At 38.5% G+C, this 111,706-nt stretch overlaps 1 protein-coding gene across 8 annotated transcripts; it reads left to right on the forward strand.

Moving 5' to 3' along the window:
• Window positions 1–2,913: 2,913 nt before the first annotated feature.
• On the forward strand, window positions 2,914–102,150 carry KIF27 (kinesin family member 27). 8 transcript variants are annotated; one of them, XR_007146282.1, is made up of 20 exons: window positions 2,914–3,041; window positions 8,910–9,278; window positions 19,186–19,386; window positions 22,796–23,754; window positions 30,709–30,852; window positions 40,333–40,539; window positions 46,035–46,204; window positions 46,679–46,782; window positions 48,491–48,646; window positions 52,627–52,832; window positions 57,236–57,433; window positions 67,868–67,981; window positions 71,642–71,818; window positions 79,114–79,329; window positions 83,926–84,132; window positions 85,491–85,689; window positions 88,865–89,029; window positions 93,613–93,704; window positions 97,071–97,216; window positions 101,763–102,150. XR_007146282.1 is itself a non-coding variant. In XM_047829829.1 (20 exons), exons 2-19 carry the CDS (start codon window positions 8,981–8,983, stop codon window positions 97,125–97,127), a joined length of 3,870 nt encoding a protein of 1,289 aa, XP_047685785.1. In that variant the 5' UTR covers window positions 2,914–3,041; window positions 8,910–8,980; the 3' UTR covers window positions 97,128–97,155; window positions 101,763–102,149. The 8 variants fall into 8 exon arrangements, 6 of the variants coding, with proteins under 6 accessions (XP_047685785.1, XP_047685784.1, XP_047685781.1 ...); XR_007146283.1 differs by lacking the exon at window positions 101,763–102,150 and adding an exon at window positions 97,774–97,986; XM_047829829.1 differs by having other exon boundaries at window positions 97,071–97,155; window positions 101,763–102,149.
• Window positions 102,151–111,706: the final 9,556 nt, after the last annotated feature.

A 111,706-nucleotide genomic window follows, 5' to 3' on the forward strand; every position in this document is an offset into this window, starting at 1 on the left:
CTCTTAGAGCCTCCTTTGACTTAGTAGGAAAGCCTTTCATGTGTGAACCCTCTATTCCCCACGCCACAAGGCCGAGACCCCATGACTCTCTCCTTGGCACTCCCAAGTCCCACTTATAAAGACTTTGAAAGGAGATAGGGTTGGAGTTGGAATGGAGTTAGCTTTGTTCTGCTGTCATCCTGGATGGTGTGGGAGGAGATGACAATGACTGGTATCCACTTTACAGTTTGGGGAACTTTACAATTTGGGGAACTACCAGACAATGACTGGTACCCACTTTACAGTTTGGGGAACTCCTTAAAAAAAGGAGTTCTAAAGATTCAAAATAATTAGTGAATTCACATCTTTGGGTTTTAAAAATTCAAAATACAGGTTTCCCTGCTACCCGGAAGTAGCATGGTCCTGCAAAAACTTTTGTAAGCCAAAATGGTGTAAAGCAAACAAGCAATTACCCTTAATTTTTATGGAAAAAATTTTGAGCATTCCAAGACCCCCAAATACCTTCTCTTTCATTTTTATTTATTCTTATTTTTATTATTTTATTTTATTTTTTTAACGTTTATTTATTTTTGAGACAGAGAGAGACAGAGCATGAATGAGGGAGGGTCAGAGAGAGAGGGAGACACAGAATAAGAAACAGGCTCCAGGCTCTGAGCTGTCAGCACAGAGCCTGATGCGGGGCTCGAACTCACAGACTGTGAGATCATGATCTGAGCCAAAGTTGGACGCTTAACTGACTGAGCCACCCAGGCACCCCAAAATACCTTCTCTTAATTCTTTTCTGATACCTTAGGGCACATCTTGCTAACAGATGCACAAAATAAATCGAGATAAAGCATAGATGCTCACAGACAAGTTCAAAGCTAAGGGGGCTTGATGCTGAGGTGCTCAGTATAGTTCCCTTGAAGGCAGTTGGTGGGGCCACTCTTGTTTCCCGGGTGCCTGCTGCCTCTATACTATAAACACTGGCTGCAAAACAAACCTATTGTGGCTTTTGCCTTTTATCATAAAAGCAAAAATCCTCTTCAGATTTCTTCGGTTAATGAAAAGAGGTAACTAATGTAGATCTTTCAGCCAAGAGGTATAATGTGAACTTTTGAAAAGCAGGGGATACTTGTAATTCAATTTAATAACTAAGCACTTTTTTTTCCACCTTCACTTCTAAGTTCCATGAGAGAAGGGATGCTTTTTGAAAATGCTTAGATTGTGGGGCGCCTGGGTGGCTCAGTCAGTTGAGCGTCCGACTTCAGCTCAGGTCATGATCTCATGGTTTGTGGGTTTGAGCCCTGCGTTGGGCTCTGTGCTGACAGCTCAGAATCTGGAGCCTCCTTCGGATTCTGTGTCTCCTTCTCTCTCTGCCCCCTCCCCTACTTGTGCTCTGTCTCTCTCTGTCTCTCAAAAATAAATAAATGTAAAACAAGAATTTTTTTTTAAATTTTTTTTTAACGTTTTATTTATTTTTGAGACAGAGAGAGACAGAGCATGAACGGGGGAGGGGCAGAGAGAGGGGGAGACACAGAATGGAAGCAGGCTCCAGGCTCTGAGCCATCAGCCCAGAGCCCGACGCGGGGCTGGAACTCACGGACCGCGAGATCGTGACCTGAGCTGAAGTCGGACGCTCAACCGACTGAGCCACCCAGGCGCCCCAAGAATTTTTTTTTTAATTAAAGAAAAAATGCTTAGATTGTGAGGGGTGCCTGCCTGGCTTAGTCAGTAGATCATGCGATTCTTGATGTCAAGGTCGTGAGTTCAAGCCTCATGTTAGGTGTAGAGATTACTTTAAAAAAGAAAAGAAAAATCTCTTGGGAGAAAACACTTAGATTGTGCTATTAAAAATGGGAGGCATTGAGGCATTTAAAAGTAAATAGGAGGGGTTCCTGGGTGGCTCAGTCAGTTAAGTGAGCGACTTCATCTCAGGTCATGATCTCATAGTTCTTGAGTTCAAGCCCAGCATGGGGCTCTGTGCTGATAGATCAGAGCCTGAAGCCTGCTTCTGGTTCTGTGTCTCCCAATCTCTCTGTCCCTCCCCTGTTCATGCTCTTTCTCTCAAAAATAACTAAACATTAAAAAAAAATTTTTTAAGTAAATTAGAAAAGTTAAACATAGAATAACCATATGACCCAGATCCCAGGTCTATACCAAAAGAACTGAAAACAGATGTTAAACAAATACATGCACAAATACTTGTACATGAATGTTTCTAACAGCATTATTCATATTAGCCAAAAAGTGGAAACAACCAGCGTGTCCATCAAGAGATGAGTGGATAAATAAAAGGTGGTAAGTCCACACAATTTAATATTATTCAGCATCAAAAGGAATAAAATTACTGATACATGCTACAACATGGGTGGACCCGGAAGACATTGTTTAGCAAAAGAAGCCAGACACAAAAGGCCACAAATTGTATGATACCCTGAATACAAAGTGCCCGCAATCTGTAGATTCATACAGACAGAGAAAGTAGATTAGTGGTTGCCAGGGACTGCATCAGAGGGGAACTGAAGAGGCTGCAAACTGACACGGGGATCTCCTTTTGTGGTGATGAAAATGTTTTGGAACCAGAGGTGATGGTTGCACAGCATTGAGAATGCCTTCATGTACACCTTAAAGCGGCTCGATGTATGTTATACGAACTTTACTTCAATAAAAATAAACTGAATTAGCAGCTAAAATACGGAAACGCAACGTGAATCTTTCTTACGTTCAGTTTACAAACTGGTGGGGAGTGACTTCGGTCCGGCACGCTGAAAGCAGTCCCCTGCGAGTTGGCTTTGTAGCCACACCTGGAGGTGGTCTCTAGGCGGCCAGCGCAGCGCTCCTCTCGGTGGGGCGGGGCTCCTCGGGGGCGGGGCTCGTCGGGGGCGCGGCGCAACGGCCGGCCGGGAGGGGGCGCGTTGGCTGCTGGTTTCGCCGTTGCCGGGAGAACCCGCGACAACAAAAGGCGCGGGCGGCGGCGGCGGCGGCGGCCCGGCGGAGCGAAGCTGGGGAGGCCTGTACTGTGCTCGCCGCCGGAGATCAGGGCTTTCTCGAGCCGGTCTGTAAGTGGCGTGCTGGCCTGGCGGGGCTGATGCGGCCGGGTGCGGTGCGGCGCCCTCCCGCCCTAGTGCCGCAGCGCCCGCGCTCTAGCCGTTTCGGGGAGGGGGCGCCGCCTAGGGGTCGGGCGTCAGGGGCCGCCGCGGGACGGCTCGGGGTCGGGGGCGGTTGCGGGGCGGGCAAAGCCGAGGGAGGGCGTTGGAGGGGGCTGAGGTCGTTGCTGGGACCCCTGGAGAACGGCTTGGGGAAGTTGGGTGCCCCTAGGTAGACAGGCCCGGGGATTAGGGACGTGAGCGAACGCCGGACGGGAGCCCCACCGAGGCTGATCCTGTGTGTTTTTTGTGCCGGTGCTTCCAACTTCGGGAGCTAAACGGGATGGGAAAGCCCATCCCCCCTGGGGGTTTCGTTTTGTCGCTGGTCTCCTTTTTCCGTTGCGGATGTTGAAACTTTGGTGCAACGCTGTAGAAGTCTGAAAGTCCTCTCCCTCAGAGGCAGGTTTGATTAAGAAAGAGAGGGTACCCAAATTCTTTGTTCGAAACACTTTTTTTTTGTTTGTTTTAGTCTCTACACCCAAGATAAGGCTCGAACTCACTATCCGGAGATCAAGAGTAGCAGATTCCGAGGCTAAGCCAGGCAGGCACACCAAAACACTTTTTAAATAACACTTCGCCCCCTCCAAGTTGTCAAATTTTTGTTTTTCCACTTCACTTTCTATATTCTTTATCTAGTCATTTATGCATTTGGGACCTTTTCTGAGATCCTTTTGTGATTCATTGTTAATTTGCTGGGAAATTTCTTACAAAAATATAATTAACAGACCACAATTTTTAGACAACCCACTACTTCTGAAAAGCCGTGGGCACAGGATAGAAACAGTATTAGAAGACACTTCTTTTTGATCAGTGACATGGCATCATTGATCAAAGATTCTCTTGCCTTTACTCAATTTCAAAACTCCATTGAGTATGCCTAAATATTACCAATCAGATTTCCCCTTTCTTTACATTTCTTGGCGGGACAATACACATGCTTCTGGTTACTGCAGTTGACCAGAATCTAAAGCATAAATGCTATGGATTTTTTAAATGCTTAAATTCTTGAATATTACTCTTTTGCAAGCCATATGTTTAAGGGCCTTTATTTATTGGAATAGAGTAGAATTTCATTTCCCCTTGTAGCAAAATTGTTTCCTATTGCAAAAACCAAGAAAGTGAAAATATCCCAGTTACACTCTGTACCTTTTTTTTAAGCAGTTTTGTTGGAAGTAGTTAGGTTTGACTTAACATAGACTATGACTTTTGTTTTAATGTGATGCCATAAACAGACTTTAAAAAGCTAATCTGTATGATAAAAAACTTCGAATATAGATGTTCAGAGACATTTGAGAGAACCAACTCATTCAGCATCTTTGTAGTTTCTTTGGAAAAGTTTCCAGTACCAAGTGACTGTGGAGTCCTATAGGATACAAGAAAGGATTTATCATACATATGAGTATTTTTTCACAGCTGGTTTTAACTAGAATGATTAAAAGTGACAAGGTGGGGTGCATCTCTTTGTTTTGGCCATTACACATAGCATGTTGACTCTGTTTGGGGATTTTACAGCCCAAGGGAGCTGGTATTTTTTTACTCTCTGAGCTTTTAGTAGACTAATGTATTTGTTACTGTGATCCTTTTCAGACTTTCCCGCTCACGAAATTATAATCTGCAGTACTGCTGCAGAGTTTTTTAAAGGCTAGTGAATATTAAATATGTCTTCATTATCATCTCCATAGCAAGTAGTGCCGAAAATGTTATTTTAGTCTGTTAATAGTCTACTAGGTTACTTAATGATAGTGTTCAAGACTCTCCTTCTCTAAAGAGCCCAGCCACACCCCAAACTGATTATTTTTCATTATCTGCACTTGAAAATTATCATAGACTGTTTGTTACATTTTCTTTTTAGCTTTTATATGGTATAAGCTTTATCCTACCAAGACTGAACATTCATGTACAAGTTTTCATAAAAACATATATTTTTATTTCTCTTGGGTATATACCAAAGAGTGGAGTTGCTGGGTCAAATAATAACTCTGTGTTTTTGAGGAACTGCCAGACTCTTCCGAAGTGGCTGCATCATTTTACAATTCCGTTGGGAGTATGTGAAGGTTCCATATTCTATACATCCTAATACTTATTTTGAACTGTCTTAAAAAATTTAAATATATTAATATCCTTTTTTTTTGAGAGAGAGAGAGAGAAAATGCGAGCAAGTGGGGGAGAGGCAGAGTGAGAGAACCTCAAGCAGGCTCCACACCTAGTGTGGAGCCCAACAGGGCACTTGATCTCACGACCATGAGATCATGACCTGAGCCGTAATCAGGAGTTGCTTTTTTTTTTTTTAATTGAAGCCTTTTTTTAAATTGAAGTGTAGTTGACACATAATGTGACTTCAGTTTCAGGTGAACAGAAAGTCTATATGTTATGCTATGCTTGCCACAAATATAACTATCATCTGTCACCATGGAGTGCTATTACAAGATCGTTGACCCTATGCTGTACTTTTTATCCCCAAGACTCATTCATTTCATAATTGGAAGCCTGTTATCTCCTACTCCCCTTCACCCATTTTGTCCATCCCCCATCCTGCTACCCTCTACTACTGTCAGTTTGTCCTCTATATTTATGGATCTGATTTTGCTTTTTGTTTGTTTGTTTTGTTTTTTAGATTCCACATATAAGTGAAATCATATGGGGGCCACCTGGCTGGCTCAGTCAGTGGAGCATGGGACTCTTGGTCTCAGGGTTGTGAGTTCAAGCCTGACATTGGATGTAGAGATTACTTAAAAGAAATAAATAAACTTAAAAAAAAAGAAATAAAAAGAAATCATATGGTATTTGTCTTTCTCTATCTGACTTGTTTCATTTAGCATAATACCCTCTCTGTCCATCCATGTTGTTGCAGATGTCAAGATTTCATTCATTTTTACGGCTGAGTAATATTCCATTACCTACACACACACACACACACACACACACACACACACACACACACACACCTTGGATTGTGAGTAACTTAGTCTGTGAGTGTTGTGCAGGAGGAGCAAACATTTCTCGTAAACTTTAACTTGATAAATGAGTGATGTCTTGCAATACAAGTAGTACATGATGCCGAACATCACATGATCACAGCTGAGCCAGTGGTTCTGATATACAGGTACTTTGGATTACAAGCCTGTTTCTGAAACAAATTGTGCTTACAAACCAAAGTTTTACTATGTATATTTATATCCCCCACATCTTTTTTTTTTAAGTTATTGAGTTTTAGAGAAAGCGTGTGTGTGTGACCTGGGGAGAAGGAGAGAGAAAATCCTAAGTAGGTTCTGCACTGTTAGTTCAGAGCCCAACTTGGGACTTGATCTGACGAATCATGAGATCATGACCTGAGCTGAAATCAAGAGTTAGATGCTTAACCGACTAAGCCACGCAGGTACCCCATATATACCATGTCTTTTTTATCCATTCATTTATTGATTAACACTTGGGTGGCTTCCATAGTTCCATATCTTGGTTATTGTAAAAAATGCTGCAAGAAACAGGTACATATGTCTTTTTGAATTAGTACTTCCATATTCTTTGGGTAAATACCCAGTAGTGGAGTTACTGGACCATATAGTAATTCCATTTTTAATTTTTCGAGGAACCTCCATACTGTTTTCCAGAGTGGCTGCACAAGTTTGCATTCCCACCAGCAGTGCTTGAGGGTTCCTTTTCCTCCACATCCTTGCTAACACTTGTTATTTCTTGTCTTTTTGATTCTAGCCATCTGACAGGTGTGAAGTGATACCTCATTGTGGTTTTGATTTGCATTTGTGTCATGATGAGTGATGTTGGGCATCTTTTCATGTGTCTGTTTGCTGTATGATGTCTTTTTGATTATAGTTGTGTTAGTGGGGTTAGAGTAGTAATCTTATTGTAGTTTTGATTGCATTTCCCTACTGGCTAATGATGCTGAGCATCTTTGCCTGTGCTTATTAACCACTTTTATATATTTGAGGAACAAAGCTTTTAAATTTGATTAAATCCATTTTATCTGTTTTTCCTTATAAAGCTTATTGCTTTTGCTTTGGTGTTACACCTGAGAAACCGTTGCCAAATCCAACGTTACTAAGAGTCACTCTTGTGTTTTCTTCTATGAGTTTTATAAGTTTCAGCTCTTACATTTAGGTCTATGAATGATTTTGAATTGAATTTTGTATATGATGTGAGTAGGAATCCAACTGCATTCTTATGCATGTGGACATCCAATTGTCCTATGACCATTTATTGAAAAGTCTGTTCTTCCCCCCCATTGAATTGTCTCGGCACTCTTGTCAAAAATCATTTGCCCAAAATATGAGGGTTTATTTCTGGATTCTCAATTCTTCTCCATTGATCTTTTAGTTTGTTTTCTACCAATACCACACTGTCTTAATTACTGTTGCTTGGTTTTAGAATTGGGAAAATGTGTCCTCCAAATTTGTTCTTTTTCAATATTGTTTTAGCTATTCTTTGTCCCTTAAATTTCCATATGGATTCTAGGATAAGCTTGTCAATTTCTGCAGTTCAGCTAAGATTTTGATAGGTGTTGCATAGAATCTGTAGATCAGTTTGGAGAATATTGCCATCTTAACAATACTGTCTTTCAGTCCATGAACATGAGATGTTTTTCCATTTATTTAGATCTTCTTTACTTTCAACAATCTTTTATAATCTTCAGAGTATAAGTTTTACATGTCTTTTATTAAACTTATTCCTATGTATTTTTTTAAGTTTATTTTTTTAATGCTTATTTATTTTTGACAAGAGAGAGAGACAGAGCATGATGGGGGAGGGGCAGAGAGAGAGGGAGACACAGAATCCAAAGCAGGCTCGAGGCTCTGAGCTGTCAGCACAGAGCTCGATGCAGGGCTTGAACTCACAGACCACGAGATCACGACCTGAGCCGAAGTCGGATGCTCAACTGACTGAGCCACCCAAGCGCCCCTTAAGTTTATTTTGAGAGAGAGTGTGAGTGGAGGAGGGGCAGAGAGAGGGAGAGAGAGAATCCCAAGCAGGCTCTGTGTTGTCAGCGCAGAGCCTGACGTGGGGCTCAGTCTCATGAATCATGAGATCGTGACCTGAGCTGAAGTCAAGAGTCTGTTGCTTAACTGACTGAGCCACGCAGGCACCCCAGTATTATATTCTTTTTGATGCTACTGTAAGTGGAATTTTTAAAAAATTTTCAGGTTCCTTATAAGTACAGTGGGCAATTTATTTTTTAATGTATTAATTCTACCAGAAGTCTTCAGAAATAAGTATACCATATTTTAGAAGTAGAAAAGCAGTGTTTCAGTTAGTTTTGATTATTTTTGAATAATCAATAACTTGGTTTCAAGTTATATCATAGAAATCCTTGAGACTATTTTCATAGATTTATTTCTGATATTTGTGGCAAAAAGATGTTACTTTCCAGCACATAGCTATAAAATCTAGTAAAGGGTTTTCTTTCAACACGGGTATACAATTATTCGGTTATTTCCTTGTCTTAATTTTCTAACTCTCCAGTTATTCAGTATTTAGATTAATGGACTGGGAAACCTATTTTTACTACAGAAAGAATGGCACAATAGAATCCCATGCACTTATCACTTTGCTGCATCATTTACCAACTCATGGCCTCTACTCCTTAGATTGTTTTGCAATAAATCCAGACATTTCATCTGTAAATTATAGGTGTATTTTTATAAGACAGATTTACTCTTTGTAACCGACTTATATTGGAGGAAAACCTGCTTTAATGGACTTTGCTTGAGAAGATGGTTAATTAGGATAGAGAAGTCAGTAACTAAATTTTGTTTTTATTTTGTTACACAGGAGTCCAGAAATTACATAAAATGGATATTTCTCACACTAGATACTGAATATTAAGTAAAATCTAAGTTGCTATGGAAGAAATACCAGTCAAAGTTGCTGTAAGAATCCGACCTCTGCTATGCAAAGAAGTTCTTCATAATCATCAAGCTTGTGTGAGAGTTATTCCAAACACCCAGCAAATTATCATTGGGAGAGATAGAGTCTTTACTTTTGATTTTGTTTTTGGCAAGAATTCCACTCAAGATGAAGTTTATAATGCATGTATAAAGCCACTAGTGTTGTCGCTCATTGAGGGCTATAATGCAACCGTTTTTGCCTATGGACAAACTGGATCCGGGAAGACCTACACCATTGGAGGAGGCCATGTTGGTAAGATTCTCGTCCTACCTTTGACTTTTATTTGAGACACTAGAATCAAGCTAAAATATGACAGTGCCTGACACATAGTAGGTTCTCAGCATATTAATTGAATGAAATAAAGGATAGTCAGATGAGTTCATAAGATCATCATCTTTGAAAGATTTATTTTTAAATATTGGTGTTTTAGTCAACAGTTTTTTATTGTATTTGCTTGAGGAAACAAGTTTAAGACAATGTTCAATGTTCAGCCCTTTGCATTTTTTTCCAGTCTTATTGAGATATAATTGGCATATACCATTATATTAGTCCAAGGTGTACAATATAATGATTTCTATACATGTATATATTGCAAAATGATTACCACAGTAAGTTTAGTTCACATCGATCACATCATATAGTTCTAAATTTCTTTTTCTTGGATAAGAACTTTTAAGAGCTAATATTTTAGCAGCTTTCAAATACACAATACAGTGTTATTAACTGCAGTCACCAATATTGTATATCATTACATCCTCAGAACTTAGTTATAACTCAGAGTTTTTACATCTTGACCACCTTCACCCATTTCCCCCACTCCTTGCCTCTGACAAACCTTTGTCATTTTGAACAGAACTTCAAGTAGAAAGAATTGAGTTAACATGACCAGATTTTGGTCTTTTAACATAGTCCACTTGTAAATATCAGAGTCTTACAACCAAGACTTAGAGGCAGTAGGTAGAATTTGTTATGTGGTTTAAAGTGTCTTTTTTCCCCCTATTTTTTAGCCAATTTTTATTTTATTTTTTCAGCTTTATAGAGGTACAATTGACAAATAAAATTGTACGATATTTACAGTGTGCATCATGATGATTTGATGAATGTAAACGTTGTCAAAGGATTCCTCCAATGTAGTTAACACATCCATCACCTCACATATAAATACAGATTTCTGTTTTAAATACTGAATATTTTAGAATATAGTTTCTCCTGCTTGTAATTATAGTTTGGGAAAGGTGAAATTGTTAGGATTTCTGGTAGAGCTGGAAGGAACCTTGAAAATCATCTCTCTCTATTTATAAGTGAGAAGCTCCAGCCATGGAGCAATCACTGAAGGGCTTGCTCAGCTAGAGGGCTAGTGACAGCTGGGATTGAATGCCAAGTCCTCTTTTTTTTTTTTTAATTTTTTTAATGTTTATTTATTTTTGAGAGAGAGACAGAGTACACTAGGGGGATGAGGCAGAGAGAGAGGGAGACACAGAATCTGAAGCAGGCTCCAGGCTCTGAGCTGTCAGCACAGAGCCTGACGTGGGGCTTGAACTCACGAACTGTGAGATCATGACCTGAGCCGAAGTCAGATGCTCAACCGACTGAGCCACCCGGGCGCCCCGCCAAGTCCTCTTTTGAGGACTTGTTTACTGTATTGATTTTTTTTTTTACTAAATGCAAACTTTTGAATGTTGTATATATATATGTATTATTGTCTAAAATTATTGCTACGTTCTGTATACGTGTAATGACTCTTAATGTATTTTCTACTTTCCTGCTTCTCAAATATAGAATATGTGACTTTCAGAAACATCTCTTATTACATGTAGGGACTGGTGAGGGGTAGATTTGGAGTCTGGCTGAGTTGAGGAAGCCCTGATTACAAAGATTAAATGGAGAGGCCATTAGTGCCCGGTACCCCCCCACACCACCATTTTTAGAATCAGTATGACATAGGATTAAGAGGTTAAAGATACTAGGTTATTTTAGGGTCTCAAAAAATTCAAATTTTCTGTTATAAGTTGTGGGTTTTTTTTTTGTTTTTTTTTTGTTTTTTTTTTAGGGCTGTAGCCCCTTTTTTAATTGGCAAATGTTTTGTGATCTTTAAGACTCAGTATGTTCTTTTTACTAATAGGAGTTATGTTTAGAGCTTGGTGACTTAAGTATAGCTATATTGTTTTTTATTAAGAAGCCATACATACAATTTTAATTCTTTAAGGGAAAAAGTTATTAAGTTTATCTATTCTTGGGGCATCTGGGTGGTTCATTCAGTTAAGTGACAGAGTCTTAATTTCGGTTCAGGTCACGATCTCACTGTTTATGAGTTCGAACCCTGCATCAGGCTCTGCACTGACAGTGCGGAGCCTGCTCGGGATTCTCCCTCTCTCCCTCTCTCTCTGCCCCTCCCCCTCTCTCTTTCTCTCTCTCTCTCTCTCTCTCTCTCTCTCAAAATAAATAAATAAACTTAAAAAAAATATTATAGCTGCTCTAAAGTACTTTATACTTGATAACACCCTTAGAAACAGTTTTTTATTTTATCCCCTCAGTTTTCTTATTCTTTTTTTTTTTTTAATATATATTTTTAAAAATGTTTAACGTTTATTTATTATTGAGAGACAGAGAGACAGAGCATGAGCAGGGGAGGGGCAGAGAGAGGAGGAGACACAGAATTGGAAGCAGGCTCCAGGCTCCAAACTGTCAGCACAGAGCCTGACGTGGGCTTGAACTCACGAACTGTGAGATCATGACCTGAGACGAAGTTGGACGCTCAACCGACTGAGCCACCCAGGCGCCCATCTTTTTATTTAAAAAAAAAATCACTTTTTTTCCCACCATGTTAAGTGTACTCTTTAATCCCCATCCCCTCTTTCCCCCATCACCCTACACACCTCCCGTCTGGTAACCATCAGTTTATTCTGTATAGTTAACAGTCTCTTTCTTGGTTTGTCTCTCTTTTTTCCTTTGCTCATTTGTTTTGTTACTTAAATTCCACAAATGAGTGAAATTGTATGGTATTTGTCTTTCTCCGACTGACTTATTTTGCTCAGCAGTACACACACTAGTTCTATCCATGTCCTTGCAAATGGCAAATTTTTATTATTTTTTTATGGCTGAATAATATTCCATTATATATATCTGTGGTATCGTCTTCATCCATTCATCTATTGATGGATACTTGGGCTGCTTCCATAGTTTGGCTATTGTAAATAACACTGCTATAAACATAGGGGTTTAAACAAAGGGGTATCCCTTTGAATTACTGTTTTTGTATTTTGGGGGTAAATACCCAGTAGTGCAATTACTGGATCATTAGGAAGTTCTATTTTTAAGGTTTTGAGGAAACTCCATACTCTTTTTCCACTGTGGCTGCACCAGTTTGTATTCCCATCAACGGTGCAAGAAGGTTCCTTTTTCTCTACATCCTTACCAACACTTGTTTCTTGTGTTGTCGATTTTAGCCATTCTGACAGGTATGAGGCAATATCTCATTGTAGTTTTGATTTGCACTTCCCTGATGATGAGAGATGTTGAACATCTTTTTTTTTTTCTTTTTAGTGTTTATTTATTTATTTTTGAGAGAGATAGAGTGCGAACAGGGGAGGGGAAGAGAGAGGGAAGCAGAGAATCCCAAGCAGGCTTCACGCTGTCAGCACAGAGCCCAACATGGGGCTCGGACTCATGAACTGTGAGATCATGACCTGAGCTGAAATCAAGAGTCAGTTGCTGGGGTGCCTGGGTGGCTCAGTTGGTTGAGCATCAGACTTCGGCTCAGGTCATGATCTCACGGCTTGTGGGTTTGAGCCCCGTGGCAGGCTCTGTGCTGATAGCTCAGAGCCTGGACCCTGCTTTGGATTCTGTGTCTCCCTCTTGCTCTGCTCCTCCCCCACTCACGCTCTGTCTCTCTCTCTCTCAAAAATAAATAAACATTAAAAAAAATTTTTTTTTAAAGAGTCAGTTGCTCAACTGACTGAACCACCCAGGTTCCCCTCGAGGATCTTTTCAGGTATCTATTGATCATCTGGATGTCTTCTTTGGAGAAATGTCTGTTCATGTCTTCTGCCCATTTTTAAATTGGATTATTTGTTTTTTGGGTGTTGTATCAGTTCTTTCCATATTTTGAATACTAACCCTTTATTGGATGTCATTTGTGAATATCTTCTCTCGTTCAGTAGGGTTGCCTTTTAATTTTGTTGATTATTTCCTTTGCTGTGCAGAAGCTTTTTATTTTGATGTAGTCCCAATAGTTTGCTTCTGCTTTTGTTTCCCTTGCCTCAGGAGATGTATCTAGTAAGAAGTTGCTATGGCCAATGTCAGAGAGATTAATGGCAGTACTCTCTTCAAGGATTTTTGTGATTTCAGGCCTCACATTTAGGTTTTTAATCCACTTTCAGTTTGCTTTTGTATATAGTGAAAGAAAGTGGTCCAGGTTCATTCTTTTGCATGTAGCTGTCCAGTTTTCCCAACATCATTTGTTGAAGAGACTGTCTTTTCCCATTGCATATTCTTTTCCTCCTTTGTTGAAGATAAATTGACCATATAATTGTGGGTTTATTTCTGGGTTTTCTATTCTGTTCTATTGATCTATGTGTCTGTTTTTGTACCAATACCATACTGTCTTGATTGCTATAGCTTTATAATGTAACGAAGTCTGGAATTGTGATTCCTCCAGTTTTGTTTTTCTTTCTTTTTTTTAACATTTTTTTATTAAATTTTTAAAATGTTTTTTATTTATTTTTTGAGAGCGAGAGACAGAGTGTGAGTGGGGGAAGGGCAGAGAGAGAGGGAGACACAGAATTCGAAGCAGGCTCCAGGCTCTGAGCTGTCGGTACAGAGCCCGATGCAGGGCTTGAACCCACGAACTGTGAGATCATGACCTGAGCCGACGTCTGATGCTTAACCAACAAGCCAACCCAGGCAACCCCCCCTTTTAAAAAATGTTTAAAATGTTTATTTATTTATTATTATTTAAAAAAAAAATTTTTTTTTTCAACGTTTATTTATTTTTGGGACAGAGAGAGACAGAGCATGAACGGGGGAGGGGCAGAGAGAGAGGGAGACACAGAATCGGAAACAGGCTCCAGGCTCTGAGCCATCAGCCCAGAGCCTGACACGGGGCTCAAACTCACGGACCGCGAGATCGTGACCTGGCTGAAGTCGGACGCTTAACCAACTGCGCCACCCAGGTGCCCCAAAAATGTTTATTTATTTTTGAGAGAGAAAGAGAGAGAGAGGCAGAATGCAAGCAGGGGAGGGGAAGAGAGGAAGGGAGACACAGAATCTGAAGCAGGCTCCAGGCTCTGAGTTGTCAGCACAGAGCCTGACGTGGGGCTTGAACTCATGAACCGTGATACCATGACCTGAACTGAAGTTGGATGCTCAACCGACTGAGCTACCCAAGTGCCCCCAGTTTTGTTTTTATTTTTCAAGATATCTTTGGCTATTTAGAGTCTTTTGTAGTTCCATACAAATTTTAAGATTATTGTAGTTCTGTGAAAAATGCTGTTGGTATTTTGATAAGGATTGCATTTAATGTATAGATTTCTTTGGGTAGTATAGACATTTTCACAGTATTTGTTCTTCTAATCCATAAGCATGGAGCGTCTTTCCATTTCTTTGTGTGTCTTCAGTTGCTTTCATCAATATTTTATAGTGTTCAGAGTACAAATCTTTCACCTCTTTGGTTTAGTTTGTTCCTAGATATTTTATTTTTGGTGCAATTGTAAATGAGATTATTTAATTTTCTTTCTGCTGCTTCATAATTAGTGTATGGGAATGCAAAAGATGCCTGAACATTGATTTTGTATCCTGTGACTTTACTCAATTCATTTATCAGTTCTAGGAGTTTTTTTGTGGAGTCTTTAGCGTTTTCTATATATAGTATTGTGTCATCTGCCAGTAGAGTTTTACCTATTCCTTACCAATTTGGATTTCTTTTATTTCTTTTTGTTGTCAAATTGCTATGGCTGGGACTTCTAGTACTATGTTGAATACAAGTGGTGAGTGTGGTCATCCTTGTCTTATTCCTGACCTTAAGGGGAAAAGCTCTCTGTTTTTTACCATTGAATATCTTGTTGGCTATGGGCTTTTCATATATGGCCTTTATTTTGTTGAGATATATTCCCTCTGGACCTACTTTGCAGAGGGTTTTTATCATGAATGGATGATGTTCTTTGTCAAATGCTTTTCTGCATCTGTTGAAATGATCATATGGTTTTTATATTTTCTCTTACTGATGTGACATACCACATTGATTATTTTGCAGCTTATAAACTAGTCTTGCATCCCAGGAGTAAATCCCACTTGATCGTGGTGTATGATTTTTTAAAATATATTTTTGAATTAGGTTTATTAATATTTTGTTGAGGCTTGCATCCATATTCATGAGAGATCTTGGCCTGTAGTTGTCTTTTTTGTGGTGTCTTTATCTGGTTTTGGTATCAGGGTGATACTGGCTTTATAGAATGAATTTGGAAGTTTTCCTTCCTTTTGTATTTTTTGGAATAGTTTGAGAAAAATGGATATTAGCTCTTTTTTAAATGTTTGGTACAATTCACAGTGAAGCTGTCTGGTTGTGGACTTTTGTTTGTCGGGAGTATTTTGATTCCTGAATCAATTTCATTGTTTGTGATTGGTTTGTTCAAATTTGTATTTCTTCCTGCTTCAGTTTTGATAGATTATGTTTCTAGGAATTCATCCATTTCTTCTAAGTTGTCCAGTTTGTTGGCATATAGGTTTTCATAATATTCTATTACATTTGCTTTTATTTCTATGGTGTTGGTTTTTATTTCTTCCCTTTTGTTAGTAATTTTGTTTATTTGGGTCCTCTCTCATTTTTTAAAGGAATCTTTCTAGAAACTTATTCCCTGGCTCTTTAAAAATTATAATAATGTGCATTGTAAAAAGAATTGCAAGTGATGCTTAAGAAATTAAATTAGGGGTGCCTGGGTGGCTCAGTTGGTTAAGTGTCAGACTTTGGCTCAGGTCATGATCTTGCAGTTTGTGAGTTTGAGTCTGGCATTGGGCTCTCTGCTGTCAGTGCAGGGCCCACTTAGGATCTTCTGTCCTCCTCTCCTGCCTCCCCCATAAAAAAATGAATAAACGTTAAAAAAAAAGAAACTAAAATAAATGAAAACTAGTCTCATCCCAAGGAAATAACCATCTGATGTATAGTATTCTAGAGTGCTTTAGACATTTTTCTAGGCATTTTACAAATATGCATGTAGTTTTATTCTTGTTGTTTTGTTTAATGAATTATTATACCATTATTTCTATAACTTTCTTTTTGCATTTAACAATATAAAGTATTTCATTTCTTCACTTTTGTGTCATAGAAATTTACTCATTTTTTCAGACTATATAATATTCTACAATTGGAATGGACCATAGTTCCTCCATTCCAGTTTTTATTTATTTCTGAGAGAGAGATAGAGTGTGAGCAGAGGAGGGGCAGAGAGAGAGGGAGACACAGAATCTGGAGCAGGCTCCACGCTTCGAGCTGTCAACACAGAACCCAGCGTGGGGCTCCAACTCACGAACCATGAGATCATGACCTGAGCCGAAATCAGACACTTAACCAACTTCTTCCTTACCAATTTGGATGGCTTTTATTTCTTTACGTTGTCGAATTGCTATGGCTAGGACTTCCAGTACTATGTTGAATAAAAGTGGAACTCTTTTGCACTGCTGATAGGAATGCAAACTGGTGCAACCACTCTGGAAAACAGTATGGAGGTTCCTCAAAAAATTAAAAATAGAACTACTCTATGACCCAGCAATTGCACTACTAGGTATTTATCCAAGGGATACAAGAGTGCTGTTTCGAAGGGGCATGTGCACCCCAATGTTTATAGCAGTGCTATTGACAATAGCCAAAGTATGGAAAGAGCCCAAATGTTCATTGACTGATGAAGGGATAAAGAAGATGTGGTGTATATATATACAATGGAATATTACTTGGAGATCAAAAAGAATGAAGTCTTGTCATTTGCAACAACGTGGATGGAACTAGAGGGTATTATGCTAAGCGAAATTAGAGAAAAACAAATACATGACTTCACTCATATGTGGAATTTAAGATACAAAACTGTTGAACATAAGGGAAAGGAAGGAAAAATAATGTAAACAGGGAGGGGGACAAACCATAAGAGACTCTAAAATACAGAGAACAAACTGAGGGTTGCCAGCAGGGTGTTGGGTGGGGGGAAGGGCTAAAGGGGTGAGGGGCAATAAGGAGGACACTTGTTGGGATGAGCACTGGGTGTTATATATAAGTGACAACATCTGTTGTTGCCTGAGTTAATTTTAGCTATTCTGACAGGTATGAGGTCGTATCTCATGTGGCTTTGATTTGTATTTCCCTAATGATAAGTGATGTTGAGCATTTTTTCATGTGTCTGTTAGCCATCTGGATGTCTTCTTTGGAAAAGTGTCTATTCATGTCTTGCCCATTTCTTCACTGGATTATTTGTTTTTTAGGTGTTGAGTTTGATAAATTCTTTATAGATTTTGGATACTAACTGTTTATCTGATATGTCATTTGCAGATATCCTCTCCCATTCCGTCCATTGCCTTTTAGTTTTGCTAATTGTTTCCTTCACTGTGCAGAAGCTTTTTATCTTGATGAGGTCCCAATAGTTCATTGTTGCTACTTGTTATTTTTATTTTACTTTATTTTTTTAATGTTTACTTTTGAGAGAGAGAGAGAGAGCAGGGGAGGGGCAGAGAGAGAGAGAGAGAGAGAGAGAGAGAGAGAGAGAGAGACAGAATCTGAAGCAGGCTCCGGGCTCTGAGCTTTCAGTGCAGAGCCCAATGTGGGATTCAAACCTACAAACTGTGAAATCATGACCTGAGCCGAAATCGGATGCTTAACTGACTGAGCCACCCAGGCACCCCTGCTGTCTGATTTTTAAATAATGCTGTTTTTTCCTCTTATAAATAATTTATTGAGCATTTGTAGTGCCTAGGGCACCATGCTAGGCCCTGAGGCAGAATAATCTTTTTTTTTCAATAGGATGCCTATTTAAACTAATAGTCATTTTCCTGCTTCTCAGAACCTTGGATTTACTGACTTGTACCAGAAACTAGAACATTCTCTAGAAACTTTTGTGTGTTCTTTAAATAACATACAATAGCTAAATGATAGCTCTTGATGTATAAAACTTTACAAGTTCTCTCTCTGAAGCTGTGTCCGGAATATAAGTGTAATGTTGAAAATATGGCATTTAGGTTACCAAAATACCTATTGAAGCTTTATGATAAATATTTGAAATTCAGTGTTTTGGTAAGTTTTGAATTATTGTGTTTTGTTATCTTTTGAAGTGGGAAATGAATGAGCTGTTTCTAATCGACTTTATATTCTGGGTAATCTACAATGTGTATATTGCACTGTAGTTCATAGGTAATGCTATTGGCTAGTTCCTGGAAACTCTCAAAAAAGAATCTTCACTCTCTCTTGTATTAGAAAAAGGTACAGCTTCCTTTATTTGCCACACGATGGCAGTCTTGCATCTTAAATTAGGTGAAAGGTAGTCCAAGTTAATAGAGGTTCACATTTTCAGGATGTTTGTTGCCAAAAATCTAAACATTGGTAATTTTCAACCTGGAAGCTAGTTATTTTTGAGGTTCATTTGCAAGCCAACCCTTTGCGCTTGAAACATATTTTCTATGGAACAATGCTACAAATGCTGGGTAGGTTTCTAAATTAACCTAACTTATTTAACCTAAGTCCCAATTTGTTCTTTGACTTGTTTCACACTTTACCTTGCAATTTTTAAAACTATTTAAAAAATTGTTGGGGTGCCTGGGTGGCTCAGTCGGTTAAGCGGCCGACTTCGGCTCAGGTCATGATCTGGCGGTCCATGAGTTTGAGCCCCGCGTCAGGTTCTGTGCTGACAGCTCAGAGCCTGGAGCCTGTTTCAGATTCTGTGTCTCCCTCTCTCTGACCCTCCCCTGTTCATGCTCTGTCTCTCCCTCTCTCAAAAATAAATAAAACGTTAAAAAAATTTTTTTTTAAATTGTGGAAACTTTTACACATCAATATTATAGTTTACAGTTTTAAAAAATTTGTAATATAGAGATATGTAAGAAAATAGATGTATACATTATAAATTTGGGCTTTTGGCTTTTCTTATATTTTAATTTTCAGATGTCCTTTCTTTCTCTAAATTTTTAGCTTCAGTTGTGGAGGGTCAAAAGGGTATCATTCCTCGAGCTATCCAAGAAATATTTCAAAACATCTCTGAAAATTCTAGCACTGACTTTAATATCAAAGTGTCTTATATAGAAGTATATAAGGAAGACCTAAGAGATCTTCTAGAATTGGAAACATCTATGAAGGATCTTCACATCCGAGAAGATGAAAAAGGAAACACAGGTAAATAGCATTGACTGCCTTCATTACCAAAAAGATGTGATTTAATTCAGTTTCTGGATATATTGCAAAGAATCTTTAAAACAGACATAGAAGCAAAAGGAATTTGTTTTTTCTTTAAAATTGAATACCTTTACGGGGCGCCTGGGTGGCGCAGTCGGTTAAGCATCCGACTTCAGCCAGGTCACGATCTCGCGGTCCGTGAGTTCGAGCCCCGCGTCGGGCTCTGGGCTGATGGCTCAGAGCCTGGAGCCTGTTTCAGATTCTGTGTCTCCCTCTCTCTGTGCCCCTCCCCCGTTCATGCTCTGTCTCTCTCTGTCCCAAAAATAAATAAACGTTGAAAAAAAAAATAAAATTGAATACCCTTTTGATTCCCAATATCCATTAAATCACCCAGGTGAAAAGTAGTTCAGACTGGTTGGTCAGATGAAGTTAGTAAGTTGTAATTCAAGATACTTATATTCTATAATTGTTCCCGCTCTGGGCTGAAGATCAGTGAGACTTTGAAATAGGCTAAATTAGTATTTGTACTTTTTTTTTCTCCCAGAGTTTCTCCCAGATTGGAGATGGCTTCTCCCTTTGGTGTTTGTCCAAGTCGATCTAGAATTCTCCTTTTGTCCTCTTTGATTTTGTCCTGTACTTTGTTGTATTTTTCAAGATCTGACTTTCTATGCTAGCAACTTGTTAATCTCATTAAATATCAATTTGTTTGGAAATGGGAGAAGGTTCGAATGGGTCAAAATGCAAGTATTTTAAAGAATAGCACCTCCTGCTTTTCTGATTTAAAGGGTTATATGTTCAACATAGAACATTTTGAAAACATAGAAAAGTTTAAGAAAGAAAGTTATTAAACATCAGCTTTAATCCCAGAACCCAGAAAAAGTAACTTCTGTTTTTGGTGTGCTTCCTTCCAGATTTCTTTTCCCATGCATGTATAATAATTTTTTTTAATATACTTGCAACCCTACATATAGCATCACATCTTATTTTTTCATGTAATATTTATATGGTGAGCATTTTCACACAACATTAAATATTTCTCAAAGTTATGAGTCTTCATGGTCATGTGGTAATTTGTCTTCTAAATGTATTATACTTTAATATTCCATTGTTGGACATTTAAGCAGTTTCCAGAGTTTCATTATTATTAACAACAATGACTTAGATGTGTTTCTAAGAAAGGATACTTAGGTAGAACCTTCTTGGAGAAAAAGGATCCTGCTTGAGGAGTGTCCCCTTGAGGGAATCTCCTCGCAGTAGGTCGTTCAAACTGCCTGCAGGGGGCAGTGAAGTTTGTTGCCTTTTTAGCCCTGGCTTGGCAGCCCTGGAATTCCTCAATGTTTGAAAAAATTGGTTTTTGTTTTGTTTTTAATTTTTTTTTACATTTATTTATTTTTTGAGAGAGAGAGACAGAGTACAAGCGGGGGAGGGGCAGAGAGAGGGGGAGACACAGAATCCGAAGCAGGCTCCTGGCTCTGAGCTGTCAGCACAGAGCCCGACGCAGGGCTCGAACCCACGAACTGCAAGATCATGACCTGAGCTGAAGCCGGTCGCCTAACCGACTGAGCCACCCAGGCACCCCTGTTTTGTTTTTCAGAAAGAAAGCATACATGGTAGTCTGTGGTCTTATTAGATAATTCAGTGTAGTTTATCTTTTCTGGACAGAATCCAGGCCAGTTTTTGAGCTTCTGTATCATATAAAAGGTAATTCTTGAATGTTTTTATTTTTTGTTAAAGATACAAAAATAATACATATTTATTGTAAAATAGCCCATATGCTGTCACCCCTGATAAACTTAATAGCTGTTATCAGTCCTGCAAAAGTTTTGGAAAGATGTGACAAATGCTCTTAAGACAAATTGCCATATGTTTTATACGGTATTCCACTCACAACCAAAATGTATTTCTTTGACATCCTTATTTAGTTCCTTCGTGTAAAGCACTGGTTGGCATCCAACCTGGATGCTGCACAATTAGCATCACCGTGGAAGCTTTTTAAAAAATACTGATTTCCAGGGGCGCCTGGGTGGCTCAGTTGGTTAAGTGACCAACTTCAGCTTGGGTCATGATCTCGCAGTTTGTGAGTTTGAGCCCCGCGTCGGGCTCTGTGCTGACAGCTCAGAGCCTGGAGCCTACTTCAGATTCTGTGTTTCCCCCTCTCTCTACCCCTCCCCTGCTCACGCTCTCTGTCTCTCTCTCTCTCAATAATAAATAAACATTTAAAAAGTTCAAAAAAAACCTGATTTCTGGGCCCTGCTTTTCAGAAATCCTGATGAATTTGTCTGATCGGGCCTGGGCATCAGTACTTTCTCTTTTATAAAGCTTCCAGATGATTTGCAGCTAGGTTTGAGGACCATGGATAGTGCTAAGCTGTAGCCTAACATTAAAAAACTTTATGAAAGTTATCCTTTGATTTACAGTTACATTGTCATACTTTATAATTGGTGATATGTTAGCATTCCCTGTTTGTAGTATAAGTACTTTAGAACTTTCAGTGAACTAGGTTGTTAAGAAAGTGTCATGATGGAAATAATGAAAGCAAAATGATTATTTTTCAAGAAAACAGTGACATAACCGGATCTGAATAAAGAGGAACCATGGCTCTGTAATTCAAGCACAGAATCAGGAGCTTTATGACTCTGATTCAAAGCCCAAATCCACCTTCTTCTTTTTGAAATATGTTTGGATATAAACAAATAATGTGGGTGGTAAGCTTTGGTTTATTTTTGGCTCTTATTCTGCTGTTGTTGAAATAGAAACTTTTTTGCTTTTTGTGAATTGCCAACATGTTTGTTTATCTTATACTCTGATATTACGTAGGTTAAGCCTGTTTTTAAAATGAATAACCAATTTATTTATACTGAAATCTTCATGTATCGTTGGTTATGACCACACAGTACCAAAACCCTTAAACCTAAGGATGGTTTGAAGACTCAAAAGAAACTGATTTCTTTTAATTAATCTACTACTAGTTAATTCTTTTGAGTTAATATTTAATTAATCTATTTAAATAAGTCTGTTAGACTCTATAAATCAAAATACTGGATTAAAGGGTTTTTCTTTTCTCAGTCATCTTAAAGAATTGAGTGTGATATGTGACTCCAAAGAAACAAGATTGTTTAATACACACACACACACACACACACACACACACACACACATATATATATGTATAAAATATCTTTTAGAATTTAAACATCAAAATGAGTGCTGTCTATTAAAATAGTTCCTTTGGGAGATTATCCAAAATTACTTAATGATGTTGCTGTCACTATTGTTTGAAATGCTCTTGATTTTTTAAGACACTTTCTTAGCCTGGGAAGTTTAGCAAATAATAACTGTTGTGGTTAAGTTTAATTCTACTGGGTTTTGATTAAAATTTGGTTTAAAAACTTGCTGTTGCTATTTTAAGTGATTGTTGGGGCCAAGGAATGTCACGTGGAGAATGCAGATGAGGTGATGAGTCTCCTGGAGATGGGGAATGCAGCCAGGCATACAGGTACCACCCAAATGAACGAGCACTCCAGTAGATCACATGCAATTTTTACAATCAGCATTTGTCAAGTAGAGAAAAATACAGAGGCAGCTGAAGATGGATCGTGGTATTCCCATCGGCATATTGTCTCAAAGTTCCACTTTGTGGATTTGGCGGGCTCGGAAAGAGTAACTAAAACCGGGAATACTGGCGAACGGTTCAAAGAATCCATTCAGATCAACAGTGGGCTGTTGGCTTTAGGAAATGTAATCAGTGCTCTTGGGGACCCACGCAGGAAGAGCTCCCATATTCCATATAGGGACGCTAAAATCACCCGGCTTCTGAAAGATTCCTTGGGAGGCAGTGCCAAGACTGTCATGATCACTTGCGTCAGCCCATCCTCCTCAGATTTTGACGAGTCCTTAAATTCCCTCAAATATGCCAACAGAGCACGCAATATTAGAAACAAACCCACCTTAAACTTCAGCCCCGAATCTGACCGTATGGACGAAATGGAATTTGAAATCAAGTTGCTTCGAGAAGCTCTGCAAAGCCAGCAGGATAGCATCAGCCAAACCAGCCAGATCCATCAAGAGGGGACTCCTGATAAAAACAGGATCCGGTCTCTTGAGGAACAAGTAGCTCAGCTACAAGGAGAGTGTCAGAGTTACCAAACCTGTGTAGAGGAAGCCTTTACCTTCCTGGTAGACTTAAAGGGTGCTGTCAGACTGAACCAAAAGCAGCAACACAAACTGCAGGAGTGGTTTAACATGACCCAGGATGTCAGGAAGGCGGTGTTCACCTCGTTCAGAGGGAGCCACGGCGTCGGCAACCTGGAAGAAGGACCACAGCATGTGACAGTTCTCCAGCTGAAGCGAGAGCTTAGGAAATGCCAGGTATGTAGACACCACTTCCGTTAGTGACTTGTTTAAGGACTCCGTTTATTTGGGCAAGGGTCATTTTGGGATTCCAGAAGTTTTTAAAAAGGATTATATGCAAATTCTCATTTGCCTTTTGCTCAGTCTCTTTTTCCCTTTTCCTACTGCTTTGTCCTCATTTTCCTTTCTCTTTTAATATTTTTTAAATTTTTTTAAGTTTATTCATTTCGAGAGACAGAGAGAGCAAGTGGGGGAGGGGTAGAGAGAGAGGGAGAGAGAGAATCCCAAGGAGGCTCCACAATGTCAGCACAGAGCCTGACACAGGATTCAAAGTCCGGAAACTCAAGACCATGACCTGAGCCGAAACCAAGAGTCAGATGCTTAACCGACTGAGCCACCCAGTTGCCCCTCTCTTTCAGTATTTTAACTTGTTACATTTATGAAGTAGAATCTTGGGGACCTGGTCATTAATTTAGAGGGTGAAGAGAAACATAATTTCAGAAACAAAATGAAGTACTTTATTGAGGTTTTATCCCTCTTTGGGTCAGTGGTTCTTGAAGAAAAAAAAAAAACTTCACCCCTTGAGTGTGGAATGTTGAGTTTTTTTTAAAAGTTTATTTATTTATTTATTTTGAGAGAGTACAGCGGGGGAGGGACAGAGAGAGAGGGAGAGAGAGAATCGCAAGCAGGCTCTGTGTTGTCAGTGCAGAGCCTGATGTGGGTTCGAACCCATGAACTGTGAGATCGTAACCCGAGCTGAAATCAAGAGTCAGAGGCTTAAGTGACTACTGAGCCACCCAGGCACCCCGGAATGTTGATTTTTTTTTAAACAAACAAAATCATTGTATGTGACAATATTTAAGGGATGTAGGTGTGTACATGTGTACATATTACATATATATACATTGAGTTCTGAAATACATTTGTCACTTTCCATTCAAAAACCTGAAGATTTCGTGTCCCTAGGGAAATCACGGAAAACAAGATGTACCTATTCTGCTTACATGGAGTTTGCATTCTGTTGGGCAAATAGGTATTCTGCAAGATTTTGAAAATAGGAAAACAGCTTTCTTTCTTTTTTTTTTTTAATGTTTGTTTATTTTTGAGAGAGACAGAGACAGAATGCAAGTGGGTTAGGGGCAGAGAGAGAGGGAGACACAGAATCCAAAGCAGGCTCCAGGCTCTGAGCTGTCAGCATAGAGCCCGATGCAGGGCTTGAACTCACAAACCACGAGATCATGACCTGAGCCAAAGTCAGATACTTAACTGACTGAGCCACCCAGGTGCCCTGAAAACAGCTTTCTAGTTAGAAATCTTTCCTCTGTACCTCTTTATATGTATTAGAAAGAAACCTCTATTGCAGCAGTTCTTGGACTTTTTATTCACAAGGTTGTTTTTTTTTTTTTTTTAATATTATTTATTTTTGAGAGAGAGAGAGCACAAACAGGGGAGGGGCAGAGAGAGAGGCAGAGGATCCGGAGTGGGCCTGATAGCACTGCACTGGTAGCAGAGAGCCCAATAGGAAGCTCGAACCCACAAACCGTGAGATGAGTTGAAGTCAGACACTTAACTGACTGAGCCACCCAGGTGCCCATACAAGGTTTGTTTTTTTTTTTTATGTTTTTAAAATTGAGGTCCCCTAAAGAGCTTTTGTTTATGTGGGTTGTATCTATTGATATTTACCATATTAGAATTAAAACACAAAAATTTAAGCTATTAATTCACTCAAAATAATAACCCAATGACAAGTAAAAACATTTTTTCATGAAAAATAACTATTTTCCAAATAAAAAAAAACTTAATAAAAGTGGAATTGTTGTACATTTTTGCAAATCTCTTAATGTCTGGCTTAATAGAGGATGTGTGGATTTTCATATCTGCTTCGGCATACAGTTTGTTGCAATATGTTGTTTTAGTTGAAGTACATGAAGAACATCCAGCCTCATTTAGATTTGTAATTGGAAAGAGGAACGTTTTAATTTATTGTCAGATAATTATGGATATTTTTCTTTGTTATTGCACCAAAACTCAACAAGTAGCGGCATCCTAAAGTTTACTTGCAATGTGGGATTTGAAACTACTTTTGTTACATTAAGATCTGTACATTAAAATTTTTATTTTTATCTTGCTTTTTTTTTTTTTAAGAGAGAAAGAGCACGTGCTTGCGCACGCAAGCAGGAGAGGGGTGGCAGGAGAGGGAGAGAGACTCTCCAGCAGGCTCCACGCCCAGCACAGAGCCTGTCACAGGGCTCCATCTCACAACTGTGAGATCGTGATCTGAGTGGAAATCAAGAGTCAGTTGTTTGACCGACTGAGCCACCCAGGCTCCCCTTTATCTTGTACTTTGAATGGATCTTTCATCCATGTGATTTTCAATCATCACCCATCGATCATTTGGAAAATATTTGTTTACTAAGTTATGTGCATCTTCCAATCAAGGGGCAGAAAGAGAGGGAGAGAGAGAATCAAGACTTGGACGCTCGACTCACTGAGCCACCCAGGCACCCTATCTCACAATGTCTGATACTTAAATATAAGCATTTAAAGTCATAACTTTAAAATAATGGAGTTTTTAATTTTTGTTTTGAAGTAATCTGCCCCCAATATGAGGCTTGAACTCATGACCTGGAGAGCAAAAGTTGCATGCTGTATTGACTGAGCCATCCAGGTTCCCCAAAAATCATGGATTTTTTTTTTTAAAGCAGTAACTCTGCTCTACCTTCTTCATAATAGAGCAGGCCTGACCCTTCCTGTTTGGCATAAGAAAGTGGCAGAACAGGAAATACGGTTGATGGGAAGCTTGAACTTTGGAGCACTATAGGAGTTGACAATAAGGAGTACTTCATCCTTCTAAGGTGGCTGAAATGGAAGCCCATAAAACCCCCTGATTGAGGATGGCGGGGTAGTAAGTTTTTCTCTCCATCTGTTGGAAATTCTGAATTAACTTCCTCTAGATTATGTACTCTAGATTAAGATTTCCCAAGGATATTAACAGTCTTTTTTTTGTTGTTGTTGTTAACGTTTATTCACTTTTTGAGAGAGAGAGACAGAGGCGTGAGCAGGGCAGGGGGCAGAGAGAGAGGGAGACACAGAATCGGAAGTAGGTTCCAGGCTCTGAGCTGTCAGCACAGAGCCCAACGTGGGGCTTGAACTCACAAACTGTGAGATCATGACCTGAGCTGAAGTCAGATGCTTAACTGACTGAGCCACCCAGGAGCCCCAGGATATTAACAGTCTTAATGAAAAAGGGCACCATTATCAGATGGCTTTAGGGAATGCTAGATTACAAAAATCCCAAGACTTCTCAGAACTTTCAAAGTGCTAGTGTAATTAATCTCAGTGTGAAAGATACAATATTCAGTATTTCCCAATTAAAAAAATAGATTTTTTTTTTTTTTTGGTCTGAAGTCTTGCAGGAGTAGTAATCTTGGATACCACTAAATAGCAAATAGAGAAATGATTGCTGTCATTCCTCACCCCATATGTCTCCTTAAAAAGTTGTTTTCGGGGCGCCTGGGTGGCGCAGTCGGTTAAGCGTCCGACTTCAGCCAGGTCACGATCTCGCGGTCCGTGAGTTCGAGCCCCGCGTCGGGCTCTGGGCTGATGGCTCAGAGCCTGGAGCCTGTTTCCGATTCTGTGTCTCCCTCTCTCTCTGCCCCTCGCCCGTTCATGCTCTGTCTCTCTCTGTCCCCAAAATAAATAAACGCTGAAAAAAAAAAAAAAAATTAAAAAAAAAAAAAAAAAAAGTTGTTTTCTAGGGGTGCCTGGGTGGCTCCGTTGGTTAAGCATCTGGCTTTGGCTCAGGTCATGATCTGGCAGTTTGTGAGTTTGAGCCACGCATCGGGCTCTGTGCAGACAGCTCAGAGCCTGGAGCCTGCTTCAGATTCTGTGTCTCCTATCTCTCTGCCCCTCTCCTGCTTGCTCTCTCTCTCTCTCTCTCTCTCAAAAATAAATAAACAAAAAAAAGTAAAAAGTTTTCTAGACTTTCTGTTTGAGACAGAATAACATAGTGGTTAAGAACATTGGTACCAAACTCCTAAGATTTGAATTCCAACTCCTTTGCTTACTTGCTCTGTGACTTTGGGAAAATACTTAACCTCTCTGTGCTAATTAAACAATAATAACAAGCACCTTGTAGGGTTCCTGTGAAGATTATTAAAACACTAGTTCCCATAAAACGATGAGAAGGCTGCCTGGCCTGGAGTAAGGCTCAATAAAGGCAGCTCATTATTATCTCTCATTTATTTTTCACCTACCTAGCTCATTATTATCTCTCACCTATTTTTCACCTGCTGAGGTTATGTATCAGTGGCAGCTAAGTGATTGGACTTAGTAGCTGTACGTGGGGCCACATGCCAGGGGTTACTGTGAAGTCAGCTTGATAAACTACTTAGCAAGACAGCAGGTCTGTGCAGGGAGAGGCATGGACATTCTCTTTGCTCAGCCCTGCTTCCTTGAGCCTGTTACACAAGCAGGTAAGTACTTAAAAATAAAATTCCTAGCCAACAGGAGATCGTGGGCCATATCGCAGGTAGAATTACCACCAGATTTTTGCTAAGGAAGTGTCACTTTGAACTTCACCATCTTCTCCTTGTTAGATGCTGTCAGGTAGTGTTTCTGTTTTTTTGTTTTTAATTTTTTTTTAATGTTTACTTTTGGGAGAGAGAGAGAGAGTGTGTGTGCAAGTGGGGGAGGGGCAGAGAGAGAGGGAGACAGGATCTGAAGCAGGCTTTGTGCCGGCAGCAGACAGCCTGATGTGGGACTTGAACTCATGAACCATGAGATCATGACCTGAGCCAAAGTTGGACACTTAACCCACTGAGCCAGCCAGGTGCTCCTGTGTCAGGTAGTGTTGTAATCCTTGGTTTTTGCCATTGGTCAGTTATTGGAATACTCCATATCCTAATAAACACCTCTTGAAGGACTTTGTTGCCTTTTTATTCCAAATTTTGAATACGAGAGCAGTATGTGAACATGAATTTACTCAACAGTTAAACACTTGAAATAAATAATAAATAATATAGCTGTAGTCTGTAAAGCATATGTAAAAATAGTTGAATATGCAGTACTACGTGACAAATTACATTTTAAGCTCAAATGTACAGTTTACCATGGGAGAGGATATTAACCAACGAGAATTATAGTTTAATCTCATTTTATGAAAGAAGTCACATAGGTCATATGTAAACATATGAAAATAAGGACCATCAGGGTCATGTGTCCTCTCCTCATTTGGTCACTTGAGGATCCCAAGCAGAGAAAAGAAGGGACTTGCCCTAAGTGGTGCTACGAGGCTGTGGCAAATCAAGGCTGGCCTTGGTCTATGGGTTCTCTGTACAGGGACCCATCTACCCCTCTATGCCATTGCCTGAGTAGTCACGTACATACTCTGTTTTTGTGAATTAAATCTTACTTGTAAAGGGAACACTATTTTTGTAAATCAGCTCTTGTTCTTGTGTTTTCCTATAGCTTAGGAGAAAGAGCATGGGGTTTGATCCAGAAAAACCCTGGGATTGAAGGTCAGGAGTGTGGTTTATCTACTGGGTCATCTTGGGAAAAGGTTTTAATCTCTTGGTTTCTTCATGAAAAAAGAATCATGTCTATTCAGTGAGATTTTTTTAAAATGTATTTTTAATGTTTATTTACTTATTTATTTATTTATAAATGTTTATTTATTTTTGAGACAGAGAGAGACAGAGCATGAACGGGGGAGGAGCAGAGAGAGAGAGAGGGAGACACAGAATCCGAAGCAGGCTCCAGGCTCTGGGCTGTCAGCACAGAGCCCGACGTGGGGCTTGAACTCATGAACTGTGAGATCATGACCTGACCCAAAGTCGGACACTGAACCGACTGAGTCACCTAGGCGCCCCACAGTGAGATATTTTTAAAATGTCAAGTCACTATCTAGCATAAAATACACTTTAAAAAAATTATTTATTTATTTTGAGAGAGAGAGAGGGAGAGAAACCCAGGCAAAACTCTGCACTCTCAGTTTAGAGGCCAACGCGGGGCTCAATCCCATGAACTGTGAGACCGTGACCTGAACTGAAATCAAGTCCGACACTTAACCAACTGAGCCACCCAGGCGCCCCTAGCATAAAATTCACTCAACAAATACTAAATTTCTTTCAGTTTATTTAATTTAAAAATTGTTTTAAAAGTATTACTTGCATATCTCAAGTTTATTTGAAAACAGGCATAATTCATTGGAAATTAAGAAAACTATTTGTTTAACCATATTTTTAGATATCTTCAAAATATCTCTTCATAGTGAAAGTGCATAAAATTACCAAATATTTGGGGCGACTGAGTGACTCAGTCAGTTAAGTGTCTGACTTTGGCTCAGGTCATGATGTCATGGCTTGTGGGTTCGAGCCCCGCATCAGGCACCGTGCTGACAGCTCAGAGCCTGGAGCCTGCTTTGGATCTTGTGCGTGTCTCTCTCTGCCCCTTCCCTGCTTGTGCTCTCTCTCTCTCAAAAATAAACATTAAAAAAAATTTTTTTTTGAATTACCAAATATTCTTTATTTAAAAGATCCAAATGTGTTCTTAACTCTATAGGTCAGTTTGGAAAACGTGACCTCTTTGATTTTTAAAAACCCACATTTAAAAGTCTCATGGCAAAAAAAAAAAAAAATCTCATGGCAATTCTAGCAAACTTGTAAAAATAACTCCTCCTGAGTGTAGTCTAGAAATCAAGTGACTGTTTTTGTTTTAAAATTCAGGAAATAAAAACCAGGAAAGTCTTTGTATCTTTATGGTAATTAATTCTTAGTTATAACAATGACAGGTCCTCGAACTGTTTCTGCCTTTCTTCTACAGAAAGCAAAAAAAATTGAAAATGAATAGGATGAGAAAAATTTCGAGAGACATTGTCAAACCATCATGAAATCCCAGTTTTTGTGGTATTTTCTGGGCTGTCTGGAGTACTTTCTGTGGTGAATCTCTTGTGCTTTCTTTCCCTCCTCCCAGTGTGCACTGGCTGCTGATGAAGTTGTATTTAATCAGAAGGAATTGCAGGTGAAGGAACTGAAGAATCAAGTGCAAATGATGGTCCAGGAAAACAAAGGACACATGGTATCTTTGAAAGAAGCACAAAACGTCAATAGATTGCAGGTAGAGTTTCTTGACCTATCTAGTGCTGTAGATTTAGTTGAATAGTACTTGGCTAAAAGAATAGCATTTTAAGTTTATTTATTTGAGAGAGAGAGAGAGACAGTGAAAGAGAGCAGGGGAGGGCCAGAGAGAGAGGGAGAGAGAGAATCCCAAGCAGGCTCCACACTTTTAGTGCAGAGCCTGATGTGGGGCTTGATGTCACGAACCATGGGCCAAAATCAAGAGTCAGATGCTTAATTGACTGAGCCACCAGCCGCCCCAGAATAGCATTTTATTGTATTGTATTGTATTGTATTGTATTGTATTGTATTGTATTGTATTGTATTGTATTGTATTGTGTTGTATTGTGTTGTATTGTATTGTATTTTGTTTTATTATTTTATTTTATTAATTTTATTTTTTAAAGGAGATATTTCATCCCAGTTATTTAAAAAAAAATTTTTTTTTTTAACGTTTATTTATTTTTGAGACAGAGAGAGACGGAGCATGAACGGGGGAGGGTCAGAGAGAGAGGGAGACACAGAATCCGAAACAGGCTCCAGGCTCTGAGTGGTCAGCACAGAGCCTGATGCGGGGCTCGAACTCACGGACCGTGTGATCTTGACCTGAGCCGAAGTTGGACGCTCAACCGACTGAGCCACCCAGGCGCCCCTCATCCCAGTTATTTAAAAAAAATTTTTTTTAATGTTTATTTATCTTTGAGAGAGAGAGAGAGAGAGAGAGAGAGAGAGAGAGAGAGAGATCATGAGTGGGGGTGGGGCAGAGAGCGAGGGAGACACAGAATCCAAAGCAGGTTCCAGGCTCTGAGCTGTCAGCACAGAGCCCTATGTGGGGCTTGACCCCACGGACTGCAAGATCATGACCTGAGCTGATGTCAGACGCTTAGCTGACTGTGCCACCCAGGCCCCCCGAGGAGAAAACATTTTTATTGTTAGCCTGACTTTCACAAATATGAAGGTGATACACAACTTAATTTGCATATCATATTACAGTTACCTTTTCTCCATGTTTTTCCATTCTGCTGTTTGCCAAGGTAATAGGCAACATGATGTTGTTAAGAGTTGGAAAGTAAACACATACTTTAAAATTTATTAGATAATCCTTTTATACTCTTATCAGTGATTTGCTCTTTAACCTTGGTTAAACTTTCTACTTTTCTATCTTAGCTTCCCTAATGTCCCTAAATATTATACTTCTCGGCTGTGAACACACCCCCATCCGTGGTGGGGCACTTCCCACAGCCCCAAACAGTTAATTTCATTTAAAGCCTTTAGGTTCCTATCAGGGAGGAATAACCTGATCCAGCACAAGTTAGATTTTGATTTTGACATTTCATTTTTGTTTCCTTTTTTAACTCTTCTCATTCTATAATAGTTTAAAAACATAAAACATAAACAAAACACAATGTACCATGCAGTGTTGTATCACAAAGAGAGCAGCAGCTGGGTAACCAGCTGGTAAATAGTAAACTGTCAAAAAATAGTCAGCTTTCTGCCCCTTAGAAGTCCTTAGTTGGTCCTGATCAGAGAGAGCCGCTTTCCTCACTTGGATAGTATTGCTTTCCTTGGTTTGCTTTGTGGTTTTACTCTATATCCTTGAACACTACAGTTTACTTGTTGGAATTTTAAGAAATTTAATCATTCAGTACATATATTCTTTAGTATCTAGTTGCCTTTATTGAAAGTTTTTTTTTTTTTTGTTCTGATTCACCTATCATGTGTGTAACTGTAGCCTGTTTAGGTTTATAGACATATAGGATTTCATTGTATGAATATATGGAAATTTATGTTTCTCTTCTACTCTTAATGAATGTTTTTTGGCGATGGACATTGTTATTTATTTTATTTTCTTTGTTTTTTTTTTTAAGATTTTATTTTATTTTATTTTTTTAAATTTTTTTTTCAACGTTTATTTATTTTTGGGACAGAGAGAGACAGAGCATGAACGGGGGAGGGGCAGAGAGAGAGGGAGACACAGAATCGGAAACAGGCTCCAGGCTCTGAGCCATCAGCCCAGAGCCTGACGCGGGGCTCGAACTCCCGGACCGCGAGATCGTGACCTGGCTGCAGTCGGACGCTTAACCGACTGCGCCACCCAGGCGCCCCAAGATTTTATTTTTTAAGTAATCTCTGCACCCAAAGTAGGGCTTGAACTTATTGATCAAGAGCCGTGTGCTCTACTACTGAACCAGCTAGGTACTCTCTTTTTTTTTTTCTTAATTCCTGTATAATTAACAATGTTGTATTAGTTTGAGGTGTCTAATATAGTGATTCAACAATTCTGTACATTACTCAGTCCTTACTGGGATGGACATTTTCTCATAGGTGTCTGTTGGTGCACACGCACATACATTTGTTTTGGATTTGTTCCTTCAAGTTGGAGTGGTAGGTCATAGGGAAGGCGAATTTTCAACTTTAACAAATAATATCACACTCTTTTCCCAATTTACACTCACACCGGTACTGTATGAGTATGCCTCTTGTTCCACATGCTTATCAATGTTTGTTGTTAATTTTTGTATTTCTCTGAAAGTTTCGGGTTTTTTTTAATTTTGTTTTTTAAATTTATATCCAAATTAGTTAGCATACAGTGCAGCAATGATTTCAGGAATAGACTCCTTAGTGCCCCTTCCCCATTTAGCCCATCCCCTCTCCCACACCCCCTCCAGTAACCCTCTGTTTGTTCTCCATATTTAAGAGTCTCTTATGTTTTGTCCCCCTCCCTGTTTTTATATTATTTTTGTTTCCCTTCCCTTATGTTCATGTTTTGTCTCTTAAAGTCCTCATATGAATGAAGTCATATGATATTTGTCTTTCTCTGACTGACTACTTTCACTTACCATAATACCCTCCAGTTCCATCCACGTAGTTGCAAATGGCAAGATTTCATTCTTTTTGATTGCCGAGTAATACTCCATTGTATATATATACCACACCTTCTTTATCCATTCATCGATCGATGGACATTTGGGCTCTTTCCATACTTTGGCTATTTTGATAGTGCTGCTATGAACATGGGGGTGCATGTGTCCCTTCGAAACAGCCCACCTGTATCCCTGTGGATAAATGCCTAGTAGTGCAATTGCTGGGTCGTAGGGTAGTTCTATTTTTAGTTTTTTGAGGAACCTCCATACTGTTTTCCAGAGTGGCTGCACCAGCTTGCATTCCCACCAACAATGCAAAAGAGATCCTCTTTCTCCGCATCCTTGCCAACATCTGTCTTTGCCTGAGTTGTTAATGTTAGCCATTCTGATAGGTGTGAGGTGGTATCTCATTGTAGTTTTGATTTGTATTTCCTTGATGATGAGTGATGTTGAGTATTTTTTCATGTGTCTGTTGGCTATCTGGATGTCTTCCTTGGAGAAGTGTCTATTCATGTCTTTTGCCCATTTCTTCACTGGATTATTTGTTTTTTGGGTGTTGAGTTTGATAAGTTCTTTATAGATTTTGGATAGTAACGCTTTATCTGATATGTCGTTTGCAAATATCTTCTCCCATTCTGTCAGTTACCTTTTAGTTTTGCTGATAAAAGTTTCATTTTTTTTTTAAGTTTTAAATTCTAATCCCAGTATAATTTACATACAGTGTTATATGGTGTACAATATAGTGGTTCAACAATTCTATACATTACTCAGTGCTCATTATGGTAAGTGTACTCTTAATTCCCTTCACCTATCTCCCCACCCACCACCCCTCTGGTAACCATCAGTTTGTCCTTTATAGCAAAGAGTGTTTCTTGGTTTGTCTTTCTCTTTTTAAAATTTCCTTTGCTTGTTTATTTCTTAAATTTCACATATGAGTGAAATAATATAATATTTGTATTTCTCTGACTTATGTCATTTGGCATTTATAGTCTCTGGATCCATTTTTGTCCTTGCAAAAGACAGGATTTCATTCTTTTTTATGGCTGAATAATATTCATATATATATATATATATGATGTGTATATATATGCTATATGTGTAAATGCCACATCTTCTTTATCCATTCATCTATTGGTGGATACTTAGGCTGCTTCCATTTCTTGGCTATTGTAAATAATGCTGCTATCACTATCACCAATAGCCAAATTATACAAATACACACACACACACACACACACACGCACACACACCATGGAATATTACTCAGCAGTCAGCATGAAATTTTGCCATTTGCAACAATGTGGATGGAACTAGAATGTATTATGCAAAGCAAAATAGTCAGAGAAAGGCAAATATCATATGATTTCACTAATACGTGGAATTTAAGAAACGAAACAAACAGGGGAAGGGAAGGAAAAATAAGATAAAACCAGAAAGGGAGTCAAACCGTAAGAGACTCTTAAATACAGAGAGCAAACTGAAGGTTGCTGATGGGGTGTTGGGTTGGGGGAATGGGCTAAATGGTTGATGGGCATTAAGGAGGGCACTTGTTGGCATAAGCACTGGGTGTTATATGTAAGTGATGAATCACTAAGTTCTACACCTGAAGAAACTAACTTGCGTTTGAACAAAACAAACAAATAAATAACACATTAAAAAAATAATACTGCTATAAACATAAGGGTGTATGTATCCCTTTGAATTAATGTTTTTGTATTTTGGAGATAAATACTCAGTAGTGTGATTACTGGATCCTAGGGTAGTTTTATTTTTAATGTTTTGAGGAACCTCCATACTGTTTTCCACAGTGGCTGCACCAGTTTACATTCCCACCATTAGTGTAAGAAGGTTCCTTTTTCTCCACATCTCCCTAACACCTGCTGTTTCTTGTGTTGTTGATTTTAGCCATTCTGACAGGTGTGAGGTGGTATCTCATTGTAGTTTTGATTTACATTTCCCTGATGATGAGAGATGTTGAGCAAATTTTCCTGTGTCTGTTGGCCATCTGGATGTCTTCTTTGAAGAAATGTCTGTTTGTGACTTCTGCACATTTTTAAATTGGATTATTTGTTTTTTGGGTTGTTGAGTTGTATCAGTTCTTTACATATTTTGGATACTAATCCTTTATTGAGTATATCATTTGCAAATATCTTCTCCCATCCAGTAGGTTTACCTTTTAGTTTCATTGATTATATCCTTCACTGTACAGAACCTTTTTATTTTGATGTAGTCCCAATAGTTTATTTTTGCTTTTGTTTCCTTGCCCCAGGAGACATACCTAGTAAGAAGTTGCTAATGGCCAGTGTCAGAGAGATTACTGCTTATGCTCTCTTCAAAGATTTTTATGGCTTCCAGTCTCACATTTAAGCTTTCAGTCCATTTTTAATTTATTTTTGTGTATGAAAGAAAGAGGCCCAGGTTCATTCTTTTGCACGTAGCTCTCCAGTGTTCCTAACGCTGTTTGTCAAAGAGACTGTCTTTTTCGTGCATACTTTATCTTCCTTTGTTGAAGATTAATTGACCATATAATTGTGGCTTTTTTTCTGGGGTTTCTGTTCTGTTCTGTGGATCTATGTGTCCATTTTTGTGCCAGTACCATACTGTTTTAATTGCTACAGCTTTGTGATATAACTTGGGAATTGAGATGCCTCCAGTTTTATTTTTCTTTTTGAAGATTGCTCGGGCTATTCAAGGTCTTTTGTGGTCCCATAGAAATTGTAAGATTGTTTGTTCTAGTTCTTTGAAAAATCCTGTTGCTATCTTGATAGGGATTGCCTTCTATGTGTAGATTGCTTTGAGTAGTATAGACATTTTCACAGTATTCTTCCAATCCATAAGCATGGAGTGTCTTTCCATTTCTTTGTGTGTCTTCAATTACTTTCATCAATATTTTATAGTTTTCACCTATACAAGTCTTCCACCTCTTTGGTTAAGTTTCTTCCTAAATATTTTATTATTTTTGGTGCAGTCGTAAATGGGGTTATTTAATTTTCTTTCTGCTGCTTCATAATTAGTGTAGAGGAATGAGACAGATTTATGAACTTTGATTTTGTATCTTGTGACTACTGAATTCATTGATCAGTTCTAGCAGTTTTTTGGTGGAGTCTTTAGGATTTTCTATATATAGTGTCATGTCCTCTGCAAATAGAGTTTTACTTCTTCCTTACCAATTTGGATACCTTTTATTTCTTTTTGTTGTCTGATTGCTGTGGCTAGGACTTCCAGTACATAAAAGTGGTAAGAGTGAGGGGCACCTGGGTGGCTCAGTCAGTTAAGCATCCAACTCTTGGTTTCATCTCAGGTCACGATCTCACAGTTTATGAGATCAAGCCCCACATCTGGCTCTGTGCTGATGGGAGCCTGCTTGAGATTCTCTCTGTCCCCCCTCTCTCTACTTCTCTCTTTCTCAAAATAAATAAATATATATTTTTTAAAGTGGTGGGTGCCTGGGTGGCTCAGTTGATTGAGTGTCCAACTCTTGATTTCAGCTCAGGTTATGATCTCACAGTTTGTTAGTTCAAGCCTCACATCGGGCTCCATGCTGACAGTGCAGAGCCTGCTTGGGATTCTCTTTCTCCCTCTCTGTCTGCCCCTCTCTCCCTTGCTGTCTTCCTCTCATTCTCTCTCAAAATAAATAAATAAACTTAAAAAAATAGTGGTAAGAGTGGATATTCTTGTTTTGTTCCTAACCTTTGAGGAAAAGCTCTCAGTTTTTCCCATTGATGTTCTCTGTGGATTTTTCATATAAGTTCTTGATTATGTTTTGGTATGTTCCCTCTAAACCTACTTTGTTGAAGGTTTCTCTCATGAATGGATATTGTACTTTGTCAAATGCTTTTTCTGCATCTGTTCAAATGACCATTTGGTTTTTATCCTTTCTCTTATTGATGTGATATATCACATTGACTGTGAATATTGAATCACCCTTGCATCCCAGGAATAAATCACATTTGATTGTGCTGAAGGATTTTTTAAATGTATTGTTGGATTTGGTTTGCTCGTATTTTGTTGAGGATTTTTGCATCTATATTCATGAAGGATATTGGACTGTAGTTTTCTCTTTTTGTGGTGTCTTTATCTGATTTAGGATCCGCGTAATGCTGGGCCTCATAGAGTGAATTTGGAAGTTTTCCTTCCTCTTGTATTTTTTGGAATAGTTTGAGAAGAATTATTCTTTAAATGTTTGGTAGAATTCACCTGTGAAGCTGTCTGGTCCTGGGCTTTTTGTTTCTTGGGAGTTTTTTGATTACTGATTCACTTTCATTGCTGGTAATCTTCCTAAATTCTTTAGAAGGATTCTTAGTTCATTGATTTTTAGCTTTTCTTCTTTTATAATATGTGCATTTAAGTTATAGATTTCCTCCTAAGTTTACCTGCTCAAAATATTTCCTTATATTTACTATGACTTTTATCTGACTCATGGGTAATAAGTTACTTTATATCCAACACATGGAAGATTTCTTTTTATGAGTTTTTGGCTTAATTGCATTGTGGTCCATATGATTTCAGTCCTTTGAATGTATTGAAACTTGCAGGGGCGCCTGGGTGGCTCAGTCGGTTGAACGTCTGACTTCAGCTCAGGTCACGATCTCGCACTCTGTGAGTTCGAGCCCTGCGTCGGGCTCTGGGCTGATGGCTCGGAGCCTGGAGCCTGCTTCCCGTTCTGTGTCTCCCTCTCTCTTTGCCCTGCCCCCGTTCATGCTCTGTCTCTCTCTGTCTCAAAAATAAATAAACGTTAAAAAAAAAAAAAAGAAACTTGCGTCATGGCTTAGCATAAGGCCAATTTTTGTAGGTATTACAGATGTACTGGAAAGGAATATGTATTCTGTAATTATTGGGTGGTGGTAATCTTGTTAATCATATCTATATTTTTATTCATTTTTGGGTCTTTTTGTTATATCAGTAATTTAGAGTGATGTTACAATCTTTTGCTACAATTTTGGATTTGTCTTCTTTTCCATGAAGTACTAACAACTTTTTTTATTGTTTATTTATTTATCTTAGCACAAGCAAGGGAGGGTAGAGAGAGAGAGAGAGGGAGACAGAGAATCTGAAGCAGGCTCTGAGCTTTCAGCACAGAGCTGGCCGGGGGGGCTTGAACTCACAAACTGTGAGATCAGACGCTTAACCAACTGAGCCATCCCGGCTCCCCAGTACTAACAATTTTTGCATTATACATATTGAAGCTGTGTTATTAAGTACATAGAAATGATGACTGTTACATCATTCTGGTGAATTGACTTTTTTAATATTTTTTACCTCTTCCAGTGGCTTTTGCCTTAAAGTCTACTTAGGTATTGACATAGCTCTACCAGCTTTCTTTTGATTAACATTACCTGGTGTCTCTTTTCCACCTTATTTTTAATCTTCGTGGGTCTATTTTAGTTGTGTTTCTTGGAAGCAGCAAGTTAGATAATTTTACAATCCCCTGACATATTGTAATCTTTTAATTGGATTACTTAGTTCATTTCTGAATTTAACATAATTCCTTTCATATTGTGGGTTCTAATCCCACCATTGTGGTTTTTACTTATCCTAACTGCTCTGTGTTCCTTTTTCTTTCCTTATCTTCTTTTGGATTAATTTGTTTTTTAAATTTTTCTATTTTTACTTCATTAGCTTAGGTGTTGTACTTTTACTCTTTTAGTTATTGGTGGTTACCCTAGAGAGTGTACCATGCACTCTTGATTTAATAAAGTCTAATATTATTGGTATTTTCACCCTTTCCCAGACAGTGTAAAGACTCCATATCACACCTCCTGCCTCAACTTCTATGCCATTGGCATATATTTTAATTATCTGAATATATGAATTTTTAATAAGGTTTCTTTCTTATAGCTTAGCATGAGCACTGTAAAACTTTAGGGTTTTTTTCCCTATTTAACAGTGTAGTACGTGTGAAGTATTAAGATGAATGACAGTTTCTTGTTTACATAATTTTGTGCTGATAAAACAGAGATTGATGTTAGAGCTTTCTGGATTGGGTATAGTTGACAAAGTTTCTCTAGAGGATACATAGAAAGCTAACACAGACACACACACACACACACACACACACACACACACACACACTCACACTCCTGACACAATTTGTTCAGCCTTTGCTTTCCAGTTCTTTTTCCTCCCAGGACTACCAGCTACCTATCTTTTAGCTCTTTGTGCTTTAGGCTTTCTTTTGCCCTGAGTAAAGGCTTTCACTTCACTGCACCTATTACCAGTTAGTCTCCTTTGCAGCCACCTCTGCCATTTGTAGTTCTTTCTCCCCTTTTCAACTTTCTTCTTTCCTGTTACTGCTTGGATTTCACTCAGGAAGGCCAAACATTTATAGAGATCAGCTAATCAGAATGCTTCAGGTTGGCAAACCAACCAATCAAAATGTATGGGGCATTTACTTTGAGTATTTAATTCTTCAGTCTCTCTTTGTCACTGCTTACTATTCAAAAGTTTTTATCACTCAGAACCGTCTGGTGAACACCAGAAGGCTAGTCTGTGGAGCAGTGAGGTTTTATGGTTCTCTTAAGGTAGTCATGAGTTCGGGCAATGTACAATTTATTTTTAATCATTACACACTTACTGGGGTTCTCTATTTTAAAAATGTTCATCTATATTTTACAAAGAATGAAAAAATAATAGAACAACAACTTCTTGTGGATCAACTGAGTGAAGAACTAGCAAGACTTAATCCGTCAATGACATCTTCAGCTACAGAAACTTGTGGAGACGGGCCAGACACCAGGACACCTGGAAAGAGGCCATGTACCGTACCGTTTGATACTCGTTTGGGGCATTATATTTATATCCCAGCCAGATCAGATTCCAGGAAGGTAATGTCTAAACATTGATTTCTTTCTGGTTTTGGTTTTGATACGTAAAAAATATGTATAATATCACAGGATATTTGTACAGTCTCAGCACCTTTTCTTTTTCTGTTTGGTTTCATGGACTTTTATGTATATTCTTGCCTTCAGTCATGCTTATTTTTAACAAAAAAATGAATGAATAGGAGAATATATAGTTATTTGGAAGGAATAGTTGAAGGTGATGTCTGTATTCACCAAGGAGAAAAAGCTATCCTTTGCCATCATATTTTCATATTTTCATGTTTTAGTCTGATATCTTCATTAATTTTTTTCTGTATTTAACCACACCAAGTTGAGATGAGATTGGAGGGTGCTTAGTTTGCTTTATTTGGTCTGTTTTATTATTTTCAAAATGATATTTGTCTATTATCCGGTCTTGCCAAGCTGACATAATCAAGACTGTGTGGAGATCAGTATGAAGTTTCATTTTAATTTTTATTTATAAATATGTGTGTGGGTGGTAAATCTATGTACACAGATTTCTCATGAAAAATCAAGGAATCTCTACTGGAATGGAAATCTCTAGTGGAGAAGACTGAGTAGCAGATTCATGAATTTTGGTGTCTATTTATTAATTTTATGACTGGAAAGGATCCGAAGGCCATGTGATGGTTACCATTAAAGGGGTAAGAAATATGGGAAGCGTCATAGGCTTTGTAGCCAGGTAGGCTTGGCTGTGAACACAAGCTCTTTGTATAGACCTGTACGTGTGCCTAAACCCATGTGGGCCCCCAGTTCCTTGTCTGTCAGACTGGGGGAAACGGTGTGTGTGGAGGATTTACATAAGATAGTGATGCTAAAACTGCCTGGTACACTGTGTCTTCAACACACGCCTATGGGGTGCGTTACTGTGTCCCAGGCTCTGTGCCTCAGAGTAAGACAGGTGCTATCCTTACCTGTGTGGTTTTTAGCTCTGAGTGGTTGAGTTTTAAAATTTAAATCACTGTTCTTATTAATTTCAGTTTTCCTTTGTAGAGTTATTGACATTTTCTTTTTAAAAATTTTTTGTTAACATTTATTCAGTTTTGAGAGACAGCACGAGCAGGGGAGGGGCAGAGAGAGAGAGAGGAGACAGAATCTGAAGCAGGCTCCAGGCTCTGAGCCGTCAGCACAGAGCCTGACGCGGGGCTTGAAGTTATGAACTGTGAGATCATGACCTGAGTTGAAGTCAGCCGCTTAACCAACTGAGCCACCGGGTGCCCCTGAGTTATTGATATTTTCTTTATGGGTGAATACACAGTAAATTTTCATAGAACATATGGGATGAAAGGTAAATTTTTGCAGGATTCAAATTTGATAACTATGATTTCAACTTAATAATTATATATCGTCTTCTGTATTTAAGCGATTTATTTATTAACTCTTGGCTAGTAATGTGAATAAATTTTCTGTTTATTCTTTTATTTTTTATTTAAAAAAAATATTTTAATGTTTATTTACTTTTGAGAGACAGAGACAGAGCATGAGTGGGGAAGGGCAGAGAGAGAGGGAGACACAGAATCCGAAGCAGGCTCCATCCAGGCTCTTAGCTGTCTGTCAGCACAGAGCCTGATGCGGGACTTGAACTCACAAACCGTGAGGTCATGACCTGAGCTGAAGTCAGACGCTTAACCAACTGAGTCACCCAGGCGCCCCTCTTTTATTTTTTTAAAAGAACACTTGTTTTCCCCTGATTACAAAAGTTGTACATATTTATTCCCTCTCAGTCTCTCTTTCTTCTTTTTACTAGACATTCACACACACATACACTCTGTGAGGAGATAGAGCTCTGTGGGCTCTTGAGAAAAGTTAGACCCTTGTTCTTATTTCTAGTTGTTTGCATAGGCCTGAAACAGGCATGAGTGGAATAATGACTTCCGTGGTTATTGTTTCAAATTATCAAGTTATGAGTTTTGTTTTGTTTTTACAATTTTCCTTCTACCCCAAAAGATCTCTGCTAGCCATTAAAAGGAGGGGAAAGGAAAGAAGATGCAAAAGTCACATGATCGGCAGTTTTAAGAACTCTTGTTCCTACCATGTGTCCAAGAATCTAGGCCCCTTTTCTTGTTTGGGCTGGTTACTGCAGCAGACATGAGAAGGCAGGCTTGCGTGGGAAGACACATGGCATGCCAAGCCTTGTTGGTGTCCTGCTTGTTCTAAAAGTGAGGGGAAGTTTTCATATTGAATACCGAAATGAACTAAATTACTCCCAAGAGGACATCTGAAATACCATTTCATTTTCTCCTGGATTTCTATCTCCTTGGCAGAAATCTAGCTAATATTTTCTTTTTCTTTTTTTTTTTTTTTTTGAGTTTATTTATTTATTTTGAGAGAGAGAGAGAGAGAGAATATGAGTGGGGGGGGGGGGCAAAGAGAGAGGGGTAGGGAGAGAATCCCAAGCAGGCTGTCAGCACAGAGCCTGATGTGGGGCTCAAAGCGATGAACCATGAGATCTTGACCTAAGCCTAAATCGAGAGTCTAGCTCAACTGACTAAGACACCCAGGCACCTTAAAAACATTTCTTAAATGCTTGTGTATACATATTGGAGGGAAAAGAGCAAAAAGATCTTATTTATTTTAAATGCATTATTTGTTATATTATGCGTATACTCATATACTTTCATTACTGGCTTTTCTCAATATATCATGAAAATTGAGAGTTATTAAATATTCTTTTATAACATATCATGATTTTTAATGGCTGAATAATATTTACCTTAACATATTATATTAATATATTGAGATATATTATCTTAAGTGTTTATTTAATATATTTTATTATATTAAATATTTAATATAATATTTTAAATAATATTTATCTTGTGTACTTTTTCCTATTATTGCACATTTGTTTTCAACTGGTTCTTAATCTGAAAAGTTAAACACCAAAATGGAATTATAGAACATATCTACTTATGCAGAATTCCTAAAGAAATTGCCCCTCACAACTAAGTAGTATATAGGTAAATGAAAGAAAAAGTTTTAGTATTATTTATCAAACTGATTGGAAAAAAGAGAAAAAACTCCTTTGTCTCAATAGATACCAAAGCTCATCAAATGAAAAGTTGAATCTTGATTTAAATCTAAAGAAAAAATATAACAGAGGTGTCTACTTTCTTAACATGGTAAATACGATATACTTGAGGCCAAGAGCCAGTATTATACCCACTCAGAGAGGGCACTTTGGAAAGAAAAAAATTAGAGGGGTCAGTCAATGCTTAGGTATAATACAATATCACAAATACTGATGAAAATCTGCCATGTTTCATTGATAGTAAGACTCACGTTTTTTCACATTTTATCATCTTTGATGCCAGGGTATGTTTTATAATTGATGGCACGTCATAGTTTGACAGCTTTTTTTCTTTCTTGATGGGATAAAAATAATGGTGTCTCTTATAGTTGATGGCATTGTAGATTCGATGAAATCTGATATGGAGTGGAAATAAAAGCAATAGGTAACTAATACCACTTTTAGTACTTTATACAACTGTATGCTAAGAAAACCGACTGAGTATTCTTAAGGGATATATTTAAAAAATCTGGACTCTCCAGGACCAGGGAGAAGAAGTGCTAAGGGAATACTTCACTTAAAACTGCCAAAGATGTGGGGCACCAGGCTCAGTTGGTTAAGGGTCCTATTTCAGCTCAGGTCATGACCTCAGTTCGTGGGTTCAAGCCCCACGTCGAGCTCTGTGCTGATAGCTGAGAGCCTGGAGCCTGCTTCGGATTTTGTGCCCCTCCCTCACTCATGCTCTGTCTCTCTGTCTCTCAAAAATAAATAAATCTTAAAAAACAAACAAACAAACAAACAAAAACTGCCAAAGATGATTCCAGAGGCCCCAGGGCCCCGGCAGGCAATGCTTCAGCAGAGGTCATGTTATAAATAGAGCCAAATATGGGTAGAATAGTTGAACTCAGTAAGCTTTAAAATTCTCTCTAGCTTTATGGCTATATAATTCTAGGGAAGAAAATGGTTAGAATAAAATGTTGGCTTCTAGTGTATACACCTCAGTTAATCTGAATTATTAATCAGCTTATTTGAGTACTTACATTAGTGATTAGTACTGTTTGGGGTGTGGTTGAAAATGCTAAAGGGGGGAGCTATGGAATGCAGAAGCAACTAAAGGGAAGCAGGACTCAGTACTTAGGTGAGAATGTGCCAGGTTTTATTGTATTGGGTGGAATGACTGTTAAGGAATTAATTTATTAAATATTACTGATTGTTGTAGAATATATTTGGTATTCATTATTAGGCTGGCTCCTTTGGGGTTTTTTGTAGAAAAAAATTTTAAAAGCAGATTACAATTCTAGAGAACAATATTTGACTTTGAACAGAAAGTATTATTTGCTCCTGAAATAATTCGCATTCCTCTGATGAAGAGAAACCTTGATGCCTGTTTGTTTTGGGGCAAAATGGACATGCGGGGTAATTGTGCTTGTTAGAGAAAAACTTACTGAGTTGGTTCTTCTGTAAATAATTCCCCTCCCCCCTCCCTCAAACCCCAGGATTGGGAGTCCACCTAGAAAACTTTACTCTGTGTCCATCATGGTACCAATGTGACCTTATTAGGTGGCCAACAACAGAGGCACAGAAATCAGGTATCAAGGAATCTTCCATATCAGGCGGGCTTTTCTGGGAGGGATTATGTGAGGGACCTTCATCACTTGAATCTTGATACTCTGTGATATACACATTCCACTATATGTCATAATTTTAATAGCTTCTAATGAAATCTGTTCATAAATGGAATGTTTCCTCTAATATTTTATTATCTGCCTTTTTTGAGAAATTACTCTGAGGTTTGGTTACAGAGAGGTGATAAAAAAGGAAATACTTGTAACAAAAGCTAGAAGAGTATAAAGGCAATTTCTATTTTCTGTTGTTGTTTTCCAAGGTCATTTTTTGAGAGCTGAAGGCGCATTGCCAGTAGAAGCATGTTATCATATGGAAAGCTCCCAGGCTAGCCCAGGAAAATCTATTTATCCATGATACATATTAACTATGTCACTTTAGAGCATTAAGTCAGCTATCCCTAACTGCCACCTGTAAAGTGTGAATACATGCATTTGGATTTCCTCCAGTGTAGTACAAATAGGTCATTGCCTCCTATCACACTGTGTCTGGGTTTCACTTTTGTTGGGAAGTACCCGTGCAATGCTTAAGAGCAGTGATGTTTTCACTCGTGCCTCTCTTTGGTTTCATTTTTGAATACTGTTTTCCATGAAGGTATAATTGAAGATAGCTTTCTAGAAGGAGGAAGAGCTGTGTAGGTTCTGAAGGAAGTATGTGTCTATGGGGTAAAACAGCATGGTGAAATTTACTTTGACTTTTTTTGGGAGAATGGATATTTTCGGTGATTGGCTATTTCCATGTAACTATCTAATAACCTCTTTAAAAATATTTTGAGTAATAGAATAAAAATAAACATAAAAAAAATCACTTTTTTCTGTTGTTGGGTGGGGTAATCACTTGTAAGGTCTACACAAGTCCTTCTGTGTACTCTCTGGATCGAGTAGTTGCCGGATTTCGAACACGAAGTCAGATGCTGCTGGGTCATATAGAAGAACAAGATGAAGTCCTCCACTGCCAATTTTCTGATGACAGTGATGATGAAGAATCAGAAGGCCAAGAGAAATCTGAAATTAGGTATGTTAAATATAGACTGATTTCATAAGCATAATGTATGGTGCAATAAATATAGATAGATATAGGGGTTTTATTCATTAACATGTATCTTTACCATTTAATATAAGTTTTGCCTAAAGCACTGTCTACTGTGTCTATCTAATGTGTTATGAAACCAGCATTTGAACACAAGTCATCAATCTTAAAATTGAAAATATTTTTGCATTTAGGGCTTTTATAGCTGTTGGATTTTAATTTTCAGAGAGAATGTGTTTGGGTTTCCTGATTTTACTGCCACAGTGGCAACAAACATGAATTTCCCCCTGAGTTCAGCCTGAGGGAGATATCCTTTTATTTTGAGGAATAATAGAAAAAACTGTTTATGTAATTAATACTTTTTTAACATTGTGGTCAGTTCTGGGGAAACTAATTTGAGGGCATATTAGAAAACACTAACAGACAAGTTACCTTTGATCCTGATTTTTTTGTTTTTAGACATAGAAGTCGCTCGTGGATTCAGAAGCGAAGTTCTGTTTGTTCTCTTGTTGAATTGAATGATATTCAGGATCAAACACAAAAGTCAAGTTTGGGGAATGAAGGTACACAGACTTTCTCAAGTAATTTAGATCTAATGTTTATGACACTTCTCTTTTTCTTTAGTCAATAATTTAATTCTCAAAGATGGGAACTTGGTAGGAGAACTTCCTTTTTGTTCTCTGTTCTCCCTCCAAGTTTTCACTTGCTACGCCTTAATTAAAAAAAAAAAAAAAAGTCCCCAGTTAATTCTGGCTAGAGTTATAGGATAAATGTCTCAGAATGGGGATTTTTGTATCCAAACTTGAGTTGATATTCACATTGTTCATTGATGACAGTAAAATACATTTAAAAAATTTTTAAATAATTTATTTAGGGTTATTTATTTATTTTGAGAAAGAGTGTGTGTGAGCAGGGGAGGGGCAGAGAGAGGGAGAGAGAGAATCTCAAGGAGGTTCTGCATTGTCAGCACAGTGCCCGATTCAGGGCTTGAACTCAGGGACCACAAGATCATGACCTGAGCCGAAGCCGGACACTTATCTGACTGAGCCACCCAGGTGCCCCTAAAATACATTTTAAATAATGTACCAGGTATCTGCTGCTTCCCTGGCACACCTGCCTTCCAGTAGTGATGTATGTGACCTTAGAGCTGACTTAGTCTGCTGAGTGCTCATAATGTTGTACTACACAGCTGATGAGAATTTGTATGCATCAAATAAGCATAAAAAATGTTTGTGTTGCCAAAACTATGTTGTAGTAGGAGATTTTTAACTCATTTCTCTTGGCCTATGAGTGGTCAGACACACACACAGAAAAGAGCATAGCAAATACAAATAACACAATAGATGAGTCCTCCACTATGAAAATAGTATTTTATCTTTTAAAGAGCCTATGCCTGTTCTATTAACAAAGCATTGACTTTATGTCACAAATAAAACTGAAATAAATTTAAAAATGTATAAATAGGGGCGCCTGGGTGGCTCAGTCGGTTGAGCGTCCGACTTCGGCTCAGGTCATGATCTCACGGTCCGTGAGTTTGAGCCCCGCATCGGGCTCTGTGCTGACCGCTCAGAGCCTGGAGCCTGTTTCGGATTCTGTGTCTCCCTCTCTCTCTCACCCTCCCCTGTTCATGCTCTGTCTCTCTCTGTCTCAAAAATAAATAAACGTTAAAAAAAATGTATAAATAGTATAGAGAAGTGCTACTCAAGTAGCCATCCTTGAGCTGTTTGTTATTGGTCTACAGCCAGGTAAGAAACTCACACCAGAATGTAAATCAGTGCACTAGCTTCTTCACTGAGGGAGTCTTGCTGTGGGGGAAAAAAGTCCGCTGAATTAAAACAGTGACATAGTTGACTTACGTTCCAGTAACCAACAGTGCTGGACTACACCTTGGGTAGCGTGGTGCAGACAGACCACATTCTCTGATGACCGTTAAAGTAGAAGTTAGTGGGAAAAAATTTCAACTCTCTGCCCACCTGGATATTTTATACCTTTCTTAAATAACTCAGGTTAAAGGAAAACTCAAATCACATACCTAAGGACAATGATGACCTATGTATCAGAACCTACAGGATGTGACTAAAACTTGCTGTCAGCTAGAAAATGAAAGTCCCAATTGCCATGTATTTTGTCCTTTCTTTCTTTCCCTTTATGTTTGTCTCTTCCTCTGCTACCTCTAGACTGCTTCTTTCTGCTTTTATTTAACTCCACTTCTGGGGAAAATTCTATGGGCAGGAAGTTTTATTTCTCAGTTTTGCTTCTTTTTCTTTAAAGATTTAAAGATTGAATGTCTCCAGGAGAGTCAAGAGTTGAATTTGCAAAAATTAAGGAATTCAGAACTCATACTTACCGAAGCCAAACAGAAAATGAGAGAACTTACAATTAACATCAAGATGAAGGAAGATCTAATTAAAGAATTAATAAAAACAGGTAATAATGTCCTGTGAACCAGCTTATGTAAGAAAGGTGTCTAAAATTGCTTTTTTTTTTAAAATTTTTAACGTTTATTTATTTTTGAGACAGAGACAGAGCATGAATGGGGGAGGGTCAGAGAGAGAGGAAGACACAGAATCTGAAGCAGGCTCCAGGCTCTGAGCTGTCAGCACACAGCCCAACGTGGGGCTTGAACTCACGGACCGCGAGATCATGACCTGAGCCGAAGTCGGATGCTTAGCTGACTGAGCCACCCAGGCGCCCCTAAAGTTGCTTCTGATGTTGCAACATTTACTTTAGTTTTTGACACTGAGGACTATCCACTGTAGCTTAGAATTTGGTATAACAAGGTGTGTTTCATAGCCAGTAGGTGGAGGTTAGTTACCAGAAGAACGTGGTTACATTGGGATTTCATCTGCGAATTGAGAGAATTCTGTGGACTTTGTATCGTGTTGCAAGTCTATGGGCATTTAATGTTTTTTGCCACTTTTTAAGAAACATTATACTAGGTACCTGGGAATATGTCTAAGATGTTTTCTAACCCACTTTAATACTTATTTTAAATTATTAGTCCTCATTCTCTTGGATAGTTCATTTTTAACGTTATTTATAAACTTTGTATTAAAAAAATTTTTTTTAACTTTTATTTCTGAGAGACAGAGGCAAAACACGAGCAGGGGAGGGGCGGAGAGAGGGAGGTACAGAATCTGAAGCAGGCTCCAAGCTCTGAGCTTTCAGCACAGAGCCCGACATGGGGCCCACAAACCGTGAGATAGATCATGACCTGAGCCGAAGTCGGACGCTTAACCAACTGAGCCACCCAGGCGCCCCTAAACTTTATATTTTAAATGTAGATAATTTTTATTTCTCTCAAGATGTAAGGATGTATTCTTGAGAGCTATTCTCTCAGTGAGCCAAGCTTTTAGCTCTTCCCCTTAGTCTCAGATTCTGCCTGGTTGGGCATATGTCCCACATCCTCCCCTCACCCTTAGCTACGTTATCAGGCTTGCCTCGGAAAGCACATTTCAGGCTTCCCCCCCCCCCCCCCAAAAGACTCAAAGTGTGAGCTTTGACTGCTTTGAAATTCAGTAAGGAATTGAAGGGATAAGAGTTTTTTCTCAGTTCCAATGAACATTGGTCCCATTTAAAGGAACTGAAGGAAATATCATCTTCCTTTTCCTTAAGCCAAGGCGGTAATTACCCTCAGATTACATGAATTATGGTGGCTCCTAGGGCAACTTGCCCTCCCACTTCCCTCCTCTTTCTGATGAGCTTGTTTTCTGTCTGGCTGGCGTCTCTCATCCTCCACTCCATAACTGCTGTGCCAAAGTGTTTTCCTTCCTCAGTCCTAGTGACGAATGTGCTATATACCGCTCCAGGCCTAGGTGTCCCAGATGGGTTTTTTGTTTTTTTATTTTTTATTTTGTTTAATGTTTATTTATTTTCAAGAGAGAGAGAGCGAGTGAGCAGGGGAGGGGCAGAGAGAGAGGGAGACACAGAATCCAAAATAGGATCCAGGCTCTGAGCTGTCGGCACAGAGCCCGACACGGGGCTTGAACTCAGGAACAGCAAGATGATGACCTGAGCCGAAATCTGATGCTTAATCGACTGAGCCACCCAGACGGGGTCCCACATGTTTAATTGAGCTTGACTATGTTCCTTCCTTATAGGCAGGATCAATGCCAGTGCATCTCTCGTAGGAATGTCTAGGAACTGATTTAGGATTTAAAATTTTTTTTTCATGTTTGTTTATTTTTGAGAGAGAGAGAAAGAGAGAGCATGAGCAGGAGAGAGAGGGAGACACAGAATCTGAGGCAGGCTGCAGACTCTGAGCTATCAGCACAGAGCCCCACGCGGGGCTCAAACTCACAAACCGTGAGATCCTGACCTGAGCCGAAGTCAGACACTCAACCCACTGAGCCTCCCAGGCGCCCCTGATTTGGGGGTTTAAATAGCTTCTCCATCAGGGTACTGCCTGTGAAAGTTAAGGATATGTACCTTCTGGAATAAATGATTTTTAGATAGGTCACACCATCATGAGATCTCTCACTAAACGAGCACGCTCTTGTAGCCCAGTATGTTCATCCCGGTTGCCTCAAAATAGAGGCTACATGAATGTACACAGAGAAGGTCCTCTTCTTACTTATGAGAACCAAGGGCAATTTGGAGCTGTCCTTAGGGATGGTGACGGGAAAAAGGGTCAACGTGTGCTTGCTTTTCAAATCCTCCTCACCGAAGACTTCCCCCCAGTAGCAACTATTTCAGCCAACAATAAGTGACAACTATACTGTATTTCATCAATTCTAATCACATTCTTTCACATTTGAATGTCTCTGAAATCAGGATGCACCGTTACCATCAGTGGCATCCTGGCATTTTACCATGTAACTGGTATAATCACCTTTTTTCTCGGTGACTCAAAATATTGGTGTGTTGAGCAATATATGGGGTCTTTAATTAAAATATAGTAGTCATGTGCATTTTAATGTTAGTCAAATAATCAGAGAGTTATAGAGACAGAAGAAAACTCATAGTGCATTTAGTTCAGTAACTCCTTTTTACTAATAAAAATTAGAGATTTTCAGTGTAGCAGAACAAACTGGCCCTGATAATTATTCATCCCCTGAGCTTTGGACTCAGTTTTCCATTGCCATGGGTTTGCTAGTCTAGTTCAAGGATAAGTTGACTACTCAGAACAGATTAAAACCAAATTTTTAGGGCCTAGTAGCTTAGAATGAAGAGAGATACAGAAATATCTATATTCTTTTTCCTCTCTGTTCCAAGTATAAGAAAAGCATTGAAAAAGAATTAATCTTTGACAAGTTTAGTTGAGTGGAAAAGGAGGGGGCCAGCTCTAGAATGAAAGTTTCATAACAGACATAACAATCAAATGTATTGTGGGCCTTTTTGGATGGCAATTAAAATAAACCACTTGTAAAAGACATTTTGAGACAATTGTGGAAGTCTGAATAGATTCAGGTAGGGATTAATATTGTTAGGTGTGAAAGAAGTTTGGCTATGTCCGTGTTTGATATAGATGCATTGAAGTATGTATAGGTAAGATGACATTTTTTTTTTTAATGTTTATTTTTGAGAGAGGCAGAGCATCTGTGGGGGAGGGGCAGAGAGAGAGGGAGACACAGAATCTGAAGCAGACTCCAGGCCCTGAGCTGTCAGCACAGAACCCAATGTGTGGGGCTCAAACCCATGAACCATGAGATCATGACCTGAGCCACCGAGGCGCCCCTGGCTTTTTTTTAGAGAGAGAGCATGTGTATGAGTGGGAGAGGGGCAGTGAGAGAGGACAGAGGATCCAAAGTGGGCACAGTGCTGATAGCAGCGAGCCCGATGTGGAGCTTGAACTCATGAACCATGAGATCATGACTTGAGCCGAGGTTGGACGTTTAACTGACTGAGCCACCTAGGCGCCCCTGCTTTATAATTCTTAAGCAAATAAAAACAGAAGAAAGACATAGATAAAGCAACTATGGCAAAATCTTAATAACTCTTGAATCTCAATGATGGGGGTTCATCATTCATCGTATTAGTTTTCTACTTTTGATATGTTGGGAATTTCTCATACTAGGAAAAAAAAGATTTAAAGGTAGCAAGAAACCAAAGTGTAGTTAGCAAAAAGCCAGAGTCACCCCAAATATGTTCTTACCTGGAGTTTGATGCCCGCAAAGCTACACTGCAAATTCAGAAAATCAGAAATGTCACACACACACAAAGATGAACCTGGAACAGAATGGCACCAGACAGGAACAGCCATTGAGCAACTAATTATTAAGAGGCCAGGTGGCAAGTTGTGTTTGATGGAGATGGGTGGGGACAGCTGGATATGTAATGCTCTGCCTTAAATAGATATACTGCCCAGCAGGATTTTGAAGAATAGAGCATTTTAAAGATTTTGCTATTTTACTTGGCTGTTTTTTTTTTTTTTAACATGCTTTCTAATTGTTATCACTGTGGTGAAGGTAACCATGCCAAGTCTGTAAGCAAACAGTATTCTCTGAAAGTAACAAAACTTGAGCACGAAGCAGAACAGGCGAAAGTGGAATTAACTGAAACAGAGAAGCAGCTGCAGGAACTAGAAAACAAAGATCTTTCTGATATCGCCCTGAAGGTAAAATTACAGAAGGAGTTCCGCAAAAAGATGGACGCCGCAAAGCTAAGAGTCCAGGTAATTTAAGAAACGTGATTGAGCAAACTTCCTTAGGGGTTTACTGCTTGTGTACCTGGTTGGGAAAGAAGTAGGATTCAATTTTTCCCAGCAGGAGGAACTGGATGGCAGCTTTTCTTTTCCGGTGTGCTGGCAGATTTGCCTGCTTTCTATCTGGGTACTACACCCTTTGTTTGAAAAGTGTATTATTTTAAACTTTTTGTCAAAACCCATGGTAAGTTGTGTTCTTTTCTGAAGGACAAAAGATTGATGATTAAGGAATATATATAAAACATCTGGGATGTATGTGGCATTTTGTAGACATGCCGCAAATGCTAATTATTTCAGATAGTTTTCTGAAACCATAACTGATTGCTTTACGAAAGGTTAGTAATTGACTCCTACATCTCATCCTTGATTTCCTAATGCCGGATTTAGCTATTGCCTCAGAAGTGGCTACCGTTAAAAGTTGTATTCTATGAGAAATATTCCATTACAGAAAGATTTTGTGTATAATGAAGCCATCTTCAGATGCTTTTGGGATGACCAGAGTGCTTTGTTAGTCTGATTATAATGAATCTGCTAGAATGTTGTCTCCATTTTTTTTCATTCATAATCTATTTACTTTAATGTTGTTTCCACTGTAGGTAGCGTGGAATTGTCATTCACCTATTCAGAGCATTATTTATTTATTTTTGAAACTGTGCCACAATTGTTCTCTCAACAAGGGCCGTGTTCATTGCATATGGACAGACCAAAAACCAAATCCCTCCTCCTAGGGTTTTATGGTTTTTTTAAAAATTTTGGTTTTGTTTTGAGAGAGAGAGCGTGAACGGGGGGAGAGGGGCAGAGGGAGAGAGAAAGAGAGAATTTTAGGCAGGCTCCACACTTAGTGCAGAGCCTGACACAGGGGCTTGGTCCTATGACTCTGGGATGATGACCTGAGCTGAAATCAAGAGTCTGCCACTCAACTGACTGAGCCCCCTAGGAACCCCCCTTCTAGCGTTTTTAATGCCACCTCCAACATCTGGCCATCCCCACTAAAATGTTTAGCTAAGTAGCCTCTCAACACAAAGTTAAAATAGTATGACTTAACATGTGAACTACTTAGAGGAGGGGTACTTTCCTTCACCGTACTTGTTTTCAGAATACATATTTCCATTTAGCAGTTCACCTCAGAGAGTCTTGGGATCTGTTCTTTTTCACTTCTTGACCCTTAAAATTAAGGCTGCGATGTCTAACAAAATACTCCTTTTAACAAAATATTAGTAGAACAAAACAGTTAAGATTTTTCCTTTGTGTTTATTATGAAATTTTACTTACAATTTCATAGTTTTATATCCAAGCTTCAGTTCTGACTGTAATTCTTATACTCAATAATAGCCAGAATGATTGGTTTCAAAAGGAGTAGTTTATCATATACATGTATGGTTTAAGCCTTGTTTGTGGATTTAGCAAAGATTATATGTTCAGTTTCACACAGCTAAATTGATTGAATTAAAAGATTAAGTGAAAGGTTAGAGAGTGCAAGTAGGGGAGAAGAGAAGGGAAGGGGTGGGGGAGAGAGAGAGAGAGAGAGAGACAGACAGACAGACAGACAGAATCCCAAGCAGGTTCTGCGTTGTCAGCACAGAGCCTGATTCAGGGCTCAATCCCACAAACCATGAGATCATGACCTGAGCCGAAATCAAGAGCACTTAACCGACTGAGCCACTCAGATGCCTCTAAGTGAAAGGCTATTAATAGGGTTTGAGAATTATCATGTTTTTTGTTTTCCATGTTTCTTGTTGCATATTCTTTTCTGCTAAGAGGACTGATAAGGAAAGGAAAGAAGACACAGAACATAGTTAAGCTCAAAAGAAATGTCCCATATAGCCGAGGACTGAAACGGGATTCCCATGTAGTTTTAGAAATGTCTGGGTGTCATGTACACCCAGTGTCATGACTGGGTGTCATGTACACCCAGTGGGGATGGGGACGATAAAGATGATGAGGATGGTGGTGGGGATGGGAGGAGGATGATAGTTACCAGCTTCTAAGTGTCTACATACCAGATGTTTCACAAGTATTATTTAATCATTATGTAACCCTTTAGAATGAATATTTTTACCCTGTTTTACAAATGAGGAAACTAAGTTGTAAAAAGGTAGAATAGCTCAAGAATCTCATAGTGGAGGTGACAGTAACAGTTTTCAGTATGCTAACATCTCATGCCATTTTTATTTAATTATTATTTTTAATGTTTATTTATTTTGAGAGAGAGAAAGAGCACAGGCAGGGGAGGAGCAGAGCGAGAGGGAAAGAGAGAATCCCAAGCAGGCTCCATGCTGTCAGAGTAGAGCCCAATGTGGGGCTCGATCTCACGAACCATGAGACCATGACCTCAACCAAAATCAAAAGTCAGATGCTTAACCAACGGCCACCCAAGCACCCCTCATACCATTTTTAAATGTTGAAATACTAGTGTTTTTATTAGTATTATAAAGTTATTTCAGTTTTTAAAACTTAAATTGTTTTAATTTAAAAAATCTAAAATCTGTGTTTTTTAAATTTTGATTTATTTGTTTTGAGAGAAAGAGAGGGGCAGAGAGAGTGAGAGAGAGAATCCCCATGCTGTCAGCACAGAGCCCGACACAGGGCTTGGTGTCATAAACCGTGAGATCATGACCTGAGCTGAAATCAAGAGTCGCATGCTTCACTGACTGAGCCACCCAGGTGCCCCTAAAATCTGTATTCTCATGTCAAGATATATACAGAGACCTATATGATGCATTAATTCTTTAATACTAATAGCATTAAAGGTGCACTTTTGAGCATGTGTGGAATAAATACAAAAGATGACGGCAACCTATCTTACTTTTAAATAAGATTATCAGTACCTATACCTTCAGTATTATGTGGAAAGACACCAAACTGCTAATATTATCATTTTTGCTGCAGTATTGCAATTACCATCAAAAGTAAGTGTGGCAAAGCCACTGTCCAGATTTAGGGATAGGAAACTACAGAGTCCTGTGGTCTCCAAGCTAGTGGGACTCAAAGTAGTTTGTCTGCAGATTGTTTTTGGTCTCTGATGAGATAAAGGCAAATGGGAGCATAGCTCCCTTCATCAAAGAAGTCTTAATGTATGGGGCGCCTGGGTGGCTCCATCGGTTAAGCATCCGACTTCGGCTCAGGTCGTGATCTCACAGCTCGTGAGTTTGGGCCCACGTCAGGGTCTGTGCTGACAGCTCGGAGCCTGGAGCCTGCTTTGAATTCTGTGTCTCCCTCTCTCTCTGCTCTTTTCTGACTCTCTCTCTCTCAAAAATAAATAAACAAAAAAAATTTTTTAATAATAAATGTTATGTATTTGGAAAAAAAAAAGGCTTGACGTAAGCAGCGTCAGCTGAATCCCATAGCATGCTTAGCGGTGCAGGCTAACAACGAGTCTGGGACTAGTACTGGTTCACAGACTACAGTTTTCAGTAGCGCTGTAAGTTACAGTGCCTCTGTGAATACCTAGTTGAGTTTAAACAAAATATGTTTTTGCCGACAACTTACTGCCAAAATAAAGGGAACAATTAATTGTAGTTTGCACAATTTACAAATGACCTCACTTTAACTTTTTTATGTAACGTAACACGTACTTAGTGCAATGCTACGACACATAATACACGTTTAATATGTTTGCTCGGGAGTAAATTGGAACACTGATATTTTATATTAGTATAAACTCTTAGTAAATGTTCAACATTTTTTATGCTATTCAATTATATTTGAGCTAGATGAGAAGAAGCTTTATTTCAAATAATTAAACTGGTAATTATAACAGTTGGTCACTGTCAGGGAAAACGGTATCTGTACTGATCATCTTAACTCCAGGATTAATTATTTAGGCTATAGCTGGTTATAAAAGAAGAGCACAGTGGACTACTTTGCAGTCACATAAAAAAACAGATCTCTGTGAGATGATCTCTAAGATAAGTGGAAAAAAAGGAAGGTGAAAATCTGTTTAGAATATATCTGAATTCATTTGCATGCATATAAATTATTTCTGAAAGAATATTTAAGAAATTGGTAATTTTGTGTCGGGAGCAGGACAGTAGATTTCGGGTCAGAGATAAGTCTTTAAATATATAGTTCAGTTTTATATTCTTTTAATTTTTATCATTTTTAAACTAAAACACGCAGTAAAAAAGCAGAGACATCAAATTTGTTCTGTTTGGCTGTCTGTATCAGGGAGTCTCATCATTCTCTGTATCTCGTGAAAATTATGATGGTGGCCCAATTGTAAAAGTAGACATGTAGAAAACAATTATGAACCTATCAAAAGTAACGAAAATCTAGGCAAATGCCTACCCTTGCCATAGAATGAAAAGCTTAAGTTTACTTGAGGTCTGTGGGAGATTCAGCTTTTCATTTTGAAATATTCCATATGCTCACAGGTCTTACAGAAGAAGCAACAAAATAGTAAGAAATTGGCATCATTGTCAATCCAAAATGAGAAACATGCTAATGAACTAGAGCAGAATGTAGATCACATGAAATATCAAAAGGTACAGCTGCAAAAGAGACTTCGAGAAGAAAATGAAAAAAGGAAGCAATTGGATGCAGAAATTCAGCGGGATCAACAAAAAATCAAAGTAATATTGTCATACTTTCCTGCAAGCATAAGTATGAAATGTTAAATGGCTCAGGGCTGATGAAGCCACTTGGCTTCTGAGGTATCTGACCTTGCCCTTTCCTTGGCTGCTGTCCTCATTCACTTAATGCTTGGTTCATTTACATAGTAAAACCTATTTATTGAATTCTGAGTACTGTCTTGAAGGCTTTCACTTCATAGAAGAAGGTAGGTACAGTGATAACAGTTTCTCTGACTAGGACCTTTACTTTACTTGAGGCTGTCAAAAACATAAAGGTGACTTTCTAAAAAAATACCTGACATTTGATAGGATTTCCCATTTCCAAAGTGCTTTGACCTCCATGTGACATCATGGGAAAAAGCACAAGGTAAAATAGTACCATTTCATTCATAATGAACAGAAGAGTGATCAGACCTGTATGCCCAGCAGTTCTATAGAATGGATTGGGCTGTGAAGGAACTAATGGTGTCAGCCTGGGCTCTGGGGCCAGGCCAGCATGGGTTCAAATCCCAGCCTTCTCGGTTCCTGGCTGGATTATTTATTGAGAAAATCACTTACCCTCTCTGAGTCTGTTTATACTTCTCAAAAATGGCCTCAATCATACTTACCTCACAGGACTTTTTTGAAAAAGAGGAGGAGGATCATGATCATAGCAACAGCAATAACAAATACTCATCTAGCATTAGGTACCGGGCTCTTTTCTATTGAAATGTTAAGCTGAACCCAAGACTTGGAACATAATTTAAGCCAAGTTACTGATTCTTTTTTTTTAACAGCTGTACTGAGATATACTTCACATACCATACAATTCACCCATGTAAAATAAACAATTCAGTGGGTTTGGGTATATTACATTATTAATTTTTATAAGGTTTGGCAAAATAGACATGAAATTTATTATTTTAATCAAGTTAAGTGTACAGTTAGTTCCATGACACTGATTACATTCATAATGTTGTATAACTGAGACCACTAGCTGTTTTCAAAACTTTTCTCCTCTTTCCCCCAGTGCCCTGGTAACCTCTCATCTGCTTCTGTCTCTCTAAATTTGCCTGTTCTAGCTATTTCATAAAAATGGAATCATACAAGATTTAGCCTGTGTCTAGCTTATTTCACTTTTCATAATGTTTTCAAGGTTCGTCCGTGTTGTAGCATGTATCAGAACTTCATTATTTTTTGTGGCCGAGTAATACTCTGTTTTGTGGACATACCACATTTTGTCCATCCGTTCATCTGTTGGTAGACACTTGAGTTGCTTCCACCTGTTGGCTACTGTGAATCATACTGTGGTAAAAATCGACCTGTAAGTTAACTGTTTAAGTTCGAGGAGTGGAATTGCTGGGTCATATGATAATTCCATGTTTCATTTTTTCAGGAACCACCATTTTCAATAGTGACAACACCATTTTCCATTTCCACCAGCAATGTGTGAGGGTTTTAATTTCTCTGTATCTTTGCCAACATGTGTTATTTTCTGTTTCTTTTTTATTATAGCTATCCAAGTGTGAGGGAAGTGGTATCTCATTGTAGTTTTGATTTGCATTTTCCTAATGACTAATGATGTTGAGCATCTTTTCATGTTCTTATTGGCCATTTGTATAACTTGTGTGGAGAAATGTCTATTCAAGTTCTTTGTCTACTTTAAAAAAAATTTTTTTAATGTTTACTTATTTTTTGAGAATGACAGAGTGTAAGCAGGGGAGGGGCAGAGAGAGGGGGAAACATAGAATCCGAAGCAGGCTTCAGGCTCTGAGCTGTCAGCACAGAGCCCGACGCGGGCCCGACACAGGGGTTGAACTCACAGACCTTGAGATCATGACCTGAGCTGAAGTCGGCCGCGCAGCCGACTGAGCCATTCAGACGCCCCATTCTTTGTCTACTTTTTATTTTATTTTATTTTTTTTTAATTTTTTTTTAACGTTTATTTTTGAGACAGAGAGAGACACAGCATGAACGGGGGAGGGGCAGAGAGAGAGGGAGACACAGAATCGGAAGCAGGCTCCAGGCTCTGAGCCATCAGCCCAGAGCCCGACGCGGGGCTCGAACTCGCGGACCACGAGATCGTGACCTGAGCTGAAGTCTGACGCTTAACCGACTGAGCCACCCAGGCGCCCCTTTGTCTACTTTTTAAATGGATTATCTTTTTATTTTTAACTTGTAGGAGTTTGTTTATGTACTCTGGACATTAAACTCTCTCACATACATGACTTTTATAAATTTTTCCCATTCTGTAGGTTGTCTTTAAACTTTTTTTTTTTTTGAACAGCAGGTGAATTCCTGTCTGCGAGATTTGCAAGATAAAAAAATATTTTTTTTTAATTTATTTTTGAGAGAGAGACAGAGCGTGAGTTGGGGAGGAGCAGAGAGAGAGAGGGAGACACAGAATCTGAAGCAGGCTCCAGGCTCTGAGCTCTAAGCACAGAGCCCGATGTGGGGCTCAAACTCATGAACTGTGAGATCATGACCTGAGCTGAAGTCAGACTGACTGAGCCACCCAGGTTCCCCTAGACTTTCTTGAAAATAGTTTTTGAGGGGTGCCTGGGTGGCTCAGTCGGTTGAGCGTCCGACTTCGGCTCAGGTCATGACCTCGCGGTCTGTGACTTGAGGGGACGTGAGCCCCGTGTCAGGCCCTGTGCTGACAGCTCAGAGCCTGGAGCCTGCTTTGGATTCTGTGTCTCCCTCTCTCTCTGCCCCTCCCCTGCTCATGCTCTGTCTCTCTCACTCTCAAAAATGAATAAATGTTAAAAAAAAAATAGTTTTTGATGCAGCAGAATTTTAAATTTTTTATGAAGTCCATTTTATGTTTTCTTTTGTTGCTTGTGCTTTTGGTATCCTTTAAAGATTCTATTGCCAAATCTAAAGTCACAAAGATTTACCCCTTTGTTTTCTTCTAAGAGTTTTATGGTTTTAGTTTTTATACTTAAGTCATTGATTGATTTTGAGTTAATTTTTGTATATAGTGCGAGGTAGAGGTCCAACTTCATTCTTTTGCATGTGGAAATTGAGTTGTGCCACCATCATCTGTTGAAGAGACTATTTTTTCCCCATTGAATGGACTTGGTACCCTTGTCAAAGATCAATCGACTGTATTATGGATATATTTCTTAGCTCAGTTCTATTCCATTTGTGTATATGTCTGTTCTTATGCTAGTACCATACTATTTTTACTACTGTAGCTTTGTAGTAAGTTTTGAAATTGGAAAGAAATCCTTCAGCTTTGTTGTTCTTTTTGAAGATTTTTTTGGTTATTTGAGGCCCCTTGCAATTCTATATGAATTTAAGGATCATTTCTGCAAAAAAGGCCATTGGAATTTTAATATGGATCAGGCTGAATCTGTAGAGTCCTTAGGGAATACTGACACCACATGACAATATTAAGTCTTCCTATTCATGAGCATGGGGTGTCTTTTATTTAGGTCTTCTTTAATTTCTAATTTTTTAAAAATGTTTTATTTACTTTTAAGACAGAGAGAGACAGAGCATGAGTGGGGATGGGGCAGAGAGAGAGTGAGACACAGAATCGAAGCAGGATCCAGGCTCTGAGCTGTGAGCACAGAGCCTGACACGGGGCTTGAACTCAGGAACTGTGAGATCATGACCTGAGCTGAAGTTGGATTCTTAACCAACTTAGCCCCCCTTCTTTAATTCCTATCAGCAATCCTTTCTGATTTTCGTTATACAAGTCTTTTACCTCCTTGCTTAAATTTATTTCCGGATATTTTATTCTTTTAGATACTATTGTAAATGGAATTACTTTCTTAATTTCTTTGAAGTACTCAGTCTTAATAATGTAATTATTATAGCAGTAGTTAACATTTATCTTCAGTTAATACTATTCTAAGCAGTATGTGCTTTATCTCGTTTCTTTTTTTCTTCAATCTTTTCAACTTTTTCTTTTCTCCTGGATTCTTTCTTTTTTTTTTTTAATTTTTTTTATTTATTTTTGAGACAGAGAGAGACCGAGCATAAACGGGGGAAGGGTCAGAGAGAGAAGGAGACACAGAATCTGAAATAGGCTCCAGGCACTGAACCATCAGCACAGAGCCTGATGCGGGGCTCAAACTCACGGATGGCGAGATCATGACCTGAGCTGAAGTCAGATGCTTAACCGACTGAGCCACCCAGTCGCCCCTCCTGGATTCTTTCTTTAAACATCTTTGGGGCGCCTGGGTGGCTCAGTCGGTTAAGTGTCCGACTTCGTCTCAGGTCATGATCTCACGGTCCGTGAGTTTGAGCCCCATGTCGGGCTCTGTGCTGACAGCTCAGAGCCTGGAGCCTGCTTCAGATTCTGTGTCTCCCTCTCTCTGACCCTCCCCCATTCAGTCTCTGTCTTTCTCTGTCTCAAAAATAAAAATAAACATTAAAAAAAAAACTAAACATCTTAGATTTTTCTTTTTTTATTTTTAATTTTATTATTTTAATGTAGATCCAAATTAGTGAGCATATAGTGCAACAATGATTTCAGGAGTAGATTCCTTAATGCCCCTTACCCATTTAGCACGTTCCCCCTTCCACAACCCCTCCAGTAACCCTCTGTTTGTTCTCCATATTTAAGAGTCTCTTATGTTTTGTCCCCCTCCCTGTTTTTATATTATTTTTGCTTCCCTTCCCTTGTGTTCATCTGTTCTGTGTCTTGAAGTCCTATGATATTTGTCTTTCTCTGACTGACTACTTTCGCTTAGCATAATACCCTCTAGCTCCATCCACATAGTTGCAAATGGCAAGATTTCATTCTTTTTTATTGCAGAGTAATACTCCATTATATATATATACCACACCTTCTTTATCCATTCATCCATCGATGGACATTTGGGCTCTTTCCATACTTTGGCTATTGTTGATAGTGCTGCTATAAACATGGGGGTGCATGTGTCCCTTTGAAACAGCATACCTGTATCCCTTGGATAAATACCTAGTAGTGCAATTGCTGGGTCATAGGGTAGTTCTATTTTTATTTTTTTTGAGGAACCTCCATACTGTTTTCCAGAGTGGCTGCACCAGCTTGCATTGCCACCAGCAATGCAAAAGAGATCCTCTTTCTCCGCATCCTTGCCAACATCTGTCTTTGCCTGAGTTGTTAATGTTAGCCATTCTGACAGGTGTGAGGTGGTATCTCATTGTAGTTTTGATTTGTATTTCCCTGATGATGAGTGATGTGGAGCATTTTTTCATGTGTCGGTTGGCCATCTGGACGTCTTCTTTGGAGAAGTGTCTATTCATGTCTTTTGCCCATTTCTTCACTGGATTTTTTTTTTTTTGGGTGTTGAGTTTGATAAGTTCTTTATAGATTTTAGATACAACCTTTTATCTGATATGTCGTTTGCAAATATCTTCTCCCATTCTGTCAGTTGCCTTTTAGTTTTGCTGATTGTTTCCTTTGCTGTGCAGAGCTTTTTATTTTGATGAGGTCCCAGTAGTTCATTTTTGCTTTTGTTTCCCTTGCCTCCAGAGATGTGTTGAGTAAGAAGTTGCTGAGCCAAGATCAAAGAGGTTTTTGCCTGCTTTCTCCTTGAGGATTTTGATGGCATCTTGTCTTACATTTAGGTCTTTCATCTATTTGAGTTTATTTTTGTGTATGGTGTAAGAAAGTGGTCCAAGTTCATTATGTTGCATGTCCCTGTACCACGACTTGCTGAAGAGACTGTCTTTATTCCATTGGATATTCTTTCCTGCTTTGTCAAAGATTAATTGGCCATACGTTTTTGGGTCCATTTCTGGGTTCTCTATTCTGTTCCATTGATCTGAGTCATCTGTTTTTTTTTTCTCTCTTTTTTTTTTTTAGGTTTATTTATTTATTTTTGAGAGAGAGAGGGAGAGTGTGCAAGTGTGTGCACGAGCGGGGAATGGGCAAAGAGGGAGAGAGAGAGAGAGAGAATCCCAAGCAAAGCTCCACAATGTCAGCATGGAGCCAGATGCAGGGTTTGAACTCATGAACCATGAGATCATGACCTGAGTAGAAATCAAGAGTTGGTCACTTAACTGACTGAGCTGTCCAGGCACCCTTCATCTTTTTTTTTTTTGTTTGTTTGTTTATTTTAATGTTTATTTTTGAGAGAGGGGGAAGGGGCAGAGAGAGGGGGGTCACAGAGGATCCAAAGCAGACTCCATGCTGACAGCAAAGAGCCCAAGGCAGGGCTCGAACTCACCAACTATTGAGATCATGACCTGAGCTGAAGTTGGACACTTAACCAACTAAGCCACCAAGATGCCCCCTTTGTTTTCTTTTTTTTTTTAATTTAGTTTTTTATTTTTGAGAGAGCAAGCAGGGGAGGGGCAGAGAGAGAATCCCAAGCAGGCTCTGCGCTGTCAGTGCAGAGTGCAGCTTGAACTCACAAACTGTGAGATCATGACTTGAGCCGAAATCAAGAGTCAGATGCTTAACCCAGGTGCCCCTAGATTTTTCTCATCTTAAAATTATCCTTCTTTAACCTTATGCTTTTCTCTTTCTGTCTTCTCACCTTTGTAACCAAACTGGTTGGAAAAGTTTACTGCAATCTGTTTCTGTTTCCTCTGCTTCCATTCATTCTCTCATCCTCTCCAGTTTGGTGTCTGGTTCCTGTCTCTACCATCTACTTCAAAGCTTTTGAGAAATTCACTAGTGCTTTCTAGGTCACTAAAGTCCTTAAAACCTCAGCTGCATCCAGCATAGTTCACCACTCCTTCCTTCCTTGAAATATTTTCCCCTTTGCCTTTGTGAAATTATATTCTTGTTTTTTGCCTCTGACTGCTTAATCTCTGTCTTTGCTAGTTCATCCTGCATGATCAGTACTTAATGTATGGGAATTCCCCAAACCTCTAGGCTTATGCCTCTTCTGTCTTCTATCTTTGATGACCTCATCTTTTTCCATGGCTACAGTTTAACTCTGATAGCTTTCAAATTTAATCCTTAACCCCAGATTTGTATTTGGAGCTCTGGATTCCTATATCCAACCATTGACATCCTCATTAGGTTGTCTTATAGATTAAATTCATGATCTTCCTTGCTTATCTCACCACAATTCCCCTCCCTGCTCCCTTCATGGGGGAAAATACATAGTTTTCCATGTGCTTTACCTAACATTTCAATCCATTCAAATAGGTAAGCTAGCAATCATCCTTGACTCTGTCTTCTTCCTAAGCAGGAACCACTAAGTCCTATATAGATTATACCTTCTGAATATCTTTAACCTATTCAATTCTCATTTCTACTACCAACAACCTAGTCTCTTTCTTATGGTCCTTCCTCCAATGTGAGGATTAGGTCTGCCTGTCAGTCACATGATCTTTGGGTCTCAGCTTCTCAGCTCTCTTAGATCATGGTTTAAACCAACAAGACATAGCACTAAGTCTCTATTTTGGGAAAAGAGAAACTCTTTTGGTCAGAGTGCATACATAGTCTTCTGGAATGCAAATCTGCCTGTAACTTAAACTTTTTACATTTTCATCTAGGGGAGTTTTGTTTCTTCTAGCCATATCTCTCATTCTAGGGAAATGACCCTATGTAAAGGGAGAATGAGTATTCCAGAAAAAGGAAAAAGTCTATTCCAGAGATATATTAAAGTTTCCACTACTTCATGCAAAAACAGAAAAGCTGCTCACAGTCTTCTGTTTGGGGCTAACTTTCCAACATGCCTATTTCTTCATTCTCCCTTTGACTAAACCATTTCCGGAGAATACCACGACGTCTGTGTGGGTTCTCCTTGGAGTACCAGTTCTTAACTGAAGTCCGTGCATAGGCTGTAAGAAAAAGTGTGGGAACCCTTGAAACTGTGGGTCATAGTGTGATCTTGAGCTTTTTACCTCTCTAAACACCAATTTTCTCCAGCTATCAAATGGAGTTTTTAATAGTCCCTGTCTCAGAAGATTATCGTGAGGATTAAATGGGACAATTAAATAGATACGAAAAGCCTGGCATCATACCTGGTGAACAGTTACTTTAATATTATAACAGGGATTATATTGTAAGAGAATGGCAATAACGTCTAGAGTAACATGTAGAGAGGATGACACCTACTATAGTACACTCACAAGAAGAGGAAGGGCAGAGAGTCTGCTCCAAGCAACTATAAGGTGCCTTTATTTCAGCATCTTGGCGTTGCTGCGACTATGACGGGGACTAAGTTATAACTATGGATGAGAGGCTAGGAAGCATGAAAAAATTAATGGGTAAATATAACAGGGTCATATTCACTTGTAATACAATGCAGGTGAGCAGAGAAAATTTCTTTTATTTAGTCTGCAGCAGACCTGTGTTCTTTATGACACCACCACCCCTCTCACCCTGCCCAATCCACATCACGATAATTGCTGGAAGTCTAGGAACAAACTAAATGTCCAATCTGTTCAAACCTTACTCTGGTAATTTAACCATTTCCTGTAAGTAACTCTCAGCTCTCTTGAATAAGAATATTCAGTGCAGTGTATGCGATGGTCAGGTATACAGCTTTTATTGCATCATATGGAGTTGAAGAGAAAAGGATCACCTGAATTTCAGTTGGTCCTTGGGTGTGACTGGCTGGAATGTGCTCTCTCTTGTCTGCTTTTCTTTGCTGGGTCCCAATGATGAAACCCCGAGTTGGCATAAACTTGTAGTCTGGTCTTGCTTTCAGTTTAGAGCACGGAGCTGCTTTGGCTTCATCTCACCTCTTCTGGCATTATGAATCCCCATTGAGGCTACTAGGTCCCCATCTATCTTGCTAGCCCAGTGGCCTGTCCTCTTCTTCACTTTTGGGGTCAGTTATCATGGGGAAATGGTCATTGGTTCTCAGGATCCACATCACTTGACGCCAAGGAGTCTATATGATAAGTCTCTTTCCATTTTTTCTTCTCTTTTTCTTTCTTCTTCTTCTTTTAAATAAATGTTTATTTATTTTTGAGAGAGAGCATGAGCAGGGGAGGGGCAGAGAGAGAGGGAGACAGAGAATCCCAAGCAGGTCCCACACTGTCAGTATAGAGCCCGACCTGGGGCTCGAACTCATGAACTGTGAAATCATAACCTGAGCCAAAATCGAGAGTCTGATGCTTAACCGCTGAGCCACCCAGACACCTCTCATCCCTCTTTCCCTGATCAAACTTTTCTGCTCTTTCAGCGAGGCTGGGCAGCCCCCTTTGGGTGGGTCCTCTGCACTACCGTCTGCGTGTTGCCCCTCTGCCCCCAGTGATCTACCTTACTTATCACCCCCTTTCTGGGCCAAAATTCGGAGGGAGGAAAACTGAAACACACATCTTTCTTGCCATCTCTTTCTTTCTTTCTGCCATTCCCAGGGCTAGAACATGATAGAGTTTCCTTTTACTTCCTTTATATCAGTACTTCTGAAATTACCTTTTCATTTTATTATTAGCTTGTCAAGCCCATTTTAGTATTAAAATGAAAATGAAATAAAAAAATATACAAGTCAATCTTTTAATTATTTATTGTAACTATTAATATTCAACAGACATACAATTATTCTGTCCAATTTTATAAAGGTTTCTAAACACTTTCAATTTCTGTAGTTTTATCCATCATGGACCAATAAGCAATAGTAATTCAGACCAGCCCACTTTGGTTCATGGCCTCCTTCCTTATTCCTGCTAAGGTAGTGGTGGACAGAGGCATCATCTCTAAACCCAGGAGAACTCCTGAGGCTTCTTAAAATGTGGATGGAAAATAAAGGACCATGATCTATCTTTGTTAAAAATTTTATTTATTTATTTTGAGAGAGAGCACGAGTAGGGGAAGGGCTGAGAGAGAGTCAGAGAGAGAGTCCCAAGCAGGCTGTGTGATGTCAGCACAGCTAGATGCGGGGCTCAGTCTCACGAACCATGAGATCACGACCCAAGCCGAAATCAAGAGTTGGACACTTAACTGACTGAGTCGCCCAGGGGCCCCATATCTTTTTTTTTTTTTTAAGTTTATTTATTTAAGCAATCTCTACACCCAGCGTGGGGCTTGAACTCATGACCCCGAGATCAAGAGCTGCATGCTATACTGACTCAGCCTGCCAAGCACCCCCCATCATCTATCTTGAAAGGCTGTTCTCATGCACAAAATCCTATTTCTGAATGACAGAAACTGAATATTACTTTTCATATTTCTACTGTCATAACTTCTAGCATCCCCATGGCAGATGGGTGCCTTGGGGAGACTAACTAAAAGGTCATGAGCTCAGAAAGGCAGAAGAGAAAAGCACATTTGTAATTTTCAGACTCTTAACCTGCTGTGCTGATTTATAACACTGGCAAACAATGAAAAAAAACCAAGTGATGTTAGTAAACCTTGATTTGCTGTGAGATTTTATTGCTTCAATGAGGGGCTAACATTTTCCTCTCCAGTAGCCCCAACCTTCATCTATGCATTTTCTTTCTTTTTACAAGGAAGAAAGTAAATGTGAAGAAAATGATTATCTGCATAAATATTTAATGATGGCCAGGAAGTAAAAGCAATAAGGTGTTTTTAATTTCTGTTCTCTACAGGAACTAAAGTCAAAAACAGAACAGGAAGACTCTCTGACACTGGAAACCGAGGACCTTGATGCATTTAAGATGAAAAAGAGAAAAGGTTCGTTTGGAAGTATAGACCAATTCCAGGTTTGTCGATTCTGTTTAGTGTTTCCTGCTTTCTCTTTGCTTTGATGGTTGTTTAAATAGAGGTAAAAAGTGGTATACTCTGAATAAAATCTTCAAACACTGGACTTTACCACTGGACTACAAATTTTCTAATATTTCTCCCAAAGCTTTTCTGTTATTAAAAAATTACTCTCGGGCACCTGAGCATCCAACTTTGGCTCAGGCCATGATCTCACAGTTTGTGATTTGAGCCCGCGTCAGACTCACTGCTGTCAGCACAGCTTGGGATTCTCTCTCTCTCCCTCTCTCTCTGCCCCTCTGCCACTTGTATCTCTCTCTCAAAAACAAAATAAACATTAAAAAAAATTACTCTCTCATCCAGAAATGTGCTTGTATTCTTTTTTCAGTAGAATGCATTTATTTGGGGGCATCTGGGTGGCTCAGTTGGTTGGGCATCAGGCTTTGGCTCAGGTCATGATCTCGTGGTCAGTGAGTTCGAGCCCCACATCAGGCTCCGTGTTGACAGCTCAGAGCCTGGAGCCTGCTTTGGATTCTGTGGTTCCCCCTCTCTCTGGCCCTCCCCCCCTCAAAAATAAACATAAAAAAAAAGAATGCATTTATTTGAATGTTGTAGAATGTAAACATGAAATCCATGTTCACTGGATTGTATTTATTCCCATGGAAACAATACATTTCTAAAAATCAGAGCCCTCCATTCAAACATAACCAAATTATATATGCACCATATATGATGTATTAAAAGTTATTGTTTTAGTGCCCCATTTATTTTTTTAAATGTTTATATATTTTTGAGAAAGAGTGAGTGGGGAAGGGGGAGAGAGAGAGAGGGAGATAGGGAATCACAAGCATACTCCACACTATCAGCACAGAGTTCCATGTGGGGCTCGAATTCATGAACTGTGAGATCACAACCTGAGCCAAAACCGCAGGGTCGGATGCTTAACCAACTAAGCCACCCAAGTACCCTGTTTTAGTGCCACATTTAAAAAGTGATATCTGTAAACTAACTCAAAGTTCAAGGAAACAAAATTGTATTTTTATGTAAATTCAAAATGGCAATTCTAAAAATCTTAAAAATACTGCAATTAAACCTAATTACACTCGGGGCGCCTGGGTGGCACAGTCGGTTAAGCGTCCGACTTCAGCCAGGTCACGATCTCGCGGTCCGTGAGTTCGAGCCCCGCGTCAGGCTCTGGGCTGATGGCTCGGAGCCTGGAGCCTGTTTCGGATTCTGTGTCTCCCTCTCTCTCTGCCCCTCCCCCGTTCATGCTCTGTCTCTCTCTGTCTCAAAAATAAATAAACGTTGAAAAAAAAAATTAAAAAAAAAAAAAAACCTAATTACACTCAAATGCTAAATACATCACCTTCTGAAAAATGTATTTGCTCTTTCTTAAATTTTATGTATTTTAATAGTAAAATTGAGGACGTGAATGTATTCCGAGTTATTTATTTTACCTAGTATGTTTTAGACATTGGTTAAGCGCTATCACTCTGACATTCTGTGCTGCTTGGTAATAACATTTCTGGGCAGAAAGGGTATGTGGGAGAGTAAGAGAGGTAGGAACACACAGAGCAGTGAGACCTGTTTTTCAAAACACTAAGGATCTAAATTTTAAATGAATACAACAATAAAAAGATTTCCACAGCTTGCACTATATTTGGTTAAAAATATTAATAAAACAAAAACAAAACTTCATGTTTTTAAACACTGCAAAAGAAAAACCCACTTTCCAGAATTTGACCCTAAATAAGAACAAGATTATAAAGTAATCAATATGGGTATCCAAAGAGCTTAGAATAGGATATTGATTTGTTATGAAGCTCCTTTATAAGGAAGTATTTTTTGAATTGTGTGATAGGAACTGTGTGATAGGAACCTTTGCTATTAAAGGAGAAAAGACAAATCAAGAAATTTTCAGAAAACTTACTAAGGTACAGTGAATTGTATAAATCGTAACCTTTATTATATCAAATGCAGAAAAATCCACTCATCTATTATTTCCCTAAAAAACCTGTATTATGTGCACTCCTACCCATTCTTCAAAGCACTGCCAAAATATTTCTTACTCTGTGAGGCCAGCACTGACATTTCTTAGAGCCATTCCAGTCCCTCACTCCCTTTTTGCTGACATGGTACCTGGGAGTTAGCTGTACACAGCATTTATTAGCAACAATCATAATTTTTCAGGTTTCCCTCCTATTGGAATGGACCTTACAAAAGATCTGTTATTAATTTTTCATACCCCACTCCAAGTCAAGGAATGTTCATAGAATATGTTTTAGCTAATTGCTAGACTTCATAGATTCTCCTGTATGGAGTTTCTAAGGTAGAGCTGGATATAACAAAACAAAAGTGTCTCTATAGTTGTTCTGAGATATCCTTCCTGTTTCTTATAAACTGTAGAGCTACTATTATAGGCTTCAATATTACTTCAATATTATTTGGATGCGATAGTGCTTATAGGGCCATGCTATCTAGGTCTGGATGGAGGACTGCATAGCACTGGATCTACTTTGCTTTGGCCACTTCACTCTCTTTTCCTCATGCATATTCACTATCTCATTGTTTTGGTTTTTTTTTTTAATGTTTATTTATTTTGAGAGAGAGCACAAGTGGGGGAGGGGCAGAGAGGGAGAGAGAGAACCCCAAGCAGGCTCTGTGTGGTCAGCACACAGCCCGACAGGGCTCAGTCTCACAAACCGTGAGATCATGACCTGGGTCAAAGATCAAGAGTTAGACGCTTGACGGACTGAGCCACCCGGACACCCCATCTCATTTTTTAAATATAGATTTCTAAGCACCATTTTTATCAATTGGAGAAGAACTGGAAAATAGTACTGAGTGATTTGTTTCCCTATTATTTGTTGTTTATCTGGCATTGCTTCATTACCATGTCCACAGTGCGGATGGGCGCTTGGTAGAACTGATCTTGGACAGTCATATTCCATTCATATTTTTTTCTTTCTGGGTATCCTCGATTTGAGAGAATACTGAGATACTTGTTTTGGAACTCCTTCCAGCTCATTTTATCTTATAATTGATGTTAACGGGCTACAGTGCAGAGTGGATTTCCATGCCCTATTATATGTGTCTTCCACCGTGTATTCATTTACTTACTTCGTTGATTAGTTAGTTGGATCAGGCATTCATTCAGTCATTCATATAACATTTTATTGAAGGCCGGTCATGGGCCAGGAAGTATAGCAGGCATTGGGGATAGAGAGTTAGAAAAGACAGTCTGTCCAGTCAGTCAAGGAACTCAGTCAGTCCAGACAGACTGTAGAGCACCAAACAGTGTAAGTGCTGTGATGGAGGTATGTTCCTCTACGACCGAGAAAAAGATCCCCCAGCCTGTTCTCAGAATTACCTCTTAATATATGTATGGAAAAATTGTCAGTCCTTTTGTCAACTTAGAAAATCCCAGACTCAAACATGTTCGGAGAATACATCTTAATTCCCTATAAAACACAGCAAGATGTTAACTGGAACCACTTCCTAATGATTTTAGACAGGGACACTGTTTTATTATTCTCACCAATAGTTTTTAAATGTTCATTTAAGGTATTTTAGCCAATCGGAAATTACATTATTACAATATACATCCTATGGCAGAAGAAAAACAAATGATGTAATAACGTTTCTTTGAAATTTTAATGTAGAAATTGGATGAGCAAAAGAAATGGTTAGATGAAGAAGTAGAAAAAGTCCTGAACCAACGCCAAGAATTGGAGGAGCTGGAAGAAGATTTAAAAAAACGAGAGGCCATAGTTTGTAAGAAGGAGGCCCTGTTACAGGAGAAGAGCCACCTGGAAAATAAGAAGTTGAGATCTAGCCAGGTATGCTATTTGTTATGCTCTTGGATTCTGGGTGTAAGCCATATAAACTAGGATTACCTTTCTCTCTAAGAAGTAAAGCATACTACTATGAAATTAGAAACCAAAAGAAAACTCTTCTGGTTTTCAATGTATTTTTGCATATCAGTGCTTATTTAATGACCACCACTAAAATCTATTGCAATTTTGAAGTCGAATGTTCAGTGTTCATTGGTTCAATGTTCTGCCAAGTATATTATTATTAACATTTTTGGGTATTTGAAAAATTATGGTAAAATAGACATAACATAAAATTGGCCATTCTGACCATTTTTAAGTGTGTGATTCAGTGGCATTAATTACGTTCACAATGTTAACCCTATTTCCAAAATGTTTTATTACCCCAAACAGAAAGTCTATAACCATTAAGCAGTAACTCTCCTTTTCTCCCTGCAACCTCTGTTATTAACTTTAGTGGATATTTAAGAAATAAATTGTACCATTTGATGCTGTATAGAGAACACTGGTAATTTGGGAAAATAGACTTAAAAATGATCTAGCTATTGGGGTGCCTGGGTGGCTCAGTTGGTTGAGCGTCCTACTTCAGCTCAGGTCATGATCTCACCATTTGTGAGTTTAAGCTCCACATCAGGCTCTGTGCTGACAGCTTGGAACCTGGAGCCTGCTTCAGATTCTGTGTCTCCCTCTGTCTCTGTCCCTCCCCTCCTCGCACTCTGTCTCTCCCTTTCTCTCAAAAATAAATAAATATTAAAAAAAAATGATCTTGGGGCGCCTGGGTGGCGCAGTCGGTTAAGCGTCCGACTTCAGCCAGGTCACGATCTCGCGGTCCGTGAGTTCGAGCCCCGCGTCGGGCTCTGGGCTGATGGCTCAGAGCCTGGAGCCTGTTTCCGATTCTGTGTCTCCCTCTCTCTCTGCCCCTCCCCCGTTCATGCTCTGTCTCTCTCTGTCCCAAAATAAATAAACGTTGAAAAAAAAAATTAAAAAAAAAATGATCTAGCTATCACTACTACCCAAAGTTAGGGGTTTGCAGGGTTGCTGTAAAAGAGAGATTTTACGTGATGAAGATTTGTTCAGTTTTCAAATTATGACGACTTGGGGACCTTTACAAGAACTTTTGCTGGAGAACGTGGGTTTTATGAGCCAAAGAAGTGATTTTTATGAAGGGGTTTGCCTCAATTTCAGGTTTTGAAAAAGGAATGATTATGGAAGGAATAGAAGAACCAGGGGATACGTTTTTTGGATGTAGCTATGTATATTTTCAACTATAGCAATAACAGCATCTGAAAATGAAGCTGGCTTGCCCCAGACTTGAGGAGGACTTTCTGCCCATCAGGCCGAGGACAGTCTATACATTGAGTAATTGAACAGCAAGGATCAATGACCTGCCTCTTTAGTAGACCTTCCTTTCAGGCTGCATCTAGACCAGTAAGATCTGAGATGATGGTCGTGTGTTCTTAGCCTCTCCACCTCAACACAACAGGCAGACAAGTGTGGAAACCTGAACTTACCTCTGCTCTGTCCTCCTTTCCCCATTCATGTTGAATAGCTATTGGCACCCGGGGATAGGGGCAGCCCCTCTAACCAGGCTTGTTGTTGGTGCCATATCAGGTAGCTTGTTCACGCTGGCTGTAAGGGCCAAGTTTTATTTTTACTTTTATATATTTTTTTTATTTTATTATTATTTTTAAGTAGTCTCTACACATCGCATGGAGCTCAAACTCACTACCCTGAGATCACAGGTTGCACCCTCCTCCAGTGGAGTCAGCCAGATGCCCCTGTCAGGGCCAAGTTTGAAAAGCTACCCCTCAAAACATGTAAATGACAGCAAGAGAGATGAACACATTTAAATATCAATGTGTAAATAGAAGAAAATAAACTGGGAACTTTACTATATGTTCCATATCACAAAAGAAAAAAGAGGAAAAAACAAAACAAAAAACTTTCTCCTAAAGTAAGTTTACTTCATGATACAGGGGGGAAAAAATTGAAGTTTTCTACTTTGAACAAGATGTAAAATTTAGGAAGCAAGAACATACTGAGGTAAGTAGAGAGTACAAATAAATGAAACCCACAGCAGAGCAAAGCAAAATTGATTCTTTGAAGATTGTTTTAATGAAACAGAAGAGAAACTTGGTGATGTTATACTGCTGGGTTCTTTTCTGAACAAAAGGTGTGAATAGATTACATTTTTTTCCAGTGTTTTAAGAAATATTTATAAGGTTCAATCCTATGCATTTTGGACATGGAATGTGATATAAAAAAACCTATTTTCATACCATATACGATTTCAACTCAAAGTAAGTCACAGACCTAAATGTAAGAGGTAAAACTATAAAACCCTTAGAAAAAAACAAAGGTGTAAATCCTTGTGATCTTGGGTTAAGCAATAGTTTCTTTGCTATACCTGAAGCAAAAGCAATAAAAGAAACATTAGATAAATTGGACTTCATCAAAATTAAAAACATTTGTTATGCAAAGGACACCAAGAAAGTTGGTGTTGAAAAGACAACCCACAGAATGGGGGAGAAATGTTTGCAAATCATATACTTGATAAAGGACTTGTCTCTAGAATATATAAAGAAGTCTTAACTCAGTAATAAAAAGACAATTCAATTAAAAATGGGTGAAGGATCTAGTAGACATTTCTCAAAGAAGATATACAAATGGCCAATAAACATATGAAACATCAGTAGCCATCAGGGGTATGCAAATCAAAACATAGATGAGATACTCCTTCACACTTACTGGGATTGCTGTAGTCAGAAAAATAGATACTAAGTGTTGGCGACAATATGAAGAAATTGGAATTTTAATGCACTGCTTGTGGGATTGTAAAATGGGTACAGTTGCCTTGGATAACTATCTTACAGTTCTTCAAAAGGTTAATCATAGCATTACTATGTCACCCAGCCACTCCACTCCTAGGTATATATCCAAGAGAAGTGAAAGCACATGTCTACACAAAAGCTTGTACATGAATGTGCATAATAACAGCATTATTCACAATAGCCTCAAAATGAAAAAAATTCAAATGTCCCATTAGCCAATGAATGGGATAAACAGAAAGTGGTATATCCGTACTAGGGTATGTTACTCAGCTATAGAAAAGAATGAAGTTCTGATACATGCTACCACGTGGATGAACCCCAAAAACATTGTGTTAAGGGAAAGAAACCAGTCACGAAAGACCCATGTTGTATGTACATGTAATTTCTATCAATGTGCAGATGAGGCAAGTCTGTAGAGACAAAAAGTAGAATAATGGTTGCTTAGGGCTGAGTGGGGAATGGGGAGTGGAATGACTGCTAGGGGGCATGGGGTTTTATTTTTGAGGACAATGAAAACGTTCTAAAATTGATTGTGGTGATGGGTGCACAACTCTGTGAGTATACTAAAAGCCATTGAATTATACACTTAAATCGGGGACTTAGGGGCGCCTGGCTGGCTCAGTCTGTGGAGTGTGCAACTCTTGGTCTCAGGATTGGGAGTTCGAGACCCATATTGGGTATAGAGATTACTTAAAATAAAATCTTTAAAAATAAATTATTAGGTGAATTGTTCGGTATGTGAATTAGATCTCAATAAAGCTATTACTCAAAAAAAAGCTATAAGCCCATAAAGGAAAAAAAAAAGATACAGAAGACTAAAGATTACCAAAAAATGTAAGATGGGAAGGTATAGGTAAGTAGTTACTTACTTAGCAGAAGAGGCTGGAATCCAAATGCCTTGAGAGCTTAAGAGGGACATGAATGAGAGCTGTAGCATGAGTTTTTTGTTTTTTTGTTTTTTTTTTTTTTGAGAGATAGAGCATGAGCGGGATAGGGGCAGAGAGAGAAGGAGACACAGAATCCAAAGCAGGTACCAGGCTCTGAGCTGTCAGCACAGAGCCCAGTGGGGGCTCAAACTCACAGACCGCGAGCCAAAGTCAGACCCTTAACCAACTAAGTCACCCAGGCACCCCTAGTATTTTGTTTGTTTGTTTTTGTTTTTTTTAATAATACCTTTATGAGAGGAGTGCCTGGGTGGCTCAGTTGGTTGAGCATCCGACTTCGGCTCAGGTCATGATCTCATGGTTTGTGGGTTCAAACCCCGCGTCAGGCTCTGTGTGATAGCTCAGAGCCTGGAGCCTGCTTCGGATTCTGTGTCTCCTTCTGTCTCTGCCCCTCCCCCACTTGTGCTCTGTCTCTCAAAAATAAATAAATGTAAAAAAACATTTTTTTTTTAGTAATGATACCTTTATGAGATAGAATTCACATAGAATACAAAAAGACTCCGAAATGAAGGGACTAAGATTTTCAGAAGGCAGAAGTGAGGCATAGGATGGAAACGACATCATCAGGAAACCACCCTTTTCTCACTTTGAAGACCAGACGGTTTATTTTCTGAAGCTTGAACCAGGTACAGCAGATGGTCACGGTAAGTCAGAATACTCAAAAGAGGTAATGAATAAAAGTCAGTCTACGTAGGAATCCTGAGATAGCCATTTCCTAACACCTACTTGGATCCCAAAATGCTGACAGCCAGATTTATACTTCCAAACAAGACATTGTTGGGTTTTCTGAAACAGTCCATGAAGAAAGACCTAAAAACACCCTTGGGGGCCCCCAACTAAGTGGCCAGACCCCAGATACATCCCATGGTGACAAAGTATACCTACTACAGAACTTATCAGCATTTTCATACCTAACTCTTAAATGTGACATCCATGTCAGGAATGCTACTAACATGAAAGTCAGAGTCCAAAAGAAAAAAAGAAGCTCAGAGACATCAGAAATAGAGGAAGGAGCTAAAAAAAACTTTCAAAAAACCTTTAATATTCTCAAGGTGTTGAAAGATTATATAGTCTATCCATAAAATGAGAACTGCTAGAAATTTAAACATTTTATTTTTAATTTTTTCAACATATGTTTTATATTCTAGAGAGAGAAAGAGCATGCGAGAGGGAGATAGGGACAGAGAGGGAGATAGTGAGAATCTTAAGCACGCTCCACACTCATCACGGAGCCCAACACAGGGCTCAATCCCATGACCTTGGAATCATGACCTGAGCCGAAATCAAGAGTCAGATGCTCAACTTACTGAGCCATCCAGGCACCCCGAGAACTGTTGGAAATTTAAAGCGTTGGAGGATAACATTGAGAAAATATCCCAGAAAGTAAATAAAAGAATAAATTAATAGAAAATAAGAGAAAAAAATGTAATTGGCAGATAAATCCAGAAGTCCAACGTCCAAAAAATGGAATTTCAGAAAGCTATAACAGAGAAAACAGAAGAGGGGACTATCAAAGACAATACAAAAAATTTTCCCAGCACTGAAGATGTGCGACTCTAGATGGAAATTGGTCACCAAGGGCCTGCAAAATGAGTGCCAAAAGCTTATCACTGTGTTTAAGTATACTGAGGAAAAAAAAAAAAAAAAGATCCTGAAAACTACCAGATAGAAGACATGAGTCACTTGTAAATCTCAACAATCAGAATGATATTGGACTTCTCAACCTTCTTCAGTAGACACTAAAAGACCTGCAGCAGTCTTCCAACTCACAAGGAAAATTATTTCCAATCAAGACTTCTTTTGAGCCTAACTCTGAATCAAATATGAAGGCACAATAAGGGCATTTTCAAGTGAAAAGAATGATCTCTGACCTCATCTCTCAGGAAACTACTAGAGGATATGCTCCACAAAAATGAGGGCATCAGCTACGAAAAAGGAAGACTTGGGGTACTGAAAGTGTGATCCAACATGGAAATTCCAGGGATAATACTAAAAGGAAGTTCCAGAATAACTAGTCCAGTTTGGAGCAGGAGGATGGAGATTTCAGGCAAAATGTTTCCAGAAAAAGAATAGAACAAAAAGATGACCTGATTTAAGTTTTGGTCAAGTGAAAAAAAACAGTATTGAGAGGAACTGTATAATTGTATTGGAGAAGAATTAGTAGGACATACCAGCAGTCATACCCTATAGAAAATGATAATTTTATACGAGACATTTGAGCTGTGAATAATACAAAGCTATGTGAACTGAATATTGATTTAACATAAAACTGTAATACACCTTATACTGGGAGACTAGAGGGAGGGGAAGTAGAGGAGGCATAATAGTGCCAAGTGCTCGTCTTCCATAATAGTCCATCTGTGGGCACTATTTGAAATTGGTTGTTATTTAGAAACATGGACATTAACACAAGCAGAAATAGCTAGAGAGGTTGAAGATAGTTGTTTCTGGAGAGTGGGACTCAGGTAAGAGGGTGGGGTAGGGAGACTGCTTTTTTAAAAACTTTTAAACCTGTGGTATATATACATGTAATTACTTAGATGAAAATCCATTTTAAGAATTTTCTTTTTTTAATGTTTGTTTATTTTGAGAGAGACAGAACATGAGCCAGGGAGTCGTGAGAGAGAGGAAGAGAGAGAGAATCCCAAGCAGGCTCCACACTGCCACCGTAGAGCCTGACGCAAGGCTCACACTCACTGTGAGATCTTGACCTGAGCCAAAATCAAGAGCTGGATACTTAACCGAATGAGCCACTCAGGTGCACCTTAAAATTTTTCTTAAAAAAAGAAATTCTTTTAAGTTAGGCCATAATGAAGATCTCTATTACTCTAATTGGCCATATTTTCTGACCAGAATGAAATAAGAGCAGAAACAAATTATATGTTTAAACAACAAACCAAATCTCAACCTATAGAGAACTTATAGTTACAGACCATATAACTGTGTAACAGGCCAAGGAAGAAAAGTTTAATTTAAAAAATAATAAAAAAGAAAAATATTACCTCTTTTTGAAAATAATTTTTTTTAACGTTTATTTATTTTTGAGACAGAGAGACAGAGCATGAACGGGGGAGGGTCATAGAGAGAGGGAGACACAGAATCTGAAACAGGCTCCAGGCTCTGAGCTGTCAGCACAAAGCCCGACGTGGGGCTCAAACTCACGGACCGTGATATCATGACCTGAGCCGAAGTCAGACGCTTAACCGACTGAGCCACCCAGGCGCCCCCCAAAAAATGTTACCTCTTAAAACCAATACTCTGTAGTCTGGTATAGCCAAGCAATACTTGGCAGTAAATTCATCATTGGAATCTCCATTAAAAAAAAAAAAAAAAAAAAAAAAAAGGCATTCGACTTAAGATTTTAAAAAATGAACCCCCCAGCCCAAAAAACTCCATAAGAGAAAACAATAATGTGGAAGCTCAAAATATATTCAGTTAGTTACTTTTTTCTGTTTTTCCTAATTTACATGCAGTTTGGGTTTCTAATAACTGTTTTTGGGGTGTTTGGTTGATTGTGTCTTTTTAGGTCTTAAACACAGAGAGTTTGAAAATATCAACTCGCCTGAACTTGTTGGACCAAGAGTTGTCTGAAAAGAATGTAGACCTGCAACGCAGCACGGCTGAGGAGAAAATAAAGATTTCTGAACAAGTTCAGGCCCTCCAGAAAGAGAAGGATCAGCTACAGAGACGAAGAAACAGTGTGGACGAGAAACTTAAAAATGGTAGTGTGTTGTCACCTGAAGTAAGTCAGTATTCTTTAGAACTGGAAGTGCTCTATGATGGGTCACTTGGATGATTTCCTCCGTCTTTGTTAACTTAAACATAAAAATGGATAAATCTGGTAAACTCTGTTTTCTTGAGACTTTGTCAGATGTAATGAGTTGAGCTGGCACCCATTAGGTGCCATAAGCCATGCTTGACCAGAGACTGTGATATCCTCACACAGGGGTCCGTGAACATGGCCTCCTACTGGCATCTCCACGGATGGGAAACTAACACTTACCTTGAGTAGGGACTTTCTCAGCTGGGGCTTCTCATCTGACATCACAGAACACAGATGAGCTGAAGAACTCTTTTTCTCAGTTCTTCCAAAGAGAGCACCTACCTCCTCTCTGCAACTTTCTTGAACGATACTAGGTAATTCGTTACATACATGAATGACTAGGACATTAAGGGTTAATTCCTTCAGAAAGGCCCAGCCTGCAGGAGCATATTCCAGCCCAAGTAGATGCATAGAACTCAAATCCCAATAAAAATACCTTTGAGTTGCAGTTTTCATTTGGGAGAGCTTATGGCTCCTCTCACCTTTATTTTTTTAAAGTCTGTAGAAGATAGTATATTTATTGGCTGTCACAATTGTCCCAGACTGTGTCTTTTTTCAAAATTTTACATCAGTTGGCAATGGTACTTATCCCTTACTTTACCAGACAAGTATGAATTTTTGAGCCTACATGTTCTCTACAGATATTTTGTAAGTTTATTGATTTATTTTGAGAGGAGAGAGAGAGTACAAGCAGGGGAGGGGTACAGAGAGAGAGAATGCCAAGCAGGCTCTGCATTGTCAGCACAGAGCCGGACATGGGGCTCAAACTCACGAACTGTGATATCATGACCTGAACCAAGATCAAGAGTAATACGCTTAACCAACTGAGCCCTCCACATGCCCCTCTATGCAAATATTTATTGTTGCTGTCCTGTCATGACCAAAGCAAGAGAAGATTGTTAAGGGAAAGTGAGTAGCTGGGGATCACGCACCTTGCCGAATCTCGTATGGTTTTAGATTGGAGCAAATGGGAGATGGAAGTTAAGGGGGCTGGGTAAGAAGGAACAAGAGCAAAGATTTCATAAATGAGATTGTTGTTCACTGTGTGGATGAAAGAAATTGAAGACTAACTTGATTGGGGGCTATGTGGCATTATAAGCTTCACTGCCCAGTTTAATAACATGAGTAGCTGAGAGGATCACAGAATCAGACTGTCCTCCTGGGGCTGTTAAATTGGAGCCTGGCCTTGTAGATCGAGAGGTATGAGAGCCTAAGATACTGCAAAATGTAATATTAGTATTTAAGGAATTCTTGCCTGCCCAAGACTGTTACCAGACCCTATAGAAGAAACCAAAACAGTAAAAAGCATTATGCTTCTTTTGAGAAATTCATACTCTATCTGGGGAAAAGAGACAAATATAAGAAAACTCTAAACCCTGAAGAACATAAAAAAAGCAAGTTATAATAATGTAATAAAACTATACTTATTATATTATTTATACAAAGCAATGCAGTGATCATGTGGGGGGAAGATTCATCAAGGCAACTTTGGTGCATTAGAAACTTGAGCTGAAGGGCGCCTGGGTGGCTCAGTCGGTTGGGTGTCCAACTTCAGCTCAGGTCATGATCTCACGGTCCATGAGTTTGAGCCCCGCATCGCGCTCTGTGCTGACAGCTCAGAGTCTGGAGCCTGCTTCGGATTCCGTGTCTCCCTCTCTCTCTGCTCCTCCCCAGCTCAGGCTCTGTCTCGCTCTCTCAAAAGTAAATAAATGTTAAAAAAAAAAAATTTAAAGAAACTTGAGCTGAATTATGAAAACCACGATACTGGTAGATACAAGAAAGAAGGCCGTTGTAGATAGAACACCATAAATAAGGCATGGAGAAGGGAACGAGCAAATTATTTTTGCAGAAAGGGTAGAAGTTCCATTGTCACTATCAAGAAACATTTACATTTCTATTTCATATAGAATTCTGTAACTAAAAAACATTATTTAGGGTTTTGTGGGGAAAACACAGCACCATGCATAATACCTGTGTAGCAGCCAGTCTGGATTGGTTTGAGGGAATGCTGAGCCTCCTACAATTCGTGGGGTTCCGTCAGCCATGGGAGCTTCCGTGCAGCCTTCTTCCACAAGGTTGGTTCTTCTTAGTGTCAGTCTCAAGTGGGCTCTGCTCTCACTACTGTCTTAACGCCAAGATTAACATTACCAAACAGATCTGCCAATAGCAGGTGATCAGGGACATGAGATTGTGATGTGACACAAGACATCAGTAAAATCTAGGTGCAATAGTTGGCTGTTTCGATGTCTTTAAACTAGCTTAGAATTATTTTCTCTTGCCACAATAGATTAAAACCGTTTTCATAATGGGAAGTGATAGAAAGATTTTAGATTATACTAGTACAGGATTCTGCAACAACTTAATATAGACAAATACTTCGTTCTGTGGGTAAATTCCGTAAACAAATTTAAAAAAATACTTCAACTCCATTTTTCTAATAATACACAGCAGTTGCTCAGTGAGAGGGGCATAGGAGAAAATATAAGAACTATTATGTTTATTTCACTTGTACTTTCAATTTCATGTTTTATCACTAACGTGCATAGAAATATACGTATATACAGTGCTTAAAAGTGTTTACTTTATGTGTGTTTGTTTTTGGTTTTGGTTTTTCACTGATAGGGATGTGTGATCTAAACTTTTTGGAGACCCCCTGCTTTAGGTGCTTGTTGCTCTCAGTGTGCTCTCTGGATCTGCAGCAGCCTCACCTGGGAGCCTGTTAGAAATGCAGAGCCTTGGGCCACACCCAGACCTGCTGAATCAGAAATCTGCATTTTAACAAGATCCCTGGTGCATGTGTGAAAAAGCAGTGCTCTGTGATAAAACATTAGTCAACTCTTGATAATCTGTCATTTGCCTCCTGGCCATTTTTCATCCTGGAACAGTTTCCCATTGCCATTCATCTTGCCAACCCACACCTATTGCTGGGTTCGAGGGAATCACGAATATTTATACACTGCAGCCTCACTGGATTGGGCCATCCTCAGGGTTCTGTAGTCATACTGCCTTATATTATCTCAGTACTTCCCTAACTTAGATGCAAACTATAGAAACTGAATTTGGGCCAAATTGTTCTCAGACATATATAAAGGTAAACTCTTGCCACATTTGTTTTTGGAAAATATCATAGTATGCATTCAAAAGTTAAATATGTTCTTTGGATAGTCCACTTTTATTTTCTGGTTCCTCTTATCCGTTCACCAATGTACCTTTCAGGACTTAAGTTTGTTTTTCTTAAAAAGGTGAATATTATTTCCTTCCTGATGGAGTGATTATCAGATCATCAAATCCTTGATGGTTAGTGATTGCACAGAGAAACAAAATGGCTCTTTCAGGAGATTTTTTTATAAAATTTTTTTTAATAAGTATTACTCAACCTCCCACTGGAATGAGTTATTACATACCTTTTCCCTGGATTCCAGAAAAGGAGTTCTGAAAGTCAGTCTATTCTTTAGGTAGATCAGAAATATTAACCTTATTTTCTCTTGAAATGCTGGGGGAAGGAGTGGAAAGAAATATTTCGATCACATAATCAGACATATGAAAATATTTTTTTCTCCTTTTTCCTCATTAACTCATTCAGCAGATACTTACTGAGTTTAAACTGTATGATAGGTACTGTGCCAGGCAGTAAGGACTTGAGTATGGACAAGATGGTCTGCCTTCAAGGAACTCAAAGTTGTGGTAACCCTCCACCACACATACAGGTATACAGAAATATTTATCCAAGTCTCACCAAGTTTAAAATAATTTCTTGCCAGAAATTTGGACACTCCCAAATATTATGTGTTTGGATAGTCCAAAGAACTGACAGGGATTCATCAGGTTTGTTGTGTTTTTCTTTTTTCCTACGAAGGAAATCTTCTCTAGCATATGAAAAAAGTTGTACCACCACCATTTTTAATGCCTTTGTTTGCCCCGTAATGACATCTCATAGGAATTTTATGAAATGTTTCATGTCCTTAAATTCTCACTACTTTTTTTTTATGCCATAATCTTTTCTCCCTAAGAGATTCTCTTCTGATGACTAGTCCTTAATAATTTATTCTAAATCTATTTCTTCTTTCCCTCCTGGCAGTCTGTTATTTCGATAGATCTTTGAAGGGATACTAGGGAGTATCCAGATCTCTCGGACGCATAATATACACTTTAGGAGCTGTGGAAGGAGACACCTGGCAATAGTGCTGGTCCTGGAGGCTGAGGCTTTGTTCAAGTGTATTTCCTGGTTATTGGCATTTGCCGTATGACCTTGGGACGTTTCATAACTCACCTAGCTTTTGCCTCTTCCATTTTACTACACAAAGTTTATTGCAAGGATTCAGTGATTCTATGTTTTATATATGTGTGTATACACATACATTGTGTAGCATTGCAGGCACTCGATAAACGTTATTAAAATTTAGTAGACAAATGGTAATGTTCGTTAGACTCCGATAGCATAGTTGAGATCTTAGTGTATGACCAAGTCCAAGTTGTAGTATTACATTTAAAATGGGTGATTTCTATTATATCTAGGAAGAACATGTTCTTTTCCAACTTGAAGAAGGGATTGAAGCTTTGGAAGCTGCAATTGAATACAAGAATGAAAGTATCCGGAGTCGCCAGAACTCGCTCAGAGCTTCATTCCAAAACCTCTCTTGTAGTGAAGCAAATGTCTTGGAAAAACTAATTTGCCTGAGTCCCATTGAGATTAGAGCTATTCTTTTCAGATATTTCAATAAGGTTTGTTCCTGAGGGACAGGATTTTCTTATAGAAGGGTGGGTCAGGATGCTTATATGTCTCACATTTAAGAAATTGAAAGGCCTAAAAATTTGATGGCATAAATACCATTGAAGTATGATTTCCCATTCCCAGTACTGAGTGTAATCATCTGAAAGTTTTGTGCATGTCCAACTTCAGGAGGTTCTTAAAGTTGGAAGGGCCTTTTGAAAGAAGGGCTTTTTGTAGTAGTTTTAAAAACCGAAGAATTCAAGTTCTATTCCTCAGTTACTATTTCTTGGATATTTTCTAGATTTGCTTGTTGCTGCTCAGCATTCATGAAAAATCAAGGGCCCTCCAACTTTGGGTTCCCTTTCCTTCGTTGCTGGGGGCGGGGGGGGGGGGTTGTACCTGTACATTATCATCAGACCTGTGAACTGAAATGAAGATAATAGTAGATTTTAGCATTAACCTGAACGATGTCTTCTCTTAAGGTATATATTATGAAGTGTTAAACAGATAACTCTTTTCTCTGAAAGGTATATTCAGTGTAAGGGAATATCAGACAATTAATGAAAAATAAAACACTGGAGTTTTAAGATAAAATTCTAGTTCTGTTAGACAAGTGAAATAAAGATGAAAAAATTAATGGAAATGTTATACACAGCCCTCTTCTTGAATAATGACTGTCAGTAGTAAGCTACTATCATTGATCAGAGTGCATCCTTATTACCACATGTACGAAGGGCAGAAAAATGGTGTGGTGCTGTCTGAGGCTCTGATACAGAGAACTCACGGGTTAGAGCACAGGTTCTTAACCCAAAGCACCCAGGTTAAGGTCAGTGGGTTTTCTGACCCTGGGAACCTGAGTATTTATTTCTAGACAGAAGGTCATTACATTAGTGAGTTCTGTGAAGTATCTTCACTTCACAGCAGTGCAGAGAAGAACCCATTGGACTAAATGCACAGTCTGAGACTGAACTCTGTATTTATAGTTTCAGAAAAGTCTGTTACTTATTTATAACATCCATTTTGGAGTTAAAACTGGGAATTACCTGGATGTTACAAGAGTCTTTAGGTTCCTGTTATCTTGTTAGACTAGAGAAATAGTTTTGGATTGTAAATATAAACTGCAGAGACCATGTCTAAGAGATGATGGAGGGGGTGATAGAGCCACATTATATTTAAAATGAAGCTTGTAACCAGTTCAGAATCCCAACAAACTCAAAAGACTATTGGGTTATTTTGTGGGTATGTTACAAAGCATTTGCTTAGTTATTCCATGGGGACTAAGGGAGTTCTTTAGGTAGCCTGAGAGAAGTAGCTTATTATATTAGGCTATTTAAGACAAAGTTAAAAGGTCAAAAAATTTCTTTGCTAGGTGGTCATTTTGCGAGAAACTGAACGGAAACTACACTTAGAGAATGAAGAGGTTAAAATGAAGATTCTGGAGCGGGATAATATGGTTCGTGAGTTGGAATCTGCATTGGAACATCTGAAATTGCAGTGCGACCGGAGACTGACTCTCCAGCAAAAGGAACATGAGCAAAAACTGCAGCTGCTGTTACATCATTTTAAAGGTACCTGCCCCTTCTGGTCAGTTGTGGAAAAATGATGTGTGAGAGGGGCTAGGAAAGAAAGATAGGACAGAATTTGATTAATGAAAACTCCAACATGAAAAGTCAAACATGAATAAATAGTTACGACTTGTACTTGTTTTTGTGCTTTGCATGTTTACCACACGTAGGGGATAGTTGGGTTACCACACATGGGGAGAGTTGACTGCGATGTAGGGCTATTCATGCTTGAAATGCCATCCCTCTGCCTGTCCCTAGTGCTGCACACAAGAACCCCCCTCAGTTTGTTGTTGGTCTGTTTTTTTTTTTTTTTAAGTTTATTTATCTTGAGAGACAGCAAGCATGAATGGGGGAGGGGCAGAGAGAGACTAGAGAGAGAATCCCAAGCAGGCTCCACGCTACCAGCACAGAGCCTGACACAGGGCTCGATCTCATGAACCCTGAGATCATGACCTAAGCCGAATCAAGAGTCAAACCCTTAACCTACTGAGCCACCCGGGTGCCCTGTTGTTGGTCTGTTTTCTATGTACAAATGTGGGATGACTTCTAGCTTTGTGGTACACAGTTGAAAAGTTTCTGTCGCCCAAGGATATAGTACCTTGATATTTAAAATACTTTCCCTCCAGAAAATTAAAGCGATAGGCTTTGTCAGATTTCTAGTTATATTTGTTACAATTCTCAGTTAGTTGTAAGTTTTACGCATTAAGATTATTTCTTAGGTCAAAATTAGTCTACCATCAGTGGACACATACTGTTAATCAGTGCACAGTAGTTCAGCCGTCAACTCTGGTGTGGAAAGAGCAGTCATAGCAGTTGGTCCTCATGTTACCTGGCATTTGGCCAGTACATAGTTGCCATGGCAACAGAAGCGCTGCCTGGCGATGCTAGTAATGCTTCAATCCAGGCTGCTTAGCTGCTTAGTCTTGATTCTTGTGATTCTATAGCTGGAAATGGCTTAAACAATGGAGAAACAACCTGAGCAAGCAGAAAATTGGGAAATATATAAATTTGAGTGTTGAAGCAGTGTGCCGCTAAGTTAATTCTATAGCCAGTTAATTAGCAAGCGGTTGTCTGATGACAGGATTTCCTTGACAGGATCCTATACATCACTTCATTCAAACAGCTCTCCTTACCTTATTTTAGTTCTGTCTTAAGTCTCTATAAAGTGATATTTTAATAGATTTGTGGGGTTTTTGTTTTGTTTTTGTTTTAGAGAGAGAGAGAAAGAGAACATGAGAGTGGAGGAGAGGGGCAGAGGGAGAAAGAATCCTAAGCAGGCTCCATCCCCAGCATGGAGCCTGACACAGGGCTTGATCCCATGACCCTGGGATCATGACCTGGGCCAAAATCAAGTGTTGGACGCTCAACTGACTGAGCCATCCAAGCACCCCTTATTAGAATTTTTAATGTATTTTTCAAGTGACATGCATTGTACCACAAAAGCTCACGCTATAGCCAAATAAGAACATTTTAAAAATCATTCATTTCTATAGCTGGGATAAGTTTTTCATAACAAAATGTTAATAATTTATGAATTTTCTAATTTCAACTAAATATGGTATATAAAATTAAGTTGACATAATATTTTTAAATAATTATTCTGAGAGAGAGAGAGAGAGAACACATGCACACACAGACAGGGGAGGGGCCAGAGAGAGAGGGAGCGACAGAATCCCAAGTAGGCTCCACACTGTCAGCACAGAGCCCAATGCGGGGCTCAGTCTTATGAACTGTGAGATCATGACCTGAGTCAAAATCAGGAGTTTGACGCTTAACTGGCTGAGCCACCCAGATGCCCAGATGTATTCTTTATGAGGATCCTGATTTATGGTGTTATTAATTTCAAGTATTTTTTTTAACTTTTTTTTTTTTTTTTGAGACAGGGAGAGACAGAGCATGAACAGGGGAGGGTCAGAGAGAGGGAGACACAGACCTGAAACAGGCTCTAGGCTCTGAGCTGTCAGCACAGAGCCTGACACAGGGCTCAAACTTACGGACCGCGAGATCATGACCTGAGCTGAAGTCGGCCACTTAACCGACTGAGCCACCCAGGCGCCCCTAATTTCAAGTATTTTTTAAAGATTTTTTTTAAAGATTTTTTTTTAACTAATCTCTATATTGAATATGGGGCTTAAACTCACAACCCCGAAATCAAGAGTTGCACACTACACTGAGCTAGCCAGGAACCCCTAATTTAAAGTATTTTTAAAAGTTTATTTATTTATTTTTGAGAGAGAGAGAGAGAGAGAGAGCAAGCGCACGAGTAAGCAGGGTAGGAGCAGAGAGAGGGAAAGAGAATCAGAGCCTGACACGGGGCTCGATACCATGAACTGTGAAATCATGACCTGAGCTGAAGAGTCAGATGCTCAACCAATTGAGCCACCCAGCCACCTGCCCAGGTGCCCCTAAAGTATTTTTAAATACAAGATAATGAGTTAATTTAAAATACCCAATATACTTAGATCACATTTTTCAAAACAACCAGTTACAACAAAGGATCATTACAAACAGTAGGACCATTTTGTAAATTTACCAACAGGAAAAAGTAGGTCGGAAAGTATTTATTTTCAGAGGGTCAATAACTAGGTTTTACTGATTCTAAAACATACCCAATAGGGACAGTTTATTAGACATTCATAAATATTAATTAGAAGCTTTAAGTTATATTGTAGCATAAACTACAACTTAATGCTATTTTCCTGTCTTTTTGTATGGGTATTTGCTTTTGTCATTTAATCTTTCTGTAGCCTCTTTTAACAGGTTTTTGGTGTTTTTTTTTTTTAGAGGTAGAGGCTTGGCTGTAGATTTCTTGAGCCTATGACTTTCCATACATCCACAGTTCCTGATAGGAACTTTAAGTGATGCAACTGATGGACAGGTTCCAAACACGAACTTTTAATGGAAAACACCTTATTTATGCTGTTCTAAGGATAAATCTAGTGAGTGCTACTCAAAAAGCAGTTATAAATTGTGAAAATGTGGTAATTGATAGGGGGTAGGGTGGAGAAGGTGACTAAGGCTAGAAGAATTCAAGTTGTAGCTGAAAACAAATCCTTTCAGGTACCAGATACAGGTAACATACTTCTGACTCATTAAGTATAGTCTGGAAACTATGTTAGAACATAATTTTCAGCCATTTATTTTAAACTGATTTGAAGTGTAAATTTCTATTTCATAGAGCAAGAGGGGGAAGGCATTATGGAAATTTTCAAAACATATGAAGATAAAATCCAGCAGCTGGAAAAAGACCTTTATTTCTATAAGAAAACTAGCAGAGATCTTAAGAAGAAACTTAAGGAATTGGTAGGGGAAACAGTTCGGCGGCAACAAGTACCATGTGAACGTAAGACCTTTAGTGTTACTTGTCACGCTGACAGTATTTGGTGTATCTAGTATTTGGTAACTGACTTGGAGTTTAGCCTTTTCCAATTGATGTGGTTATTTAGAATTCAATATTTAATTTGTATTGGTCTCGGTAAACAAAAATAGTCATCTAGTCCTGATCATCAGGAAAATGCAAATCAAAACCACAAGGTGATACCACCTCACACCTGTCAGGAACTATATGTAATGTTCAAATCAACAACACAAGGAACAGCAAGTATTGGCGAGGATGCGGGGAAGGAACCCTCATGCACTGCTGGTGGGAATGCAAACTGGTGCAGCCACTGTGGATTTCCTCAATAGTAGGGAGTTTCCTCACATTAAAAACAGAATTACTATATGATCGAGTAATTCCACTACTGGGTATTTACCCAAAAGTTTGAAAATACTAATTCAAAAAGATATGTGCACCCTCATGTTTTTTGCAGCATTATTTACACTAGCCAAATTATGGAATCAACCCAAGTGTCCAGTACATATATGTCATGGTATATATGTATGTATACATATGTATGTATGTGTACGTACATACATATATACATGTATATATACATATATACATACATATATACCATGGAATATTCATAAAATATTCCATAAAAAAGAATGGAATGGAATCTTGCCATTTGCAAGGACATGGATAGATCTAGAGGGTATAATCCTAAGTGAAAAAAGTCAGAGAAAGACAAATACCATATGATCTCACTCATATGTGGAATTTAAGAAACAAAACAAATGTTTGAAAAAGAGACAAACCAGAAAAACAGACTCTTAGCTATAGAGAACAAACTGGTCGTTACCACAGGGGAGATGGGTGGAAGGATGGGTAACATAGGTAAAGGGGATTAAGAGTACACTTAACGTAGCAGTATATAGAATTGTTGAATCACTGTATTGTACACTTAGAACTAATACAACACTGTATATTAATACACTGAATTAAAATTTTTAAATTGTCTAATCTGTGGATGCCACAGAATCACAGGGGAAGTGAACGAAGAAACAAATGTAGATGTATGAAGGAAATGTCACATATTTATTGGCTGTCATGTGCCATGGGCTTTTGTATCCCCTTACTTAAAATAACCCTATAATCTAAGGTAGCTGTTGTTTCCTATATTATTGTAAATTAAGTGTTGTGATTATCACAAAAATGTAAAATAAATAGTGAATACTATAAGTAAAGGTATATTGTGTATATTTCTAAGATCAGTCAGGTCTTTTTCACCATGACCTCTTGAAATTCAAAAATATAATAAAACTCACTGTTGAGACAAAGATGCTTTCTTGCCTAATTGTATGTAGTTACGTAGAAGTAGCACCTTCCTAAATGAAATGATACAAAATCTTGCAAAAGTAGAAAGTGCCATGATTAAAATATACCCTCCTCAAGTCTGCCAATGAGAGAAGAATCACTATTTCTAAAATAATATATTTTACATTTCGTAAAAGAATTAGCCTTCCTTTAGAGAAAGTATTCTAATAAGTCAAGTATGGCTCATGCAAAGTTGACTTTACAACCTTTTAGGAACACACACCTATTTTGTACCTATAAAGAAGACCACTTAAAGATGGGTACAACAAGATTGTAAAGAGACCAGTGAATAATTATATATATGCATAATGAAAAGATACATGCTGAATATATAATGTAAGCAGAATTAACATAGCTTTAAAGTTTAAAACAGTAATATCTTAGACAAGTAGTTCTAATGCTACCTTATATTTATGATATTTATAATTTATGGACATTTTCATGAGTAGTTCATTCAACCCTCAAACTCAAGGTAGGCCAGTGTCTGCTAATCCCATTTTTAGAGAAGAGAATTGAAACTTAGGTCAAGTAACTTACAAACACAACAGTAATTAGAACATGGTCTAAGGTCTTTTGTCTTACGACTCCTGGTTCAATATTCTAGGATAAAAGTTGTAGATAGAAATGTGATACAAACATGCAGATCCTGCCAGAGAGACTACATTTTTTTTATTTTCAAGGTAGTAATGGAGAGGTACTGATATAATTAAAACATTTACTTGAAATACTGCCTGCACTATATAGCTGAACCTTTTACTTGAAACATGACTTATAAAAATTTGAAATGGAAACAGGTATTAAGTAGCAAACAGAACAATCAGCATAAGGCCATTTTAGCTTTAAAAAAATCCACTTTCGAACTCGAGATATCTGAAATTAGATATTTAGTGTTTCAATGTCTCATGTTTGTATTACTGAGTCAACTAGACATCTCTTAAAATGCCAGTGTAGTATGGTGGTATAGAGCTTTAATCCTTGTCCTGGATCCTCGTCCTGCTCTTCAATGAGACAAATGCAAAAAACTTTGAAAAAGTTAAATAATCTTGAAAATATATAAAGTGATGACACCTGTCTGACCAACTTACTTGGGAAGTCTAGTCTTTTTTATTTGTTCATCCGTTTTTAAGTAAATTCTACTCCCAATGTGGGCCTGAAACTCACGACCCTGAGATCAAGAGTCACATGCTCCATAGAGTCACATGTTTCCATGTCCCACCTAGAAACACCTTTAAAAAAAATTTTTTTTAATGTTTATTTATTTTTGAGACAGAGGGAGACAGAGCGTGAGTGGGGGAGGGGCAGAGAGAGAGGGAGACACAGAATCCGAAACAGGCTCTAGGCTCTGAGTGCTCAGCACAGAGCCAGATGTGGGGCTCGAACCCACAAACCATGAGATCCTGACCTGAGCTGAAGTCAGACGTTCAGCCGACTGACCCACCCAGGCGCCCCTAGAAACATCTTAAATACTTTTATTTTTTTGGCTCTAAAAAGTAATATAGTTATTGTAGAAAAATTTGAAAATATAGACAAAGCCAAAAAAAATCACCCATAATTCTACCCACAACCATTAACAGTTAGCATAATTCTTTTCAATATTGTCCCCATACAAATGTCAAAAAAGTTACAGTTGGAATCCTATTTGAGATATAGCTTGTACTGTATATATCCTATCTCAAAATGCTACTCTAATATAATGACATTAAACAAGGTTTGTTTGAATTATAAATACAGCAATTTAAATATATCAAATTCTGAATTCCCTAAAAAGTATTATACATTTAGTACTCAGTTTCCTTAATACATAGCTGGCTTGGTATTCAGTTCATTGGTTTTTGATAGTAGTCTCTTTATTTAAGTTTATTTATTTTGAGAGAGAGAAAGCACGCGGGGGAAGGGCAGGGAGAGAGGGGGGGAGAGAGACTCCTAAGCAGGCTCCACACACAGTGCAGAACCTGACGCAGGATCATGCCCATGAGATCATGACCTGAGCCAAAATCAAGAGTCAGATGCTCAACGGACTAAGCTACCCAGGTGCCCCAGAAATCTATATTTTTATATGTAACTTTCCAATTGAAAATGTTGGGGTTAAAAAGAAAAAATAATTATCAAAACAAAAACCAACCCCCCCCAAAGAAAGAAAACAAAAATAAATAAAATACACACGGTAAGGAAAAATAAAATAAAAATAAAATGTTGGGGTCACATGTTGTTTCATAGGCTAAATAAAGCACATCTGTGGGCCAGATTTGGCTTGGAAGCTGCCAGTGTGCAACTTCTGTTTTTAAACTTGGTATTCATAGGACAAAAAGTACTAATCACATGCCAGTGTATGTTAGAGTTGGCATTTTTCATCATATTAGGTCTAGGGCCTATATGGACTTCTTTTAAGTAAATTTTTATCTTTGATATTAGATAGTTCTTTGATTTGAAGACCTCTAGCTTTGATCTCTTCACTCACTCCTGTCAGTCATTCCATCAGGGTATCCCCACTGAGGAGATACACTGTCACCTCCATTTTGATGGTGGATCCCCAGAATACCCTGAGAGAGCATAACCCTGCCATCATGCTGGGACTTCTAACCAAGATTAGATTTTCACACACATGATGCCATGTCCCCAAAGATTCCCCAAACATAGAGCCAGTATTCTCCAATGCTGTCTTCACTTAGCCAAGGTTTGGACTGTGGTTCACAGTGGCAAGCCCAGTGGAGGGCAGGCATGGAAGAGCACCAGAGAGGCCCAAAGTACTCCTGTGTTTCCAAGGAGAAACAAAATCAGTAGGTGACTGTTTCTCAGTTTTGTTCCATGAATTAAAAGTTCTCAGCTATTCACATTCAAAATGTCTATAAGTGAAATAATAATTCGTATTCACACTTCTGTTTGTCTAAAGAAGTCACTTAAAGGGCGCCTGGGTGGCCCAGTCGGCTGAGCATCTGACTTTGGCTCAGGTCATGATCTCTCAGTTTGACGAGTTTGAGCCCCGTGTCGGGCTCTGTGCTGACAGCTCAGAGCCTGGAGCCTGCTTTGGATTCTGTGTCTCCCTCTCTCTCTGCTCCTCCCCTGCTCACACTCTGTCTCTCTCTCAAAAATAAATAAAGATTTAAAAAAATTGTTTTTTAATCTGAAAGACATCATTTATATTGAGTGATAATAATAGGATATCATTAAAATTCCTGTTTTTGAGGAAATCTCTAATTTTTTTTTTTTCTTTTTGGGTTATTTTTAAGATCGTGATGCTGGAGATGGAGTCCTGAACCCTGAAGAACCAGTCATGGTTCCAGAAGAATTAAAATGGGCATCCAGAACTGAAAGTATAAAGTTAAGTGGAAGAGAAAGAGAATTAGACAGTTCAACAAGCAGCTTAAGAACACAACTGAATCCTCAGAAGCTCTTGGAAGAGGCCCCGGAATTACCTCCAATCTGTAGCTCTTTAGCACCCACTAGTGGGCATTTGCTAAACAATGAGAATAAAAAAGAAATAGACGAGTATCATTTCATAAAATCTCACAGTCGACCATCACCCCAAATCCAGCCAGTGGGAAACGCAGGACAGCTTCATGGTGTCACATCTATAAAGTTATGTCGTAAAGAGTTACGTCAGATTTCTGCCTTGGAACTATCACTACGGCGTTCCAGTCTTGGAGTTGGGGTTGGATCTATGACTCCTGATTCCATTGAAGTAGCTAGGAAGCCGAGTGACTTTAAAACATAGGCATTTGATAATACAATTTTCAATTTAGTAGAGGTGTAAGATTCCTTTTTCTAACCTGTTAGAAATTAAAGCTTATGCTCACTAGTTCTTCCCTCAGGATAAAGGAATAAGGGAAGGAAGGAATCATTTTATATACTATAGACGTGTGTATCTTCTGTGGTATATTTGGGGAGTTTTAATGACTTGCAGATATTTCCATAATAACGAAATGAACACGTTTTCCCATAGTATCAAATAATGGAATATTTAAATATTTCCCCTTATAACTTTGCTTAAAATTTCTTTCCAGGCATATATAAAGAACAAAACATAAAAGTAGGATTATAAACTAAAATATCCATCAAATGTATATTGCCATATAATATAAAAGTATGTTTTAATACATTAATTATATCTTACAAGTTCATATTATTATCATTCTCAAATATAAATATGTGTTTGTTATTTTGGAGAGATGCAGTTAAATATTGCTTGTATGAGCAGGGGAGTCTCCTGCTGCATATGTTTTGGCATTGCTGAAAATCTGTGCCAAAATGCAGTCTGTGGATGAAGGTAATTGATTAGGTTTATGGTTAAAGTTAATTTATGGTCCTCAGTGTCCACAGAGGTTAGGTGATCAGTCTTGACTTTTTAAACATGGTTCTCTGCTTTTTCTGAGATTGTTTTCAGAATGTCATATTGTTGGTTTGCTAATATTATGGAATGTAAGTCTTCGTCTCTCTCCCACCCTGTCTATTCAACATATATCTCATTAGGCTACTAGATTTGGGGGAAAGGATGCAGTTCCTTGCCACAGGGAAGCAATAATAGAATAACAATAAAGCATTACAGCATTTCAAGGAAAAGATACCTGGTCACGGGGAGTATGACTATAAACTTGACGTCTAACCAGAGGCTCTATAGCTAATAATCCGTTGGGCTTACTGGGAGATTTTTTTTCTACGGCCTGCTAGGTCAGGTCATGCACACAGGCAGGCCAGACTGCATTGGGACTGTAAATATGTAAATGAAAACTTTTCTTCATGATTTTTTTAGTCTAAATCTTACTATATAATCTAAACTTCAGTTTGGAATTAAGAACTGAACACTGATTGGCCCAACAAACGGTTTGTACTTTTTCATCATACTTTTTAATCACGAAAACATCCCATTATAATGACCAGAGGTATTTTGTTACTTTTTGTTGCTGCTGTTGTCATTTGTGTTACTTTTCCACATTTTCACTTGTAAAATAAAATTTTTTCTTAAACTAATTACTGTTTGGGTGGGGCAGTAGTAAAACCACCCTGACTTATGGATATCTACTCAATTAGAGTCACCCACTTCCTTGCTGACTCCAGTTTTTCTTATGTGATGCTGCTACTAATATTTTTCTTTTGTCCTTTCCTCTGTTGTTATTGACCCTACCCATTCTTACCTAAGACCCAAACTGTCCCTTTGTGCTCAAACACTTATGGTTTTGTTTTTGTGGTTTCTAGGCCCTGGGGAGTAGGGTTCCTTGTTCTCATTGCTAAAAACCAGTTCCTAGAGGAGAAGAAAACCAAAACAAAACAAACTTCTAAATCAGTGAATAGTTTGTGTATCTCTTAAGCATGGTACTGAAATTCATTTAAATTGTAGATTAAATTTTTTTTTTCAACGTTTATTTATTTTTGGGACAGAGAGAGACAGAGCATGAATGGGGGAGGGGCAGAGAGAGAGGGAGACACAGAATCGGAAACAGGCTCCAGGCTCTGAGCCATCAGCCCAGAGCCTGACGCAGGGCTCGAACTCACGGACCGCGAGATCGTGGCCTGGCTGAAGTCGGACGCTTAACCAACTGCGCCACCCAGGCGCCCCTAAATTGTAGATTAAATAGGAGTGTTTGAGTGGCTCAGTTGGTTAAGCATCTGATTTTGGCTCAGATCATGTCTCATGGCTTGTGAGTTCAAGCCTCGTATCAGACTCTGTTCTGAATGTGCAGAGCCTGCTTCAGATCCTCTGGCGTCCCCTCTGTCTGCCCTCCCTCATTTGCTCTCTCTCTCAAAAACAAACATTAAAAAAAATGTAGGTTAAATAGACTGCTGTGGACTTACCTGGGAATGGACTTACCACAATGTCCAGTATTGGCCCAATGAGAAACAACTTTAGACAAGGAATTTACAAACTAACTTGGAAAATATATTTTAAGCAGAGACTATTTCAAGTCAGATTCTGGTTTTAAGCTAGTTTCTTCTTTTTGCCTTTAGTTTGTAGGATATATACTTAATATATAGTATGTGTAATATATATATATATATATATATATATATATATATATGTATATATACACACATAATGGCAAAGGCCAGTGCCTTAACAAAGCACAACAATGATATATTTATTAATGAATGCATAGTTATTAATTAAGGTCCTAATTGTAAATTCCTTATAAATTAAGTAATGATTTAGAAATTATTCATATAAGAATATATTCTAACTCTGGAATCTTGCTTCCCTAAGAAATTGACATATACTTGTTTTGCCTGTGGAAACATAAAAGTATTTTCTAAAAGCAAATAAGTATTTTCTAAAAGCACTAACAAAGCAAAAAAATTTATATCAAACCAACGGTGATTAGATTTGATAATGCAAATGTTAACTGACTTCTAAATAAGAAAGGTACAATTTTTCTTCCTTTTGGTTAAACATATATCCTTTATATGCTATAATAGATTTCATGTACCTACACAAACACATACCTATAAGTAATGTCCTGAACAATAAATATGTTCTGGAAGTGAACTTCCATGTCATTCTAGCTTAGTGCCCTCACAAAGGAAAGAAGAATTATGACACTTCCCCCAAGGCAAGTAAACTTATTTTTTAACAAATGCTACTAATAAATTTTACTCAGTCATATGCTTTCCTTAGTCTAACAATTTTGTCACTGTATTTGCCTTTTAAGAGTGTATATAAAATATGTGTGTGGTTTTCTTTTTTTGTTCATTACAGGTTTTTCTCCACTTAGAGCATTTGGAAGGAAACATATTTGCCTCTGTAAAGTACTAGTTCCTTCTGTAACATCAGAGTGTTACAGGTAACAGAGTTGGAGAATCGTATAAGTATGGGAATTCTGGGTGGCAAGAATATCAATGAAGGTGATTTTGTGCTTTAATATTTGTTTTCTTTTGCTAATGGGTTTTTTGGTTGTGATGTTTTTGTTTTGATTTTTAGTCCCTCTGTTCTTCATATCTTTATGGACTTTGCCCGAAGAGTCAGCAAAAATACAAATGATCTTCAGTAGTGTGGACTTTATTGCCATTAGTCGTTGGCTTATTTGTATTAGTTCAGGTCAATAATGTGGTAAATGCTTATTTAAGAGTAGCTATTTTACCAGCCTGTGAGTTTGAGTCCCACTTCGGCCTCTGTGCTGGCAGTGTGGAGCCTGCTTGGGATTCTCTCTCTCCACTCCCCTCTCTCTCTGCCCCTCTCCTGCTTGCACTCTCTCTCTCTCACAATAAATAAATAAGAACTTAAAAAAAAAAAAGAATAGGTGTCTTATATGAAAGAAGTTAATAGAGGTCTTATAGTAAGTCTTAGAATGAATTGCTAGGGAGTCACATCCTTAGTGGGAGTTTTGATTCTATAGTCAACCTAAATTCTCATGCATCAAATGCAAGAATGACCCGTTTTGCTCTTTCATTTATTCCCTTAGGTACATGTGACTCTTAAAACACTGGTGCATCAATATCTGAAAGTTCAGTGTCTGCTTGTGTACCATTCTTCTCTCAACTTCACTGGAATATTAAAAAATATTAACTATGTATATTTTACATTTAAATTTATAACAGGCCAAAGGCTCCCTTCATTAGTACTAACACATTCTTCAACACTTATATTTTCAAAAATTGAAGACAAAGGTGGGCACCTGGGTGGCTCAGTCTGTTAAGCATCTGACTTCAGCTCAGGTCATGATCTCACCGTTCATGGGTTTGAGCCCTGTGTCTGGCTCTGTGCTGACAGTTCAGAGCCTTGAGCCTGTTTGGGATTCTGTCTCCCTTTCTCTTTGCCCCTCCCCTGTTCGTGCGCTGTCTGTCTCTCTCAAAAATGAATAAATAAAAACAATTTTTTTTTAAAAGAAATGTGGGAATGGATCCTTCCACGATAAACATCTCAAGTGCATTAGATATGTAATACTTTTGAGCTCGTATGGGCAGTAGTGTTTTCAAAGGGCAGTAGGGGCATCTGCCCAGCGGGGAGGAATATTTTATCACTGTCATTGTTTATCTCGATGCTGACAATTAAAAGCAAGCTGACTTTTCATAAGTTTCAATGTTTTAAATACTCTACAAACAATGCACCCCTTTGTCATTGGCACCAGGAGGGACTGCCTGCATTCCTTGCTCTTGGAATGCAGTGCATACATGGTGTTTGATTTTTATCATGACCTTTGTGTTGACCCCAACAATACCCCAACATGGAGGTAATTAGAACATGAGAAATTATCAAAAGAAAGCTCAGAAAAACTTGATGTTGGGGCATCTGGGTGGCTTAGTCAGTTAAGCATCTGACTCTTGATTTCAGGTCAGGTCATGATCTCATGGTTCATGAATTCAAGCCCCACTCAGGCTGTGCTCTGTGCTGGTGGTGAGAAACCTGCTTGGGATTCTCTCCTTCTCTCTCTGCCCCTCCCCTGTTCACACATGCTTTCTCTTTCAAAATAAACTTAAAAAAAAAAAAATTGATGTTATAATATTGACTTTTGATATTTTCCATAGTTCTTTGTCCCTTTTAATATTTTTTTCCCTAGGAATTTCCATAATGAGTCAAGAGAAAAGCCCCTATGTGAAATGCTAGCAGTGTAATATGATTGAGTCTAAATGTATTGACTTAGACTTAGCTATTATGTTCTACTGGTAAATTGTGATACACACTTCTACTGAGTTTTATCTACAGTACTTTATTTTTTTTTTATGTTTATTTATTTTGAGAGAGAGCAAGAGCAAGCAGGAGAGGGGCAGAAGGAGAGAGAGAATCCCAAGCAGGCTCCACGCTGTGAGCGCAGAGTCTGTCACAGGGCTCAATCCCATGAACCATGAAATCATGACCTGAGCCAAAATCAAGAGTCAGACACTTAACTGAGCCACCCAGGTGTCCCCTCTATAGTACTTTAAAAGAAAAATACAACAATCTCACAGGCTGTTAATACTGAGCAAGATCCTTATATGCCCAAGGAACAAGTTCATTCACAACAGAAGAGTAAAAAATAAACATTTTTAAAAATGTTTCAGGGGTACCTGGGTGGCTCAGTCGGTTAAGGGTCCGACTCAATTTCGGCTCAGCTCATGATCTCGCAGTTCATGAGTTTGAGCCCTGCCAGGCTCTGTGCTGACAGCTCAGAGCCTGGAGCCTGCTTTGGATTCTGTGTCTCCCTCTCTCTCTGTTCCTCCCCTGCTCATGCTCTGTCTGTATCTGTCTCTCAAAAATAAATAAATGTTTAAAAAAGCTTAAAAAAAGTTTCATATTTATGATTGTTGGAAATTTAAAACTCCATTTATTAGTTAATACTTGTGTAATTCAAGTAGAAGAAAAATATTTTAAAACAATATTTGTATACTGTATTAATGTGTTTTCAAGCTTATTACAGTATATACAAAGGGAAGTATCATTTTTTAAATGCAAAGTAGTAAATATTGTTAGAATTTATTTGATCCGAAAGTCTTTTAAAAGAACCACTTTTTAGACCCTCCCCCCTCTTTCCCAATTATCAACAACAAATTATAGGACAATTACGGCTTACTTAACCCTCATTTCCCATAATGTTCTAGGATTCAAATAGCTCTGATAAGAACACTAGGTAAAAAGGTTTATTTTAAAGCATTCTGTAGACCAGAAAAGAGTTTTAAAAAATATGTTGAGAGAATATATTTTATTTCTCTGGCAACAACACTAAAGCTTAACTTCAATCTTCGGCTATCTCTAAACCCTGAAGAATACTCTCAGTTAGTATTGAATTTGCCAGTTGAAAATATACATCCCAGTTTTTATACCAGTTCCTTTTCCTATGATTGCTAAAATTCAGGATTATATAAAAGAAGCCATCCTTCATAGGATGGAAATTGTGGAGCTATTCAATAGAGAATTACAAAAAACAGTTTTGGATGGATTCCAACAGCCAAGACATAAACCAAAGAAAATAAAGTTAAGCGATTTTACCATTGAAGAGCCATGAATAATATGCCAAAACAAACACCGTAGGCAAAATTGCCAGGATTTATCTTTATATAACACGTAACCATTTTGCTTAGTTTTTCTGTCTGCTAAAATATCCTCGAATATTTCTACTGAAAAACCTCTGGATAAAAGACTCCCATTCATGATTACAAACCGGCAGCTATTGGCCTGCCTGAGAGGCTGAATTGATGCTATTCATTTTTGTTTGTGGTCTGCAGTGGCATTTCACTGTCCACCATGAATTTGGCTGACTTATGTAATAAATGATATGTATTAAAATGGTCAAAGTTTTTTGTTTCTTTGTTTTACTCTCTAGCATGATTTTTCTAGATGGGAAGAATGCGAACAGGGCAACATGTTTATATACTGAGAGGCTGATCTCCTTTTGAATTCCCCTCAAACTGGGGGTTGGGCAGCGTCTGAATTGTTCCATCTGAAGCCTGGAGCTAAGCCTATCTGTTTCACTGGACATTTTCCCAGCTAGTACCAGGTGTCACCGATTGTAAAATACAACCACAACATGACCAGAATGACTCAGGTTAACATCTTAATGGAGTGCATTAAATAATATTTTTCTGAAACACCAGCCTTCTCTTAAAAAAAAAAAAGCAATTTATGAATCACTCCCTTGTGTTTTAAATCAAAATCTTACCAAATGCAACTCAAAGTAATTAAATTAATTGGGAGGGAAATTGCTAATTTTATAAGGAACATAGTCTGTTACTTTATCAAATACATGAAAGCACTTTGAAAACTAAAGCATCATATATGTTTATGATGGAATTATAAGTAGGTTTTCCATAGAACTGGCTGTCAAAGTGGGACATTTTAGCACAAATGTGGTTGCTTATCTTATACATATATCCTAAAATATTTTTAAACAAATTATCAGAGTTTTAATTACATTTGTTAGCAACAGTCGAGACAATGGTGTTCTCTGGAAAAGTTTCACGTGAAATCTATTCTCCCAAGAAAATATTTTAAAGACTTGGCTGAGTCTGTTTTATAGGCGTAAGAAGTGCTTCATGACAATTTGAGTTATGAATGAAAGAGTATGTTTTCACCGGGTTTTTAACCACCAGTTTTTTTTTTTTGCCTATTTGTTCCTTATTTATTAAGTAACAATTACATTTGTGAGTTATTAATGAAATCTGGCAGAAAGTAACTTCTTAAAACTGAGAAGAATGTTTTCCATTTGGTAGTCACAAAGATGTTTTAAACTCAAATTTTCCCCTCAAGGAAACTAAAACAGTAAGTTAATTTTGGGTACATGTATAAGTATGTGATCAAATTAACAGCAAAGTTAGTCTTTGGCATTTGATGCTCTTGGCTACTATATACAAGAAGCAGATTAGAATTAAATCTGACATTACCATGGTGGTCTCTCCTTCATATGCATTTTGAGGGAAGCTCCTTCCCCTCAGTTTGCAAGTATGTGCCAGTGTTACAGAATATTTTGTTTCTTTTTAGATCAGAGTACCCAAGACCTGCACAGCCAAGTAATCAAAGAACAGGCCAAGACTTGAAGAGTAATGGAACCTACAGTCAGAAGTATTCTAGTGGATTGTGAACAAATAAATCAGAAGGGAAGAATACTAATGTACACTTTCCCTGGAAGAGTTACCTTCAATGGTACTGAGGTCTTCTCAGTAAGGTTTATTACAAAGTTTACTATCTCCCAGGAGAAGGGGAAGTAGGTATAAGGAATTGATTGTGTGAGTTTAATTGACCAGGCCACAGCAAACCAAAACACCCCTTAGAACCAGGGCCAGCGTCCTGGGATTTAGCTCTTATGTGGGGAAGGATCTGTGCCTCTTCCAAAGGGTGAACCAGTAACGGAAGTTACTTGTATTCTGAAAACATCACAAAAAGGGCATCTATATACAACAGATTGAAATTTTCCATAGTATTTATTTTATAAATAAAGCATTTTTCCTGCTTAGTGCTTTCTACTAACCTATTATTGTTGAGGACAGAGCTGAAACTCTAGCCCTGTCAGGGAACTTACATTCCAATGATAAGTACTATGGAGAAGATAAAGCAGTGTAAGGAATAGAGAATCAAGGAGGGTTTTTTATTTTTATTTTTTTTAATGTCTATTTATTTTGAGAGAAAGAGAACATGGGGGAGGGACAAAGAGGAAGAGGGAGAATCCCAAGCAGCAGCATGGTGTCTGATGGTGGGGTTTGAGCACATGAACCATGACATCATGACCTGAGCCAAAATCAAGAGCAAACGCCCAACTAACGATGCCCAACTTACTGAGCCATCCAGGTGCTCCAAGGAGTTTTTTTTTTTAGAAGGAAATATGCTTCTGAGCCAGGCACACACATAAAGCTGTAAACTCACAGACATAAAAAGTGCTTTTCAATTGGCCAAAGGTACACATGCTCAAAAGCAGCAAGCATCAAAAACTGTATCTGAACACAGAAATCATATCCAACCAGTTTTTTTTTTTTAAGTTTACTTATTGTTCTGAGATAGCTCAAATGAGGGAGGGGCAGAGAAAGTGGGAGAGAGAGAATCGCAAGCAGGCTCCACGCTGTCAGTACAGAGCCCCACGAAGGGCTCTATCTTACCAACCGTGAGATCATGACCTGGGTGGGTATGAAGAGCCAGATGCTTAACCAACTGAGCCATCCAGGAGCCCCCACATCCAACCCGTTTTTATGAGAGGGCAAGAGCACTAATTTTTCAGGGCCATTTTGCCCTTCCATAAATAGAAAACTGCTCTAGATCTACTGCTTTGCTCACAATTGCTTATGATGTTTTTCCAAGTTTAGGATCACATTTCACTTAAAAAAATTCAAATTGAGGTATAATTCACATAAAATTTATCATCTTAATGTGCACAATTCAGTAGTTTTTAGTATACCTAGTATGTTGTGCAATCATACTAATTCCAGAACATTTTCATCCCCCCCACCCCCACAAAAGAAAATCTTTCCCTATTAGCAATCATTCCTAATTTCCCCTTTCCCTCATCCCCTGGCAACTATCCAGTCTACTGTCTGTCTCTTTGGAATTGCCTATTCTTGACATTTCATATCAATATCATATAGTACGTATCCTTTAGCATTTGCCTTCTTAGGGTAATGTTTTCAAGATTCACTCAGGCAGCATGTAACGGTATTTCACTTTTTACAGCTGAATAGCAATCCATTGTATGGATATACCACAGTTTATCCATTCATGAGCTGATGAACATTTGGGTTATTTCCACTTTGGGGCTATCATGAATAACCATGCTATGAACATCTGTGTACAAGTTTTTGTGTGAATATGTTTTCAATTCTCTTGGGTATTGCCTAAGAGTGAAATTGCCAGGTCACGTGGTAATTCTGTTTAACTTTTGGAGACACTGTCAAACAGTTTTTGACAGCAGCTGTATCATTTTACATTCCCACCAGCAGTGTATGAGGATCAGCTCATCAACATTTATTATTGTTTGTCTCTTTTTATTATTATTATTATGGCCATCATAACAGATGTGAAGTAGTATCTCACTGTGGCTTTAAGTCACATTTCCCTAATGACTAATGACACTGAGTATTTTTTCAAGTGTTTATTGGCCATTTGCATATCTTCTTTGGAGAAATGTCTATTCAAACACCTTTGCCCATTTAAAATTATTTGTCTCCTCAATGTTGAGTTGTAAGAGTTTTTTATATATTCTAGATATAAGTCTCTTATCAGATTTATGATTTGCAAATATTTTCTTCCATTCTGTGGGTTGTCTTCACTTTCTTGATAGTTGCCTTTGTATTACAAAGTTTTTACTTTTGATGAAATCCAATTTATATTTTTTCCTTTGGTTGTTTGTGCTTTAGTTGTCATAGCTAAGAAACCATTGCCTACTTCAAGATCATACAGATTTACATGTATGTTTTCTTCTAAGAGTTTTATAGTTTTAGCTCTTACATTTATATCTTGGGTACATTTTGAATTAATATTTGTCGTATGATGTGAGATAGGGATCCAACTTCATTCTTTTGCATGTGGATATACAGTTGTCCCAGCACCATTTGTTGAAAAAAACTGTTTCTCCCTTACTGAATTATCTTGGCACTTTTGTTGAAAATTGATCACAGGTGTTTGGATTTGTTTTTGGACCCTTGATTCTTTTCCATTGGCTTATGTCTTTCCTTCTGCGAGTACCACACTATATTGATTACTGTAGCTTTGTAGTAAATTCTGAAGTTGGGAAGTGTCAGTCCACCAGCTTTGTTATTTTTCAATGTTGTTTTGGCTATCTGCGGGTCCCTTGAGTTTCCATATGAATTTTGGAACAGCTTATGCATTGCTGCAAAAAAAAAAAAAAAAAAAAAAGCCTGTTGGAATTTTGATAGGAATTGCATTGAATCTTTAGCTCCATTTGGTGAGTACTATCATCTTAACAGTATTATGTCTTCCAATCCATGGACATGGGCTATCTTTCCATTTATTTAGATCTTGTTTTCTTTCAACTATGTTTTGTAGTTTTTAGTGTAAAGTCTTATGCTTCTTTGGGTAATCTGATCCTTAATGTTTTATTGTTTTTGATGCTACCATACATGGACTTGTTTTCTTTTTTTAAAATAATTTTTAAATGTTTATTTTTGAGAGAGAGAGAGATGGGGGGAGGGGGGAGGGGCAGAGAGGGAGACACAGAATCAGAAGCAGGCTCCAGGCTCTGAGCCGTCAGCACAGAGCCTGATGCGGGACTTGAACCCACAAACCATGAGATCATGACCTGAGCTTAACCAACTGATGCACCCAGGCACCCCTGGACTTATTTTCCTTTTTTTAATTAAAAAAAAATTTTTTTTAACATGTATTGATTCTTCAGAGACAGAGAGAGAGAAACAGAGCACAACTGAGGGAGGGGCAGAGAGAGAGGGAGACACAGAATCAGAAGCAGACTCCAGGCTCTGAGCTGTCACGCAGAGCCCGACACAGGGCTCTAACTCATGGACCATGAGATAATGACCTGAGCTGAAGTCGGATGCCCAACCGACTGAGTCACCTAGGTGCCCTGGGGTTATTTTCTTTCTTTCCCTTTCAGATTGTTCATTGCTAACGTGTAGGAATACAACTGATTTTTGTATATTGATAATTTGGTTTCCATTGATTGTTAGAAATACACCATACCACAAATCAAGGGATTTAGGTAATGTTTACCCATACAAACTGACTAAATGAGCAGAAATCCCAACCTGTTGTTGCTTCTGTTGATAAATTTTTAGCTAGTTATTTTAAAATTATTCCTCCAAGAATTATTTCTATTTTTGTTCATCTGGGTTAAGGGTGGTAATATCATAGAGCACAGCTAGGTAATTTGGCATTTGTAATCTCCAGTTTTAGGTCTTTCACATGTACTTTTCCTATTTAAGTAAAACACAAAAGGAATAATCCTCAGCACCCCATCTCTCTGTATCATGAGGATATTTCTATATAGTCCTCAGTGTGTATATTTTAAAGATTAATGATAATGCAGAAAAAGCTAACTTATTCAACAAATTTCTATGGGCTAGGTCTTCTGCTAAATGCTAAATGCTAAATGCTAAATGCTAAAGGAAAAAAAAAAGGTGAATAAATCACAGACCCATCCACCAAAGAGCATATGGTATGTTGAGGAAGGACAGACAATAACATTTTGACCATTTGAATGTACACAATGAGCCTGGCATTGTAGTGACATACGAGTGAGTAAAACAGGCCAAATTCCTGCTTAAATGGGGCTCACAAAATAAAGGAGAATATGATGGCTCTGATAAAAATATAGAGGGTACTATGAGAGTATAGAGGAATGGCTTTTAACTTTTAGGGGTAAGGGAAGGCTACCCCAAGAAGGTGCCTCTTGTGTCTTTTTTTAAAACTTTATTTTTTATTTTTTAAAATTTACATCCAAATTAGTTAGTATATAGTACAACAATGATTTCAGGAGTAGATTCCTTAATGCCCCTTACCCATTTAGCCCATCCCCCCTCCCACAACCCCTCCAGTAACCCTCAGTTTGTTCTCCAGATTTAAGAGTCTCTTATTTTGTCCTTCTCTCTGTTTTTATATTATTTTTGTTTCCCTTCCCTTATGTTCGTCTGTTTTGTCTCTTAAAGTCCTCATATGAGTGAAGTCATATGATTTTTGTCTTTCTCTGACTAATTTCACTTAGCATACTACCCTCCAGTTCCATCCACGTAGTTGCAAATGGCAAGATTTCATTCTTTTTGATTGCTGAGTAATACTCCATTGTATATATATACCACATCTTCTTTATCCATTCATCCATCAATGGACATTTGGGCTCTTACCATACTTTGGCTATTGTTGATAGTGCTGCTATAAACATGGGGGGTGTGTGTGTCCCTTCAAACCAGCACACCTGTATCCCGTGGATAAATGCCTCATAGTGCAATTGCTGGGTCGTAGGGTAGTTCAATTTTTAGTTTTTTGAGGAACCTCCATACTGTTTTCCAGAGTGGCTGCAAGAAGGTGCTCCTTGTATTTTAATGGAAAAGTTGGCTTTTAGAAGGTGTAGGAAGGAGAGGAATATCATTTTAGATCAGGAAACCACTTTGCAAAGGCTAAGTGGGAGAAAACATCACATACTCAAGGAACCGCATGCTAATACATTGGGGACCCCAAATAAGTATCTGTTGAATGGCTGAATTAGTGCTGGGTATGGGGGATGGCTGGGAATGAGGATAGGAAGACAGCTCAGACCACAACGGGCCCACACCAAAGAATCCAAAGTATGGAAAGCCTACTACATTTATTCTGTCCAATTTATACAGCAATTTGGACTGGTCTACTTTTGCTGCTTCAGATCCTTTAGACATAGACAAATGATGTACAAAATACCAGAAGAGAGCCACAAACCCATTAAGTAGAACTAATTATTTACAAATAATTTATTTACAAGTAATTTATATTGTTTTTAAGTCTAGTTCAGATACATATCCATTGTTCACCTATAGTTCAGATATATACCCATTGTCCATATATATATACAGGATATATATCTCTATTCATATATATATATATGTATATATATATATATCTGTAACTATACATAACATCAATTTTAATCACTGTAAGGTGTCTGAGGAAAAAAGTTTTTGGTCTAGTGTAAGAGGATATTTTTAAAAATAATTATTTTTGGAAGTATAAAATAATCTTTCACAACATAATTCCATATACATGTAGGTCATTTTTCAAATTCAAGTTAGTGACATTTGACTTCATATAAATAGTACACTATAAATAACATCACAGTAAGGGCAAGGGAAGGAGGTAGCTGAATCAAAATATAGCATTAACATTTCTATTTTGCAGTGGACAGTGTGAAGGTAGAATGAAAAAGGTTAGCTTTCAGTGCCTCAATTTATTCAATATTCTGGGGGGAAAAAGGGTATTTTTAAAGTCCTAATCAAAAATTAGGTTCTACTTACAATCTTAGTATTTCTGTGGGATGATAAACTGTCAGTCTGTTAAACTGGTTGAATTAAAAACAACAATACAAACTTCCCCTCCTTCCACTTACCATTAATTTTTTTAAAAGATGTAATTTTTATTTTTTTCAAAGTGACAATGTATATGGTTTAAGAGTCAAATAATTACTAGGCTCATGACAATAAACAGAAGTCCCTGCTCCATCTATCATTACTCTCATGGCTGTTTCCAAAGAAAAGTTGTTCTGCTACTTAATTCCACATTTCGAAAGATCATATTTCTATTGCCACATCTTAGTTTTTCAGTTTTAGTCACTTTGTGCCATTTACTAATTGCCCAGTATGTTTCTATCACACTGTTCAGTATTTATCATATATATTTTAATGTCTATTATATGTTGTACACAGTGCCCCATGTTGTGTCAGTCAGGAGAGATTAATTATGCTGCCTTAGGGGCACCTGGGTGGCTGAGTCAATTACGCGTACGACTTTGGCTCAGGTCATGATCTCACAGTTCATGGGTTCGAGTCCTGCATCAGGCTGTGTGCTGACAGCTCAGAGCCTGGGGCCTGTTTCAGATTCGGTGTCTCCCTCTCTCTCTGCTCCTCCCCTGCTCACTCTGTCTCTCTTTCCTTCCAAAATAAATAAACATTAAAAAAGATTTTTTTTTTTTTAATTATGCCGCTTTAACAAACTACCACCAAAACCTCAGTGGCCTAAAACAATAAAGGTTGACTTCTTATTTCTACTGCCTATCTGATGGCAGGTCAGCTGAAGTTCTGTTCCATGGTGTCTTTACTCAGGACTTACATGGCCAGAGGCAGCCTCTATCTGAACAATGCCCAACTGTTCAAGGACAGAGACAAGGCTCTTGAAACTTCTGGCTGGAGTGACATATTCACTGTGCCCCTATGTCACTGGCCACTGCAATTCACAATGGAGCAGGGAAGTACAATTCTCCTCCAGGGAGGTAACATCAAATATTCTGTCATACAGCCCACCACCAATCTTTTGTTTCCCCTGGAGTTTATAATCCCCTCTTTCTGGGGTTGCTTACTTTCCTCTATACTTGTCACCATTTCATCTCTATATGTTCTGTCAGAGCTTTGAAGTTTTGTTCCTAAGGTTCAGACATGTTAGGTAATCGATCAGTTCCGTGTTTTTGTTTTTTCTTGGTGACATCCCTTCTGGAGCCTTCCATCGTCCTGTGTTGGAATGGACTGGCTACTCTCCAGGCTGCTACATAGGTGTTATCCTGGAACCTCTCTCTTCACCTTCATCTCGGGAATTCTCTGTTTTCTCATTTTGTTGTAGCTCCTGTTTATCAGGTCCTATGTGTTTCCGTGTCTTATTTTACACCCTGATCTTGGTGGGGTATCTCCCTCCAGTAGCTACCTGAGCATATGTGAGTTAAAATTTTTGAGATTTTTGTTTCATTTTGACATCTTTTTCTGTTCCCTGCATTAGCTCTATTTGCTCTATTTCTTCTTTTTTTCCTTCCTTCCTCCCTCCCTCCCTTCCTTCCTTCTTCCTTCCCCCTTACTCTCTCTACTTCTCTCTCTTCTGTTAGTTCATTTTAGGACCTTTCATGTGAGAAGGTTTCTTCAAATACCTAGAACCTGAATTTGGGAATAACACAGGGGAAATATGTCTCATGATTTAATATGTATGACTTCATTTAATTCTGCTTTTCTGTGGAGTGAGTCACTCCTGTCCTCAGCTCTGCCTGGTATCCAGCGGAGCTCTGAGTCAACCTCTTCAGAAAGTAAACATCCTATCTTCTACTGAGTTAAGGCAGTGTGGAATGGGAGAAGGGATTCAGGGAAAGGAGGGATCTGACTGTTCTTTATACAACTTTCACAATAAATTTCAGTTTTCAGCCCCATTTCACCTCTGCTTTCAGAGTTATGGCAGCTCTAGTTTCAGAGCCTTTCCTCATCAGAGTCTATGATGTGAATGGGTCCACCCTGGCTGGCTCTACCCCCCCTCCCAAAAGCTTAGGTATTAATTTTCTCAGTTTCGGTAAGTTATTATTCATCCATCTGCTTTCCATGTTCCTAAGGTTTGTTGACATCCTTTTTCAGCAGGGATCTTTTCCTCTTTGGTTCATGTTATGGGTTTATACTTTTATTGCCTGTTTTTTTAAGATTTTATTTTAAGTAATCTCTACGTTCAACATGGAGCTTAAACTTACAACCCTGAGATCAAGAGTTGCAGGTTCTACCAACTGAGCCAGTCAGGAGCCCCTGCTTCACTGTCATTTTAATGAAGTGTCTGGAGTAAGTGGAGAAAAAATTGTGTTCAGTGTACCATGTTTAACTGGAAGTCTCCTTACTGCTAGGTCTTAACATGTATAGATGTAATGCACATATTTTCTAAGTTGGAAAAGTCAAAGTATAGTTATAGGCAATTCCATAAGAATTAGATACAATAACTATAACTTTTACTGAGTGCTTTTATGTGCTAAGCAGTCTTCTAAATGCCTCTATGTACTGTATATTATATATTATATATCTTATCCTCACAATAACCCATGAGATGGGTGTTGTGATTCAACCCCCATCAGTCTGACTCCAGAGCCCGTAGGTAGATAATGTGGTGCATCATTTTCCAAACTAGAGGTAATCTTGTTATTTTCAATTGGTCAGGTTTCTAGTGAATTGCTATTTATTGTTAAGTTATACCTAAGGTTTTTCATGCAGATTTTGAACATTTACAGCCCATTATTTGATGCTGCATAGTTAGCTAGTATCACATTTGATGTATCTATTTGAGGATATATGTTGGAGGTAGAACAGAGTAGTTTATGACAAATTTTAAAGCATTCATTTAAACTGGGAAGCCTGGCATGTGTTTGTTTTATAATACAGACAGATGGGCATTTCCTCTTAAAGAAAGCAGTTACCATCTGTAATCTGAGAGGTCAAAGAGAAGCAATCACAAATCCCACATTAGTAACACAAAACTTAAAAGCGCCTGTTTAAATGAAACATGACCTCTGCAAGAGTTTAACACACTAAAGCACTGATGGCCTTGAACACCCTAATTCAGAGAACTCAACCCCTCATTCTTTGAAGATTTTGGTACCAGGCTCATTACCACTCTCTCCAAGGCTATTCACTACTCCAACATGACTAACAGTCCTTTGATAATTCTTTGTGAGATAAATACATTCAAACCCTTCCTGTCTTTCAATTCCTTGACCAGCTCCCTTCAAATGATCGTATGCCATCTGCTATCTCAGCAACCCACTCTCATGATCATTCCCTGCACCTTGACATTGCTGACAACTACAGCCCCACGTCTAATTTTCGTCTAATTTTAATTTCAAGGCTCCTCCTCTCCAATCCATCTCTTATCTTTTCAGGTCACTCTCTAGAGTACCAAAACTCCATTCTTCAACCTGATCAGAAACACCAGTCTATACACCCTACCATCTTTGCACTTTTCCCTACCCCTCTCATAGTCTTACCTCTTATCTGGCCTGAAATTATGATGCCTCCTTTCCTTCTACCCTCAGCCTCTTTGTCTATCACTCCCCATTTATACTTACCTGGCTGAATCTCTGTCCTGGTTAATCCCAAACCACCTACTCAGTGTTTGCACATAAGCAACAGAATATGGCTGGAGGAAAATGCACAACCATATTGACTGGTCTGACTGTAAGTTCATGACCACTCACACAGGCAGACCCTTAATAGTGCCTGAAAACCCTACTATGCTTCCCTAGTCAATTGTCTCTCCCACAGTCAGACTATTTCACCTTTCCTCCCCCTCCCAACCCCCCCCCTTCAGTTATTGAGTACATTAGCTAGAGGAGGCTAAGTAGACCCCAAAATGTTACAGCTCCAACTTAATAGAGAAATGTATATCTTGCTCACATGATAATTGGCAGTGGGTGTTCCTGGTCAGTGGGCAGCTCTCCTTCTTCCAGGCACCTTCTTTCTTGTGGCTCTGTCACCCCCAGGGGCTGGTAGTCATCT

The sequence above is a fragment of the Prionailurus viverrinus genome, chromosome D4 (genome assembly GCF_022837055.1).
Source record: "Prionailurus viverrinus isolate Anna chromosome D4, UM_Priviv_1.0, whole genome shotgun sequence".
Classification (NCBI taxonomy): domain Eukaryota; kingdom Metazoa; phylum Chordata; class Mammalia; order Carnivora; family Felidae; genus Prionailurus; species Prionailurus viverrinus.

Excerpts from the sequence above, each read along its gene's own strand:
- KIF27 (XM_047829825.1), top strand. The coding sequence starts at position 8,981 with ATGGAAGAAATACCAGTCAAAGTTGCTGTAAGAATCCGACCTCTGCTA. Across the intron at positions 19,387-22,795 it reads AGATGAAAAAGGAAACACAG|TGATTGTTGGGGCCAAGGAA; the intron begins GTAAATAGCATT and ends TGCTATTTTAAG. Across the intron at positions 52,833-57,235 it reads CCGCAAAGCTAAGAGTCCAG|GTCTTACAGAAGAAGCAACA; the intron begins GTAATTTAAGAA and ends ATATGCTCACAG.